This window comes from Xyrauchen texanus, chromosome 46, assembly GCF_025860055.1.
Source record: "Xyrauchen texanus isolate HMW12.3.18 chromosome 46, RBS_HiC_50CHRs, whole genome shotgun sequence".
In the NCBI taxonomy this organism is placed as follows: Eukaryota; Metazoa; Chordata; class Actinopteri; order Cypriniformes; family Catostomidae; genus Xyrauchen; species Xyrauchen texanus.
In genome coordinates, this window is record NC_068321.1 from 26,549,641 (window position 1) to 26,693,819 (window position 144,179).

A 144,179-nucleotide genomic window follows, 5' to 3' on the forward strand; every position below is an offset into this window, starting at 1 on the left:
CACACGGGTAACTCCGTCCACTGTGAACTGGCACAGGTCCAAAATCATTTAAATAAATAAGGCTGGGCATAGAAATGCATCAACTCTTGGACTACAAACTCTTCAGATATGTTTAGTAAGTTTGTTCTCTGTTTTGTGTGCAGTTGTGTTCTGTTGTCACTATCGCTGTTTTTAGATAAACAAAATGGGTTTTCGCTTGAACGCCCCTATGTCGTGAGGGGTGAGTGAACAGTTGCTCTCGTGTCCTATCATGAACACACACAGGAGATCAACAGTGAACATTTACACTAAATAATACATTACATTTCAGTTTCTCATCAAATCTTATCGTATACTTTCATAACAATCATGAGTCTCATGAATAATTAATTAGACGTCTGAATGATCCTTTTGTGTTCTTTTGAAGCTTGAAGAGGTGGTCACCATAAACTGCCATTGTATGACATCTCTGAGCACAACATTTATTCACAACTTCTCCCTTTGTGTTCAGAACAAGACAGAAAGTCACATACGAGGTTATAACAACACAGGGGCGAGTAAACAATGACTGAATTTACATTTTTGGTTGAACTGTCCTTTTAACATGAGTTTTGCCATATCATGAGAAATGTAATTTTCCTCAACCTTTTACAAATAGAAGAGTTCACTGCACTATGAAAACATAATGTGAAGGACATTATAAGTTTACAGGAAGAAAACAATGATATGACTCCTTTAACTTCACAAAATAGCTTTCGGTGCTTTAGCGCCATCAATTGCGCTTAGCACATGTGACCCAAACCTCAAACCTTATTGGTCTTTAAGTTTTTATCACCGACTAATGTTGGCGCAGTAATCTTAAATTACAAAGGCCTCTTTTATTAAAGATTATTATTTAATTACAGATATAAAAATGACAGTCCTTTTGAAATGTTCCCACAGAATTCTCAGAGCTCAGGAATGGATATTACTTTCCAAAATGAAGCTAGACTCTCTCTCTCAGGTGTGCTGGGATCATAAAATGTACCGTCTATCCAGCTCTAGTCAATTTATACCTCTGAGATCAGTTCAAATCTCAGTCAAAAGGTCTTCCGTAATTGATGGCACATCTTCGAACGAGCTACCGGCCACAAAAGAGAAGTAACAAAGTAATGAAAGCACATTTGATGCCACCTCGTCCTGCACTTAAAGCAGTTATAGTCAACCTTATCCTGTGAAAAGTCTTTTAGAGACTTGATTACGCTTCATAAAGTTCAGAGATGTTACGACATTGATTTGAACCTTCAAATGGGAGAATCTGAGAAAACACATCTTGATCCCCCCCCCCCAAAGTCCTTGGCTGAACACTGAATGTATATTCACGGTTAATTGTACATCCTTCCATGCATTCTTTAATTCACAGTGAGCGTACTCGTGCACAATGCCTGGAAAGGATATTTCAGGCATCATACATCCTGGTCATCCAATGTCATCGTGCACTGTCAGCGAGCAACCTTTCGTCCAGTGGCGAAGATGTGTGTTGGGTCGACCCGGCGTTCCAACATTTCACCTGATATCCTGAAACTGAGAATCTGAAGTTCTTATATTGTAGTTTCACTGTTAGTCCAGCCAGCAAACTCACTTTTTTATATAAAACAAAACTGATAAAGTATGGATAATATGTCACAGATGTTATAAATCAAGTTGATGCCTGTTTACACCTCAGGACAGATGGAGAAAGTCACAAAATAAACAGGAAAACTTGAATTAGTTCTTAAAAGGACAAAGCAAATGTGCTTAAAACACTTGAAGAGCTAACTCACGTTTGTGACACTGCTGTGGATAGGAGTAAACTGTAAACATACTTTTTCAATCTCAACCTAGTCTGCTTTGCCCCAAATTTTGGGTGTTTCATCTAGGGACCCTCAATGCAAAATGTCATCAAAATAATGTTGATTCGTCAAATAATTCAGAATATACACTGGCGGCCAGAAGTTTGGAATAATGTAGAGATTTTGCCGTTTTGGAAGGAAATTGGTACTTTAATTCACCAAAGTGGCATTCAACTGATCACAAAGTATAGTCAGGACATTACTGATGTAAAAAACAGCACATCACTATTTGAAAGAAGTTATTTCTGATCAAGTCTATACAGCAGCATCACTCCAACATCTTATCCTTGAGTAATCATGCTAAATTGATCATTTGATACTAGAAAATCACTTTACATTATATCAAACACAGCGAAAGATATTTGGTTCATTAAATGAAGCTGAACATTGTCTTTGTGTTTGTTTTTGAGTTGCACAGTATGAAATAGACATGTCTTATAGTCAATATTAGCTTTCTCTAGAAACTCATCAGTCAATCATTGTTGAGGAATGAAGGCGATACAATGCCAAAAAACTGAAGATTTCATCCAAAGGTGTAACTACAGTCTTCAAAGACAAAGGACAACTGTCTCTAACAAGGACAGAAAGAGATGTGGAAGGCCAGATGTGCAACTAAACAAGAGGATAAGTACATCAGAGTCTCTAGTTTGAGAAATAGACGCCTCACATGTCCTCCGCTGACAGCTTCATTGAATTCTACCCGCTCAACACCAGTTTCATGTGCAACAGTAAAGAGAAGACTCTTATGGGAAGAATTGCAAAGAAAAAGACACTTTTGAAACAGAAAAACAGAAAGAAATGTTTAGAGTGGGCAAAGAAACACAGACATTGGACAACAGATAATTGGAAAAGAGTGTTACGGATCTGAACCCCATTGAGCTTTTGTGGGATCAGCTAGACTGTAAGGTGTGTGAGAAGTGCCCGACAAGACAGACACATCTATGGCAAGTGCTACAGGAAGTGTGGGGTGAAAGGTCAAGTGCTACAGGACGTGTGGGGTGAAAGGTCAAGTGCTACAGGAAGTGTGGGGTGAAAGGTCAAGTGCTACAGGCAGTGTGGGGTGAAAGGTCAAGTGCTACAGGAAGTGTGGGGTGAAAGGTGAAGTGCTACAGGAAGTGTGGGGTGAAAGGTGAAGTGCTACAGAACGTGTGGGGTGAAAGGTCAAGTGCTACAGGAAGTGTGGGGTGAAAGGTCAAGTGCTACAGGACGTGTGGGGTGAAAGGTCAAGTGCTACAGGAAGTGTGGGGTGAAAGGTCAAGTGCTACAGGCAGTGTGGGGTGAAAGGTCAAGTGCTACAGGAAGTGTGGGGTGAAAGGTCAAGTGCTACAGGACGTGTGGGGTGAAAGGTCAAGTGCTACAGGAAGTGTGGGGTGAAAGGTCAAGTGCTACAGGAAGTGTGGGGTGAAAGGTCAAGTGCTACAGGACGTGTGGGGTGAAAGGTCAAGTGCTACAGGAAGTGTTGTGTGAAAGGTCAAGTGCTACAGGAAGTGTGGGGTGAAAGGTCACCTGAGTCCCTGATCAAATTGACCGCTAGAATAACAAGGATCTGCAAAGCTGTCATTAATGCACATGGAGGATTTTTTGATGAGAACTCTGAAGTAGTTTCAGACATTTTTTTAAATTGTAATAGTAATTTTTCACATTATTAATGTCCTGATGATACATTGTGATCAGTTGAACGCCACTTTGGTGAATAAAAGTACCAATTTCCTTCCATAAGAGCAAAATCTGTACATTATTCCAAACTATTGGCCGCCATTTAAACAAGATTGATCTTGTTTAGATGTAACAATACAAAAATACTGATTAAAAACAGGTTGTTGCATTGAAATATGGCAATGTTATAATAATAATATGTTTAATTTATATAGCACACTTCCAGAGCTCAAGGACGCTTCACAATATAGAACAGCAACATAACAGCCGACGTGAATTGGTCTATTTCCAAACGTTGTTGTTGTTGCTATGGATGGGTTTTGCAGAATGGTTGCCGAGAGACCTATATTCATAACAAAACATCTGTCTAGTCGAAAAATATCAACCTATTGTGAAATTCCTCGCCGAACTCCCCTCTTGAACTCTGGCTGCCCTTTCACAGCGGTTGAAAATATTCCCAATAAGACCTGTTCGCATGTTCTATACTGCGTAGAGAACTTTTGAGACACGTCTAGAAAACTAAAGTCTTCTGTTAAAAAAAAAGAAGAAATTAAATCGTTGAAGTTGTGGTTACCTTGGTATTCACATTGTCCTAAAAATCATTAGTTTTTTAAATGATATCATTCTTACTTTAAACAAAAATAATAAATTTTACTTATCATTAATTGGTTCATTCAAGCTAAACAAATTCAAGGCTTTTCAGGAGCTACAATCAGCGTTTACGTAAAGTTTTCAGCGACAGATTACACTAACCACACACCACCACAGCTAGCTAACAGAAGAAACATTTGTTATTCATTCGCGCACTTCCCTTACAAAAAATATAAACTAGCAGCACATGCAAATGAGCGTTTGATTCACCGCAAATGTTTGCCAGAAGTTTGCAGCTCTTCGCCGGTAGTGGTGAACCTCTGGCAAACCTTTCGCAACAATGGAGAATTCGTCGCAGGTTTGAAAATTATAAGGGGCGAATCTGCGGCAAATTTGCCACAAACTCTCGATTTTCGTAAGGGTTGCTAACGCATTGTTAATGTGCATTTTTCTTTACTGTTTCAGCAACGCTGCTTCAGCGGCAATAGAGTTACCTTCAAAGGTCTATTCTGTTATCTTGAACATGGTCAAAAACCAGCAAAAGAACAGATTGACCGCGTAGAATCAGTCTTTATGTGTAAAATAAACTATTGCAAATGTGTAAATGACTTGTGTTTGTGGCATAAATATTTTCCAGGAATAATCCGATATACATCGTTCCGTCTTCCTTTACTTGTGCTCACATTTATGGCACAAATGTCTCACTGAAAAGAGTTTTGCAAGCGGGAGGAGGAAGGCGGGTCTACCTGCTTCTAGTAACCAATCAAATGAGCCAGTTAATCTGACCTGATTGGTTTAACAACGTGACAGACAGCTTCTTCTTCATATGGCTCAGCGTCATTCCTCTGGTATCTCTCCTCTCTTAAATATCAAACGGTGGAAATGTATTTTGCATTATTTCTGGAAAAAGTCATTTACACTTTTGCAATAGTTTATGTTACACATACATTCATGCAAATAATTTAGGCACTATTTTACCTTCAATAGAAAACTCACCGTAAAAGCGGACAGTTCACACTATTATCGTTATAGCGCCCCTTGTGGCAATGCTGAGAATGCAATGCATACTTCTGTGCAAGCTGAGAAAATTTGCAATGCAATATCGCACAAAATTGATCTTTTATAGCTTTAGGAGACTGCTTTCACATACTTGTGTAGATTATGTGTTGACCTAAACTCTAAATTAGCATATTGTGATGACGCGTGGGAGCTAATGTGATGAGATCTATAATCAGCGATTACGTAACATTTTCAGCGACAGATTATTCGAACAGCTTCACATCTAGCTAGCTAGCTAACAAAAGAAACTCAGGCTAGAAAAGTACTTTACGCTAGTTTGCACGTGATGGTGTCCGTGCAGTTCAGTGTAACGAGCTTAACATGCATTTTTGCATGACGGTGGCGGTCACAAACTTCAGTACTCAAGGGGGTGATAGAGTTTCCTTTAAATGTCTGTGCTGTTAAACTGGACATGCTATTATTCAGGTAAGTTAGTAAGCAAGTATAAGCATCATGGGATGACACAGTCATCATACCGCTCAGGAAGGAGACGCATTCTGTCTCCTAGAGATGAACGTAGTTTATGTGAAAAGTGCAAATCAATCCCAGAACAACAGCAAAGGACCTTGTGAAGATGCTGGAGGAAACAGGTGGACGAGTATCTAGATCTACAGCAAAATGAGTCCTATATCGACATAACCTGAAAGGCTGCTCAGCAAGGAAGAAGCCGCTGCTCCAAAACCACCATAAACAAGCCAGAATACAGTTTGCAAGTGCACATGGAGACAAAGATCTTACTTTTGGAGAAATTTCCTCTCGTCTGATGAAACAAAAATTTAACTGTTTGACCATAATGACCATCGTTATGTTTGGAGGAAAAAGGGTGAAGAACACCATCTCAACCGTGAATCATGGGGGTGCAGCATCATGTTGTGGGGTGCCGCAGGAGCGACTGGTGCACTTCACAAAATAGATGATGACATCATGAGGAAGGAACATTATGTGGATATATTGAAGCAACATCTCAAGACATCAGACAGGAAGTTAAAGCTCAGTCACAAATGGGTCTTCCAAATGGACAATGACCCCCAAGCACACCTCCACTGACCAAAAACAGGGAATTTTTTCTGAGATTAAACATCAGGAATTGTGAAAAACTTAGTTTAAATGTATTTGGCTAATGTGAATGTAAACTTCTGACTTCAACTGTAGATGAGGAAGGGTTTTTTTCCCCAACACTAAAATGCCGTTAATCTTTTCCCCCAGCGTCCAAGACTGATGTTTACCAAAAGTTATTATTTCAATCACACCATCTCGCTTAGACGTGGAAAAATGTCCAATTCCGTTATTACCAGGCGTCTAATGGCACTCCAATCACATTATGCATGAATGTAGAAATCCATGATTTAAGACGTCTTACCAACGATCACGGGGCGTACCCTTTTTTCTAATCCATTATGTGCTTCTAATTTGCAGACAAAATTACAGTAAGAAGCCTCCATTTATGTATGCATTAATGACGTAGTTTCGTTTTTTTGGTCCCTCAAATCCGATGAAGCCATGATCTGGACCCCATCTCATAACTTGAATCTCACTGACTCATTACAAAGACATTACAGGTCTTATACAGCAGCGGGGATTGATTACGCTCATGTTATCGCCTTTTGCTGCTGGTCAGAGTCGATAACAAACACATTAAATCTGTTGTGTTCGTGTGCGCTCCATCTGAGAGAAATCACGTTCTGTGCAGCTGCCAAGACATGTATAAAGACGTCACAATGACGTTAACGAATGGGCGTAAGTTGTGGGCATTTTTGTCACGTTTCTGCCTCTCATTAGCATAAACGTGAGCTTTTATTGTACCGTATAAAACAATCATTCAAGTTCAAATTAACAACATAAAAGCGCCATGAAAGTAGAAGTTATATGATATCTCTGAGTGAGGAATAGACTGAAATGTCATATTTACTGAAAAGCATTCATGCCAGATTAAATAAGAGCGCAGTGACGGGTTTGGCATCATTAGCCACCTTTCTATCCAAGTTACCAGATTTAATTCATGCAAAAAGTATAAAAATCGCAAAACAATTCACGAATATATTGTTTCCATCCCATGTGTTCAAAAGAACAAAATCTTCACTTCTGGGAAAATTGGTGCAAGATGTTGGAGGCTTTGATGATTTTATTCCCATCCTGGATTTTATTAGATTTTTTATGCGATATTGTAAAATTTGCAGACAAATATGTGGATTCAAACACAGCTATGGATGTTTTTGGTTATCTCTTTCATAATGCAAGGCTATAGATTAAATACACAGATTGGTGAATCAATTTGTTTGAATGTAACAAACAAATTTGTTGCGTACATTTTATCTAACCAAGCCCAACATACACCGGGGACTCTTATTTTGAAATATCTGTGCTCACAACTCACATAAACACGTAATGGGAACAAATATGCACCTTAGCAATCTTCTACATTGATGTTTTGATAACCCCAAACTATCGGCAACTATCAGCGTTGATTTTTGCCAATAACCAATAGTTACAAAAGCAAGTGTTGCTGCTGATTAATCGATAAAAACAATATAGAGGTTTACTCTTGAGACAAACACTGAACTGAATCATTTATTTATCAAGAAAAAAACAATCATTAACTGCACCACAAATGTTCTGAAACTCATCTGGAGCAAAGATGTAAGCCATTTGTACAGAGGAGGTCTATAATAAATTGAATTAAATCCATTAGAGGGCAGTTGACTATGGCAAGCCGAATTGACATTTAATCAGGTTAAATTATTTTAAATACAATTATTTAAAATGTATTTAACAACATTTTATATATATATATATATATTTTTTTTTATTATTATTATTATCTATATATTTAACTGATGTCCTACACATGATTAAATGCCAATTCAGCTTGTGATATTGGATATGAATTATAGATATCAATAATTAAATTTTACAAGTTAAAATGCAACATTTTTATTTAGCGAATGGATATTTGTAGCCCATTAACTGTGTGATTATTGCTATCAAAAATGAGTTTTACTAGTAAGAAGTGCATTGCTAATTTGTGATATTTTGAGCTAGTAAGACATTATAGATATCTGTTTGTTCGTTTTGAATATGAGACGACAGATAATTGTGAAATTCTACTAGCAGAAATTAAAATAGTCAAAATTACATTTTTAATACCAAGAATTTGCAAAATGGAGTAATGATGTCATTGTTTACAATATTTTAGAAGTCCAAACCTAATTACTGATCAAAAATGAGCATTTTCAGTAGAAATGAAGAAAAGAAGAACATGTTATTAAAGATCTCTATAACTCTGAACATTAATAAATGTCAATTCGGTTTGCCATAGTCCCACCCCCCCCATGTACATGCAAGCACTAAATACTCAGACAAATGAAATCTTTTAAAGCCTAGTGGAGCTCTCTCATTTGGCTCCATCTGTTGACTGACTACCCCAATAATGTCACATCCAAAAATTAATAAATAAATCAAGTTCTTGACATTTTCAATATTCAGAGTATTTTCTGATCAGACTTCATATGTACATCTGTACCTTTAATTGAGCGGTACAGACATATATCCATCTTCTGTGCTGTAATGTAGAATAGTCAGAATAAAACACATAATATCTCAATAAAAGGGTTTTAATTAAATCTTCTCAGTGCATTCTTTATAAAAATGATCTTTGAGGGTTTACAGCCTTGTTTGTTTGTTTGTTTGTTTGTTTGTCGTCACGTGTTTTTCATGTTTCTGAGTTGCAGCTCCAGTTGTTGGATTTTATCGTCTTTTTCTCTCAGTTCATCCTTGTGTTGTCTCAGCTCTTCCTGTTGTCTGAAGACCATCTTTAGGAGCTAAACACACACACCATGTAAGTCTGTTGTGCATTAATAGGATAAGCATGTTGAATGTGGAACATGTCTCTGAGGGGCACAATTATTATGGGATGGACTGCTTCACAAATGTATCAAACAGAGTTCGAGTCAATCATTTGAAGTGAACGCACACACCTCCTTGTCTGTGTTTGGTGAAACGTTCTCCAGTAAGTCGATACCATTCACTGTCCGTCTGTCCTGTTTAGCTGCTCTCAGATCAGCTGCGTTTGGACGCTTATAAGCTTCCTTAAGAGATATCAACATGGGCCCTGTGCAAACACACCTTTACTTCATTACTAAGGATATCTCAGAGATGTTTTTTGAATACAGAGTTAATGATATACACCCTAAACCTCATCAGTAAATGTATGTGTGCATAATGAACTTGCCGATTCACCTCTGTTAACTCCACTGAGCCACTCCGAAGCCGACAGAGCCGATTCTGTGCCCGCTGTCATCGGGAAAATATCCTCCTGATACGACTCTGACTGAAGACAAATCATGCCACATATAAAACTGCTTAAAAGTCAGAACATCGAAATTAGTTTTTGTTTACATGACATTATTCGGCACAGACTATTTACTCTCTTAACACTGCATACGGCTTTTGCATTAGTGGGTCCATTGTCAGATGTGAAAGTGAAAGTAAAGATTTATAGTAAAAACTGACTTACATTTAAGCTTATAAAACATTCATAACCCAATTATTTTAATCTAAAAACATGTTGTAACTCATTATATAATTTTAAACTGTTCATGCATTTAAATATATATATATATAGGTTAATATATGGTAGCCTACATGCTATATATCATTTAAAACAATTAAGAAATTCTTTGACGTATTTTAAAATATACAATATTTTTTTTCTTTTCTGCTGGTGTAATCAAGATCATGTAGGCAGGGGAAAATTATTATTAACCCTTTCCACCAGCGGACCCGTGAGAAAAACTAAATTATCGTCAAAATATTAATAACTATCATCTTGACCAACACAAAATAGGTGTTGTTTTAAAGCTCAGAAGCTTTACTTTACAATGCATGTAGACATTATGACCAAAACTGAACAAGTGCTTTGAAATCTGCAGATAAATCTGAAATGTTACGTTTTGATAATTTATTTAAAAAAATGCACTTTACATATTATTGCAATCGGTAAAAACATCAAACTCATCAAATATTCATGTGTCATATGTTGTTGGAAAGCTCTTGAAGAGTAAAATACAACCAGACTATTTGTTTTACTTGCAGACAAAAATATAACGAGTAACAGCTAATTATATGTCTTTTGACTATTATGTTGATGTTGCTTATATGCCGCGTTTTCACTTGTATCTTTCAAACGAGTCCACACACAAGATAATCAGATGTATAGATCATTAGATAATCCACATGAAGCACAATGTTACATATTGCCACCAGGAGATGGCGCCAAATACACGACACAGATTCAATGATGACAAAACTCATTGTGTGAAATCTCATGACTAAAATCATGTCTGCATGCTATGCAAACCTTTAGTCATTGTTGTGTTTGCATGTGTAATTAGTTCTTATGTACAATTATTATCTTTTATTTGTTTGAAGATGTTTTTGGACACATTGATAAATAATGTTTGTAATGTTATAACTTGTGATTGCTTTGTCGTGTCAACAAAAGATTTTTCTTAAATACAGTCGACATGATTGGGTATAAATAAGGTGGCTCCAAAAAACTTCCCAGAGATATATATAATGTCAAATCAGGGAAAAAAGTAAATTTTTGGCTCAATTTGTATTTTATTTTTGTGATTTTTAGGCTTAGAGTCTCAGAATTGATCATAATCTATATCATTAAAAATGTGACAAGTTTCCTTTACAATGATCCCAAACATAAGCCTTTAATTTTGGATATGCCACTAAAACAAGACATCTTTAAAAACACCCTCAGAGCTTAAAGGGTTAACCAATAATATCCTTCAGAATCAATCCTTCAAGTTCTGCCTTGTATTACTTTCAGCTGAATATTCGGCTCACCCAGAAAGACATCACATTTGAGATTTGAGACTTTCTCACCCTGCGTGGGACGATCATTGAGACGGGCTCCACCAGACTTTTCAGAGTCACCAGCTTATAGAATCTGAAGATCTCACACTCGCCCACATCAACTCCACGTTTGGGCATCACACCTGCACATACACAAAATCACGGATCATTCACCTGTAACTCACTAACTAACGTTTGCAAAGAACTGAACATTAGAAATCCATTATGGATCATCCTTTAGGATTTCTTCAGGTTTATTTGATGTTAAAACACTTTTCCCATCTTAATATGAAAACCATTGGAAAACCTCAACCTAACCCTAACCCTAACCTCTAACCCCTAACCCCTAACCCCTAACCCTAATCCATAACCCCTAACTCTAACCCCTAACCCTAATCCATAACCCCTAACTCTAACCCCTAACCCCTAACCCTAATCCATAACCCCTAACTCTAACCCCTAACCCTAATCCATAACCCCTAACTCTAATCCCTAACCCTAATCCATAACCCCTAACCCTAACCCTAACCCCTAACCCTAATCCCTAACCCTAATCCCTAACCCCTAACCCTAACCCCTAAACCCTAACCCCAACCCTAACCCCTACTCCTAACCCCTAACCCTAACCCCAACCCTAACCCCTACTCCTAACCCCTAACCCCAACCCTAACCCCTAACCCCTAACCCTACCCCTAACTCCTAACCCCTACTCCTAACCCCTACCCCTAACCCCTAACCTCACCCCTAACTCCTACCCCTAACCCCTAACCCCTACCCCTAACCCCTAACTCCTACCCCTAACCCTAACCCCTACTCCTAACCCCTAACCCTAACCCCTACTCCAAACCCTAACCCTAACCCTACCCTAACCCTACCACTAACCCCTAACCCTAACTCCCTAACCCCTAACCCTACCCTAACCCCTAACCCTACCCTAACCCCTAACCCTACCCTAACTCCTAACCCTAACTCCCTAACCCTAACCCTAACCCTACCCTAACCCCTAACCCTAACCCCTAACCCTACCCCTAAGCCCTAACCCTAACCCCTAACCCTACCCTAACCCCTAACCCTACCCTAACCCTAACCTACCTAACCCCTAACCCTAACCCCTAACCCCTACTCCTAACCCTAACCCCTAACCCCTAACCCCTACCCCTAACCTAATCTAACCCTAACCCTCGATCGGTCCACCAGAAACATGTGCCGGCCAGTGCTTTTCTTCTAGTCCCTAGTAAACTGTAGCAGTCTGGAGACTGTTATGGGGGGCTGTCCTAACAACCTTAACATAACCCTAACCCCAACCCCTAACCCTAACCCTAAATCTAACCCTAACCTGTTATTGCTGTATTTGAGTGACATGTCAACTTCTGACTCAACGACCAAATAACAAAGTAAGTTTGGGGCAAAACTACCTGTTTGTCTAAACAATGGTGGACAGGGAGAGTTTTTTTGGGAAACCCGTTTGTAAACCAGGTTTGTGCAAAATTCTGAATTTCAGAATTTCTATTTATGAGCTGGAATTTGAATTGCATCGGCCACTCCCCACAGGAAGTTGAATTGGAACAACAGGAAGTGGAATTTATGAATTGCAATTCAACACAGTCACACAACACAAAACATAAAGAATTACGATATTATTTTTGAACAAGTGTGCCTTTTTATTCCCCGTCTGGTAGAATAAATAAATAAATAACATAAACATCAAACATTTTTATTATTATAATTAATCTACTTCATTTGATGTAAATTAACTTAATTTTCAGGCTGACATTTATTTTACATGGTTCAAATTATTTTAAACATTTAACAAATAGATCTGTCAACTTATAGTACTATGACAATATTCATGCCCCAGTGCATGCTGGTAAGAGTGTGAATGGGAATAAAGCACATTGCATTTAAATGAATGCAATAATCAAACTCCCTGCTCCAGTATTCTTATAAACTGTGTTTATTGTGATAGAAAAGCTGCATCAAGATGCATTCAACGGCCTTAAATTTAAAATTATATATCTGGTTTGCTACCTCAATTCAAAATCAGTCATTGTAACTTCAGTGTCATTCTTTATTTAATTCTGAATGATGCACAAACCTGTTATAAACAATTGATTTGGGCAATTCTGTTTGTTGAAGCAGCACTTTAACTAATCAAGATCTTATTGATCCGTGTAATCAGTGATTTAAGTCCAGAGATGCAATCAATTTATTGTCAAGTGGTCATCCGAACATAGCCACTAGATGGCACTATTGTATTTCACATTTAAAGGGACAGTTCACCACAAAATGAAAATTCTCTCATCATTTACTCATCCTCATGCCATCCCAGATGTGTTTGACTTTCTTTTTTCTGCAGAACACAAACTGAGATTTTTAGATGCATTGTATGGACCCACAGAGGTGAAATATTCAAGTCAACAGGGTCCAAAACATTGAAGCTCAAAAAAGCACATAAAGGCAGCATAAAAATAATCCATAGGACTCCACTGGTTAAATCAATGTCTTCAGATACGATTGGTGAGAAACAGATAAATGTTTTACTATAAATCTCTACTTTCAGGTATGAGAGTTGAAACTAACCAGACGTCACATGTGACTTTCAGATGTGAAAGTGAAAGTAGAGATTTATAGTAAAAAAACGAATTATTCTTTATCTTTATGATCTCTTTTTCTTTATGTTATCCATTCGACTCCAGTGGTTTAATCCATGTCTTCAGAAGCGATTAATTTTTGTGGGTGAGAAACGGATCAATATTTAAATCCTTTTGTACTATAAATGATCCTCTCTGCCCAGTAGGTGACGGTATGCACAAAGAAGAAAACAAAAGAAGAATGTGAAAGTGAAAGTGAAAGTGGAGATTTATAGTAAAAAATGACTTAAATATTGTTTCTCACACACTCTAGCATCTCATAATGTGATAAAGCATAATGTAATAAGTTAAATGTAATAAATGTTCATAATGTATATAAATGTTTCTCAAAACGTAATACAATTCTGAGTGCATAATGTAATACAGTTTGCATTATGTAGTAGGTTATTTTACGGGACATTTATTACATTATCAACTCTAGCAACTGTAGGAACTCAATGTAATGTAAAAACTTGTTTTTGAAGAAAATAAATTTAAAGATTCAGAGATTTTTTTCAACCACAAACTACATAAAATAATTTATAGACCATCACAGGCAAGTGAAATATAATGCACATATAAATATAAATATATATATATATATATATATTAATAATGCATTTATAATTTTAGAGATATGCTCCTCTAAAGCTAATAATGAGCTCTGGACATTACAGGCCTAACTTTCCTGAGGTCAATGTAATTTTAGGTGACCGGATGTCCACAAGCTGTTTTATTGACATCTTCCCGTGGTTAAAATACAGATTGGGCGATTACATGAGAAACAATACATTAATATCAGTTGTACTGTATCTTTCAACATACCCTCTGATGTTTTAATATTTTATTTTGTGTTATAACTTGTATTAAAGTGCAGTAATCCTTAAAAGGTTCTATTGTTTTGAAAATTATTACAATATTCCAATTATTAAGTTTTTTATTAAAATGTTTTCAGTGTGTTAATAATGTAATACATTTCTCATATTGTAATAACCTATTACATTTAGCAAAAAAAAATATTATATCATGCGCTCTTACATATTGTATTATTTATTACAATTTGAGAAAAATATTACAATATGAACATTTATTATATTTAACTTATTGCATTATTTGAAGTTTTTACATTATGCTTTATTACATAATGAGTTTGTTATATCATAATGAGTTGCTAGCCCCACACCTATCATATCACTTCTGAAGACATGGATTAAACCACTAGAGTCATATGGATTACTTTTATGCTGACTTTATGTGCTTTTGTGTTCTGCGGAAGAAAGAATGTCATAAATATCTGGGATGATCATGTGGGTGAATAATTGAGTGAATTTTCATATTTGGGTGAACTATCACATTTAGAAATATATATAAAATGTATGTATGCGTGTGTGTGTGTGTGTATATATATATATATATATATATATATATATATATTAGGGCTGTCGATTTAACGCGTTAATTAAGTGCGATTAATTTTACAAAAAAATAAGACGTTAAAAAAATTAACGCAATTAATCGCCCACGGACTGTAATAAGGAAGATTCCTGAGAAATGCAAGCGTGTAGTACCACCTGTTTACTCCAGGGGGCAGTAAGTGAAACTTCAGCTGTGTGAGCAACACACAGTTTATACAGTGAACAAACACTTCAGCAGATCAACACAAACATGTGTTACATTCTTGTGTTCAAAACACTCGAAGGAGCGCAAATCCGATCTAATGGATCTCAAGATGTGTTTACAGATTGAGTATTAAACTATATTTAACTCGACACAGTGACCGAAAAATGTATGTTTATGACGCAACGCACCCGAGACGCGACACAAGCATGTCTAATGCAGGCTTGAGATGGTGCAAAATTTGGAAATTACCCATAAATATTTAATCACGAATAAAATCAAAGAAATTTCCTTCAAACTTATTTATAAGTACCCCACTAATTATTTCCATGTAGAGAGATTTAATCGTGATGTTGATATATTCTGCACACTTTGTGGTCTGCAGGAGGAATTTTTGTTATTTATTTTGGAGTTGTCCCGACTCGACTTGTCTTTGCTCTGATTTCTGCAAGATTCTTAGAGATCATATTATTCTCAGCTTTCAACTGTGTCTCTTCATAAGGAATATTATTTGATTAATGTTCTGCTTTTTTTGGCAAAGTTTAGTATTCATAAATGTAAGTATGGTGGTTATAAAACATACATTTTACCTAAGAACAATTTCCAATTTGAGTAACAAGAAAGCTGTAAATTGTATTGAATTATTTAAACAATATGATATTTTTATTAAACTGTATTTATTTATTTTCCTTTTTGTTGTTGTTTGTTTTAATATACCTCTTGGCTCTAGATGTAAAAGTTTTGTAAACATTAATAATATATTAAATAATATAATAAAATAAAATGTCTGACGCAGGTGTTCATTGACGGTCCTTAAACAAGCCCTCATAATAAATCTCTGATTGATAAATTCACTTGTGTAATGGATTGATGAACTGTGTGTCAATGATTGACTTATGATCAATAATATGGTAATAATCAATACATTGTATTCTAAAGACGCTTTTTGTCTTATCAATGATGAACTCTTCTGCCACAAGAATGTCATGCATTTTAATTATCTGAATATTTTTTATTATATATATATATATAATATAACTATGTATAATTATATATTGATATAAATATGTATATTCATTATATATTGAGTTATTGTTATATGCGGGGCTTTCTCAGCAAATATTTGTATATGTGATTAATTAATCGGGACACCATGTAATTAATTCTATTAAAAAATTTAAACGATTGACAGCCCTAATATATATATATATACATACACACATTCGGGCTCTCTCTCTCTCGACAGACAGACAGACAGACAGACAGACGTCTCTCTCTCTCTCAACAGACAGACAGACAGACAGACGTCTCTCTCTCGACAAACAGACAGACAGACTGACAGACAGACGTCTCTCTCTCGACAGACAGACAGACAGACGTCTCTCTCTCTCGACAGACAGACAGACAGACGTCTCTCTCTCTCTCAACAGACAGACAGACAGACAGACGTCTCTCTCTAGACAGACAGACAGACAGACAAACAGACAGATGTCTCTCTCTCTCGACAGACAGACAGACAGACGTCTCTCTCTCGACAGACAGACAGACAGACGTCTCTCTCTCTCTCTCAACAGACAGACAGACAGACAGACAGACGTCTCTCTCTCGACAGACAGACAGACAGACAGATGTCTCTCTCTCTCGACAGACAGACAGACGTCTCTCTCTCGACAGACAGACAGACGTCTCTCTCGACAGACAGACAGACAGACGTCTCTCTCTCTCAACAGACAGACAGACAGACAGACGTCTCTCTCTCGACAGACAGACAGACAGACAGACAGACAGACAGACAGATAGGTAATAACTAGTTGACTATGTTTGGAATGGCATTGTGCTATTTATATAATTATTCATATAGTGTGCTTATTCTAATGTGACAAATAGAGAAAAATTATTAAAAAAAATTAACATATTTTATCTTTTTCTTTATTCAATCGGACTCAAAATGTTTTTTTGCACATATTAAAGCTAAAAATAAATTACACAAAATGTAATTAAAAATGTATTTTTATCTGGACGTAACTAACTGAATCCATCAAGCAATATATCACGGTCATGCGACAATGTTTGAAACGTTTATTGCTGTATGCATACTGTTCACAAACCATTTTTATTGTATGCATATGCAGAAGAGAATTCACAAACAGTGTTTTCTGAATAAAGCACAATCTATAACAACCCTAATGCACATAGAAATGAGGAGTGTTTGCACCGAAACTTCATTTAAATACTCAAGACGCAGAGCTACTATTGATCGCACCTGCTTAAACAAGATTGAGCGGGTGGTTAGTGAATAATGTGCAGGTTCTTGTGAAAAGTAGTGTAACCGTTTATTGAAACCTCCCCTCAGTGTTCACTGCACTGTAAGCTGTATGTGTTGTGGTGATTGTGGCGTTGTGTGACTAACTTAGTCCTTTCTGAGGTGTAGGAGATCTGAACTCCATCAGGAACTGCAGGTACGGCTTCTCACTGCTCACCTCATAATATCTGATGTTCCCGTCACCCTGTAGATCACGAGATGATCCTGATTACACATGAATGCACTTCAGATCTACATATCGACACTCGGGCAGAGGTTTGGCATGTTAGTGTCAGCTGTTAGTTTAGTAGTAGACTGGCACTCACCTTTCCAGCCAGATAAATCATGTGTGTGTCAGCATCATAAAAGGGGAAGAGAACACCTGACAATCCATCAATCTCCTCCTCTGTGATGGGTGAAGACAAGTCCTCCTATATATATTACAAATAAAGCCTAACTAACTTGTTTTGCTACTATTTTTGTATGGAAAAATATAGGGAGTAGTAGCTAATTATATGTCTTTGACAATTATTCACAAAAGCTTATAAATGCTGCATAAAATATAAACGTAACATTAAATATCACATATCATTATTTAAAGGAGGTGATTATCTTTCAAACGAGTCCACACACAAGATAATCAGATGTATAGATCATTAGATAATCCACATGAAGCACAATGTTACATATGGCCACCAGGAGATGGCGCCAAATACATGACACAGACTCAATGATGACTCAAATGACACAGAATGAAACTCATTCTGTGAAATCTCATGACTAAAATCATGTCTGCATGCTATGCAAACCTTTAGTCATTGTTGTGTTTGCATGTGTAATTAGTTACAATTATTATGTACAATGTTATGCTAAAATATAAATCAGTTTTCATTTATTTTGGATTTGTTTTGTCACAACATAATTCCCATATTTACATTTCTATTATTACATAGTTGTGATGACTTTACTGTTGTTCTAAAATGTGAGAACTGTTGAATGGTAGTGTATCTAATGTCAAATAAGAAAAATACGAAAAAAGTAAATTTTTGGCAAGTTTTTTTTTAGATTTATTAGCAATTTCTTATGATACGTTCACATACAATGCGAAGCGAGCATTTCGCGCTGCATGATTACATACATAGGCAATGCAAAGATGTGAATAGACGCGAATGAAGCGAATGGCGCAACTCGAACACGCAAAATCGTTTAATTCGCTTCGTTCGCGTATTCGCTCGAGCCTATCAGCATTGAGATTGTCCAGATGTCACTGACGTACTGACGTAGTAGCAGAAGAAATCTGGAAAAATGGATGTAAACATTGTTGTAGCGGTGTGCGCGCACACCCGGAATTGTACGACACAACATCATACATGTACAGAGACCGGACGACAAAAGACATCGCTTGGAGTAAAGTGAGTGAGGAAGTTGGACTTCCTGGTAAGTTCTGCAAATATGAGCGAGTTCTTGATTCCAGCTATTGGTTGTACTTTACTATGCACCAAGTCGAAGAAGCCCCGCCTCCTGTCCTTTTCCGGAAGAGAAGGCGGAATACTTGCGGGTTCGTGTTACTTTATAATCCATCAGTCAAACTCGCGAAAATTGTATGTGAATGCACCATTAGAATGAGAATCTCCGAATTTATTATTGTATAATTTTTTTAAAATATTTAAGTTTACTAATGATACCAAACACTTGACCCTCTCCTTGTTTTTAAGACGACCTACGATATGAACTAACGCTTTTACTTTTGTCTTGAAAATGCTTGTGAAGATAAATATTTAGATTTACAGTATTCTGAAATTAAATAACTTTTTCAATCTCACCTGATTCCATAAAGCCACCTGTCTGGTGCTCCATCTCGATACGCCTGTCGTGAGCACACACTTCAGATTACCCAGAAAAACCACTCGGTTCACTTTGATATTTTTACAGTCTGCTTCCTGTGTGGATTAATGGATTATAAAAACATATATTTAGAAACCTTTTAAAATAGCTGCTTTTTTAATATTAGGCAGAGAAAAACCTGTGACAATGTGTCACTACAAAAAACATTGTAAAAATACTAAAATAGATGAGACAATTTGTATCTTGTTAAAATGACTATTGTACACAATATCCAAAACAATTCGGTACTGTTCATTCTGTTCAGCTTAATCTGGAGATTATTTTGAGCCATTTTGTGTGGAAATCAGGCAAAGTTTGAAGGAGCAGAAGTTAAAAAATTATGAATGACATCATCCAAGATGGTGGCCATTGTCATAAGAGTTTTAATGGGTCCATTTAAGGGGTCCATTTGAATCAACAAGAGATTAGTAATCAGTCAAAATAGGAATTGTGTCTTTAGGACAAACGGCAAAAGAAAAGTGCATTTTTGACATGGTGGTGGCGCTATAGAGTATGTCCTAGAGGCCAAATTTGGTATGGGTGCTATTCATGACCACCCCTATCAGTGTGCCAAATTTTATAATTTTACTATGTACAGTTCATAGGGCTGCCATAGACTCCAAGCCAGAATAATAATAATAATAAATATAGCTGCAAGCAGTGATACCGGGGGTCAAGCCAATTATCGGCACCATGTGCAGCAAAAGAAGCTTTGTTACATGTATTTGGTTAGAGTCCAATGAACAGTGTATGAGGAGTTAGAAAAAGTAAACTTTCAATCATAAAAATACAATTTCTTGTAAAAATGACAAAAAATAGCTAGTTTTTAGAATTTTTTTTCAGTATGTGGCACTGTTCTGAAACTGCTGAGGTACTATATGGGCTTGATGGTTATAATGCAGGAAAGCGTTCAAGAGTTATAAGCCAAAATATACATTTTTAAGGCAGTGCGCCAAAATGTTGCCGGTAAACTCAGGGCCTAATGGTGATGACACGTACCAAGTTTCGTTGGACTCACTATACCCCACTGAATCTATGAGACTAATTTGATGAATTTATGACAAACTGGTTCAGAAGTTATAAGCAAAAATTAGCTTTTTCATATCTCCTGACCAGTAGGGGGCAGTGCAACAAAATGCTGCAGATAACCTCAGCATCTAATTGTGATGACACGTACCAAGTTTCGTTCCAATCCCTCAAAGCGTTGCGGAGATACAGCCTCATGTTAAATTTTGCACAAATTTCGTCAAATTAGTTGAAGCGCCATTCGAAAACGGTATGGTTTATCAAAATTCTGTGAATTAACTATTGTCGTGAGTGCCTCTAGATGATGCAGGCCAGTTTTCATGCAAATCAGACAAACGGCCTAGGACCAGTTCGAAAAAGTTGGTTTTTCAGAGAATTCAAAATGGCAGAAAAATTTTCATGACGGAAAATGACGTCATAGGGTGCAATCGAATCATCTTGAGCCAAGGAATCAGAGCAAAAAATCATTTTTAAAGGAGTATTTAGGACTCACGATTCAAAAGTTATTAACATAAATGTGAGTGCAAATTTGGCCATTAGGTGGCGCTAGAGGGTTTGAGGTAGAGACACCAAATTTGCTTTGATAACAGATCAGACTGTCCTCTATCAGTGAGCCAAATTTAATAATAAGAATAATAATAATAGGAACAATAATGAATTAATTAATAATGAAATTAAATTTTTATTAAATTTAATTACAATTCTCAATGCATTAATGACTCAGTTGCAACTGCAACAATTAGTGAGACATTTAGAGGGAAAGTACAGTATAATTTAGCATTGTGAAAAAGGCAAATATGCAAAAAAATGTACGATTTTCAAGTAGTATTTTTATTAGTCGATTAGCTGTTGGCGAACGAGTACTTGATTAGTCGATTAATTGTGCACATCTCTAATAGATTATTTATACTACAATACTATAAAGTGACTGAATGTAAATAACTGAATTGAAAACATAGTGATAAACACAAGTATGCATATACTTCATTAAACGAGACGGAATTGGTGAACATAACCTGAAGGACTTTCCCAGAACGGGGATCGATGATTCGCAGTTTTTTATCTTTGCAGCTCGTGGCCAGTAAACTTCCATCTGTGTTGAAGGACATACAGAGCACAACATCTGGATGACTGTCAATCATTTTCACAGCCACGCCCTCCTCAAGATTCCAAATCATGATCTGTTGCGTAAACCAACAAAACAATCACTTATAAGTTAGTTTTACAGGTTTCTACTGGTTATTTGAGGGAGCAATTGTTTGACGTGGATACCTTGCAGTCATTTCCAGCACTGAGAAGAATTCTGCTGCAAGTGGGATGCCACTCAATAAGCCCCACCCTCCGGCTGTGACCAATCAGAATCATCAGCGCTTCTGTCATGTTCCGCCTCAAACCACCATCAGGAATCTGCCAGATTCGCACCTAGAGTTCAAAGGTCACAGCTACATTATAATCATCATGGTCGTTATTGTTAATTTGGTTAATTTCTTACCGTACAGTCCTCTGAGCTAGATGCGATGATGTTGTCCATAAAGGGACTCCATTTGATGTCCATCACGTTGCCATGGTGGCCACAGACCTTCGGGTAATGAGGGCCTATTCGCCCGGGCTGAGAGAGAATATTTATATAATACAATGTTACTAAGATCAGTTTGTCACTTACAGTATTTCTGTATGTAAACAAACATTTGACCACTGCAGTTCTTATTTCAACCAGAAGGTGGAGCCACAAACACTTCATTTGTTGTTTGATAAAGAACACATTTACAATGTGGTTTTAATTCAGTTTGTGTTTGCTTGAGGCCTGAAATAACCAGCATCAGAACTAGAACAGAGTCTCTCTTGAGATTGAGTGTCTGTACCTGTCACACACATCTCCATCTCTCTCTCTCTCTCTCTCTCTCTCTCTCTCCACCACTCACATTTATATCAGTGCATCAAACTCATCCCCATGAATGTGTCTGTGCATGCAAGCATATGGATTATTAGAGTATCGTCTTGCATTTCCACATGACCTCTGTTGTAAACAACATGAGTTTAATAGGACTATTTTGCCCCACAAAGTACATTGGCTAGTAAAAGTATGTGAACCCTTTAGAATTAGCTGGTTTTCTTCAATAATCGGTCATAAAATGTGATCTCATCTTCATCAAATTCACAAATAACATCACACAAACAATTATAATCTTTCATGTCTTAATGAACCCATCCCATTAAACATTCACAGCGATGTGGGAAAAAGTAAGTGAACCCTTTGATTTAATAACTGGTTGATCCTCCTTTGGCAGCAATATCTTCAATCGTTTGAAAAAGCGTTTCCGGTTCAGAAGGAATTTTGGACCATTCTTCCTCACAGAACTGCTTCAGTTCAGACATATTCTTAGGATGTCACAGGCACCCTGACATTATCATGTAGGATATCTTGATAAACTTGGGAATTCATTTTTCACTCAATGATGGCAATTTTATGCCCTGAAGCAGCAAAGCAGCCCCAAATCATGATGCTCCCTCCACCATAATTAACCGTTGGGATGATGTTTTCATGTTGGTATGCAGTGCCCTTTTTATGCCATACGTAGTGCTGTGTGTTCTTCCCAAACATTTCAACATTAGTTTCATCAGTCCACAAAACTTTTTTCCCAGTAGCGTTGTGGAGTGTCAAGTCATGCAGCAATGATTTTGTTGGAAAGCAGCGGCTTCCTTCGTGATGTCCTACCATGAACACATACCCGTTTAATGTTTTCTGTACAGTAGACTCATGAACAGAGATGTTAACCAGTTCCAATGATTCTTTCAAGTCTTTATCTGTCACTCTAGAGTTCTTCTTTACCTCATTGATCATTCTGCGGTTTCCCTTTTAGTCATCTTGGCAGGACGGCCACTTCTAGTGAGAGTACCTATAGTACTAAATCATCTCCATTTATAGACAGTTTGTCTAACTGTGAACAGATGAATATCTAACGGCCACTTCTAGAGAGAGTACCTATAGTACTAAATCACCTCCATTTATAGACAGTTTGTCTCACTGTGGACAGATGAATATCTAACGGCCACTTCTAGTGAGAGTACCTATAGTACTAAATCATCTCCATTTATAGACAGTTTATCTAACTGTGGACAGATGAATATCTAACGGCCACTTCTAGTGAGAGTACCTATAGTACTAAATCATCTCCATTTATAGACAGTTTATCTAACTGTGGACAGATGAATATCTAACGGCCACTTCTAGTGAGAGTACCTATAGTACTAAATCATCTCCATTTATAGACAGTTTGACTCACTGTGGACAGATGAATATCTAACGGCCACTTCTAGTGAGAGTACCTATAGTACTAAATCATCTCCATTTATAGACAGTTTTTCTCACTGTGGACAGATGAATATCTAACGGCCACTTCTAGTGAGAGTACCTATAGTACTAAATCACCTCCATTTATAGACAGTTTGTCTAACTGTGCACAGATGAATATCTAACGGCCACTTCTAGTGAGAGTACCTATAGTACTAAATCATCTCCATTTATAGACAGTTTGTCTCACTGTGAACAGATGAATATCTAACGACTACTTCTAGATAACTTTGTAACCCTTTCCAGCTTTATGCAAAGCATATCCATTCTTGATCGACAGGTCATCTGAGATCTCGTCCACGTCAGCAGATGCTTCTTGTGAATAGCAAAGTGTGCTTTTTATAAGTCAAAGTAGCTCGAACCCACATCTCCAATCTCGTGACTCTAATTAGGTTTCGTTGATGTCTTCAGCCTAGGGGTCCACATACTTTTTCCAACCTACAATATGAATGTTTGAATGATGTATTCAATATATACAAGAACAATACAATAATGTGTGTGTCATTAGTTCAAACAGATTGTTTATTATCTATCGGCGCTGCTAGTGAGCTCAGGTGATAGTAGCTAAGTCATCTCCATTGTAGGGTTGGCGGTTTGATTCTCGCCCATGTGACAGATGAACATGCTAAGTGTCACTTGGGCAAGACACTGAACCCCAAGTTGCTCCCAATGGCAGGCTAGCACCTTACATGGCAGCTCTGCCACCATTGGTGTGTGAATGGGTGAATGAGTCACAGTGTAAAGTGCTTTGAAAACCGCTAAGGTTAAAAAAGTGCTATATAAGTGCAGACCATTTACCATTATTGTAACTTTGATGAAGATCAACCCAGATTTTAAGACAAATTTATACATAAATTCCCTCGTGTGTACATAACATGCCCTACGTGATCATCCTTTCAAATTACCTCTCTGTTGTTTATTAAAATTAACCTCTCGGGTTCATTTTTAACCGATAGAATGAGTCGAACATGTTGTTAATGCTGGATAATCGGTTAACTATGTACATCAATACTAAATATACTTTATTATATCTACTAAGAGACTTCAACATTTACACTGAGTGTTTAAGCATCATACTAAAACAAACTAACTTAATTAACCAACCAACTGTAGCATAACCACACTGTATATACCAACACAACTAGTTTAGCCAAATAAACCAAAGCATGATTATACAGTATATAGTCTTTTTCAATAGTGTAAATGGTTTTATCCTAGTATGCACAGTGTGGTTATTCTGCATTTGGTTGGGATGGTTAAACTAGTTTGTTTTAGAATGTATAGAATGATTATGCTTTGGTTGGTTGATAGGTTAGTCTTGTTAAAGCAGTACCTTATGAAGCGGTATAATGAGGAACGCCCCTCCACCAGCGCTCTCGGTGACGACGGCGAGGAATTTGGGGTTAACGGCACAAAAGTGATTGTCATGGACACTGTGCGTGACGGGGATTCCCTCGTAGCACTGCTCCCTGCCTCCCGCTTTTCCATAAACATGCCGGAACTTTGAACTTCTGTGTGTCGACTGCCATGACATCTACAAACACAAACAGAATCCTTTCAAGACACAGTAAAACAGAGCCTTTACAGCTCGTGCTTCGGTTACTATAGCAACAACAAATCAGAACCGATATGACTGACAGCGTAAATACTGGAGTTCAGGCAGGACTGGGAAGAGAAATCGGCCCGGGACTTTACATAGCAACTGGCCCAAAAGTTGAGCAGGGGGTGTTCGCTGTCCTTTTCTGCATGTCGCGGCGTCGTTTTGTGGTCCGTTCTGCATAACACGGCGGCTCATTTTAGCTTATCGTCGCCCATTCGGTGCATTTCGCGGGCGACCCACCGGCCCGCTCGTTTCTCCCGATGCCCGGTCCGCCCCTGATCGGCCCCAAAGTGCGTCGGCCCACCGGGAAAATGCCCGGTATGCCAGATTACCAGTCCAGCTTGTCCACAGCGTCTTCAGTGGCTCTGATGCCGGGAGTACATGAAGACTCTTATGATCACATTTACAGCAACAACAGACACTTATGAGACATTATTCTTCTCACTGTATCTGCTCCAGGACTGTGTGTAGATCACTCAGGGGAGGAGCTATGATAACAGGGTGGAGTCCGTCACCAGTCGTGGGTGTGGCCTGCTCTAACGTGACGTCACTTTAGAGCAGAAAGGAAAAGCGTTCATTTTGAGACACTGTTTTTGATGAATACAAATATAAGAAAGAGGATTGGTGCACTTTTAACATTGTAGGGTGGTTGTGCACACACACTGTAAAAGTCCATTTTGCATAATAGGTCCCCCATTACATTTTTTAAATATAGCAATGAATGTGAATAGTGACTGAGGCTGTCTAATATCTCCTTAGATGACAGAATGAAACACGCAGATTTGGAGCAACATACGGGTTAATCATTTTGGCGTGAAACTATTTCTATAAATGTTATCATTTTCCTCTTGCAGGTTTGAGTTGAGGTGTGTTTTTATTTTGTATGCCAGAGGTTTATTGTAGGCAGTGCAGTTTGACATCTGTCACATCCCACATGTTCATACGTCACAAACGGCACGTAAAACATGACCTATTTTCTCCGTCTGATGAGCGAGTCCTTCATTCTGAATCTGGTGGCTGAAACGGCATAGCAACAAACTCTTTCCAAATGCCAAATAATCCTCTTTGCATATTGTAGAAGACCGAGACGATCCTTGAGGAGAGCTGAGCCTTTCCTAACAGATTAGATTGATGATTTTCACCTGTCAGAAATGTGTCGTACAGCTCAAAAAAACACCAGTGTAAAGCGGTTAATGGGGAAGGAGGAGGCGAGAACCGGCTTGGCAATATAAATAATAGTTTTAATAATAAACTGAATGAAAAATACACAAACGTAAACACAGAGCAGCTGCATGTCCTTCTCTCTCTCTATCGAACCGTCGTCACCGGCCGCCTTTACTCCTCGCACGCCCCCATCAGCCCTCCTCCATGCTACACTCCTCAGGCCGGGGAGCCCACGGCAGGGGGGTCATCCCCGCCTTTCTCGACCTGGGAGGAGGCAGGAGGGTAAAAACAACAACAAACAAAATAGGCGAAGGACAGAGGCCAACACGGAGCGACAGAGAGAGAGAGAGGGGAAAAAAACTCACTCACCGGTTCTCTGATGCACTGTCATGTGGTCCCCGATCACTCCCCAACCCTCTCAGGCGGACTACAGCCGCTCCTCCCCGGCGGACTGGAGTCAGACCTATGACCCCCCATGGACCGAACGCCCCTCCATGTTCCCGGCGACTCATGGGGACACTCCTCCCCTGGCAGCGGCCCTACCGTTCCAGCTGGTCGGGGAGTCGCTTCCCTTCTCCCCTCACAGACGGCGGTCCTCTCAACCTCTCAACTTACATGTTTCTGGGGGCGGCAGGGCACTTCTCCGCCCCTGGCAGCGGCTCCATCACTCCAGGCGGTCAGGGAGTCCAGTCCCCACTCGTCTCGCAGACGGCGGCTGCAGCGGTGGCGGCGGCGCTCCCCTGGGTGAACGGCAGTGTCGAGGACTTCGCAACGGGCATCCCTCCTCCCTCCCAGGTTTCGGCACCAATGTAAAGTGGTTAATGGGGAAGGAGGAGGCGAGAACCGGCTTGACAATATAAATAATAGTTTTAATAATAAACTGAACGAAAAACACACAAACGTAAACACAGAGCAGCTGCATGTCATTCTCTCTGTCTTGAACCGTCGTCAACGGCCGCCTTTATCCCTCGCATCAGGCTGATTGGACCGTGCGTTGTTCCAGCCTGGCCCCGCCCTCCTCCGCTCTACAACGATATATCGGTTTTATGCCGATACATTTCTCATCAATAAAACTCATCCTGTGAAATACATACTGTACATAAAAACTCATTATCTTGTGACTATATCGGCTATAAAATGCTTTATTTGGTAAAAACTTCCATATAGTGCATTGCCAATTCCCGATAATTTCAAAATAAGAGTCCCCGTGTGTTTCGGGCTTGTTTATAGTTTAAAGTCCCGCGTTATGCACCGAATGTGAATTGTTTCGGTTATTATTGAGATTTTGGTTGCACAATAAAATGCTTTTGGGAGTAGCCTTGATGCATGTGCCTGTCAGAGTAAGGAAAGATCTCTCTGATCATTCTATTAATCGATTTTTTTAAACTATCGGCTGATTGATCGGTTATCGGCCTTTTCCCACCACCTTAGTTATTGGTATCTGTAAAACCCGCCATCGGTCGACCTCTAATCACAATTCTTTATCATGTATCCTAAAGTAGAAACCCTTGCCATATTTATTTGCTAACGTAAGTACATTTCACTGGTAAATAAAATAAGTCAACTTGACGTAACGTCCATTTACAGTATTTACAGTATTTACAGTAACCTCTCTGAAAGTGACTCCCCATTTGCGAGTTGTGAACATTGTTTGGTATTGTTTCAACTCAATTCCTGCTTCACCCCGTGTTTCCTTCTTTTGCGCACACAAAGACTTAAACCGAATCTTTAGGGATTCAAACACAATGGGAATCCATCCGCACCCTCAGAAAGGGAAGTGAATTATATTCCTATCTCCAAACAAGACAACACGAGGAGCACTAACGGCACATTCATGAAGTAACTCCTGAAACTGCAGCTCAATAATTGAAAGATCACAGTTCAAACTTGGACTTCCACAGTTTTTAACCAATGATGGTCATCGTATAGGATGCAAAAAGTTGGTATTTTTTGTCTTGTCTTCCAGTAAATATATAAGCATCCTTTAAATCAACTGAGCACACTGAAACTGCTAATAAGTTGACTCGAGTAAACTCATTCCCTCAATTGAATTGAGTAATGGCATCTCCAAAACTTGTGCAAGTAATGCCATCGGGAGAACTAGGACTTTTCCCAGGGGGAAAACGGGGCGGCAATTTGCCAAAATGGGCCACAATATGACGAAGGGGGCCGCGAAATGCAGAAGTGCAACATTGCAACAATGTAGAAACTACATAGAAATGGTCCAGTAGTGACCTGGGTGCACATTATGTTCTAGCACAATTAAGAAAGATAAATAATGAATTTCCATGACTTTTCCAGGCCTGATATTTCCAGGTTCTCCATGAGCGTGCTCCGCTCGTACCTGACCATTTATAACCAGCATCTCCATTCAAACTGATGTCTTACCTTAACTCTGGTCATGAAGATCCGCTGTGTTGAAGCTCCAAATGATATAAGAGAAGTTAAAGGAGAAAGACAGAAATTGTGCGTCTGGGTTTAACTCTGCATAAGATCAATGAGCTGTTGTTACTGTAGCTGTGATTTAGAACACAAGCGCGCGTGCTGTATGTATACAGGACTCCACCCTCTCTCTCTCTCTCTCTCTCTCTCTCCATCACTGGTGATTACATAACATGTGTCTGACTGTCAACATAAAATCAGCTCTCTTTAATCCCTCTTAAACACGTTCTGTAGAAATCTGTCTTTTCAATTCTCCAGTGAATAATACAAAATAAAATAAAACTTGCTGGGAATTTTTTTTTTTTTTTTTTTACAAATACATTTTTTTTTTTTTTAAAGCTACTATGGTATACGGTCATTTTTTTGTGATATAAATGTTTCTCATTTAATAAAAATGGTTTACTTTATCTGAGATGTACAAGATTTGGTGAATTTTCCTCCATTTGACATCTGAACATAAACAAAAAGAAAAGAAAAGAAAAAGGGGGCTTGATTCGATAAGTCTAAAGTGCTCATAAAAACAAAGCAACACCTTTCAACGTATTCGTGGTCAAAATTGACCGACCACTGAAAATGAATGGGAAAGACCAAAAAACAGATATCTGTTAAATACAATCAATAAATCAGCAACAATGCAGAAAATTACAGGGTGAGACTCTAAAACATCATCAGTGCAAAACACACACATACACACACACACACACACACACACACACACACAAACACATATACACACACTCAAACACACACACACACATACACACACAAACACACACACACACACACACACACATATACACACACACTCAAACACACACACACACACACACACACACACAAACACACACACACACACACACTCAAACACACACACACACACACACACACACAACACACACACACACACGCACACACACACACACACACACACACACACACACACACACACTCACGCACACACACACACACACACACACACACATCACACACACACACTCACACACACACACACACACACACACACACACACTCACGCACACACACAATTAATTATATGAAATAAAATTATTGGTATAAATGTTTATTCTGTGTTGTATATTGTAATATCATGGTCAGGTTTGATTGCATCAGAATAAAATACATTTTACCTAAAGTCATTATTGACTCACTCGCTTTCATTGTGCCTTAATCACCATTCATTTGATTGCATCTTTTACCATACAATGAAAGTGAATGGTGACTGAGACTAACATTATCCTAAACATCTCCTCTGGGGAACCTTTCCTATAGGTACATACTACCCTTGTATTATTCTACAGTTATTATATATATATTTAAAGGTGCACGCGGTCATTTTTCTCACTTTAAAAAAGTTTGACTCAGGTAATTTTGAAACGTACGTATAAAATCATGAGATGAAGACTCCCTCATAAAAGTGGTTTTATTCTACACGGGGCAGGGGCACCTCATGGGGGCGGCCATGTTATGATCACATGACCAGTCGAACACCACTCAGTCTCAGAAACCACCTGTTATTGTACACTTTCCCTCTTGCATTAAATCAATCATGTCTGACTGTGATTGGTGAAATTTTACAATGGCGGCGGTCTCTGAAAACGATTGTGTTTACATGATGCTGCATCCACGCCACTAGGTGTCACTGTGCATCCAACATTTTTTGGAATCACCTTGAACTACATAGAAAATCTGAAGAAAAAAATTGTGATGATTTCAGTGATTCTCTTAAACATTGCGCTAGGTAAACTTGCACGAGTCAACATGTCAACAAACACATGCTAACAGCTACACACGCTAATCTTCCTCCGTTTGGTCTTCACACTGTGGTTCGGATCCAGCTGTCTGGCCCGGATGAGCAAAAGCAACACCAACAGAACGAACGCCCTCACATCAACGTCCTTCCGTCCTGTTCCGCGTCTGTGCTTCTTAAATAGACACAGATGAGCTAATATTTCAAGCTAGCCTCATTTATGTTTGATGTGGCCTATACGTGTTATTTTTGCACATATGACTCATTTCGTGGTTTCTGTCTCAATTAATTTGACTTAAGCCCGTCTTGGCTGTGAACATTATTAGCGGAGACCAAACACACCCACAATTCCTGCATTAAGACTTTATAGCGGCCTGACTGCGATTAAAAGCCACAACTTCTGCTGATCGATGTTCCAGAATATTTTGATGATGTCACATCAGTGCCAGTAAAACAAACGTATAACCTACGAATCACATACATTACATACACTACACTTGTTAGTGTTAAGGAATAGTTCACTCAAAAATGTCATCATTTACTCACCCTGATGTAGCTCTAAACTCTTGATTTTCTTTTTCTGTAACTGGATTTTCCACTAGTATAATTCATTTCCTACTTATTAGTAAAATGTCAGTTAACTTTTAATATAAATAATTACATTGTTTCTGGTGCAAAAGTCCATTCTTGAAAGCAACAATTGAATTACAACTGGTAAAAATGCTCATTTTGAATGGTTTTAATTAGGTGTTTAATAGGATATTTACAGTTATTCATTTGGCAGATGCTTTTATCCAAAGCGACTTACAAAAGAGGAATAATACATCATAAGTGACAATAGCGCGAAAAGTGCCACTAGCACTATATTAGTCCAGATATCTGAATTACTCAATTTAACATGCTAAAATGTAATCGTATTTGCTAGATTCAATTCAACCGTTGGTATCGGGCTTGTACAAGTACAAATAATGAATGATATAAAACAAACAGGAGTATATTTAGAGTAAAATAATTTTTGGATATGAGTGCATAAATGCATTTACAGAACAAAAATTAAAAAAAATTTATTTACTAATATTATTTTATAATGTTTTTATTTTTATTAATTATTAACAATTTTGTATATCAAGAATGTGTATTATACTGTAAAAAAAATCCTGTTGTTTTTAAAAACATTCTGTTAAATTTACAGTAACAAAAATTCATAAAATGCTTCTGAAGCTGTAAAAATCTGTTGTTTACTTTATGAGGTGTTTGTTAATCACCGTAGCAACTATAGAAGGGCTCATGATGACATGAAGTTCACCAGCAGTGGCTCTTCCAGGAGTAACAATAAATGTATCAAGACATTATCACTCACACAAACACTAAACATCGTCATGGCAACACATGTGAGATTTAAATAATGCAGTAAACATGAACTAAATTACATCAAATATAACACAGAACACCCCAGTGTACATAACTGATATTAAAAAGATGATGAAACATAACTATTCCCATAATATATAATGAGTCACGCAGAGAATTGTGGGAATGCCTGATTACTGTTTTTTACTGTAATCTTAACAATAATTTACTGTACTCTCCTGTTCTTTTTACCATTAATTATACAGGAAAATCTTACTTTTTACATTTAAATAATTACATTTTATACATCATTTTATTGTAAAAACTACTGTATTGTCTTTTAAAATATATTAAAACATTTTACTGTATATTTTACAGTTAATATCAATGAACATTTTATTTCCGTAGCATTGTTACAGTATTTTACTGTCAAAATTACTGATATTTTTACAGTGAATTGAATGACATCATTGTGAAATGATAAATGCAGTAACAGATTTGACTTTTTATTAGTTGACTTTCCAATTTTGATATCAACAATGTGTATTTCCGCAAGCAATTATGTATTTTTTTATATCAAGAATGAACGTGTTTACAGGTGTAAACCTAATTACTAATTAAAAAAAAATATTTTTACTAGTTGTAATTAAATTCCCAATATTGAGAATTTGCATTTTCAATAGTAAAAAATTAATTATAGATATCTATTATTTAGATATATTGAAATTAATATTTGAAATAAAAAAATTTATATAAAAAAATGTGTATTTCCGTGAATAAGGACGTCATGTTTTATATCAATTTGCATTTTCACTAGTAAAAATTAATTGAAGATATATATTATTCATATCCTTTATATGATTAAATATCGAAAATACTTGCAGTGGAAAATGCAGCTACAGATGAAAAAATTATGATTTTTACTAGCTATAATTTCATATTTAAAAAAAATCAAGAATGTGTATTTCTGCAATTAATTGTGTATTTTTTTATATCAAGAATAAACGTTTTTACAGGTGTAAACCTAATTACTAATTAAAAATATAATTTTTACTAGTTGTAATTAAATTCCCAATATTGAGAATTTGCATTTTCACTAGTAAAAATGTAATTGTTGATATCTATTATTCATATCCTGCACATGATTAAGTGAGGAAAGGGCTTGTGATACTATATTCAAAGTCTTCTGAAGTATTTTTGGGTGAACTGCGCCTTTAAGATTTATGACGAGGGACGTTTCTTTATGCGCCTCTCGCTGCTTTTTATTATCAAAACCATCTTGACGCTGCTTTGTTTTCCTATCGAGTCTTGAGTCTCTTAAACGACACAACTAGTGTTTCGGTCCAAAAGTTGAACTTTTATAAGCCACTGTTGTTTTAGATAAAGTAATCTGATAAAGTATGTGCTGAATGGGATCAATTCAACACCAAAAAAGTGGCATTAAAATAGTCCTTACGACTCGTGCGCTATATTCCAAGTGTTCTCGATATATTCTCTCTCTCTCTCTCTCTCTCTCTCTGTTTGAGTATGGTCACTCGCCCTCTTCTCCTCCTCATGGCAGCGGTCAGCTCCTCCTTCCCAAATGTAGTTCTGCTGCCGTTCTGGATTCAATCAGATCAGACTCTATTTTCTCACTTAGAGGACCTGAGACACACACACACACACACTCACACGCATACACACACACGCATACACACACACACGCATACAGACACACAGACTGACTGATTCATTCACGTATGAACTTATGGAGTACATCCTGCTGTTGTGGATCACTTCTCTGCTGCCAGGTGAGTGTGTGTGTGTGTGTGTGTGGTATGAGTTTGGGTGAGTGCAAGTGCATTTGATCAGGTTTTTGAATGTTATATATAAAATTGTCCCCAGAAGTGAGTTAAAGCTTAATAATACAACAACTGTATTGTCACATGTGTGCATTTGTGGTTGGTTGCGATAAAAGATATTTAATATATGTATAAAGCATGCTCTTCCATGTCTTTGTGTGTCTATTTATGTTTTTCTTGATTTGACACTCATGCATGTTAAATATGATCAATGATTATATTTTATTAAAGTATTGACTGCTGTCTCAGATGTTTCTCCTAAATTTATAACTACAATAATAGACACAAGGGTCAATGATATGATGCTATTTTTTATTTATTTTTATAAAAAATACATAGTAAATTTGAACATGTTTTCAATGACTGAATTCAAATTCATTTTAAGATTTATTTCTGGGCCAGAAAGTAAAAAAAATTTTCATGTGTTGTAACCGTAAAAAAATAACATAAATAAATAAATAAAATTAAATTAAAAGTGGAAAGTCTTGAAAAAATAAATGTTGGTATGAGCATTGCAGAATAATCGTTTGTTATTTTATTATATATAAAAAATTATTTTATTTTAAAATATGATTAATATTTGAACAACTTCTGTTCACCAAATCAAATATAAACATTTTAACATGTGTGTGTGTGTGTGTGTGTGTATATATATATATGTTATAATTTTTTTATTATAATTGTTTATTATAATTTTTTTAATTATTATTATTATTGTTTATAATTTATTATTATCATTATTTATTATAATAATTTATTTTTTATTATTATCATTATTTATTTATTTATTATTATCAAAATATTTTATAATTATAATTTTTTATTATTATTATTTATTTTTTCTTATTATCATTATTTATTATAATTATTATTTTTTATTATTATTATTTATTTATTATTATTATCATTATTATCATTATTTATTTTTATTATTAATATTTATTTAGTTTTTTATTATTATAATTTTTTAAGGCACATTCTTGCCATTTGGTGTAACCATATTTTAAACATTTAAAAATATGTTTGAAAGCTTTTTTAAATTAAATAAGTTGCGTTCACTCGTGCATTCAAAGTGCAAGTATTTTAATGCCTTTTGATGATGGATACATCACATGACATTTAATAAAAATAATAAAATACATTTTTGTAAAAAACGCTATAAATGTTTTTCCAAAACGGTGAAATCAACATGCACTCAAAGATAAAATTTCTACGAAATGTGTCATTTTTCTTAATAACGCTACATGTTAATGCAATACATAGGCTATTTACGCGTTAACACAGTCACAACATTTCTAAACTTTCAAGTTCTGAGATCTTGGACTGCTACATGATACTTAAAATACTTCAGGTCAACCTATAATCCATTGAGAAATGCATGCACAGATGACATTTAAATAATATAAACATGGCTGTGCATGCTACACGTGTACATACATGAAATACAAACATAGAACGTCACTTCCTGTATTCAGTGTGACTGTAGTGTCCATTTCTGTGACTCAACACCTGGCACACCGAGCCGAAATGCTTCTGGTCAATAATGTCGAGTTTATAAGTGTTTATTAGATGCAAGTGTATCCGTACTTCCGTCGTTTAGTCCAGTGTTTTCTTGCTTCACTTCTGAGCTTGTGAACAAATCAGTGTTTTAAACGAATCTTTAAGTGAACAAATTGTTCTTCACATCCTAAAAGGTTGAATGAATGGTTGAATGATTCACATAAAAAGGTCACCTGCAAAAATGACGAATGAACGAATCTTCCTGGTGATCGGATTCAAAAGATCCCACTTGAATCTGAAGTTCTGTGAATATCATGTTACTAAAGTAATGTGCATGTGGCTTTGGATGAACTGCGTCACGACCTTCACCCAGAAAATCCAGATGGGCTTTTATGAGCAGGGTCCGGTGCATGGATTATACAATATGGACTCGGTTGCACATTCATTTAAAGTGAATCGTCTTTATGTAATGCAAGAGGGCATATGTCTTACATGGGCCTGATACTGTATATTCCATCTGAGATGTAGTTGCCTCATAAAGACTGTGATCCAAAAAAAGACCAAAATTCAGCATTTTTCATATTAGTGAATCATTGGATTACTGACCCAACTCATTCATAACGCAGAGAGCATGCGTACATCTCCGAAAACTCTGTTTGAGATTTATTTTTTTCATCTGGAAATCATGACTATCCAATTAATATCTGCTAAACATCTTAAAAAGATCAGATTCCCTAAAAAATAATAAATAATTTTTTTTTATAATTTTTATGGACGCCTTTAAAATCTCCACTGACTCCACACATGACTTGTGATATATTTAATGTTTTTTTAAATTCATACGAAAGTTTTGTGTGGGTAACAGACATGCGGACCGAAACTGCACATGTTGTCAGCCACTGACTGTGTATCGTGAGACACAATGTTTTGTTCCTGCAGGGGGCGCTTGACGCTTGAACACAGAATCGTTTCTCCCTTTTGAGACATTTATTTTTAATATAAGCTGATAATTGCAAGGATGCAAACCTGTGAATGGAAATCCACCTCAGAATGATCTATAAAAAGCATTTTTAAAAATCATCATCTAGTAATAATAAACGACTGTAATTGGCCCATCCTTGCCAGCGCTGAGAAAAGTAACAGGTACCACTTGACACCGCCGTCAATGCTAGAGGGGTTTTGAGTGACACTAGATGGGAGATACCAACTCGTACAGTGGAGGGGGGACTTCGTAAATTGGTAATTCTCCTGCAATGCATCTGATGAATGTCTTATTGACATCCAGGAGGAAACGTGTTGTAGACGTATTGCAGAGCGAACAACGTAAAACAAATACATCTTCCAGATGTAAACACACTCATCAAATTGACACAAGCTGGTGGTCAGGGTATCTCAGCGAGTATTGGCGCTGACTATCACCCCTTGAGTCACGAGTTTGAATCCAGGACGTGCTGAGTGACTCCAGCCAGGTCTCCTAAGCAACCAAATTGGCCCGGTTGCTAGGGAGGGTAGAGTCACATGGGGTAACCGCCTCTTGGTGGTGATTAGTGGTTCTCTCAATGGGGCGTGTGGTGAGTTGTGTGTGGATCGTGGAGAGTAGCATGAGTCTCCACATGCTGTGAGTCTCCGCGGTGTCATGCACAACGAGTCACATGATAAGATGCGCGGATTGACGGTCTCAGAAGCGTAGACAACTGGATTGAGGCGAGTAACCGCGCCACCACGAGGACCTAGTAAGTAGTGGGAATTGGGCATTCCAAATGGGAGAAAAGGGTATACAATTTGGAGAATATATATATATATATATATATAATTGACACAAGCTGACTGTTGACAGAAACATACAGAAATACACAGATGCGAATGTTTGGCCAAGGTGGATGTATGGTCTGAAAAGTTGAGGAACCACTATATTGGAGGAGGGTTGCGTTTACAAGTGGCAACCAGTAGACGGCGTGGATATAGAATGTTTACATCCATCTATGATTGACAGGAGCTCTTAAAGGATTAGTTTAACTCAAAATGGTAATTGTGTGGTCATTTACTCACCCTCATGTCATTCCAAACCCAACCTCAGTCAACATTCACTTTCAAAAAGAATGTTTTAGAGTTCACTCTGTGTGAAAGCAAGAGCTTTTCTCTGAAGACGTTGTAAGACGCGTGACTAAATCATCCATGTGATTCATGATTCTAGTGTTACCACATCTTCAAGCAGTCCAGAGGATTTCGAGCACATAGCTTCCGTTACAGTCATTCTATCGTAAAAGTACGACAAATGGATTTAGAGGAAAAGTTGACCCCTTAATGAAAATTCAGTCATTATGTACTCACCCTCATGCAGTCCCAGCACCATATATGGAACAAATGGAGAATGTTCATGCAGTTATTTTCCATACAATAACAGTTTATAGTGACCACATCTATCAAGCTCTCTCTCTTGAGTGGAGATCATCTGACAACTGAGTATTTTTGTCTTATTTTCTGGTAGATATAACTTAACGTTCAAACGAGAAAAGATGAAAAATGGCATAAGATATTACGTCTTGTATGCAGCGAAATCTAGCCAAATTTGGTGGAATTTATGCTTAATACAAGAAAACACTATTTGCCAATGGGTTAAGAAAAATAACCTTGTTTTCCCTTTAAATCAAGTTTTTTCTCTTACCCCATTGGCAAATCGTTTTTTCTTGTTATGAGCTTAAAAGTTAGATTTAAACAAGAGAAGTACAATTTTGGACCAGAACAGTGTTAACATCCTACTATATACGCCTTTTTTTCCTTCACGGAAGAAAGACACAGTAATTCAGCGTGAAAAACGTCTCCACGGGGGGTTGATGAGCAAATGTTGAAAGATAGAGAGACCATGATTGAAAAAGTCCATCTTGACCCTTTTTCTGAATTTTCCAGAGGAGCTTCAACTTGAAAGGCGACGTGACATCACTCCTGCGATACCCAATCCTCTCCTCGCGTCCAAGTGGCCTTTTCTGATAAGTATTTTAATGAAATCCAGAGGCCTTGAGAGCCACTGCGACTGGCCATCTAAATTCCGAGGGAAGTGGAATGGGCTTTAAAAAGACAGAATTCCCTTTTATCCGTTTTGCCGATGGCTTTTCACTTGTATTTTTCCCTTCTGTTCTTTCATGTGGTCATATACTATAGGCTGTTTATCGTCTGGACCATGTGAGATAAATTGTGCTTTCTTAACTTTCCTTACAATAGCACTGTGGGCTTTAACAGAATCTGCATTCCTTTTCGTTGATTAAAGCAGTTTGGTTAAACATACTGTTGCATTTAGACATTCGGTCAATGAACCGTTCACAATTTGAAGGCCAAATACATTACCAAGGCAAGAAGAATGAATTCAGTTTATTTTCTTACAGGACCTCAGAGCTGCTTCAACATCGACACAAGACACGTGAAAATCATCCAGGGTTCGAAGGAGGCTCAGTTCGGATATACGGTCCAACAACATGAGGCCAAGGGCCAGAAATGGTAAGATCCTCTTATTAGATTTAAATTATATCTGAAAAGATTTCTCTGATTCAGTCAAATGAAACATGTTGACCAGCGAGAAGATGAAAGTTCAGTATGAAAGTTTGTTTATGACGGCATTCTTGAAGTTATATTCCCAGTTTGAGATTGTTTGTGGCTAAAATTGATGAACTATCAACAATGTAACGGATGTTTATTCTAAAATTCCTTTTGAAATTAAAATAGACACAAATGAGTCATTTGATGAAGAACTCAAGAAAATATTGTTGAGATTTACGCATTTAAATTCCATAACAACATTCCATCCAATTGAACTGAGTAATCTATTAAAATAAATAAATAAATAATAATAATAATAATAATATTTTAAGTAGGGCTGTTGATTTAGCTTGTTAATTCAGTGTGATTAATTATAGTAAAAATAACGTGTTATAAAATGAACACAATTAATCATGTCCGCGGGCCGTAATAAGGAATATTCCTACCATCGGAGCAATTTTAGCTGCCATCTGTTTTCTCCAGGGGGCAGTAAGAGAAACTCCAGCTGTATAGGCAATGAGCAGCTTTTACAGAGAACAAACCACACTCACCGTCAGCACAAGATAAAAACACATTTTTGCTTTTAAACACAGCTTGATGGAGTGCAAACACAAAGACAGGGATCTCATGTTTTTCTACGTTTCAAACTACATTTAACTTGACACAGTGACGTAAAAATGGTAAATTTATGCTCCAAAAGTGTCCGTCTGATGCCGGTGTAAATTGACGTGTGCTTAGAAAAGCCCTTTTAGGGGTCTGGGTATTTCAGCGAGTATCGACGCTGACTATCACACCTGGAGTCGCGAGTTCGAATCCAGGTTGTACTGAGTAACTCCAGTCAGGTCTCCTTAGCAACCAAATTGGCCCGGTTGCTAGGGAGGGTAGAGTCACATGGGGTAACCTCCTCGTGGTGGTGATTAGTGGTTCTCTCAATGGGGCGTGTGGTGAGTTGTGTGTGGATCGTGGAGAGTAGCATGAGCCTCCGCATGCTGCGAGTCTCCTAAGCAACCAAACTGGCCCGGTTGCTAGGGAGGGTAGAGTCACATGGGGTAACCAAATTGGCCCGGTTGCTAGGGAGGGTAGAGTCACATGGGGTAACCTCCTCGTGGTGGTGATTAGGGGTTCTCTCAATGGGGCGTGTGGTGAGTTGTGTGTGGATCGTGGAGAGTAGCATGAGCCTCCACATGCTGTGAGTCTCCGCGGTGTCATGCACAACGAGTCACGTGATAAGATTGACGGTCTCAGAAGCAACTGAGACTCGTCCTCCACCACCCGGATTGAGGCAAGTAACCGCACCACCACGAGGACCTACCTAAGTAATGATAATTGGGAATTCCAAATTGGAAGAAAAGGGGACTGTATGACTAATTCAGTTTGAAAATGGTTTGCTGTGAACTGTAAGACTGATAGTCGAGTGTTCAATCATATGCAAATAAACAATACTGTGGGTTTAAAGCCACTTTTTGTATTTTCTAATCAATTTACTCGTCTGCCACAATAATGTAAATATTTTTTATGCATATATGTAATTATTTAATCATTATGAATATTGATATTTGAGGGGCTTTCTCAGCAAATATTTATAAATGTGATTAATTAGATTAAAAACTGTAATCGATTGACAGTCCTAATTTGAAGGTTTGTTCAGCTATTGAATTTTGTAGTGAAATTGAAATGCACAACTCTTGAAAATGGGCGAAATCTTTTGTGAGTGCACGCGTAAGAGTATAGAGCAATAACATAAATGTGAATAGTACAAAAGTACATTGTGATGTTCTTGAAATGGTTTGTCGTTATTGATTTGTGTCATGATAGACAAATGTTTATGGAAAGTGATTCAAAAGTGTCGATGAATTTCAAAACATTCAGGCTAGCACAAATTCTTCAAAATTCCAATCACTTCCAAAATTCCATTTTGGAACCACTTCCAAAAATACAGTAATATTTAATTTAAACATCACATTAATAAAACGAATTGCATAATTTACCAATTTTTTTCAAATTGACAGATAATTCAAACATTTTTACCATCACTTCAAAAAACTATTTAGGAGGCAAGAAATAGTATTACCAAATTTTTTTTTGCTTATCCAAGACCGTAAATCAATGCAATTTATACAGCAAAAATAAAGCAAAAGTAACTAATGATGGATAAAAATAATGCAATGACTTCTCATTGGAACGTGCATTTAGCATAACGACGAAAGAAACAATACTATATCGATTTCACGATACACTGCATAAAAATCCGTATTTCTGTCTTGTTTTCCAGTAAAACTGGTATCTTGGCAAATCTGAGCACAGTTTGAGACATCGTTGAGATCTCTTCCGAAACTCTCAAAAGTCGTTTCATTTCAATGCAGTTGAAGAGAAACACGTGAGATATTAAAGAGATCTGATTTGTGCTATTGTTGTTATCAGTCGGGAAAGCAGAACTCCAACAATCGTTTGCAGGAGAGTCTTCGTGAATACTTTTATCCATTCAATTTTTCCGATGAACTATTGTTATGAAATGCGATGGCACACGCTGAGACACATTCTGGTTCTGCTGTCTGCTGGCAAAGACGACGTCTCAGAATCGGCCTTGAAATTCTCCCATCATGAAGATGTATTTGCTCTCAAACTCTGCTCCTCTTAACATGCCAAACCTAACTTCAGACAAAACCGAAATTCACCATAAAATCCAATGACATGAGTTCTGTTTATCATGGCCTTGTGAGTTACAGCAGATCTACAGAATATTGTGATTGTGGATGAGAAACTGAAGCTGTTGTCCCTGCCAGCTTCTTACTGTAACTCATGTTACTAATTTAGTCTTAAAGCTTTACACTGTCACAGTTTACAGCCCTTTAAAACACAGGGTATTGTTTTGAGTCATAAAAACCCAGACATACGAACAATAAACATCATTAACTACACTCCCATCGCACCATAACCCCAAAATCGTGAGGTTTGTCATCGTTGATGGAGAACTTGTGGTCCTCTTGGCCTTTGATGTGCGCAGGTAAATACTGTAAGTGGAAAGTATTTGCACTTGTCTCGACCTGCTGCGAGCGTTCGCTCAGCACATGCATGCATGGGAATATATGTGTTTTGTGGCTTGTAATTCCCAAACCCCCTCCTGTGCATCCCATCTCAGGTTGGAGTAACACAGCAGATCAAGACAAACCGAGTGTCGCGGCGTTCCTCTTGGAATGTGATTTACTGTGCAGGAGGAGAGAGAGAGAGAGAAATTTAGTTTTTTTGAATTTGGTAGAATGTTACTCAAGCACAAGGGGTGTTCGTATTGGATGTGTTCATTGCTTGATTAAACATGCACCCAAAATTGCGTTCATTCTTGCAATGCTATTCAAAAAATGCCCCCATGATGTGTTATTGCTTCTTGTTTACTCGTAAGAATGACGCGATATTCTGAACGGTAAAGGCACGAAAACCGCACTTTTCAGTGGCGGGCGAATTGAATACATTTTTCAGGCCTAGTTGGTCGGGTGTTCTGGCTTCCTTTAGAATATTTTACATTTTAACCCTTTAATGCATACTTTGGGTCTTTAGTGACCCGGGACCTCATTTAACATCCTGTACCTTATCCATTTTTTCCCACATATTATATAATATTTTTTAAAGGGTAACTAAACACCTGCTCAGAGTCTGACTCCACCCACTAGAAATATTTGAAAATGCTGGAAAAGTGGGCAGACCCCGGCGGGGATAGAGGGAACGAACCGAGTGCGGGGTGGGGGGTTACCTGAGACTCATAGTGACGGATTAATTGACAGCTGCTGTCAGACTCTATGTTATTATTATTCCTCACACGGTCGCAAGACGACATGTACATGAATCTGGCGTGGTGAGCTGGAACCTGCTTACGTCAGCTGTCACCGCTACGTCACAGTACCGCAAACAGCCAATAGGAAAATTCAACTGCAGTAGCCACCGTTCAACCTGAAGAGGGCAGCACTCAGACGTTTTTACACCATATACTGTAGAATTAAAACACTTTATACACAAATGTCAAAAAAATTACTTGAATCAATGACCAGTACTAATAAAGCCCCATTCTTACAGATCATTAACTAAAAAAAGTTGGTTTAGGGTTTAGTTACCCTTTAATGTAATAAAACCGATGCAGATGCAGAGTTGGGGCATAACAGAATACATGGAACGGGATTATGTTACAAATACTTAATATTAGTAACTGTATTCCTCTACTGTTACAATTTAAATAGTTGGTAATCAGAATACAGTTACATTCCAAAAGTATTTTGATGACTGAAGAGATTACTTTGTACTTTATTGTTATTTGTTTAAAACATTTATCCATATAAATGATGCAATCTGAGGAGCTTTTAAACAGCGGTGAAACACTTTATTATGATTTGTTTCATTCATACAAGCACTTTTACACTCTTAATATGAACTTAATAGAGGAGCTACATCATGTTTCTACAGCTTAACAGCCTAACTGTTAGAAATGCTTTGACAGATGAAACATAAATCCAATAATATACGATTAAATGGCTTGTTAATTTTTGTAAGGTTAGAGTTTTTTTACAAGCATGCTTACCGATATAGCCTTTAACATCGGATATAAATATACAAGAAATATATTTTCTGCCTCATTCTATGAAAAGGATGTCGTTGTGTACATGCTGTGGGGTATTAAAGTTTAGAGCAGCAAAAATAGTTAACCTTGTGTAAACTTTCATGTGAACATTTAGCTTTATGCTAAGCTAAAATGCTAATTCGTGCCTTTACATGCATTACCAGGCCTGATTATATTTCAAAATGAATTTTATGAAGAAAATTGACGCTAGAGTATAACTTTTGACCTTTGATATTTAAATTGTATTCTTAATGAGAATTTAAGGATATTTAGGCTCTTTTTAGAGAACATATTTTTACAGTGAAGTGTATTTTCTTACTTTATTTACTTGTTTATAGTCAAAACAAGTGTCTCAACAAAAATCTGCCAGTGCTGAAGAAGTAATCCAAAGTATTTAGATTACATTACTGACCTTGAGTAAGTCTATCTACTCTGTAATCTGTAGTGGAATACTTCTTAAAAGTAACCTTCCCAACCCTGTTTATCTGTTAGCACATGTAGCATTTTTTCAGTTAGCTGACAAATTATTTTTTACAGTGTGGGTTGGTCTGTTTTAAATGGTTTGGGGTTAATAAATGTGGTTAGCAAATGTGAACTATTCCTTTAAGGGTATGTTGGGATACTCATAGGTTGTTTAAGGTAAAAGAGAGACTGTTTAAATAAAATATTGAGCTGTCATTCGATGGTTGAGCTCCAATTTATTCCAAAAGCTCTGGCACGTTGGATGGCTCGGGAAAAAGTCTGGGTTTAACAAGGCATTCCTCAGGAAATACTAAACCTTCACTATGGGTGCCAGAGAGTGACATTTCATTCTAGTCGTTCAGAGAGTGTTGCATTGTGGGAACTGAGAGGTCTGCACATCCCCAAAACAAACATGCTCTGGTGGTACCATGGTACAGTGAAGTATCAGATGGTAATACCATGCTACTTAAATAAAGCATGAAAATTAATGATTACCATATTAAGTTATCATGATACATGGTATTCCAAGGTATTTTAAAGACGACCATGGTATTACAATGGTACATGTAGAAAAACAAGCAGTGGATTTAGCTAAATAATATAGTTGGGTTTCCCTACATAAAATACCATCTTTGCTGGTTTTAGCTAGTTTAGTTGGCCTGGCCTTCCAGCCTGACCAGCTGACCCATTTAAAACGACTGAACAAGATCAGCCTGACCAGTGAAAACGAAAAGCTAAAAACTTCCAGCTAAAAAGCTTCCAGCTAAAACCAGCAAACCACCTAAGTCTGGTTTAAGCTGTTTTTTCTTTCAGCAGGGTATGAGAGTATAACAAGACTGCAAATTGACTGACAGAAACATTCCTGTGATTGAAAACACACAGACGGAGGTCGCAGTGTCAGTGTAGGAATGTAAACATTGACATGGATGGATTTCACTGGTCAAACTCTGGGTTGCGGTGTGTCGTCGCACTTCTCAAGGTTTTGATTTGAACGCGAACGCATTACTGTGTTCTGCATTTGGTTTTTGGTTTTGACTCTGTCTCAAATGCACCTCAGAAGCTGGAAAAAACTAATGCTGTCCATGGTGGCGGCCCACGTACGGTTTTCCTCCTATCAGGGAGTGAATTATTTTGATTGGAGTCTTGGAAAGTTGCTGGAATGTTGAACTTGTGATCCTGTATGTGTTTTTATAAAATGATTGTTTGGACTACCGTTTGCCTCAGTGTAACTCACATTTTTATATCTGAAGTTTTTCTGAAATAAAAACAGAGAAAAAGTTATTTAAACCACTAATAATATATAAAAGTTATTAAAATATACATTAAATGAGTTTATATAAAACTAGATTTTAGGTGTTCACCCCCATGATGCTAGGGTGCTATGTATGGTTGTCATGGCATTGCTATGTGGTTGCTAGGGTGTTCTGGGTGACAGCTAGGCTGTTGCTATGCAGTTACGAGAGTGTTCTTGGTGGTTACTGGGTTGTTGCTATGTTTTTAATAAGGTATTCTAGGTGGTAACTAAGCCGTTGCTATGTGGTTACTAGGGTGTTTTGAGTGTTTGCTAGGTTGCCATGTGTTTATGAGGGCATTGCTATGCAGTTACTAGGGTGTTCTGGGTGGTTGCTAGTCTGTTGACATGTGATTACTTTGGTGTTCTAGGTGGTAGCTAGGCCATTGCTATGCGGTTACTAGGTTATTCTGGGTTGTTGCTAGGTTGCTATGTGTTTATGAGGGCGTTGCTATGCGGTTGACTATGCAGTTATTAGGTTTCTATGCAGTTATTAGGTTTCTATGCAGTTATTAGGGTGATTTAGGTGGTAGCTAAGCCATTGCTATGTGGTTACTGGTGTATTCTGGGTGGTTGCTAGTCTGTTGCTATGTGATTACTATTGTGTTCTAGGTGGTAGCTAGGATGTTGCTATGCGGTTACAGGGTTTTCTGGGTGGTTGCTAGGTTGCTATGTGTTTATGAGGGCATTGCTATGTGGTTGACTGCTAAGCTGTTTCTATGCAGTTATTAGGGTGATTTAGGTGGTAGGTAAGCCGTTGCTATGCAGTTACTGGTGTATTCAGGGTGGTTGCTAGGTTGCTATGTGTTTACTATGGTGTTCTAGGTGGTAGCTAGGCTGTTGGTATGCATTTACTAGGGTGTTCTGGGTGGTTGCCATGTGTTTACTATGGTGTTCTAGGTGGTAGCTAGGCCACTGCTGTGTGGTTACTAGGGTGTTCTGTGTGGTTGCTAGGCTGCTATGTGTTTATGTGGGTGTTCTTGGTGGTAGCTAGGCTGTTGCTATGCAGTTACTAAGGTGTTCTGGGTGGTTGCTAGGCTGTTGCTATGTGATTACTATGGTGTTCTAGGTCAGTGGTCTCAACCTTTTTGACTCCAAGGTCCCCCATTGTCGGAGAAAAAATGTGAAGATTCATCAATTACCAGATATTTCCTTAAACCTTGTGATTGCAGAAATGTATTAGAAAGTTATTACATTTGTGCATTTTCAGTAAGTTGAATTATAATTATTATATAAAAATTATAATAATCTATCATATTTTAAATAATTGTAAGAGATCTTCTGAGGCCCCCTAGTGGGTCCCGAACCGCTGGTTGAGAACCACTGTTCTAAGTGTTAGCTAGGCTGTTGCTATGCGGTTACTAGGGTGTTTGGGTGGCAGCATGCCTGTTGCTATACAGCAAGCATTTAAACATAATCAAACAATGCTTGCATTATATGTGCTATATAGATATACAAGTATTTCAGGAAGTATAATATGTCTTTCAGGCTCTTGGTTGGTGCTCCCTTTGAGAGCAGTGGTGCACACCAGACCGGTGACGTCTACAGATGTCCACTAGACAGCAAACCCGTCACAAACTGCACACGGCTGCATCTAGGTATCATATCACCTGTCTGATACATGCATATAAGGACTATATAAAAACCCTGTTATTATTATCAACCTGCACATTACGTGACATAACATTCTCTGTTTGTCTCGACGACTCCTCGCCATTCGTCTGTTTTCAAGGAAAGATATCCCTGAACAACGTGTCGGAGCGCAAGGACAGAATGAGGTTGGGAATGACCCTTGCCTCCAACCCGAAGGACAACAGCTTTGTGGTAAGTGTGTTTATGTTGAAACGACTACATCTCTACAGTACAGAGTAACATGGACGCTTCAATGGTAAGTGTTGCCAACTAAAGCTAATTACACAGGACATTGATTCAATCATGAACAGTGTTTTATGTTGTGTTGTAGGCATGTGGTCCGCTGTGGTCATATGAATGTGGAAGTTCCTACTACAGTACCGGCATCTGTTCACGAGTCAACAGCACCTTCAAATTCACCCACAGCATCGCTCCGGCATTTCAAAGTAAAGTAAACGAAAGTACTCCAGTGCTCCACTCCAAACTATTCCTTATTCCATTTGCTTGAGTAAATATTAAGGACTGATGGCTGTGCTCTACGCAGTTTCTATGATTGATAATGAGTAATTGATAGTTTGAGGTTCACAATTAGCCAGCGAATTACAGATCAGTGCTTCCTTTCATCGTAGTGACAATATCTCCACAGGATGTGAGACCTACATGGATATAGTGATCGTTCTTGATGGATCCAACTCCATCTACCCCTGGTATGAAGTTCGGGATTTCCTGATAAATGTCCTACAGAAGTTTTACATCGGTCCAGGACAGATCCAGGTGCATTGGAATTACGACCTGGAAAACTTGACCTGTTATGGTCATGATTTATACGTGCATTGTCCCAAAAAGTACTTTATGTTTTACTTATGAGAGACAGTAACTTCAGTCTATACATTGCAAATACATTTGATAAGTCAAGTAATAAAAGACAATGATGGAAAATCCCATGGACAGTTTGCATGCATTATTATAAACAGTAAAATAGTGAGTCGCTCTTGTGACACATTTTAAATATGCATTTAAATTTAGGTCTCATGCGTTATACAAATGCATGTAGTTCCAAACCATATGTAAAAAAAAAATTTAAAAAAAAAAGATTTTATTTTTATTTTTTATAAATAAATAAATAAAATACAAATTTAAAAAATATGGCCAATATGTTGTAAACACCTGTATATAATAAACTAAATTTATAATTTTCTAAATAGAATATATTTGTCACAATCAGAAAAACAGTCAAAATATTAAGAAAAATCTATTCTTGATTTATAAATTAGCATTTAATAAATCTGTAAATGTATTTATATTAAATACATATAATGTTCAAAAATATATATCTGGAAAATAAATAGCTAAAATGTATTAAAAATACATTTATATAAATTATACAAATTATTTAATATATTTTATATATATATTAATATATAAATGTATATTTATTTAAATGTATTAGCAGTATGTTTCCCAAATATAATTTATATATATTTTATTATTTATCTTAAATGTATTTTATTAATATTATTATACATATTTATCTGCCGTACGGGGATGATCTGAAGTAATTTAGCAATTTTGACTTACGAGAATTGCTTAATAGTATTATAATTAACAGCCGGTTGACATGATCTTATGAAAGACTCACCAGGTGTGTTGTGTCCCATCTGTTGTTCAGGTGGGTGTGATTCAGTACGGCGAGCGAGTGGTCCATGAGTTTCGTCTGAATGAGTTTCGTACGGTCGAGGAGGTAGTAGCTGCGGCACAGGACATCGACCAGCGCGGTGGCGAAGAAACTCGCACGGCGCTCGGGATTAACATGGCTCGGTATGGTACCGTATCACTGAGACTCTCATCTCGGACCTGTACTGACATGTGTGCATCATTATTAGTTATTTTGAATAATGTCAATTTGAGACTTTCATTGTGATACATCATATGCATTTTCCCATTGTACCAACAACTAGGGCTGCTGTGTGGCCACACTGTTAATGTGCATTTCTATCAGATCTCAAGCGTTCAAACATGGAGGTCGACCGGATGCTAAGAAGGTCATGATTGTGATCACTGATGGGGAATCACACGACAGCCCAGATCTAAAGCACGCCGTGGAGGAAAGCGAAAGGGACAATATCACCTTGTATGGGATCGCTGTGAGTCCAGAAACTTCCAGATGTGTCCTTCAGATGTTCAAAAACGTGCACAGGTGTTGAGAGCTGATGTCTCATAGTTTGGATATCCAATGTCGTTGAAGGTTCTTGGCTCCTATAACCGGCGAGGAATCAATCCTGAAGCTTTTCTGAGAGAAATCAAGTTCATCGCCACCGATCCTGAGGAGCACTTCTTCAGCGTCACCGACGAGTCTGCCTTGAAGGACATCGTTGACGCTCTTGGGGAGAAGATCTTCAGTTTGGAGGGTATGAGTGCGGAATTCGTGAAATAAGCTTTCATTTAAACTCTCATTTCATTGGGCCCGTCAACCACCCAGAACACCGTAGCAACTGCATAGCATCATGCTAAAAAACACTCGGAACACATTGGCTACCATGTGCCACCCTAAAGCCCAAAGTATACTTCAGTTGTCCACGTGAAGGTACGTCTCTCGCGCAGTATGCGTGACGCACATCGCATCGTTGGCATATGAAGTAGTGCGCGTCCATTGAACATGACCATATGGGCTCATGGTCCATTTGCTTAGCACTTGGGCAAAGTAAACTTTGGTTTTTGGCGTGCCGCTAGGTCTATAGCATGACGCAATTTTCACCGCATCTCAAAGTCTGCGCGTTTTGTCTGTTCATGTGCCTGGCATTGACTGTACTAAAGAGTAGCACAACGCAGTCGTATTATTATTATACTCACAAACAAATATACAATTTGCAGAACACACAAAAAACAACATTCAACGCCAAGGACTCCAAAGACACCAAATGAGCTTTGAGACCGACATCATGCAACAGCAGCACAACAGCGCCCTCTACTGACAACTTTATGAACAACATGGCATAAAAATGGCATTAAGCCTCAATAATTCACTGCAACTACAATACAATGAAAATGCACAGAATGATTGACAGGTAGAAAGCGTCAGAGACCGTGGACCGCAGACACATATTTGTTTGCTGTTTACAGGGTCTACAGAGACCAGCGAGATACCTCAGGACATCCGTCCAGGAAAAAAATAGCTTAGAATATAATCAAAATATTTGTAACAAATTATTAGCATATCAGCAAACCCCTGTGACAAACTATTGTGTCTGTAGCTGCAAGTTGGCCACAAATAATAGTTTTTGCAATTGTATTTTTTGGCAGGAACACACCAGAATGGGACGGCCTTTGGTCTGCAGATGTCCCAAGCTGGATTCTCCTCCCATATCGTGGAAGTGAGTGCATCTCGACATGTTCCGGGCACACAATATATAAATATAGGCAACATTGCTAATGTGCAGGTCAGAAGAATTAAACACTTCTATTTTGAACGAAATTAAGGTTTGTTTATGTCTAAAGCATTTCCACACGCCGCGAGCAGCAAGACAACGGTTTAGCCTCTCTCCTGAGGAAATTTAAAGGATTATTTTGCCTGCTCTGATACGAAACCTCTTGGTTGGAATAATTCTGTGCAGGTGAGGGGTATGAAAGAAAGCCCTCTTGTGTTAGGACAATTTACCCGAAGAAAAATAACATTTCTTTCATAACTTTCACTGTCGGATCTCTGGAGCTGCTCTTGACAGTGGTAATTTGAGAGGGAAGATAACATCTTGGAAAGGTTTTTCACTTCAGAGGGGATGAAGTCCAGAGAACACATGTGGTTTTGTTGATTTAGGCTTCTTTAAGAGGGACCCGCACACAAATACTCTCACACCTCACGTGCATTTATGTGTGCAGTTGTACATGTGACTGTATTTGTAAAGGAAGTGTTTGGCTTTATTTGCTGGTGGCTGTGGATTGATTTTTTTGTCTTTTATAAGAGAAAGAATTCAATGTCAATCAAATTTGCAGAACATAAAATCTAACAATCAGATTAACACATTGTTTTTTTAAACAAAACTTGTATATGTTAACATTAGTAAACGCAATATGAACTAACAAACTAACAATGACCACTTCTTTAAACAAAGATTAATAAATACTGTAAGAATTATTTTGTTGATTGTTAGTTAATGATAAATAATGCTTTTACTAATGTTAACAAATGTAATCTTAAATAAAAGTGCTACCAATATTGTAGAATGTAGTAACCACAGTTTTTTCTATAGTGATATTGTAGTAACCATGATTGTTGGAGGCTAACGTTTTCTTTATTTATTTACATTTTTAATGGAAAACATGTTTTTATTATAATAGTATTTTAGTAACTATAAAAATGAACTTAAGTAACCATGTTTTTGGGGGCAGAAACCATGCTTTTAATAATGTATACTGTATCCATATATCCATGGTTTTACAAATATCATGGTTATCAAACTATTGCGAAGGAGCGTAAAACTTATTGCGACGGGACGCAAAACTATTGTGTGGTGAACGTAAAAAATTATTGCGAGGGAATGCAAACAATAGCGAGGGAACGCAAAACTTATTGAGAGGGAACGTAAACTATTGCAAGGGAACCCTAAACTAATTGTGAGGGAACGCAAAGTATTGCAAAGGAACGCACACTAATGAGAGGGAAGGTAAACTATTGCGAGGGAATGTAAAACTGTTGCGTGGGAACGTAAACTGTTGCGAGGGAACGTAAAACTTATTGCGAGGGAACGCAAAACTTATTGCGAGGGAACGTAAAACTGTTGCGAGGGAACGTAAAACTGTTGCGAGGGAACGTAAAACTTATTGCGAGGGAACGTAAAACTATTGCGAGGGAACGTAAAACTTATTGCGAGGGAACGTAAAACTGTTGCGAGGGAACGTAAAACTTATTGCGAGGGAACGTAAAACTATTGCGAGGGAACGTAAAACTGTTGCGAGGGAACGTAAACTATTGCGAGGGAACTTAAAACTGTTGCGAGGGAACGTAAAACTGTTGCATGGGAACGTAAAACTGTTGCGAGGGAACGTAAAACTGTTGCGAGGGAACGTAAAACTATTGCGTGGGAACGTAAAACTGTTGCGAGGGAACGTAAAACTGTTGCGTGGGAACGTAAAACTGTTGCGAGGGAACGTAAAACTATTGCGAGGGAACGTAAAACTGTTGCGTGGGAACGTAAAACTGTTGCGAGGGAACGTAAAACTGTTGCATGGGAACGTAAAACTGTTGCATGGGAACGTAAAACTGTTGCATGGGAACGTAAAACTGTTGCGAGGGAACGTAAAACTGTTGCATGGGAACGTAAAACTGTTGCATGGGAACGTAAAACTGTTGCGAGGGAACGTAAAACTTATTGCGAGGGAACGTAAAACTATTGCGAGGGAACGTAAAACTTATTGCGAGGGAACGTAAAACTTATTGCGAGGGAACGTTAAACTATTGCGAGGGAACACGATAGATGAAAACTATTTCCGAATAAAATTCCCGCCCTGTACTCTAAGGGGCTCCGTACATTAGTGGTGTTTGCAAAGTCAAAACTATCTCACAGTTAGTATTATTTATTTGAACAAATCTCTAAACTTCAAATACACTAAGTATCACATTTTGTGTAACTCAACCACATAGTAATGCCCTAGCAACCTACCAGACCACCTTACCAACCACATAGTAATGGCCTCAAAAGTCTAATCTCTAAGTAATATCCCGCCTCTCTTCAACAAGACACATGATTTGAGGTATCATTCATGTCTGTAGCACAAACACTGCAGGACAAGTTACACACTGAACGTTTCATACTTAAGAGTTTGAGGTTTGTTCAGGGGTTTGCCTTAGCAAGAACCACTAATAAAAAGTGAACGGAAAAATACACAGTCTATTAGAGTGAATTTATTGTGCAAATGTGCCATGGAACTCTGTCAAGTGTCCACGTCGACATCGCATGAGGAAAACTTTGGCAGCGAGTTTTAGGCTCGCATTCAGATTCACACATGAGTGCAGGACTAGCTCCAGTGCATCCAGAGAGTTTTCTGTGCGGTGTTGAGATCAAAAATAATGACCGCCTCAGTTACCAATGCTTGGAAAAAAGATGCAAAGAAAGTGAATAGTGACTGAGACTTAACATTATGTTGCTATCCTTCTGCTGTCCTTTTGTGTTCCACAGAAGAAAGTTAGTTGCACGGGTTGGAGCAACATGAGCTTTTGGGAAAACAATGCCTTTAATTATGCAAGATGGTTTATAATCTGTTATGAGCACCATTTGTATTTATTCAAATATCTTTCCTCTGCAGTAACCTGCAACTTGTCCAAGTCTTTTTCTTGAAATTGATGCCTGCTTTGTGTAGTAATTGCTAAGGTGAGCTATATCTATAGCAAACAACTATCAATGCCCTAGTAACCAGCCAGAACATACTAGCATCTGCAAAGCAATGTGCTAAAACCACTCAGAACACCTTAGCAATGGCAAAACAATGTCCTGAAAACCACCCCAGCAACTTAGCAACCCCCTTGCAATGATCTAGCAACCACTCATAATACCCTAGCAACCCCTAGCATTGCTCTAGTAACCACTCAGAACACCCAAACTATGCTCTTGCAACCACTCAGAACACAATAACAATGCTCTAGCAATAACACAGAACACCATAACAATGCTCTAGCAACCACTCAGAACACCCTAACTATGCTCTAGCAACCACTCAGAACACAATAACAATGCTCTAGCAACCATAAGAACACCATAACAATGCTCTAGCAACCACTCAGAACAACCTAAGAATGCTCTAGCAACCACACAGAACACCCAAACAATGCTCTAGCAACCACACAGAACAACCGAAGAATTGCTCTAGCAACCACACAGAACACCCAAACAATGCTCTAGCAACCACACAGAACAACCGAAGAATTGCTCTAGCAACCACACAGAACACCCTAACAATGCTCTAGCAACCACACAGAACAACCGAAGAATTGCTCTAGCAACCACACAGAACACCCTAACAATGCTCTAGCAACCACTCAGAACAATGTAGCAACCATTTAGCAATGTCCAAGCATCCACCTATAACACCCTAACAAACTAATAAAAACGGCCCTGCTAGCAATCATCTACAGCTCCATAGCATCGTGCTAATAGAAAGTCGTGCTGAGTGGTTTTAGCACATAGAAATGTGCTAAAACCACTCAGAACACATTAGAGACAGCAAATAAATGCCCTGGAAACCACCACAATACTCTAGAAATACCCTAGCAATGCTCTATCAACCACACAGAGCACCTTAACAATGCTCTAGTAACCACTAAGAACACCCTAGCGATGCACTAGTAACCACTCAGAAAACCCAGGAACCAGAAATGTGCTGAAACCACTGAAAACCTAAGCAACCACAACACTCTAGCAGCTACTCAGAACACCATAGCAACCACCTAGCAATTCCCTAGCAACCACCTAAAACACTTGCAAATGCATAACAACGCCCGTGCTAGCAATCACCTACAACACCACAGCATCTGAATGTGCTAAAAACCACTCAGAACACCTTAGCAACAGCAAAGCAATGCCCTGGAAACCACCACAAGTCTCTAGCAACCCCCTAGCAATGCTGTAGCAACCACACAGAACACCTTAGCAACAGCAAAACAATGCCCTGGAAACAACCACAAGTCTCTAGCAACCCCCTAGCAATGCTGTAGCAACCACTCAGAACACATTAGCAACATTGTATTAACCTCTCAGAAAACCCAGGCAACACCATAGCAACCACCCAGCAATGCCCTAGCAACCACATGACAATGACTTAACAACCACTCACAATAATCTCCTTTAATAAATATCTAGTTCTGGCAAACTAGCTGCAAATTTGCCACTCATTATTTTCAAATGCAGATTTGCAACAAATTTGCCATGCACTATTGATTGTTGTCATTGCACCAGCAATGTGCTAAAACCACTCAGTACACCTTAGCAACCGCAAAGCAACACACAGACAACAACCTTAACACTCTAGTAACCACCTAGAACACATTAGCAACTGCAAAAAGCCCTGGCAGCCACTCAGAGCACCCTAGCAACCACCTAGCAATGCCCCAGCACCACTAGAATGCCCTAGCAACCACCTAGCAACACTCTAGCAACCACCTAGAACACCCAAGAAAAAACTGCATCACAACACCCTAGCAATCGCATAGCAACACTTTAGCAACCACTCTGAACACCGTAGAAACCAAGTAGCAATGCCCCAGCAACCACCTAGAACACCCTAGGATTATTATTTTTTTTCACAACCACAGACCACTTTTGACTGAAGGTTTGGTGTTATTGGTCAGGTTTTGAGTTCTAAAGCTCCAGATGTGAATGCAGTACATTACAGTTTTTGGCAGTATCCCTCAAAACAGCGCAGGAGAGGTTTGGCAAACTCTCTGTTTGCATTTTCTTCTCTATACCACTGAAGTCACAGCCAAACAGTTTGTCATCATCCCATAATACTCCCTGCAGGTATATGAACCCAAACCTCTTACAAAAGAGTGCATGTGTGTTACCATGAAACAAAATAATACCATAATGCTAATACCATGGTATTCTTACGCTATTAGGAATAGCATTATGCCAACTTAAAATGTATATGATGATTTACTAAGTCATTATTTATGTAAACAATTGAAGATGCAGATATTCTCTCAAAGAAGCTTCAGTAGAAATAGTCTCAATGTCTCCTGTTATTCTGTAGGACGGGATTCTGGTTGGTGCGGTCGGGGCGTATGACTGGAATGGGGCAGTTCTGAAGGAGACCCGTCATGGTAAAGTTATCCCGCCCAAGTCCTCCTACCTGAAAGAGTTCCCAGAGGAACTGAAGAACCATGGAGCGTATTTGGGTGAGTCAATCAGTCTCTTCAGCTGCACCTGATGAGGCTTGGACTCAACGACTACTCAAATGTGTCGTACTGTTTGGCTATGCTGGTGTACCCATAGAGCTATAAAATACCTGGAGAGAGCTATCCATTAGCATCCCCATTCATCTCTATGGCTGTGCTAAGCTAGCGCAGAGTTCCCAGGAAGCTTGCAAATTGGACTCTACCATTTTTTCTCATGGGTACACTGTTCCGGGATCGAGTGTCTCGTGACTGATCACTCGTCAATGGCAATAGATAGGGAAAACATTAAATCAATGTCACGCATTTAAGAGCCCTTCAAAAACCAGATGACGGTGTACTATAATGCAATGAAATCATTTGAATTAAAATGGTTCTTGGAAAACTTTTTATTTCTTCATAAAACATGGCTACTTTTGAATGGCTTTCAATAGAGAAACATGCTTTTTGCCATCGGGTGGTGTAGTTCCAGGATCTACCAGCAGGGGCTAAGATGGACCTGCTAACCAGCCAATTTCTGACCCCCTGGGTGTACCAACTAGACCAGCAGCAAACAAGCACAAACTAGCATAAACCAGAAAAACATTATTCATGCACCTCTGCATTGCGTATGTTCTCCAGAATAAAGCACTGTTACAGATCATATTTTGGGTGTTATTTCTATGAGGTGTTAATTTGCTTGTAGGGTACATGGTGTCCTCTTTGGTCTCAGCCCAACATGGTCAGCTGTACGTCGCTGGTGCTCCTCGATTCAACCACACGGGGAAAGTCGTCATCTTCACCCTGACCAACAGCGGAAACCTCACCATCCTGTACTCCCTTCACGGACAGCAAGTAAATCCTAGTGTACACTACTAGAATGCAGCATTCGTAGCCAACTTGCAGCGCTTGCCCGTTGCCAACACTCTTCGAGTGTGCGCACTTGAAAAACGCAGCGATACGTTTAAATTTCAAACTGGTTGGAAATCCAGCAGTCAAGCTAGCGAGAGAGCAACAATGAGAAATATCCAATAAAATTGCGAGAAAGTTAAAAAATAAAGCTATTTTGCGTGAGTTTGTGTGAGAGCTGTAACACCTGATTAAATTAAGAAATTGCACAAATCATGTAACGATAACAGTGAACAAAATTCAGTTTACCCCCTGCTTTCCACAGGCGGTAATAGCGTTCATTGCACTACTATCACTTTTGTGAATAAGGCGCAATCAGCTTAAAGCAGAAATTAGAAGTGCTGGCACTGAAAAGTATGGCAATTACTTTCAATTTAATTTAAAAACGATATTGCGAGTGCTTAATTCATAAGATGCATTTTCGTTTTCTTGCAATGAAAGTAAGCTTTGTAAAGTCTTTAAATGTGCATAGGATGACAAATATGTTTCTTGTTGTATGCACGTTGACTAAACTGTAATGTTTCCTCCTCTTCTTCCTAAATCCATTTGTCTGCATTTTTTCGTTACCTTCCCGTGCAACGTTAGCGCGTTTGATTGCCAAGGCAGATCGGTGCATTAATGCGGAACATGTGTGCATACAGGAGACGAAGTGTGAAGCTCTAGATTCGGTGACCCCCTTCCAGATGGCAGGCGTCTCTGCCACACATGTGCATCTCATCTGTGTGTTTGAGCATGCAGTAAACACTCACTGTTTCAAACGCTGCCGGCCGAAGCGACCAAAGTATTATTTAGCCATGAACCTTCAATACACCATTCTGAGTGTGACTGTTGTACTATAACAGTAGCGGTTTCATTAGTACTTCATTAGTTGTGATTCTTTGTGTCCTGCATTATATCATTGTTTTAGTGTCTTATTAAATGCCCAAGTAAACCGATCTCAGATGCTGTATTTGATGTTATTTGTAGATCGGATCGTATTATGGCAGTGAATTGTCTCCGCTCGATCTGGACGGTGACGGACTGACGGATCTCCTCCTCGTCGGTGCTCCCATGTACTTCCAAAGCGGCTGGGAGAAAGGACACGTCTACAGCTACACCATCAACTCACATGTGAGAGTCACAGTATGCATTAAATATTATGAGTATTTTAGTACTTTCTGGTCTCCCTAAATGTCTCACTTTCACTTTTATACAGGGCAATTTTATACTGGATGGAACTCTTGGTCCGTCTGAACAGGCTCATGATTCCCGGTTCGGCGCGGCTATGTCTGCTGTTCCGGATCTGAACGGCGATGGATTCAGTGAGCTGGTAGTGGGTGCGCCGCTGGAGGATGACCACAAGGGAGCAATCTATCTGTGCTATGGACAGCAAAACAGGATTCAATTAAAATATAAACAGGTAAGACTCAAGACTCGGATAGTTCCTGGATGTTGATTGGTCAATCCCGTTTTCCAGCCATGGTAAACTACACAATATAGTAACAGCTATGATGCGAAACTACCATTGGCATTTAGCCGCAACTATATTCACTCTTGTACTTTTTCTTGTTGCTGTTTCTCACAGAGAATATCCGGCAGTGATCTCTCCCCAGGTCTTCGTTATTTTGGCCGTAGTGTGCATGGAATGATGGACGTGAATGGAGATGGGCTCGTAGATCTGTCTGTGGGCTCTTTAGGGGCCGCAGTTCTGCTCTGGTGAGTTTATACCACTCGGGGCAAATATCTAGGGCTGGGTTGATCTTCGGCCACCGGCATGACCAAGAGTCAAACAATGAACCAAAGGCTTCACCTGACGCCTGTTTCCAAAGCTGCTTCCTAAGAGATCATCCATTGACACAATAAGCTCTGAGGGTGTTTATATGTATGCATATAAACATTTTATCCCAATTTGGAATGCCCAATTCCCACTACTTAGTAGGTCCTTATGGTCACCTCATTCTGGGTGGCGGAAGACAAGTCTCAGTTGCCTCCGCTTCTGAGACCGTCAATCTGCGCATCTTATCACGTGACTCGTTGTGCATGAAACCGCGGAGACTCACAGCATGTGGAGGCTCATGCTAACACACAACTCACCAGACGCCCCATTGAGAGCGAGAACCACTAATCGCGACCACGAGGAGGTTACCCCATGTGACTCTACCCTCCCTAGCAACCGGGCCAATTTGGTTGCTAAGGAGACCTGGCTGGAGCCACTCAGCACACCCTGGATTCAATCTCACGACTCCAGGTGTGGTAGTCAGCGTCAATACTCACTGAGCTTTCCATTTTTAATAACAAACTACATTGTCCAGTGAATAGCGCGTTAGCATAACAAAACGCTACATTTTTCTGATTATATTGCAAACGCAGCATGGAGCTGATGGAGTAAACAAACACGTTTTTTTTTCGCATAAATGATTAATTGATTCAATTGAGCCTTGTGCAGCCTTAAAGGGACCATGCCTTATTTTGAGCTAAATATTTGGTTGATTAATTAATTAATTATACTGTTGTTTATCATTATATTTTGATGCATTATATAGTTTTATAGTGTATATTAAGTATTCATTTTTGTTCAGTTTAATGTTGTCACTCTATTGGTTTGACCATAGTTTAGTAATATTGTTGAGTGCTATGACTGTACTAATAATGGTTAATTTTGTAGTTACTATATTTTTTACTACAAATACCATGGTTAAACTACAGTTACTGTATTAAAACCATGGTTAATTTTCATAAGAGAATGCCATCCTTATCAGAACTTCTGATTGCAGAATTAAATAATATAATCTGGTTATTCTCAGCAGGAAACAGATGGAGTGCTTACTCCAGGTAGGGAAGGAGGTATTGCCCCAAGTAAAGGAGTTCAAGTACCTCGGGGTCTTGTTCACGAGTGAGGGGACAATGGAGCGGGAGGTTGGCCGGAGAATCGGGGCAGCGGGGCGGTGTTGCACTCAGCTCTATCGCACCGTTATCACGTAAAAGAGAGCTGAGCCGAAGGCAAAGCTCTCGATCTACCGGTCAATTTTTGTTCCTACCCTCACCTATGGTCATGAAGGCTGGGTCATGACCGAAAGAACTAGGTCGTGAGTACAAGCGGCCGAAATGGGCTTCCTCAGAAGGGTGGCGGGCTTCTCCCTTAGAGATAGGGTGAGGAGCTCAGTCATCCGTGAGGAGCTCGGAGTAGAGCCGCTGCTCCTTTGCGTCGAAAGGAGTCAGTTGAGGTGGTTTGGGAATCTGGTAAGGATGCCCCCTGGCCGCCTCCCTAGGGAGGTGTTTCAGGCACGTCCAGCTGGGAGGAGGCCTCGGGGAAGACCCAGGATTAGCTGGAGAGATTACATCTCCACACTGGCCTGGGAACGCCTCGGGGTCCCCCAGTCAGAGCTGGTTAATGTGGCTCGGGATAGGGAAGTTTGGGGCCCCCTGCTGGAGCTGCTGCCCCCGCGACCCGACTTCGGATAAGCGGTTGAAGATGGATGGATGAATGGATCTGGTTATTACAGTATATATCTAAAATAATTTTCCTCGTTTTTCCACAGGTCTCGTGCGGTTGTCCGCGTGGAGATCCAGGTGAACTTTGAGCCATCAAAGATTAATGTGTTTAATAAAGACTGCATTAGAGGAGGGCGAGAGGTGTCGTGTATGTTGGCCAATGTTTGTCTGAACGTCACTGCACGGACACCAATGTTGGATCCAAAAACAGTCGGTATGTCCATCAAAAAAACTGCTGGCCAATCAGAAGACAGAATGATATATGCACATTAGTTGGATTTTCCAGTGTTCTGTGCCTGTTGAATTTCTGTCAGATGTTTGTTCGAAAGGTCACTTCTTAAAATTGGAACAGTTATTTTCCTAATGCATAAAGCCTCAAGTCAGAGGAAAAACACTTTAATCCTGATGTTTGGAAGCCATGGAAACCATCATAAATCTGTGTCAGGCAACATATGAGCATTTGCTTTCACATCTGTAGGGTATAGCATTATCAGAACCCAGACTAACAGGCACAAATATGTCCTCTTTATTAGGTGATCTATTGGCAACACTTTCACTTTGGTTTAAAGGGTCTTTAAAAATGTAATATTTGTGTCTCACTGTCTGTCTCTCTGTTCAGCGTTGAGGTACAGCTGTGATTTTGAAGACAGTGGATATTTCCCCAGAGCTGTGTTAGACAGCACAGAACTACAGCAGTCCAGAGACCTCAACATGCAGCCAGACACTGAATACTGCCAGCAAGTGTATTTCCACGTACATGTGAGCACAATATTGATTTTCGGTGGCCATAAACACTGTCCCAGTTCTGACTCCACTACTGCTGGTGCCAAAAAAGTATTTGAACACTTCAAAATAAAATATCAAAGCAAATGTCAGCCTTTAAAAAATGGAATGAAATAAATGTTACGTTTTGAAACTGAGGTGAGATGTGTTTATGTCTGTACAGGAAGTGACAGACTACACACGACCCCTGATCTTCACTGTCAACATCGGCTTACAGAGCACTGAGGAGGGACCGGTGCTTGACGACGGGTGGCCCACCAGTCTCACAGCAGAGGTAAGACAGACGGATAGACAGACTGGCTGACAAATAGATATGGATAGAAAGACGGACAGATGGACAGACAGACAGACAGATAAACAGAAAGTTAGACAGACAGAACGACAGACAGATAAACAGAAAGTTAGACAGACAGACAGAAAGACAGACAGATAGACACATATACAGTACTAGATAGACATACGGATATAAAGACAGATAAACAAAGTTTGACTGACAGACGGACAGACAGATAGTGACAGACAGACAGGTAGATAGATAGACAGACAGACAGACAGGTGGATAGACAGACAGACAGGTAGATGGATAGACAGACAGACAGACAGGTAGATAGACAGACAGACAGACAGACGGACAGACAGATGGATAGACAGACAGACAGACAGGTAAATGGATAGACAGACAGACAGATAGACAGACAGGTAGATGGGTAGACAGACAGGTAGATGGGTAGACAGACAGACAGACAGACAGACAGGTAGATAGATAGATAGATAGATAGATAGATAGATAGATAGATAGATAGATAGATAGATAGATAGATAGATAGATAGATAGATAGCAACAGACAGACAGACAGGTAGACAGACAGACAGGTAGATAGACAGACAGACAGACAGGTAGACAGACAGATGGATAGACAGACAGACAGACGGACAGACAGACAGACAGATGGATAGACAGACAGGTAGATGGATAGACAGACAGACAGATAGACAAGACAGACAGACAGACAGGTAGATGGACAGACAGACAGGTAGATGGGTAGACAGACAGACAGACAGGTAGATAGATAGATAGATAGATAGATAGATAGATAGATAGATAGATAGATAGATAGCAACAGACAGACAGACAGGTAGACAGACAGACAGATAGATAGACAGGTAGACAGACAGACAGATACATCGTGGCATTTCAAGAGTTTCTTCTTTGTTTATTTTTTTCTCTCTTTAGCTTCCGTTCTGGAATGGTTGTGATGATGACGATCTGTGTGTTTCAAACCTCATTCTGCAGAGCAGCTCTGACTTATTAGATCGCAGGTGTGTCCTCATACACACACGCACACTTTCTCTTCCTCACACACTGATAAACTCTTCAGTCTCTCGGTGTCTCTCTCAGCCAGTTCTGCGGGCGGCGCGAGCGGGCGACGTGGCCACTGTGTGTCCATCAGAGGACGAGAGCGAGCGACGAGCGCGTGGTGGAGGCTGGCCGCAGGAGAGTCCTCGTGGAGGCGCGTTTGGAGAACAGAGGAGAGAACGCGTACAACACACTACTGCACGTGTCCAATTCTCCAAACCTTCACTTCTCCAGTCTGATGGTGAAGGTCAGTGTTTAAACAAAACTCTGATCCTAATCCAGAGTCTAAACCTGAGCTTCATCTGTATTCATGAGGGATTACGGGATTATAGAAGGAATCCATACGAGAAAGGAGAAAATCCAAAGAGTAAAGTCAACTCCAAGAAAACACTTCATGTGTGGCTCTGTTCTAAACTCTAGTGAGCTGTCTACATAGGCAGCTACCTTCTAAGGCAGCATCATAACCACAATGGACCTGATAGTTAAGGTACTGAATTGAAACATATATATCGCCCCTAAATGCACTCCTAAAGCATTTGTCATGTTTTTCAGGCTCCGTCAGATGTCACGATTGAGTGTCCAAACTCTGACGATCCAAATCGTCACCTGACCTGTAATGTCAGTGCACTGTTTATGAGATCACAAGCACAGGTGAGAGTATCAACATCTCTGACCCCATCACTACCTTATTGTAAAAAAACATTTCAGCTTATTATTATTTTTCTTTTCTTTTTTAGGACATAATAATAAAATATGATTCTGCAATACTTATGCCAACATTTCTTATTTAAAATCATTTTAATGAGACGTTTACCTTCTTCATTGTCTCTGGACGGTCAGACTACATTTTAGCATTTTTAATGTATTTATTTTTATAACTAAAAAATTAGCATCAACTGAAAAAATTAGCATCATGTCATTGACCCATATATCAAGCCACTAAAGGATAACCGTATAACTATACACGATCACCCAAAACATTATGACCACTCACAGGTGAAGTGAATAACGTTGACCATCTCATAACAAGGCCACTGTAAAGGGGGTTAAAGGGAAAGGAGGAGGTTTAAGGATATAAATAATAGTTTAATATAAACTGAAACAAAAAGACAAACACACACACACACACACACTGCAGCTTCCAGTCGGCCTTTATCCCTCTCTGAGGCTTGATTAGCCTGATTAGGGGCCGGGAGTGTGGAATCACGACCCGGCACCACCCTCCACCCTCCGCCCTGCCACAGCCACATGGCAGGGTTTGGGTAGATTAGATAGTGAAGCAAACAATCAGTTCTCGTAGTCGACGTGTTGAATGCAGGAGAAATAGGCAGGAGTAAAGACCTGAGCAACTTTGACAAGGGTCAGATTGTTACGGCCACAAGACGGAATCAGAGCGTCTCTGAAACGGCAAGGCTTGTGGGGTGCTCCCCGTCAGCAGTGGTGAGTACCTACCGACAGTGATCCGAAGAGGGACAAGCCACAAACTGGCGACAGGGTGGTGTGCCCCAAGGCTCATCGATAGGCGAGGGCAATGAAGGCTATCCCGTCTGGTCCGAACCGACAGAAGGTCTGCTGTTGCACAAGTCACAGAAAAATGTCATGATGTTACTGGAGGAATCTGTCAGAACACACAGTTTAGCTGCGTTTGGGGCTGCATAGCTGCAGACCGGTCAGAGTGACCATGATGACACCTGTTCACCATCGAAAGCACCTACAATGGACATGTGAGCATCAGAACTGGACCTTGGATCAGTGGAAGAAGGTCGCCTGGTCCGATGAGTCCTGATTCTTTCACATCACTTGGACGGCCATGTACGTGTGTGCCGTTTACCCAGGGAAGAAGTGATGGCAACAGGATGCACTGTGGGAAGACAACAAGCCGGAGAAGGGAGTGAGATAATTTGGGCAATGTTCTGCTAGGTAACACTGAGTCCGGCCATTCATGTGGACGTCAATGTGACACATGCCCCTTACCTATACATAGTTGCAGACCAGGTACACCCCTTCATGTCAACGGTATTTCCTGATGGCATTGGCCTCGTTCAGCAGGATAATGCACCCTGCCACACATTGTTCGGGAATGGTTTAAGGAACATGATGAAGATGGAGAGGTGTTGGCTTTGCCTTCAAATTCCCCAGATCACTGTTTTGGCGACACACGGAGGACCAACAGCATATTAGGAAGGTGGTCATAATGTTTTGGCTCATCAATATACAATGATGTTTGCATGGCACTCCAAGTTACTTCGAAGAATATTATGGAACATCTCCAAAAAGCAAAACAAGTATTGTCATAGTACCACATCCAAAAATAAAAACATAGTACCACCATGGTACATTTTGGTACTTGTTTGCTGGTGAATACTGTGGTCAAAATCACAGACCTCTTGATAAAATTTTCATTCAAAGTTGAGAGAGAAATGAACTCCACGTCAAAACAGAAGGTTGTCAGTGACCAGTCTGAGTGGAAAACAGTGAAATCCCAAAATTCTCTTCATATGCAGATGTTTGTTATGTCTGGCAGAATGAGACCGATATAAAACATCATCTCTCCACATGCCAATCGCCTGATTCTCATACACCACATGAGTTTGATTCATCTCCATTTCTTGCTTTGATTTCTCCTTGAAGTGTTTGTAGGCACATTCTGTGATCTGACCATTTGCTAATGGTTTCCTCTGCGCTGGCATCGCCCCCAAATGCTTCGTTTGACTATTTGCATTCCGCCCGTGTCTCTGGGGTCCGTCTGAAATTCTCATCACAACTGTTCAAATTAGACAACAATCAGAAACACAAACCATAAGAGACTTAGTAGAAGAGAAGATTGTGTTTGTTTACATTAATGGCTTGTTTGTTATTTCAACAGGTCTATTTTCGTCTTGAGTTCGAATTCAGCAGGTCGGTCTTCTTGAACTATTTTCAGATCACTCTAAGGGTGTCCAGGTGAGGCCATGACCTTTGAACTAAATGATAGTAGACAGTTATTATTGTGCGTATAGATAATGTTAATCATTTAATTGGATAGATCTGGTCATTAATGCAAAATAAACTTGATCAGAGAGGTAAAAGACCCGATATAAGTCCTAATCAGGGTTTATTTTGCGATTAAGATCAGCTTGACTGTACATTAGCCATTACTTATTTTTTGTCATTTGATTGTTTTGTTGGAATATACTCTAAGGGCGCGTCCACTCTAATAGTTTTTAGTAATTTCAGTTCGTTCACCCTAAAATGCCGCATTCTTCCACTAAAAGCGTAGCATTTGGAAAACTTTCTCCATAACCGCATACTTTGGAAAACGATGATATTAGGAAACTGAAAATGGAGGTTTCAAACTTAAACGGACTAGTGTGGGCGTGGCCTAAGGAGACGTTCAGACTGAACGCATTGTTGTGCTAAAAACAGCTAGATCGAGCGCAACAAATAGAACCGAAGTCACGCGAGACACCAAATAAACAGTAAGATGCTTTGCAATGATCAAAGATGTCCGTCTAGTGCATGTTTGCATAGAAAAACTATTTGTAAAATGTGCCTAATCTCATGAAAATTACGTGATTGTGGCAAATGTTTTGCTAAACGACATTTCATGTTTCATTACACATATACGCTGCAGTTATAAAGTGAAAAGTCCACTGTGTGGCGCTATAAGCGAGTTAAATGTCCTCCCAAACAGATGAGTTTTTAAGGTTAATGCTCTATGGAGTTTTATATCAACAAATACCCTAATGGTGCGTTCACATACAACGCGAAGAAAGTTTCGCCTCGCAAGTTTGACCGCTGGATTATAAATGTGTGTTTAAACTTGCGTTCGCACTAGTAACGCGAACCCGTGAGTATTCCAGCTTCTCTCCTGGAAAAGGACAGGAGGAGGGGCTTCTACGACTTGGTTCAGAGTAAAGTTCAACCAATAGCTGAAATCAAGTAGTCGCGCATATTTTCAGAACTTACCAGGTAGTCCAACTTCCTCGCTCACGTTCCTCCAAGCGATGTCTTAATTCATCCGGTCTCTGTACATGTATGACGTTGTGTCATACAATTCCGGGTGCGCGCACACACGCTACAAAAAATTTTTTCATCCATTTTTCCAGATTTCTTCTGCTACTACGTCAGTACGTCAGTGACATCCAGACAATCTCAATGCTGATAGGCTTTCGAGACAACATGTCATGTGAATTTATCACTCGAGTTGAAAAATTAAAATTTGCGCGAATATGCGAATTAAGCATTTTCACGTGTTCGAGTCACGCCATTCACTTCATACAATACATACAAAGTCAATGCAAAGATGCGAATAGACGCGAATGCATGCACCATAAACCTTAAACCTAAACCTAAATGCGCTAGTGTCAGAATTCGCTTCTATTCGCATCTTTGCATTGACATTGTATGTAATCGCGCCACACTCAGTTGGTAGAGCGGGTCGGCCACTAATCACAGGGTTGGTGGTTCGAATCCCGGCCCAATGGCAAGCTAGCACCTTACATAGCAGCTCTGCCGCCATTGGTGTATGAATGGGTGAATGAGACGCAGTGTAAAGTGCTTTGAATAAGTGCAGACCATTTACAAGAGCAACGCTCTATCAGTCCAATTTACCGCGCAAACAAGCTCGTAAATGTAGTTAAATGTTAAAATGAGTCATGCGCTGTAGTTAAAGTGTTTATATGTCATAAGATAGCATTGTGTGAGGAACAGGGCGAAAGTAAACCGTCTTAATGAACCGATAATCTGCCGTTTTACTCGTGAATAAACGTCATTGTTGTTCTATCGCCTCTAGTGGTCATTTTACCGCATTACATACTACTAGCCAAGTAAAAGCCATTTTCTAAAAACTTTGGTATAGTAACGTGATTCTACGAGACCAGAATGTGAAAAACATATTTGGTGTGAACGGCCCCTTATTTGTTTGGTTTCAGTAATGGTGAGGAGATTTCTCCAGAGGACAACATAAATGATATCTATCATACCTTGAAATATGAGGCAGATGTTCTTTTCACAAGGTAAGAAACGTTCCAGTCATTTGCGTTCCTCTTATGGGCGTTTTTTTTATGCTTTCAGTCAGGAATGAAGAATGTACGCTTCTCTCTTTCCTCAGAGATTCCAGCCCATCCCGTTTCGAGATCAAACCCGAGCTGGCACAGAGCGTCCCCCTTGGATCCGGACCCGCCTTCAACCTCTCCTATCAGGTGCCCATCTTCTTTCAGAGCTGCAATGGAGCACAGTTTCTCATGTGCTGTATTTGTCTCCAGAAAATATAACCGTATTTCTCCTTATATGGAACCAAATCCAAGCCATTTGTTTTTCAGATCCAGAATCTTGGCCTGTTCCCCGTATCTGAGCTTCTCTTCACTCTCAATGTCTTTGCTGTGACTACAAACGCGAACGCTCTCTTGCATCTCTCAGACTTGGTTATTGAGCAGGTGGACTTTTGTTTTAAATTGATCATGTTAACCAATGAGAAACCATTCCTTTGATGGGGTGACTGTTTAAGACGTGTTTTGCTCTTCGTAGATGTCTGGATCGCCCTGTAACGTTCCTCGTGTCATCACCTCTGATTTCTCTTCTCAGGAAGATCTCTCCTTTAACACACACATGGTAAACTTTGCTTCTTCCACTTTGTCCAAAAGCCTTTAAAAGTTTTGCAAATGGTTAATTACTTCCATCTGTCAGGTAGCAAAGCAACAGTAGCGACAAGCCTGATGAAACTAAACCGTCCCACCTGCTTTATACTACGCTTTCTTTACGGTTTTGGAGCGACTTTGGATGCATCGTGTCATGAACATACTGTTTTTAGGTCGCTGTGACAAGTTAAACACATCTCGAGGTCCCTGCTGTCGTCCAGCTGTGTTTGAACACAAGAACACATCCTGAGTGTGGTTTGTTGCATGTACAGCTGGAGTTTCGCTTACTGCCCCCTGCTGAAAACAGGTGGTACTTCAATTGCTTCGATGGTAGATATATTGCTTATTATGGTCTGGGGACATGATTAATTGTGTTCATTTTTTAACATGTTATTTTTTCTATAACTAATCACACTGTTAATTTAATGTGTTAAATCGACAACCTTCGAGAAATCGAGAGTTCTTGCAAAATTGCCGCAAATTCGCCACTTATTCGCCAATTATTTTCACATGCAAATGAGATTTTATGGCAGATAAACTCTTCACTGTTGCCAAAGGTTTGCTGCAGGTTCAGCACTACTGGTGAAGAAGATTTATGCATAAAAAAAGGTATATTCTCCAAAAACAAGTCATTATATCATACACATTTTATGTGTAAATTTAAATTTAATAAATTCGTGGACGTTGTATTTTGGCGTCGCTATATGCATCGCATCATTTAATTTAATTTAAAGCGACTGATCTAAGTTCAGGTTAAACTTTCATGTGACCGAACAACATGGCGCTGACCACAGCGGAGTTTGTGTTTAGTTGAAATGCCAACAAAACTACATCTGGTAAGAAACCTGATTAAATTTTTACATTGAAACCTATTTGAGTCAAAAGATTAGAGTCTCTAGTTTCATCCGATGTGCCATTTTAAACATCTGAGCGATTTATCAAGAAATGGCACGCTGTTAAACACAATGACCACGTATGTGGACTACAGGCTCATTTTACATAAAATATTCACTGTGTATTATCACATTGAGAATTAATGGATGCATCTAAAAACTGATAAATGTGTCTTTCAGAGGCTTTATATGGAGTTAGGATGAAAATAAGGAGCATTTCAAACTGTTCTGAGACCAGTTCAGACAGACAGCACACTGGAGGTTAAGTCATTCACTAAATAGGGAGCAAGGGAGCATCCTATAGCTCTCTATGCAGTTAAGTCAGTCACTAAATAGGGAGCAAGGGAGTATCCTATATCTCTCTATACAGTTAAGTCATTCACTAAATAGGGAGCAAGGGAGCATCCTATATATCTCTATGCAGTTAAGTCATTCACTAAATAGGGAGCATCCTATAGCTCTCTATGCAGTTAAGTCATTCACTAAATAGGGAGCAAGGGAGCATCCTATATCTCCCTATACAGTTAAGTCATTCACCAAATAGGGAGCAAGGGAGCATCCTATATCTCTCTATGCAGTTATGTCATTCACTAAATAGGGAGCAAGGGAGCATCCTATATCTCTCTATGCAGTTAAGTCATTCACTAAATAGGGAGCAAGGGAGCATCCTATAACTCTCTATGCAGTTAAGCCATTCACTAAATAGGGAGCAAGGGAGCATCCTATATCTCTCTATGCAGTTAAGTCATTCACTAAATAGGGAGCAAGGGAGCATCCTATAACTCTCTATGCAGTTAAGTCATTCACTAAATAGGGAGCAAGGGAGCATCCTATATCTCTCTATACAGTTAAGTGCATTCACCAAATAGGGAGCAAGGGAGCATCCTATATCTCTCTATGCAGTTATGTCATTCACTAAATAGGGAGCAAGGGAGCATCCTATATCTCTCTATGCAGTTAAGTCATTCACTAAATAGGGAGCAAGGGAGCATCCTATAGCTCTCTATGCAGTTAAGTCATTCACTAAATAGGGAGCAAGGGAGCATCCTATAGCTCTCTATGCAGTTAAGTCATTCACTAAATAGGGAGCAAGGGAGCATCCTATAGCTCTCTGGTGCAGTTAAGTGCATTCACTCAATAGGGAGCAAGGGAGCATCCTATAGCTCTCTATGCAGTTATGTGCATTCACTTAATAGGGAGCAAGGGAGCATCCTATAGCTCTCTATGCAGTTTAGTGCGTTCACTAAATAGGGAGCAAGGGAGCATCCTATAGCTCTCTATGCAGTTTAGTGCGTTTACTAAATAGGGAGCAAGGGAGCATCCTATAGCTCTCTATGCAGTTAAGTAATTCACTAAATAGGGAGCAAGGGAGCATCCTATAGCTCTCTGGTGCAGTTAAGTGCATTCACTCAATAGGGAGCAAGGGAGCATCCTATAGCTCTCTATGCAGTTATGTGCATTCACTAAATAGGGAGCAAGGGAGCATCCTATAGCTCTCTATGCAGTTTAGTGCGTTCACTAAATAGGGAGCAAGGGAGCATCCTATAGCTCTCTATGCAGTTTAGTGCGTTCACTAAATAGGGAGCAAGGGAGCATCCTATAGCTCTCTATGCAGTTTAGTGCGTTCACTAAATAGGGAGCAAGGGAGCATCCTATAGCTCTCTATGCAGTTTAGTGCGTTCACTAAATAGGGAGCAAGGGAGCATCCTATAGCTCTCTATGCAGTTTAGTGCGTTCACTAAATAGGGAGCAAGGGAGCATCCTATAGCTCTCTATGCAGTTTAGTGCGTTTACTAAATAGGGAGCAAGGGAGCATCCTATAGCTCTCTATGCAGTTTAGTGCGTTTACTAAATAGGGAGCAAGGGTGCATCCTATAGCTCTCTATGCAGTTTAGTGCGTTCACTAAATAGGGAGCAAGGGAGCATCCTATAGCTCTCTATGCAGTTTAGTGCGTTCACTAAATAGGGAGCAAGGGAGCATCCTATAGCTCTCTATGCAGTTTAGTGCGTTCACTAAATAGGGAGCAAGGGAGCATCCTATAGCTCTCTATGCAGTTTAGTGCGTTTACTAAATAGGGAGCAAGGGAGCATCCTATAGCTCTCTATGCAGTTTAGTGCGTTTACTAAATAGGGAGCAAGGGAGCATCCTATAGCTCTCTATGCAGTTTAGTGCGTTTACTAAATAGGGAGCAAGGGTGCATCCTATAGCTCTCTATGCAGTTAAGTGCGTTTACTAAATAGGGAGCAAGGGAGCATCCTATATCTCTCTATGCAGTTAAGTGCGTTTACTAAATAGGGAGCAAGGGAGCATCCTATAGCTCTCTATGCAGTTTAGTGCGTTTACTAAATAGGGAGCAAGGGTGCATCCTATAGCTCTCTATGCAGTTAAGTCGTTTACTAAATAGGGAGCAAGGGAGCATCCTATATCTCTCTATGCAGTTAAGTGCGTTTACTAAATAGGGAGCAAGGGAGCATCCTATAGCTCTCTATGCAGTTTAGTGCGTTTACTAAATAGGGAGCAAGGGAGCATCCTATAGCTCTCTATGCAGTTAAGTCGTTTACTAAATAGGGAGCAAGGGAGCATCCTATAGCTCTCTATGCAGTTTAGTGCGTTTACTAAATAGGGAGCAAGGGAGCATCCTATAGCTCTCTATGCAGTTTAGTGCGTTTACTAAATAGGGAGCAAGGGAGCATCCTATAGCTCTCTATGCAGTTTAGTCGTTTACTAAATAGGGAGCAAGGGAGCATCCTATAGCTCTCTATGCAGTTTAGTGCGTTTACTAAATAGGGAGCAAGGGAGCATCCTATAGCTCTCTATGCAGTTTAGTGCGTTTACTAAATAGGGAGCAAGGGAGCATCCTATATCTCTCTATGCAGTTAAGTGCGTTTACTAAATAGGGAGCAAGGGAGCATCCTATAGCTCTCTATGCAGTTTAGTGCGTTTACTAAATAGGGAGCAAGGGTGCATCCTATAGCTCTCTATGCAGTTAAGTGTGTTCACTCCTAAAATCGGATCAAAATTTCAGTTTCAGCTGCAGATGATGTTTGGATCACTCAACATGTTTGACACACATGGGACGATGATCATCAGTACATAGATTCAACATTTATAATGGATCATTTTATTTTAACATGGTTGACTGTGATTGGATGATGCTTTCCATCTGAATTAATTATGCAAATTTATTATGTAATAACTGTAACATGAATAATAAGCACTCCTGCAAACATCATAAACTATTTGATGAGAGTGTATTTGTGTTTTCAGAGCGCTACCACCAGTGACGCATTATTTGCGCAGTGTAGAATCAACCTGCCTCCGCAAGGAGATGTTAGCATATTGGCGACAGGATGGCTTGACCTTCATGCATTATTAGCCGTGAGTATCTCATCTGGTGTATATAAAGCCAACTTCAAAACCCTTTAAATACCAGCTCAGGTTCAGTCTGCTCATCTTAGATGGTGATCAGCTGGACTACCAGCTGTTGGACCTGATTTTGACCTGGTAGACCTCCTTGGACCAGCAACAAACCGCCTACCATGTTCCAGAACGCGAGCTTGTTTCGGCTGTTTTAAGACTTTTCACTCTTCTTTTGATTGTTCAGGTGAAATTTAAAAGGTTAGAGCTGATGCTGAGCGCTGCAGTAGAGCTGAGCTCCTCAAGTCCGATATTTCTTCACGAGGAGAGACCCGTGAGACACGTGAGTACCGCAACACTGTAAAACAGCCAATGAATGGCAAATGTCATCATGTACTCATCCTCATGTTGTCCCAACCCGTATGACTTTCATTTGAAATGGAACACAATAAGAAACATCTCCATCATGAGTCCTCTTCGACTGTCAGACCAGAAGCACTTCTGGGAACTTTTGTTAAAATCTCAAGTTGTGCACGTACTTCCCTCTTGTGGCTAACGATGTGCACAGACACAAGATCTCCAGTGCAAAAGGCTACTAGGGGTCAATCTCACGAAACCGGTCAAGAACATGTTCAGATTTGTCCCAAAAATCAAAATAAATAATTTTTTAAAAATGTATAAATAAATGACATGAAGCCGGTTTGGATGACCATTAATAATGACATCGTCCCATTTAATCTACTGTGCTATATTAAATCTGTACCTATTTTAATTGCAATATATATATATATATATATATAGTCCAGACAGGAGGATTTTCATGTGGGGACAATGTGCTCATTTCTCATTAATGTTCCTAAAAATAAAAATAATGTGCATTTTTCTTTTGATTTTGTGATGAAATCGGACCCAAACACTTCTTCATAAGATTTACCCACTTACCTTTTTTACCTAAATCCCCTCAGAAGACTGTAAAACCAGCATTAGTTGCATAAACATGATCTAAGAATCTTAAAGGGACAGTACACCCAAAAATCTCATGATCATCCCAGATGTGACTTACTTTCTTCTGCAAAACACAAATGAAGATTTTTAGAAGACTACTTCAGCTCTGTAGGTCCAAACAATGCAAGTGAATGGTGACTAGAAATTTGAAGCTCCAAAAATGACATAAAGGCAGCATAAAAGTAATCCATAATGTTCCAGTGGTTTAATCCATGTCTTCTGAAGCGATGCAATCGTTTTGATAAATCTCCAGAATCTGAAAGTGTAGGTTTATAGTAATAAAGGACTTATTGATTAGTTTCTCAGCCACACCTATCATATAGCTTCTGAAGACATGGATTAAACCACTGGAGTCATATGGATTATTATAGGATGCCTTTATGTCATTTTTGGAGCTTCAATGTTCTGCATAATGAGGACCTACAGAGCGGAGATATTCTTGTGTTCTGCTGAAGGAAGTCAAACACATCTGGGATGATCACAAGGGCGAGTAAATGATGAGAGAATTTACATTTTTGGATGAACTACCCCTTTAATTTGTACATAGAAGGTCAGATCTGGATCATCCAGTTCCTTAAAGAACGTGACTGTAATGTTCTGGTTTGTGGTGTTGCAGATAATCCTAGAGATCAGGAAGGAGGAAGATTACAGAATTCCCATCTGGGTGATTATTGGAAGCACTTTGGGTGGACTGCAGCTCCTCGCCCTGCTAGTGCTCGCGCTCTGGAAGGTCTTTAAGTTTACATAAGAACATAAACATGTGTTAGAGTTCAAGTTCACATCTCATTAGACTCTTCCATCGTTTGAGCCAAAGAAACTATTATAATCGCTCATTTTCTTGTCGTCCACAGCTTGGATTCTTCCACAGGCAAAAGAGAAAGAAGGGCGAACAATCGACCAATGAGAAGACAGCCGAGGATTGGTAATGCCAACCGCATGGCAACCTCCTCCACTGCCAATCACTCAGGGAGTTTTCAGAGACGGGTGTGCGGCAATCAGCCAATCAGCTGCGTCTACACTCTGCCACGCCCTCCCGCACTCTGACGAGGAACCAATCAGCTTGCTCAATTGCTGTCCCAATTAAGACAGAAGTCGCCATATATTCGGCTGAAACTTCAACGAGTCTAAAACCTCGATTTGCTAAACAGAAGGAAGTGTAATGGATGACGGTGAAGGAATAGGCTAACCTCAGATTGTGGAATGAGTATATAGTTTATAATTCAGGCTTTTTGCACATTGTAAAAAAAACGTTGCACTTGAAGTTTGTAAATATAAAAGTGCTTTTTAAAAGAGAGTTCAGCAATATGATGATGTAATACAATGATCAAATATTTAACCATATCATGCAGTTTGACAGGTCAATGCATCCCAAATGTGCTTTTCATCCGGTGATAATTCAACATTTATATACAGTGTGAGTTTTCTGAGATTTAGAGTCGGACGACATCTATTTATGTTTATTTATCCCATATCAGAACCTCTTTTTTTCCTCCCTCGGAGTAATAAATCAAAATATTCTCCTAGCAGATGATATCACTTATTGTCCAATGGCATGGCTTGACATCTGTTATACCTTGAGACACTGTGGCAATTCTGTAGCCACTCATTTTAACTCTACTGTCGTTTAAATTCACGTGACTAATGCAAATGTTGACATTATATTGCAGATTGTGACTGAATGTGTCAGAAGTCTCTTTGTGAGCAGAATATTTATGTTTGCACTTATGAAGGAGGCAATCAATATAAAACTGAACCATGTGCATGAGATAAGAGTCTAAACCAGAATAAAAAGACAGAAAAAGAGTCATGTTTTAACCGATATAATGGAGATGCAAGCGGGAGGCATGGCTGCCCCGAAATGTTGCAATGACGAATTAATCTATGTACATGTAACGGAAGCCAGCTGGTGGATAGCTGTGCAGTGTGTAACCCTCACTCTCCTGACCTCAAGTGGTGCACTAGCGACTGATGCTGGAGGCTGTAGCCTTTAGCCTCCTCGCTTTAGCGCACCCTCCTCCCATGCCGGAGACATTGGTTCGAGTCCCGTTCGGAGTCATAGGAGTGAGGTCTAGGGGGTGAGTGTAATGGGAGCTAGCTGTGTGCATTTATATTGAAATAATGTGTAGTTTGAGGTTTGTGTTTCTTTACATATTAAAGATAACTCCCAAATAGTTCCACACAATAATCTAAAGATATTCTAAACTGATTATGCAAAAATAAATACTGCTGATACTGAGATTTCAGATAGTTGTGATTCACTTCAGACCTGGTTGCTTTGGTTCACAACTTACAACTCTTTTATGGAGGATTTTATGAAAAACCAATGCAAAGAATAAGTACTTCCGGAACTAAGATGGCAGCAAAAGTGGGAACAAGTTAGTGTGAAACAAACTGAAATCAAATGTATTATTTAGTGTAAATGTTCACTGACCATTGATCTGTGCGCATTCATGATAGGACACGAGAGCAACAGTTCACGCAGACCCCTTGCCACATTGGGGCGTTCAAGCGAAAACTCGTTTCGTTTATCGAATTCGTTTAACAGTGATAGTGACAACACAACACAGCTGCACGCAAAACAGAGAACAAAACTTACTAAACATGTCTGAAGAGTTTGTAGTGGAAGAATTGATGCATTTCTATGCCCAGCCTTCATTTAAAAGTTTTTGGACCAGTGCCATTTCATAGTCGACAACAGTTACACGTGTGATCCCGAAAAAAAGAAAATAGCTTTTTACTCAAATTAAGTCAGAAATATAATAATTTGTAATGCAAAATGTTTCTGTATTTATAGGTGTTTACTAGATGTTCTTTATATTATTGGTCGTCATTGGTTGTGACGTCATGGTCATCAGATGCGTTGATTGGTCATGACATATTTTAAATTTGGTGCTGTCGCACTCTGTTTGTAAATGCCTGACGAGTGACTGAAACATTGCTGAATACATTTTGATACTCTTTGCAAGCCAGGATAGTTTTCAGGATTATTTCCATTTTGTTGTCATGTAAAATGTGCTTAGAATGCTTCTGAATTATGTATATATTTACCCCCCCAAAAAAGTGCCATCATTCAATTGTCTTCACTAAAGCAAATAAAAGGCAAAATGTTAACTTGGGTCAACATGCGCAAAGAAAAGCTACAATGAAATGAACAGTGACTGAGACTAACACAGCCAAACATCTACTACTGTGTTCCACAGAAGAAAGTAAGTCTTGGGTTTGAACAACATGAGGGTGAGTAAATGACAGAATTTTCACTTTAGAGTGAACTATCCCTTCAAGGCAAATAAATGACCATTTCAGACGATTTTCTAGCCTAGTGTCAACAAAATGCATTAAAACAAATATCAGAATTGGACATATGTCTTGGATCTTTGTTTTTAATCTTGTTTGATTTGGTTTGGAAATAAAAACATAAAGACATATTGAGCAATCTCCAGTTATTAAAGAGTAAAATATGGTGCAAACAGAGGTTATAAAAAACCTTAGACATTCAAATTCCAACATATCCATGCAAACATGCATTCAAGCACGTGCGCGCACACACACACACACACACACACACACAACCATTCAAATTAAGGCCCCATGAATCAAACTGAGCTCCAGCAAAGTGTTTGTTAATGCAAGTCAAAATGATTCACTAATTGCCATTACAGAAGCTTCATGTTTAAATGAGAGTTGAAAATAAACAAAATAGAACCAATAATAATAAATGCCCAACTTCTAGTTACAGGCACATTTTAGTATTCAAATAAAACAAATTGCCCGGTACAGACGAGTTTAGTTTTAGGACATCAACACATGGCCATTGATTCCTTATAAAATAGACATTTTTAGACTTTTGTTTTTAAATAAACCTCATCTAATAAAATATGTTAAGAAAACAAAACCATACGAGTTGACAAAAAAGCAGCTGTTAAAAAGAGCCGTTCGTTTGTCGTAACCAAGTTCAACGTAGGTTAAAATCCAGCTGGGCGCTTATCGAAACCCAACGAGGAATCTAATATTTCAAAATAAGAGTCTTTTGCCGTCACTTGTCAATATAGATGTATCAATGTCCTCTTTGGCGAGTAAAAAAAGAACCAATCTTTCTAAAAAGTGTCAATATCCCAGGAACCGCCAACTTCCAACTGGATCAACAGGTAAATTAGGATGTGCATATTCTGCAATCACGAAATTTGGGCTGAGTTCGTAGAGTTCGGAAGAAACGTCTAACCTCAATCCAAGAGTCCTCAGCACCATTTCACAAGTTAGATCGAACTCTAAAACATAAAACCAGATTCGGCGACAATAAAATGAACTGTCAGTGAAATTCGACAAACTCTTCAAGACTTTTAGGGATTTGGTCGTGATACAAGATCTTATGTTGTTGAACGGCACGAGCCGCCAGACACTTCAGACTCATCCTCATTTGCGTCTTCAGAAGGATTTCCGAAACGCCAGTCGTACTTTTATCAAGCGGAGTCTTCTTTTGTCTGTTGGTCATGTCTGTATGAGCGCCGGCTTCTACGAGGCTAATAATGATGGCGTGGAGGGTGAGGAAGTCACTGATTGGCCGGTTGTATTGTACTATGAGGTGTAACGGACTATTTCCGTCATGATCAACTGCGTTGACCTCTGCGCCACAGTCTATTAGCAATTTCGTCACTTGTGCGTTGGGGAAACTACACACGTCATTGGTGTGAAAGTCATCTACGGGCGTACTAGAGCTCGCCGCTAGGTGCAGAAGTGAGGACCCCTCTCTGGAGCGCGGATCGAGTCGTATCAGGTCATAGATCTGTTTGTTAATACGCGCTCTTTCCTCTTCGTTGCATTGGGTTTTCGTGGAGATGCAAACCAGGTAGAGGAAGGTAAACACATTGGATTCGTAGTTGTCAGTGGCCCCAGGCAATTCCGCATCTGTGGCGGTCTCCACACGCTCCTTGCTGAGGCGGATCTCCAGGATGCTGGCGCGCAAAACTTGTTCCACGTCCCACGCCTGGACCGGCTCCTTTAAGTGCACCATTTGCGAGAACACTTGCGCAAATCTCAAGAGGTCTTTATGCGTGCTGCGTTTTCCTCGTTGACGTAAGTGCAAGGCATGCAACCACAGCTTGATGCACTGCTCAAAGTCCATGTTGTCAGCGTAGACGGCCCCACGGTATATTATGGGATGTGACACATCGATGTTATCCGCTCCCAGAATTCTTTCGCGAATCATCAGGCCTTCCATGTGTAATGCATTGCGATCGTGCCTAATGGCCTCTAACTCTTGCAAAGTTTGGCATTCCGCCCGTCTTCCGTACGCCTCGACAGGTGCCGAAAACTCCTTGGCGGTGACCCTCTCTGGATCGCGATGTCGTTCCAGCATGGCCAGGTATAAGTAGTGGTAGGTCTTAAGAATGTCGTAATTCTCTCGGTCGTTGGCGAAGGATGCGCCAAGCAGTTCTAGCGCTTCGATACGGCTGGCTACTTCGCAATCCGCATGCGTAAGCAGCAACTCTACGACGTCCGCTTTACAGCTCTCTGCTGCCACCTTGAGGGGCGTCATTCCATGACCGTTAACCGCCATAGCTGCTTGGCATCGTACAAGCTCCTTCACGATGTCCAGATGCCCGGCCTCGGCAGCAAAGTGCAGTGCGGTGGCACCGCAGTGCGCTTTGGCGTTTGGATCCGCGCCACGTTCAAGCAGGAAGAAAACAACATCCGTGTGGCCCTTGTAGGCCGCTATCATCAAACAAGTGTTGTCGTACTTATTGGCAATGCTGATGTCTGCGGTGTGCTCTACGAGGTACCGTACGATGTCCAGTCGTCCATCGAAGCACGCAGCCCTGAGAGGGGTGGAGTTAGTGAGCGTGGTGTGGTTCACGTTGGCGTTGTGCGAGACCAGCAAGCGTACCACCTCGAAATGCCCAGCGCCAGCTGCACACCAAAGAGCTGTGGCTCCATCAATGATATACCTGTAAAAGTGACAATGTAACAATGTAACTGTAATGAAACATAATAAATAACCTTAAAATAAATACTTTATCCAACATGAAAGTTCTGTCATCATTTATTCACTCTCATGCTTGTTTCAAACCCATATGACTTACATTCTTCTGTCCAAGATGCACCCTTTCGATATAACGACATCGATTTAATGCCCAAATATTTTGGATTTTTAAAAAAAGAATTCTAATTGATTTGAACTTTGTGTCAACAATTCTACAAAAATGTATAACTCACCAAATGTGTTTCAAAATAAATAATTTATATCATTACATAAACACACCCATACAAATTGTACGAGTACCTTGTTTTTATAACTATAGGCTACGTCTAATAGTTGATATAAGGATAAATATCAGATTTTTTAATTATTAAATCATTCTTGAATGTCTAAATTGGAACATGTTTCAGTGATAAGTGTGGAAATAATAATTATTCATAATTTATAGTGAAAAACCAACTCAACAAACAAAGTATGTTTAAACCAAGATAGTCTATTTAATTGAATTGTTTAAACTTAATTTAATGTTCCAACTTGTGAATCTGGACATGTTGCAGTAATAGGAAATTCTTTAAAAAGAAGTTTTAAGAATAAGGTTTGCGTTTCCTCGGAATAAGGTTTGCGTTCCCTCACAAATAAGGTTTGCGTTCCCTCACGAATACCTTTTGCGTTCCCAAATAAGGTTTTGCGTTCCCTCACAAATAAGGTTTTGCGTTCCCTCACAAATAAGGTTTTGCGTTCCCTCACAAATAAGTTTTGCGTTCCCTCACAAATAAGTTTTGCGTTCCCTCACAAATAAGGTTTGCGTTCCCTCGGAATAAGGTTTGCGTTGCCTCACAAATACCTTTTGCGTTCCCAAACAAGGTTTTGCGTTCCCTCACAAATAAGGTTTTGCGTTCCCTCAGGATAAGGTTTGCGTTCCCTCAGGATAAGGTTTGCGTTCCCTCACAAATAAGGTTTGCGTTCCCTCAGAATAAGGTTTTGCGTTCCCTCACAAATAAGGTTTGCGTTCCCTCACAAATAAGGTTTGCGTTCCCTCAGAATAAGGTTTGTGTTCCCTCACGAATACCTTTTGCGTTCCCAAATAAGGTTTTGCGTTCCCTCACAAATAAGGTTTTGCGTTCCCTCACAAATAAGGTTTGCGTTCCCTCACAAATAAGGTTTGCGTTCCCTCACGAATATGTTTTGAGTTCCCTCACGAATATGGTTTGAGTTCCCTCACAAATAAGGTTTTGCGTTCCCTCACAAATAAGGTTTGCGTTCCCTCACGAATATGTTTTGAGTTCCTTCACGAATATGTTTTGAGTTCCCTCACGAATACGGTTTGCGTTCCCTCACGAATACCTTTTGCGTTCCCAAATAAGGTTTTGCGTTCCCTCACAAATAAGGTTTTGCGTTCCCTCACAAATAAGGTTTGTGTTCCCTCACAAATAAGGTTTTGCGTTCCCTCACAAATAAGGTTTGCGTTCCCTCACAAATAAGGTTTGCGTTCCCTCAGAATAAGGTTTTGCGTTCCCTCACAAATAAGGTTTTGCGTTCCCTCACAAATAAGGTTTGCGTTCCCTCAGAATAAGGTTTGCGTTCCCTCACGAATACCTTTTGCGTTCCCTCACAAATAAGGTTTGCGTTCCCTCAGAATAAGGTTTGCGTTCCCTCACGAATACCTTTTGCGTTCCCTCACAAATAAGGTTTTCGTTCCCTCACAAATAAGTTTTGCGTTCCCTCACAAATAAGGTTTTGCGTTCCCTCACAAATAAGGTTTTGCGTTCCCTCACAAATAAGGTTTGCGTTCCCTCACAATAAGGTTTTGCGTTCCCTCAGAATAAGGTTTGCGTTCCCTCAGAATAAGGTTTGCGTTCCCTCAGAATAAGGTTTGCTTTCCCTCACAAATAAGGTTTGCGTTCCCTCAGAATAAGGTTTGCATTACCTCTGAATAAGGTTTGCGTTCAGAGGGAATTGCATTTTTTTTTCCATACAATGAAAGTGAATGGTGACTAAGGCTGTCAAACGTTGCCATATTTGGAACATAATGAGAGCGAGTAAATAATGACAGCATTTATTTTATTTATTACTTCATTTTTGGGTGAACTATCCCTTAGGGGTAAAATGTGTATTTAAAAAAAGACTTTGAAGATCACCAAACAGTTTAAACTCACCCGTCAAACCTGACAGTCCCCGTTTGTTCAGTGTCCACCTTGTAATGATCCAAAAGCAGTCGGACGACCTTGTCATGTCCATTCCGAGCAGCAATAATGAGCGGTGTGGATCTCTGTCCGGCCACCTGGGTCACAAACTCCAGCAGGTATCGGGTCTGGACCGTGGAGTGGTTCAGCAGAAGGGCAGCCAGGGTCAGGACTCGCCCCTCACTGGCTGCTTTGTGAACATACCGGGCCAGGGACTCCAACCGGGCCAGAGCCGGTACCTCCACCATCTGTGCAAGATTCGCCCACTGATCTCAGAGCAGATCAACCCGCCTCCCATTAAAAAACACCCACTTGAACTCAGCACCTCATATAGGAAACTGATGGGCACATTCAGTACCACCAACAGACATTATACTGGATCCCACTGGATTATTGAACTTCTAATGTGAACAGGATATAATCTGACTTTCACCCAAATGACCTCAATAGATCACATATGAAACTAATGTTTATCTCACTGTCATTACACTAATTCTCTACAACATTTAATATAAGTAATCTGACTTTTTTTATTTTTCACTTTAATCCGAAAGAGCTATTTACTGCCATTACAAGTAATTACAATGATCGATTAGGCTAAATGAATTTAATCTAATGTTATAATGACAACAAAACTCCTAGCAATATATTTTATAGTTAGTAATACTAGTTTATTTTATGATAACTCCAGGGCTATTACTATAATACGATACGGCATTCATAAGATGTTTAATAGTGTCATATCTACTGTGAAGTTGATTTTACTCTGTATAATTACAGATTAAATGTGGATTTGACTATTAATTCACTATAAATGCGTTATATTTTAATTTCACTTCATAAGAATGGAGTTTACTCGCCCAGATTCTTCATTTTTATGCTGTTTGTTGTTGTTGTTGTTGTTTTATGTTTGAATTTTTTAGATGTACGTCCCTCCGTGTCAATGTTCTCGGAAATAAAAACGGAATAAATCCAGATTTCCTCGTTAAAGTCGAAATTAACCCTTAAATCTGCTCAATGTGTTTGTTTCCTTTCACCTCTGCCAGTGGCGACGCCCGGAAATGAGGTCACGCATTGCGTCGAATGGACTTCCTGCTTTTGTTTCTTTAAAATAAAAGTCCCTCGTGATGCTATCAGAGCTCTTCTACAGATCAGATGATATTTTGAGCACGCAAAAGTGTATTTTGCACGCTGAGTGGGTAGGTGGAGAAAGCAAAATGTAAGATTTCTGAGCAAATTAACATTCAAATATTCATTCAAATATAATTCAAGTACAAAATTGATTTTCCTTTTATAAAAATTAATTTATCTTTGAAAGAAGACACATTGCCTTACAAAGAGTTCAAGTGCTTGCGAAATAAATTTTTATGTGTGCTTAAAATATAATTTTGCACTTACACAAACATTTTGTGCGCTCAATATATCATCTTGCGTGTGCAGAAAATGTTTTGTGTGCTCTAAATATCATCTTGGGCATACAAAATAACTAAGGTGCACTTAATTTTATCTTGTGAATGCAGAAAATGTTTCGTGTCCTCAAAATATTATCTTGTGCGTGCAGAATTTTTTTTGAGCAATCTAAATATCATCTTAGCCTTGCAAAATAACCTTTTGTGCGCTCAATTTCATCTTGCGCGTGCAGAACATTTTTGTGCACCAAAATTATAATTTTGCCCGTGCAGAATTGTGGCACACTATATAACTCTATACAAGGTTAGCAAACCCATGCATAACGCGCTGGTCCCATATTCTATGGGCGGGCCGCGGAACAATGGCGAGGACATACTATAGATATACATAAAAGCGAGGAGACAGATGCTGTTTTTGATGATGCTTCAGTGTGCCGAATAAACAGCTTATAAGTTAATGAATTGATCACCTGTCCGCTAATCTTCAACATGTTTTACAATAAACAATCCTTTTGGGATGAACTTTGAGTGGGATTTACGACGATAAATTGCTTCTTTGTAAGGAAAGTCGCAGATAATTATGCGACAGGCAGGTGTCAGTTTACGGCTCTCACCGTTCATTTGTATGGTATCCGCAAACGGTGACTTACTGTCGTGACGGAAGTCTTATTTTTATTTTTTATTGAAGGATACATTAACAAAAATATAACTCAACATACAAATTACCAGGGGGTAAGAAAGGTTACATTAATAAAAAGAAAGAGAGAAAAAAATACATTCACATATATGGTAAAGCGACAGCAGAAGCACAGTTCTAATCGATTTAGTGTTAGGAGCATATTATGCTACTATTATATTGTTCTAGTTCATTTGAATGTGCATTTATGTATGTGATACTTTGCCAACAGAAACATGAGATTAATAGCATAATACTTTCTACTGTCTTCTCTTTCATAATTATGGAAACCAAATAGCACATGCTAATAAGTAAAATCAAAAACAGATTTAATGTGACGGCTGTGCCTAGAAGGTTACCCCCCGGCATCTTAAGTCTCGCGAGAATGTCATTAGTTCTTATTAATGTTATGATTAAGGCTCGGTTTAGTTGTAGGGTTAAAGGTTGGGGTCGGTTCAGGGGTAGAGGTCGGTATACAGTTTCTGTAGGACTCTAAATCAACACAAAAAACACAGTGTGTTAACATGCAATGCGGCTCTCGCGAGACCTAAGGTAACTGGCGGGTTACCTTCTAGGCACATCCCTAGTTGACCATTCTGCAACTAGGTTTTTACATCAGGATAAACCTCTGATGCTATTCTATGATAATTTAATTGAAGGTTATATCAATTTTCTATTTCCTTAATAATTATACAATGGCTACCATATAATTACGGTTATAAAATCGATTAAAATAATATATATATATATATATATATATATATATATATATATATATATATAAATCATAAAATATGTAGGCCCATATAGACATGGGGAGCTCAGATATATTTTAAAAATAAAGAGGAAATTAGACAATATATGTTGAACTGTCAAGATTTCATGTTTGAGACAAATAGTGAAATCTTCATGAGGTTTTGAAGTGTATTACTAGGAACACACGGTGCTGTATATTCAACAGAAAGCTTAAATTCTGAAACGTTTCACAGAAAGGGAGGGGGTTTGGATTAAAGGTTTATCTGCAAACTAAACCGCAGACACCATCAAAATGCACCGAAGCTTACAAAACATAATCTTTACTGGACTGTGTGTTTGAACCAACATGTTTTATGTATTCCTGTTGTTTATTCAACTGTTCATATCTTGAAAGAGTCACTGTTTTGTTACATTTTATGAATACTCACATGTCAGAAGTCAGGGTAAATGTCCATGGCTCACAGCTCTTCTTCTTGTGTTACAAAGCTACACCGGACACTTCCTGAATTGAGTATTCTGCAACTGTGCAAGCAGGGCATCCTTGAGGGATCAGGGCTCTTACATGGTTTGGTGCAACCACAATAATTGTTGTCCTTTCGTATTTGACCCCTGCCAGCTGAGGTCAGGGGAGAGTCACAGAGATAAATCGCCTCCAGTGTGGACGAACAGCCGAAAACCTTCATGGTGCCACTGAAATGCCATCCATCATGCGCAAGAGACCGAACTCTGCCATGCACGCTGCTTTACTGACCAGGTTTGAAACTCTTGTGTTTTATTTCTCTCCATTTGTACAGCAGATGTTTGATATATTCATTTAAATATAAACCATAAATAACTGTTCAGTTTGGTTTTGTGAGTGCATGAGGGAATCTCACAAAAACATGTCCTGGTCATATTTCACCCTGAAAATAATGTACAAATTAAATTAGGAATTATATTTTGATTGAAGAAAATTAAGCACATTTTATGGGCAATTAATTGTGTCATTACCTTCATGTCAATTTTGGGACATTACCCCACAAATATTCTCATTACTGATACACAAAATGCTATTTATAATAGTATTTATTTAACTTATTTATTTATATTTTAATATATAATATTTTATAATACATTGTATTATATTTAAACAAATATATATATATTAAATATATTTATATTTATTTTTTTCACACCTCAAATTTTAATTTCTATTTTGAATATATATATATATATATATTTGTTTTATATATATATATATATATATATATATATATATATATATATATATATATATATATATATTTCTATATTTTTTTAACAAATAATCATATATAAAACGTATATATTATATACTTATATACTTAAAAAAATGCACTTATAGTTATATATATTTTAACATATATTTATTTAAATAATAATATTTATTAAAATGTACATTGAAGCACATTTCCATCCAAAAATTCTGCTTAATATTATACAAAAAATACAATTAAATAAATTACTGCTGTAATGCAAAATTTTACTTATAGTAATATTTATTCAAACGTATTTTTATTAATATTTTAATTCATATTTTTTTAATAATATTTAATAAAACTTGTATTTCTCATATTTGTTATGCAATAATAATAATAATAATAATAATTCTCATCACTATAATAAAATGTTTTATGTATGGAAATACTTTCTTTAACCTATATTTATTAAAAAATATATATATTTATTAAAACCTATATTTACTTATACATTATACTCATATTTTAATTTGATTATTTGAATTACTCAGAACGGATATACAGTAATTTGTGACTATATTACAGTAAAACAATTGCAGTATTTCTGTATTAAGGGGGAAGTTGTAGTTCACACTAAATACAGTAGCCTAATTGTAAAAATGAAAAGAGAAGAAAAAAATAATAATATATAATATAAATATATTTTAAAGATTTGCTTTGGGATGAATCCACCTTAGAATCACATTGAACAGCCAAAAGCCCCTTTGAAGGCTCCCGAAGCGCCCTGCAGCAGATATTTGTTGGGGATTTGAGAGCAACACATGAGAAGAGATTAAAGCGTGTTTCACACAGCGGCCCATAAGACTCCCTTTTTACTTAGTATGCATCCTAAACTCTTAGTATACTTCAGTTGCACTTTTTATTGACACTATTGCTATGACTCATGTTTAATGTCCTGCAGAACAGCACATGCTGTATGTGTTCTGTATTATCCTGTGATACGTGTCGTGTCAACAGACAGATGTGGAGGGAGACGGACTCCTGCCTGAAGAACGCTCCGTTTCATTTGGACCTCTGGGGCTCTTTCACGGTACAGAACTGGCTGCTGGACGTTGGCAGGCCTGTTGTCATGGTAACAAAACAGCTTAAGTATAAAGCATCACATCAGTTTGATGAAATACACAAACTTAACATAAAAATAACTGTTTAGATTCAATATAAATAAATAAGACAGTCACACAGGGATTTTATTGGAATGTTTTATATTACTATAATTATTATTATTGTTTTTAGTGTAAATTATCAGGTTATTTCACCAAAAATATTTAAGGTAATTTATACTTTTTATTTAATTTATTATTTATTTATTTGTACTTAATTTACTACTTTTTTACTGCAAAATTACAGGTATTGTCTTGTTAAAACTAATCAAGTTTTTCACCGTATATAACTTAATTAATGCAATTAAATAATTGTTTAAGATGCGTCGGGAGGGACTTTTGGGAACATATTTTTTATTATTTTAACTAAATTATCAGGTGAATCTTACTTTTTATTTACAAGCGTATGCATTTAACAATATTTCACTGTTGGTACATCAAATGTTTGGTTAAAATGAATGTAGAATTTTACAAGAAATTAAAATTAATTCATACTTTTAACTTTTTAATGCATTACTTAAATAATCTTTACTTAAATTACAGTATTTCACTGCAAAATTACATGCATTGTCTAATTATACATAATAAAGTTTTTCACCGTATACAACTTATAATTAAATAATTGTATAAGATGCATCAGGAGGACTTTTGGGAACATAGTTTTTATTGTTTTTACTGTAAATTATCAGGTAAATCACACTTTTTACTTATAAACATGTGCATTTAACAATATTTCACTGTCAGTGCATGACATGTCAACTTACAATGAACCACTTAACAGGCTTTCACAGTATTTTTACATTATGCGTAATCATTTTAAGTGTTGTGTTTTTAAGAATGGGCCATTTGTGATGTTTGTTTGTGTTTCTCTAGATCTTTTGCCCAATGGAGTGGCTTCCTCTGAACAAACCCACCGCTGGCGATTACCTCCACATGCTGTACATCATCACTACTCCCTTCCTGTTGCTCAAGGTTACTCCGACAGTATATTATGGACTATCATCAGGTCTAGTTCTCGAAAACATACGTATGGTACTTTAACTTTAAGAAACAAACATGCAAATGTCTAGTGGAATATGTAAACTTGATGCATAATGGGCGTTCCAGTTCTGTTGGGCTGTAAGTGTACATGGTGCTCTGATGTGGCCTCATTATTCCATTTAAAATGCAATTCAGAAGCACGTGATATTTATAGCCTGTTACAGCTCGGTATCATTGAAATGATGCATTACCGTAACTTGCTCATAATAAGCGACGCTGACCTTCACATCAGAGGAATATTTCTTCTGAATGAAACAAAATAGCATTTCTTGGGTGAATTGATGGTTCATCTCCGTCTCAATGAACTACGGCTGGTTTATGATTCATGACATGGATTTCATGCATCAAGAAAATGACCAACAACTAATAAGAACATCTAAAAATGTTCTCAGTTCTGTGTTGAAGAGATGATTTTGGAGTTGAATAAGCAGCGATTTTCGAGATTTTTAACATTGTTTTCTGGATGCATTAATTGTTTGAGGTCTAAATTATTTTCCTAGTCTCTTAAAAATCAAGGTGTAACTAAAATAAAAAAAAATATATATATATATATTTATATATACATTAGCCTATTTTTAAGATTTACGCATTTCAATTGCATAACAAAAGTCCTTCAGATTGAATCATTGTGTAATCTTTAACAAAATTAAGTTAATAAAACTTAAAATATTGAGTTTTTTTATATTATTTTGTGAAAGATTCAGTTTAATTTTATGGAATTTTGTAAATTAAAGCTAAATTTAATTAACAAACTGATGGAGTGCGTACTCCAGGTAGGGAAGGAGGTATTGTCCCAAGTGAAGGAGTTCATGTACCTCGGGGTCTTGTTCATGAGTGAGGGGACAATGGAGCGGGAGGTTGGACGGAGAATCGGGGCAGCGGGGGCGGTATTGCACTCGCTCTATCGCACCGTTGTCACGAAAAGAGAGCTGAGCTGGAAGGCAAAGCTCTCGATCTACCGGTCAATTTTTGTTCCTACCCTCACCTATGGTCATGAAGGCTGGGTCATGACCGAAAGAACTAGGTTGCGAGTACAAGCGGCCGAAATGGGTTTCCTCAGAAGGGTGGTGGGCTTCTCCCTTAGAGATAGGGTGAGGAGCTCAGTCATCCGTGAGGAGCTCGGAGTAGAGCCGCTGCTCCTTTGCGTCGAAAGGTGTCAGTTGAGGTGGTTTGGGCATCTGGTAAGGATGCCCCTTGGCCGCCTCCCTAGGGATGTGTTTCAGGCATATCCAGCTGGTAGGAGGCCTCGGGGAAGACCCAGGATTAGGTGGAGAGATTACATCTCCACACTGGTCTGGGAACGCCTCGGGGTCCCCCAGTCAGAGCTGGTTAATGTGGCTCGGGATAGGGAAGTTTGGGGCCCCCTGCTGGAGCAGCTGCCCCCGCGACCCCCCTTCGGATAAGCGGTTGAAGATTGTCATTATTGTCAATAAAAATTTTAACAATATAGATTATGATCAGTTCTGAGACTATCAGCCTAAGAAACATAATAATAATTCATCCTAGTGTACAAATAAATAGTACAAACAAATAAAACCTAATAATTGCACATAAGAACTAATTACACATGCAAACACAACAATGACTAAAGGTTTGCATAGCATGCAAACATGATTTTAGTCATGAGATTTCACACAATGAGTTTCATTCTGTGTCATTTGAGTCATCATTGAGTCTGTGTCATGTATTTGGCGCCATCTCCTGGTGGCCATATGTAACATTGTGCTTCCTGTGGATTATCTAATGATCTATACATCTGATTATCTTGTGTGGACTCGTTTGAAAGCTCATAGAGCGAAGCCCGAAGACCTTACCTCGCTCTGCGGTCTACCTGTGTATCATTACATTTGTGATGGGGGCCAGTATACACCTGGTCGGGGACTCAATCAACCATCGGCTGCTGCTCAGTGGATACCAGCTACACCTGTCCGTCAGAGAGAATCCGATCATGAGGAACATCAAACCACAAACCCTGGTACCTGTTGAGTGCACTTAACCACTGGGAAAAAAACATGCTAATACTCTTTAAGCATATTCAGTACATGTGAGAATATTTCTGTTTTCTGTCAGATCGACTCTTTTGACCTGCTGCACTTTTATGATGAGAGTTTGGGACATTGTATGTGGTAAGCTGTAAAATATTCTATATACTTCCAGCACTGAATTATGAATATAACAAGGAATCAAGTTTACGTTGATATTTTGGGATATACAGTAAGTTCATTGAACTATGAAAACATATTGTGAATTCAGTCCAAAGAGAGCATTTATTGAAACTTTATATTGAAAATATAACAACATACAAACGATTAAAATCTTTCATGTCTTTATTGAACACAACATTTTCATTAATCGTTCACAGTGATGTGGAGAAGTATGTGAACCCCTAGGCTAAAGACGTCAACAAAATGTAATTAGAGTCAGGAGTTGGCAAACCTGGCATCTAATTAATGAAACGAGATTGGAGGTGTGGGTTAGAGCTACTTTGACTTATAAAAAGCACACTTTGCTATTCACAAGAAGCATCTGCTGACGTGGACCAAGATCTCAGATGACCTACGATCAAGAATGGTTGCTTTGCATAAAGCTGGAAAGGGTTACAAAGTTATCTGGAAGAGTTTAGATATTCATCTGTCCACAGTTAGACAAACTGTCTATAAATGGAGATGATTTAGTACTATAGGCACTCTCACTAGAAGTGCCCGTTAGATATTCATCTGTCCACAGTTAGACAAACTGTCTATAAATGGAGGTGATTTAGTACTATAGGTACTCTCACTAGAAGTGCCCATTAGATATTCATCTGTCCACAGTTAGACAAACTGTCTATAAATGGAGGTGATTTAGTACTATAGGTACTCTCACTAGAAGTGCCCGTTAGATATTCATCTGTCCACAGTTAGACAAACTGTCTATAAATGGAGGTGATTTAGTACTATAGGTACTCTCACTAGAAGTGGCCGTTAGATATTCATCTGTCCACAGTTAGACAAACTGTTTATAAATGGAGATGATTTAGTACTATATGTACTCTCACTAGAAGTGGCCGTTAGATATTCATCTGTCCACAGTTAGACAAACTGTTTATAAATGGAGATGATTTAGTACTATATGTACTCTCTCTAGAAGTGGCCGTTAGATATTCATCTGTCCACAGTTAGACAAACTGTCTATAAATGGAGATGATTTAGTACTATAGGTACTCTCACTAGAAGTGGCCGTCCTGCCAAGATGACTCAAAGGGAACACCGCAGAATGCTCTATGAGGTGAAAATTAACCCAAGAGTGACAGATAAAGACTTGAAGGAATCATTGGAACTGGTTAACATCTCTGTTCATGAGTCGACTGTACAGGAAACATTAAACAGGTATGGTGTCCATGGCAGGACATCATGAAGGAAGCAGCTGCTTTCCAACAAAAACATGGCTGCATGACTTGACACTGCACAACACTACTGGGTAATGGTGGACTGATGAAAATAATGTTGAAATGTTTGGGAAGAACACGCAGCACTACATATGGCATAAAAAGGGCATTGCATACCAACATGAAAACATCATCCTAACGGTGAAGTACAGTGGAGGGAGCATCATGATTTGGGGCTGCTTTGCTGCTTCGGGGCCTGGACCACTTGCCATCATCGAGGGAAAAATGAATTCCCAAGTTCATCAAGATATCCTACAGGATAATGTCAGGGTGGCAGTGCCAGCTGAAACTCAGTAAAAATGTGGTGATGCAACAGGACAATGACCCTAAACATCAAAGTAAATCCACTACAGAATGGCTCCCAAAAAAGAAAATCCACCTTTTGGAGTGTCCCAGTCAGAGCCAGACCTTAACCCAATAGAGATGCTGTGGAATGACCTCAAGAGAGCCGTTCACACCAGACATCTTAAGAATATGTCTGAACTGAAGCAGTTCTGTGAGGAAGAATGATCCCAAATTACTTCTGAATGTTGTGCAGGTTTGATCCGCATCTACCGGAAAGGCTTGATTGAGGTTATTGCTCCTAAAGGAGGATCGACCAGTTATTAAATCCAAGGGTTCACTTACTTTTTCCACATCACTATGAATTTTTAATGAGATGTGTTCAATAAAGACATGAAAGATTATAATTGTTTGTGTGTTGTTAGCTTAAGCACATTGTGTTTGTCTATACTTGAGACTTTGATAAAAATTAGATCACATTTAATGACCAATTAATGAAGAAAACCAGCTTCCAAAGGGTTCACATACTTTTTCTTGCCACTGTATGTATATATATATATATATATATACATACATACAGAGTATTGAAAGTATACTCTCACAGAAAATGTGTTATGAATTTATATCTATATAGCTATATCTATATTAAATAGGCTTAAATGTAATGGTGTAGTTGAGGTTACCTCATGGATCTGTCCTTTTTGTTTCTTGTTTTACAGGTGTGTTCCACTATTTCTCATCTTATTCCTCTATTTCACTGGCTGTTTCACTATTGTCAAAGAAGAGAGGATGATGCCCTTCTCTGCTTGGCTTCTATTGGGTCCTAGTACCCTTTATTACTGGTCAGTTTATCCCTAGGGTCAACAGAGTAATCGTAGAGTAAAGCCCCTGTAATACCAGCATCTGTTCTCTCCAAATCCTCAGCGACTCCCTGACCTGTTCTTCAACAGCAGCTCCTTGATTCATTATTCATCACAGTAAAACTCAACTCTCCATCCCAGCAGAATAATTTATAACATCAGCTCTTAAAGACGGACAGCGGTCGTATCGTGTGTTGTGCTGCTGTGACCGTATGCCGCGAAGGGTTAAAAAAGTGAGCTCCGATGTCAGGTGTAAACATTGTTTCCAGAGTGTGTTTACACTTGAACACCAACTCATGCCAGGTCACTGCCAGGCATTTACTTTCATTGCTTATTATAGACTTTGATGATAATGTTAGAGAATAGATTAATGATTAATTAAAGCCATAAAGGCACTTGAGGCAGTGGGTTACACGGATTAAACAGGAAAGTTGGCGTTCAAATTCCCTTAAATGTGGTAAAATCGCTATTATATTGTGGCAACAGAAATATGATATAGATATTCAATTAATAGTTTCTTTTATAAATAAATGGTTAGTTCACCAAAACTAAAAAATCATTGTTGGCATTTACTCAAAAAATTTGTGGCACTATTTTACTTCTATGTAGCAACGTATTTCCATTTCAGCCACCTATGTGACGTGAGCTGAAAAAGTAGTTTTTCTGGCCTAAAAGTGTCTGGGCAGCAAAAACCATAAGTCTTAGTGATGCTAAATTTGGCAGAATGGTCCCAAATCCCCCCAACTACTCAGGTTCACACACGCACACCCATCCGACCCTAAGTGGCGCTATAATACACTTTTTTATGTTTTCGCCAAGATCTCTGCAACCGCATGGGCTAGAATTAAATATTATATGTATGTAGCAACGTCTCCTAAACCCTTTGTCTGATTTGCACAACATTTGGCATGTATGTTCTAGACACCCTAGACACAAAATGTTATTCAAATAATTGTAATTTGTTAAATTGTTCAGAAGATATATGTTGATGAGTGCATTTGGGCCCCGGCCAAAACATTCTTTGGCTTGTATCTTCTAAACGATATAACGAATCAAAATTATTTTGATAACATAATGTCACGAGGGTCTCCAGATGATACATGGGAAATTTCGTGTGAATCGGACTTACGGTCTAGGAGTAATTAGAGTACGTGTAATGAAATGACTTCGCCTCTGACAGGTCTGTTCTTTCAAATTTGGCAAATTTGGTCATTTTTTCCACTTTTTCAAACTGCTTGCACCCCAATAATTTGCTGCTTTTGGCAACATTTCCCTACATACATTAAATGCAAACTCATTGCATTTATAAATACTTAAAAAATGTAATTTAAAAACTGGTCATTGCTGATTTAAACTGCACATTGTTTGCTAATCCTCAGGTATCTCGTGACGGAAGGACAAATCTTCATCCCGTTTATTTTCACATTTTTTGCCATGATGGCTACTGTTGTGCACCAGAAACGAAAAGGATTAATTCTGGACAGTAACGGACTCTTCCTGCTGTACAGTTTTGCAGTATCTCTCGTGTTAGTAACCATCTGGGTCGCGTGTCTGTGGAACGACAAGGTGTTACAAAAGAAATATCCAGGAGTGATGTACATACCAGAGCCGTGGGCCCTTTATACACTACACCTTAGAGACAAACATAGGACATTTACAGACTGAGAACATACAGTCTTCCATGGAGGTTAAATAATCAACATAATGGACCAGCACCACTGGTCAACTTGTCAAATATGTTTCTTTAATGACAAACATGAACAATTATTTTACATTGAATTATTTGCATATAACTGAAACAAACATTTCCTATTAAACTCTCCATGTAATATCCAATTATATCTTTATCTTAATAATTGTATTCTGCATTTTGTATTTTACACCATTCCATTCTATTATTATAATACTGTTCTATTCTTTTTATTTGTCAACAAACAATTCTCTTCAAAACATTAGGTTTTGATTTACTAGGTATTGTTAACACAAATAAAAATACATGTCAGTCTCTGCCAAGGTTATATGAGATTTCAATCATTTTAATTTCTCTTTGGTGACATTGTTTGTCTACAATACAAAAATAAGGGGGGGTACTTCAATAGACAGTTCACATGATGTTACACTTGCACTGATTCCTACTACTCTAGACTCAAGCTTCATAAAACAGCAAAATAGCACATTGTGTTTTATTCAGTACAGTTGTATGTGGAGTAGCAATATACCCAGACAGCAGTGGTATCCGGCTGAACTCGGGGGTGCAGCGGCTCAGACTATGAGCACAGGTCAGGGGCTGTTCAATCAGACGAAACACAACAGACTGGAACAGAACACGGGGATCTCCAGAAATGTCCAAGTTGAACATCTTTCCTGGCAAAGCATTTAAACAACTCATTGCTTAATCTGAGAAATGCTTAGCAGGACGCAACGGCCAAAGGCCTCCACCAAGGGGCTGTTCACACCGAACGCTTTTGCAACCATCCATTTGTTTTTCTATGGAAACATGCGTTCCTGGAGGCCCCCTTACACATTTTGTATATCTCCCTTTTCTGACACAAGCAATTCAGGTCCTGCAGTCTCCACTAATGAGCTGATGAGTGGAATCAGGTGTGTTTAATTAAGGAGATATCCAAAATGTGTGGTGTTGGGGGCCTCCAGGACCAGAGTTTGGAAACACTGCTAGACGAACCATATTACATTTGTGTTAGTTTATTCAGCATCTCGCGCAGGAGCGTTGTTTTTAGATGCTGTTGTCGGGGGTCTGGGTAGCTCAGCGATAATTGACGTTGACTATCTCACCTGGAGTTCGCTAGTTCGACTCCAGGGTGTGCTGAGTGACTCCAGTCAGGTCTCCTAAACAACCAAATTGGCCCGGTTGCTAGGGAGGGTAGAGTCACATGGGGTAACCTCCTCGTGGTCACTATAATGTGGCTCTCACTCTCGGTGGGGTGTGTGGTGAGTTGTGCGTGGATGCCGCAGAGAATAGCGTGAAACCTCCACAAGCGCTACATCTCCGCGGTAATGCGCTCAACAAGTCACGTGATAAAATGCGCGGATTGACGGTCTCAGATGTGGAGGCAACTGAGATTCGTCCTCCGCCACCCAGATTGAGGTGAGTCACTACAGCACCATGAGGAGTTAGAGCGCATTGGGAATTGGGTATTCCAAATTGTGGAGTAAAGGGGAGGGGAAAAAAATTGCAAATATGACGGTTACAGTGAGACACTTAAAATGGAAGTGAATGGGGGCCAATTGGAGGGTTTAAAGGAGGATCGAGTCAAAATTAGTTTTTATGTCAATCAATATTATGCCACAAATGCTGTCGATGAGCTTAACTTGCATTGAACCCGGAATATTCCTTTAAGTTATCGAGTGGATTGTCCCCCTAAACTTTCAACCATCAGGTCAAATCAACAGTGTAAAGTTGTTAAAATAACTTTAAATCTATAGGAGTGAGCTGATGAAGCTTAACAATAACAATTCCAAACACTAGTGCCAAATATATCCAGATAAGGACAATGTACGCAGGGAGATATTTTATAGAGTTGCCGTAGAAGAAAAGCAGACCAACCAAAGTACCACACTTGACTTCATAAATGCCTTTTTATTAGGAGGAAGAGACACTTAAAGTGACATTATATGAGCTAACACCTGATACAGGTAATGCAATGAAACTAAACTTAGCACAAATGGAATGGAAATGAATTAAATGTAAACACTCTGGAATAAATAGAACTCTTTTTGGAACGCTGCTTTGCCTGTCTGAGATAAGAGCGGCGAGTTGGACTTCTCCACGTTTCTCAGCGTGATGCACCGGCTTATCCAGAAGGAGAACCCGTGGGTTGAGATCATGCAGGTGCTGAAGATGATGGACCAAAAGAAACAAGGCTTCATCATTGAGTCTGAGCTCAAAGCCAAGCTCATGGGACTTGGAGAACGACTCACAGATGAAGAAGGTGAATCTGAATCTAGTCTCACTTTAGTCGACATTTGGCTATCAGCATGAAGTCTGATCCACATTAAAGTTTATTCTGACCAAGAACCGCCCACTTAGACAGGAAGAGACCATCTGATTGACATGCAAAGTGACTAACAACAGTTTGTTTAGTTTTTATGTGCCGGGGCGGGATTATCTGAAATAGAGTATGCCACATAGATAGTCAGCGGATCCTTTAAAAGTAGTCAAATGTCTTTAATTCACTTTTCAGAATGCTAATTAACGCCTCTAACGCCCTTAGAGGACAGGGCGGAATATTGTTTTTTTTTCTCGAGTTCGAATCCAGGGCGTACTGAGTGACTCCAGCCAGGTCTCCTTAGCAACCAAATTGGCCCGGTTGCTAGGGAGGGATGAGTCACATGGGGTAACCTCCTCGTGGTCGCTATAATGTGGTTCTCTCTCTCGGTGGGGCGTGTGGTGAGTTGTGAGTGGATGCCGCGGAGAATAGCGTGAAGCCTCCACACGCGCTACGTCTCCATGGTAACGAGCTCAACAAGTCACGTGATAAGATGCGAGGATTGACGGTCTCAGACGCGGAGGCAACTGAGATTCGTCCTCCGCCACCCAGAGTCACTACGCCATCACGAGGAGTTTGAGCGCATTGGGAATTGGGCGTTCCAAATTGAACTGTGCTTGTTTATATCACTGGAGCTTGACCGGGAATGGACTACATAATAGGATGCAGATGCTGGAATAATGGGAGAAGAACTCCAGAAATAAATTACACTTGGTCCAGCCAATTTGCGTGCTGTGCACACAGTTTCGCCAAACCCACTTGCACCTGGACTTATACCAAAATACCAAACCCTCATAGCCATGCCCATTGACTTGCCCTTATGACTTCAGGCATAGCGCTGCGCTTTAAAACAGGGCCCTTCAATTTCCTTCTCTTGTAGATACCCTGCCAAAATAATAATAGGAAATTTGTTTGAATCACTGAACAGGAGGGTTGTTCCGTGATTGGTGAAACAAATAGCCAAACCCACTTGCAGGGGCGGCAGTTGCTCAGACGGTAGAGCGAGTCGGCTGCTAATCACAGGGTTGGCGGTTCGATTCCCGGCCCACATGACTCCACATGCCGAAGTGTCCTTGGGCAAGACACTGTACCCCAAGTTGCTCCCAACGGCAGGCTAGCACCTTACATAGCAGCTCTGCCGCCATTGGTGTATGAATGTGTGTGAATGGGTGAATATGACGTGGTGAAAAGCACTTTGAAAACCGCTAAAGTTAAAAAGGTGCAGACCATTTTGGCAACCTGATATTAGGGTTGTCAATTAAGCAGAGATTCTAAATTTTTACCTGGAAACGTGTCCTTTGTCCACAAGAGGGCGCAATAAATACATAAACCATACAGCAACATTATATTATTGCAAAGAACATTCCTGGCTGTTAAAAAAGCATTACATTTTCAATTTCTGTCTGTTCTAAAGTATAAAACACTGATCATTTAACAGACGTAACTCAGAACAGCATGAGTAAGGTACAGTTCTGCTCGAGGATATCTAGTGTACTTGCTATGAAGTGCCTCAAACAAAACTATAAATATCTTTAAGAGGTTTGATGTAAAATGCATTGACCAGTTCTTCCTCAGATTTGCTCGATCAATCAGTTCATTATCAAATAAACACGGCTTAAGAATTCAATATCGTTCTAATTCCTTTTACGTTATAACGTTTCTTTATTTCTCAAAATCGTTCAAAATCTTCAAAATTGATTTTCAATCCCAGATTCCAGAACTTTTATCGTTTAACTTCTCGTATAATGTAATTAATGACTTTTTTGTAGTTAAATCACAATGTTTTCCAGTTCTTCTCCTTCTCTTCACAGTGAATGAATCCAGCGTGGCGTCTGATGGACGAATCGATTATGAGGCGTTTATAAAGACGGTGAACAAACCAGAATTCCAGAACTTCCCTGTTTCTGCAAGAATCCCGTCGGACCGGTTGTGGTGCATCTGTCATAATTCATTAGTGGAATGCCGTTCCGACTGTTTCCAAAAGAGAAAACTGATATTACAGCCTCTAAATCATCTTAAAACCGCAAAATATGAAATAACTTCACAACTATGACCCTATTTTACTGATAATCCACCTGCCGAATCATTCAATCATTAACTAACCCTGAGACTGTTTTAGAAGTAGCCAGATGTGTCTTTGTGAACTCTATTTTTAAAGGTTTCTTATTTAGTCAGTGGTTTAACTGTCCAGATAATTCAAAGTCTCGTTCATTTATCGTAACAGGAGTTGTGTTTTAAAGAGATTACTTCAAGGATATTGTGTACTGTGTATCAGGGAAGACTTACTTTATCAACATCAAGAGTTTAGGTTGAAATACATATGAATATATTTACATTTTTATCACCGTTTTAATCACTTATTTTCAGCAAAATGCTGTTTTGAAATAGATGGAATATTGCATGTCCCACTCTGCATGAATTATTTGAAAGAAATAAACAATAAATGCATGCAAACACGAATTGCATGTGTACAAGTGCACTAAAGCCTCACACTGCGTGTTTAAACGTGTTTAAATGATTTATTATAACCTATAAAGACAAGAACCGAAAGCAAACTCAATCCAATACTGTTGCTCTTTCAAAGGCAAGCCATGTTTGCATCATAAAGCTTGTAAATTCCCCTGTTGTCATGTTATTGTTTGCATGAATCTGTGTGTCTATATTCAGATAATAAAGTAAAGTAAAGCTGAAGAGAGATATAACGTTAGATTTAGTCCCTAAAACCAAATAGATGCTGATTAATGTTAATTAGCTGGAATGCCAGTAAAAGTTCAAGCCCTTTGTAATTGTGTTTATGAGCAAAACAAACATTGCTATGATAAGACTGCACTTTTATTATGCCCTTCAAACGGACAACATAGTAACACTGTTTACATTCATTTCCTTTTAGAGCATTGGTCACTGCAGCTTTATTACACTTCAAATGAACAATACATTTTAATCATTTGCAAAGTTTCCAGGCAATAAAAGGAGGGCAGAAAGCAGATATATATATATTATTATTCCTCATCCCATTTAAAGTTAATGCATTAAGATCTAGTGCATTTACAAGTATGTTCATCAATGAGGTTTTTTCATTTTTTATTTTTATTTTTATGCCGACTGACATTTTTCTTCTAAATTAATTACTGGCAAATTGAGATGGAGAACAAGTTATTTATTTTGCATATTTGATCAAATGACATTTTAATAAAACTGGTTTATTCTTCATGCGCATCAGTGAAATTATAATCATGGTGCAGGTCTTTATTTTATTTTTTTATTTTTTTTTCAAATGCAACAATATTTTAATCCCCAAAAACAAAAAAAATGAGGTTTGAAATCAGTTGTTTTATTTTAAGTAAAAAAATATATGTCATTTATAGAATATTTATAGAATTTATGTCATTTATACACTGTACATTTTACACTTTAATGTGTAATGTAATAAATATGATTATTATATTAAATTTAATTATTAATTTAAAACCCTCTATATATATATAATATATATATATATATATATATATATATATATATATATATATATATATATATATAATAATCTATAATTGTCTATATAATTTATAATATAATATTTTATCAAATTAAAGTTACTGCTTTCTGATTAATACATCATGAATCTATCAATTATATATTTAAATATATATAAACCTTTGCAATTCAATATTTTTTATATTAACACATTTAAATTTCATAAAACATTTAATAAAATTAAATCGAGTATTTTTTTACTAAACAAAAACTTGATTTTTGTTAATTTACAGTATATAGTATATCTTTATCAAAATAATTTTTAAAATATTGATTTATATGTTTTATATTTATACACATATATATATATATATATATATATATATATATATATATATATATATATATATATATATATATATATATATATAAATACATGAATATATAGCATAAATATAAAAAATATAAAAAAAATATTTATAATTTTGTATATGTATATATATATATATATATTAGGGCATATTTCGTATGCAAAATTATACTCAAAACAAATGAAAGGTGTAAAATTGCAATAACGTTTAAGCTCAATTTTTTATTGAGATATTCTGTACATCAATGTGCACGTTTACACCGAATAAAAGACACTTTTTTAAAGTTCAGAAATAGCTTATGTGGACAAACACACGGTTTTGAACTGTTGCTTTAGGCAGACACATGGTTGCAATAGTCATACATCTTATTTTGCGCGTAATTTGGCACGTAATTGGACACTTGCACATTACACAACTTCATATAATAATGATGATGATGATAATAATAATAATAAACAGTTTTTAAGTTAGTACAACATCCTTAAAGATTGCAGGGGACTCAAAATGCCCTTTTTCACCAGTAGCTGTAAGTGGCCAATGCGCTTTTACGCACAGCTTTGCGCTTTTACGCATCTACCTGTTAACGGCGCAGTCTGTGGACGGTAACGCGTCGCATGGCCCGTTCACCACCGACAGTCTGAACTGCTCAGTCTCCATCACATTCAACGGAATCGCCGCCTGGCTGTCATGATGTTCTTTCACGGTACCGGAAAACGGACGGACCTGACAGTTTTTGGCGATAGCCGGCGTGGAAATTCGCCAGAAGAAATCCTTCAACATTTTCCTGAACTCCCTCCGCATCAGGCAATACAACACCGGATTCAGGCAGCTGTTTACGTTCGCCAGGCAGACGGTCACCGGGAACACGTATGTGTGGACCATGTAGTAGACTTTATCCCAGTTAACCACGTTGAACTTCACCAGGACGCCCCAGAACGTGATGGCGTGGTTTGGCAGCCAGCATATGAAGAACGATAAGACCACAATGGTGACGGATTTGGTGACTCTGGATCTGCGTTTCGGGAGATTGTTGTTCATACTCCTGAGGCGAATGAGGCGCAACAGGAGCAAATAACACACAGTGATGATGAGCATCGGAAAAACAAATGCAACTAGAATTTTCTGGAGTTGATAGAGCGCGAGCCACTGGTGTCCATCTGGGAACCCCTGCAGACACAGTTTGACGCCGCTGATCTTGGACACGGTGGAGAAAATGGCCGTGGGTGCCGTGGCCACCGTGGCGAGGACCCACAAAAGCGCGCTGACCAGCTTCACCGAGCACGTTTTGTTGCGGGTTCGATCCTTGAGCGCTGAAGCCACGGACCAGTAACGCGTCACGCTCATCGCGGTGAGGAAGAAAACGCTCGCGTACATGTTCATCACGGTCACCGTGAGGACAATCTTACACATGGCGTGTCCAAACGGCCAGCTAAAGTCCATCGCGTTTTCCACAGCCCAGAACGGAAGCGTTAGCACGAATTGAAAGTCGGTGACCGCGAGATTCAGGATGAAAAAGTTAATTGTGGACTTTTTTCTTCTCTGCCGGACCTTTATAAGGAAAAACACCAGCAGGTTCCCCACCAGACCCACCGCGCACACCACCGAGTACACGATCGATATCATGACGCGCAGCTCCAGGGTTCCATCCGCGGCCAAGTCGATCTCCTCCAGGTTGCTGAAGCGGGTCAAATCGGATCCAGATCCATTAACGGAGCTCTGGTTCAGGTACTCCGCCATCCTCTCCAGCAACAGCTCGGACTGGGGTGCTCGGACCAGCACCGGTCTATGGAGAGCTTGCATCTCTTTATAGACTCACGGGATGCGCAGAAGAACTATGAGGTCTGGAAAGGTATGCACGCGCAGGAGACCCACATTTCTTCACAGACTGATGGAGATTCTGGCATTATGATGTGGGTTTCTGAGGATGCTTGATGCACAGATGTGCTCAGCTTTATATAACCTGTGACTCAACATGCCCCGCCCACTGGAGGAGGAGTCCCAGCAAAAAAGGTTTATGCATTTACATCATGTAATGATGGTTTGAAGCCTAAAGAGTATGAAAGAACAAAGTAATTGGCGCGTTTTTGAAGGTGATGTGGGAGAGTCAGCTGATTGGCTCTTGCAAACTCATACCAATCTGTACGATTTCTCTTTGAGAGTCAGTTGCATTATACTAAAGTGTTTGGTGCCTACATTGAAAAAAATTAAGATGATCAGATTTTAGGAGTGAATGCATTTAACTGCATAGAGAGATATAGGATGCTCCCTTGCTGCCTATTTAGTGCATGACTTAACTGCATAGAGAGCTATAGGATGCACCCTTGCTCCCTATTTAGTGCATGACTTAACCTCCAGTGTGCTGTCTGTCTGCACTGGTCTCAGAACAGTTATAGGAGAGATATAGGATGCTCCCTTGCTCCCTATTTAGTGCATGACTTAACCTCCAGTGTGCTGTCTGTCTGCACTGGTCTCAGAACAGTTATAGGAGAGATATAGGATGCTCCCTTGCTCCCTATTTAGTGCATGACTTAACCTCCAGTGTGCTGTCTGTCTGCACTGGTCTCAGAACAGTTATAGGAGAGATATAGGATGCTCCCTTGCTCCCTATTTAGTGCATGACTTAACCTCCAGTGTGCTTTCTGTCTGCACTGGTCTCAGAACAGTTATAGGAGAGCTATAGGATGCTCCCTTGCTCCCTATTTAGTGCATTACTTAACATCCAGTGTGCTGTCTGTCTGCACTGGTCTCAGAACAGTTATAGGAGAGCTATAGGATGCTCCCTTGCTCCCTATTTAGTGAATGCACTTAACTGCATATAGAGCTATAGGATGCTCCCTTGCTCCCTATTTAGTGAATGCACTTATCTGCATAGAGAGCTATAGGATGCTCCATTGCTCCCTATTTAGTGAATGCACTTATCTGCATAGAGAGCTATAGGATACTCCCTTGCTCCCTATTTAGTGCATGACTTAACCTCCAGTGCGCTGTCTGTCTGCACTGGTCTCAGAACAGTTATAGGAGAGCTATAGGATGCTCCCTTGCTCCCTATTTAGTGCATGACTTAACCTCCAGTGTGCTGTCTGTCTGCACTGGTCTTACAACAGTTATAGAGAGCTATAGGATGCTCCCTTGCTCCCTATTTAGTGCATTACTTAACCTCCAGTGTGCTGTCTGTCTGTACTGATCTCAGAACAGTTATAGGAGAGCTATAGGATGCTCCCTTGCTCCCTATTTAGTGCATGACTTAACCTCCAGTGTGCTGTCTGTCTGCACTGGTCTTACAACAGTTATAGAGAGCTATAGGATGCTCCCTTGCTCCCTATTTAGTGCATGACTTAACCTCCAGTGCACTGTCTGTCTGCACTGGTCTCAGAACAGTTATAGGAGAGCTATAGGATACTCCCTTGCTCCCTATTTAGTGCATGACTTAACCTCCAGTGCGCTGTCTGTCTGCACTGGTCTCAGAAGAGTTATAGGAGAGCTATAGGATGCTCCCTTGCTCCCTATTTAGTGCATGACTTAACCTCCAGTGTGCTGTCTGTCTGCACTGGTCTTACAACAGTTATAGAGTGCTATAGGATGCTCCCTTGCTCCCTATTTAGTGCATTACTTAACCTCCAGTGTGCTGTCTGTCTGCACTGATCTCAGAACAGTTATAGGAGAGCTATAGGATACTCCCTTGCTCCCTATTTAGTGCATGACTTAAACTCCAGTGCGCTGTCTGTCTGCACTGGTCTCAGAAGAGTTATAGGAGAGCTATAGGATGCTCCCTTGCTCCCTATTTAGTGCATGACTTAACCTCCAGTGTGCTGTCTGTCCGCACTGGTCTCAGAACAGTTATAGAGAGCTATAGGATGCTCCCTTGCTCCCTATTTAGTGCATGACTTAAACTCCAGTGCGCTGTCTGTCTGCACTGGTCTCAGAAGAGTTATAGGAGAGCTATAGGATGCTCTCTTGCTCCCTATTTAGTGCATGACTTAACCTCCAGTGTGCTGTCTGTCTGCACTGGTCTTACAACAGTTATAGAGAGCTATAGGATGCTCCCTTGCTCCCTATTTAGTGCATTACTTAACCTCCAGTGTGCTGTCTGTCTGCACTGGTCTTACAACAGTTATAGAGAGCTATAGGATGCTCCCTTGCTCCCTATTTAGTGCATTACTTAACCTCCAGTGTGCTGTCTGTCTGCACTGATCTCAGAACAGTTATAGGAGAGCTATAGGATGCTCCTTTGCTCCCTATTTAGTGCATGACTTAACCTCCAGTGTTCTGTCTGTCTGCACTGGTCTCAGAACAGTTATAGGAGAGTGATAGGATGCTCCCTTGCTCCCTGTTTAGTGCATTACTTAACCTCCAGTGTGCTGTCTGTCTGCACTGGTCTCAGAACAGTTATAGGAGAGCTATAGGATGCTCCCTTGCTCCCTATTTAGTGCATTACTTAACATCCAGTGTGCTGTCTGTCTGCACTGGTCTCAGAACAGTTATAGGAGAGCTATAGGATGCTCCCTTGCTCCCTATTTAGTGCATGACTTAACCTCCAGTGTGCTGTCTGTCTGCACTGGTCTTACAACAGTTATAGAGAGCTATAGGATGCTCCCTTGCTCCCTATTTAGTGAATGCACTTAACTGCATAGAGAGCTATAGGATGCTCCCTTGCTCCCTATTTAGTGAATGCACTTAACTGCATAGAGCGCTATAGGATGCCCCCTTGCTCCCTATTTAGTGAATGCACTTATCTGCATAGAGAGCTATAGGATACTCCCTTGCTCCCTATTTAGTGCATGACTTAACCTCCAGTGTGCTGTCTGTCTGCACTGGTCTCAGAACAGTTATAGGAGAGCTATAGGATGCTCCCTTGCTCCCTATTTAGTGCATGACTTAACCTCCAGTGTGCTGTCTGTCTGCACTGGTCTTACAACAGTTATAGGAGAGCTATAGGATGCTCCCTTGCTCCCTATTTAGTGCATGACTTAACCTCCAGTGTGCTGTCTGTCTGCACTGGTCTCAGAACAGTTATAGGAGAGCTATAGGATGCTCCCTTGCTCCCTATTTAGTGCATTACTTAACCTCCAGTGTGCTGTCTGTCTGCACTGATCTCAGAACAGTTATAGGAGAGCAATAGGATGCTCCCTTGCTCCCTATTTAGTGCATGACTTAACCTCCAGTGTGCTGTCTGTCTGCACTGGTCTCAGAACAGTTTGAAATGCTCCTTATTTTCATCATAACTGCATATAAAGCCTCTGAAAGACACATTTATCAGCTTTAGATGCATGCATTAATTCTCAATGTGATAATACACAGTGAATATTTGAAGTAAAATGAGCCTGTAGTCCACATACGTGGTCATTGTGTTTAACAGTGTGCCGTTTCGTGATAAATCGCTCAAATTTTAAAAATGGCACATCAGATGAAACTAGAGACTCTAATCTTTTGACTCAAACAGGTTTCAATGTAAAAATGTAATTTGGTTTCTTACCAGATGCAGTTTTGTTGGCGTTTCTCTCAAAGACAAACTCCGCTGTGGTCAGCGCCATGTTGTTCGGTCACATGAAAGTTGAATCCTTTTGTTTATTTTTTGTTAAAGATTACTACTTTGATTAAATGTATATATATTTAAGTTTTATTTGAAATAATGTATAGAGGATGCAATTTTATTTTTGAGTGTTTGCCACACCCGCAGCATTTTACATTTTGGAAATATAAAGGGAGACAAATAAAATGGAAATATTACTAATTATTTAATACTAAAACAAATACAATTTTGCCAAAAAGTGCATTCCATAAAATCAATATTTATTCAGTTGTGTAAGGGGGAATGATATTTTACTATCACAATTATTAATCTTTATATTTATGGATTTAAGGATTATTTTAAATGCAATTCTTGCTTAATAAGCCAACAAAGTGTGTGAAGCAGACAATGCTGCAGTCACAAGACTTTGACCTTTGCAGACGTAACAAACGTAACAGACAATCAGGTGTGTATATATATTAATGATTAATCAGCACCCGTAGAGTTATAAAAGTCATCCTTGAAACAATAACAAAATCTAAGGCAGAGCAGCAAAAATAGTGCATGTTTATTAGTATACAGTGGACACGTAAAGCTACACACAGATATATCAGTCTAATATGAAATCTGTTTTATAAGACACGGATTGACACAGATTGCACATTTGAATCCACATAATTCCTAACTCTGATAATTGGCAATAATCAGACTATTGGTTTACATGTAAACATTTTCTCAGTGCGGTCTCGTGCCCCATAGACATCCATTGGAAGTGCGTCAATGTTAACACCTTTTTTGTTTGTTTTAAGAAACTGAGAGAGAGGCTAAATGTATTTTCAGTGGTGACTGACAGCATGTTAAAATGCTCATTAGCTTAGCAACATGCTAACATGCTATAATGGAATTAATTGAGTCGAGTCGCCGTCTGAGACGAGCATTCCAGATCAGTCACATATGAAGTTATATTTCTTTCAGGATGTTGTCTTAGAAGGCAGCTGCCTATGTAGGGAGCATGACAGCTTACTACGTTTTGGAACAAAGCTAATATTTCCATAAGGTTCTGACATGCTGGTGGCTAAAGGTGAAACTTTACGATTCGTTCTGCTCTGCTGAACGCTTTAATTCGATATTGGAGTTTGAGCCCCGATAATGATCTAGTGCAAATATGACTAGATTATATCCATCACACACACACACTATAACATCCTCACTGATTATCACATCAAGGGCATCTAATGAGGTGAAATCCCACAATACAGCAATAAGGCCAAAAGTGGAATGAGGTTCACTTTTATATCATCCAGTAATATACAATATTCATCGAGCAGGGCTATTTCTGTGCCAGCCATTTGTCATTTGTGCCTTGGTGTCATTGTGTTGTCCCGTATTTTAAATATTCATGGGGCGTCTTTGAAAACATTTCCAGAAAATCACAAACTTTGACCCAGCAGGAAATCTTGGCACCACAACCGTTTCAACGCAGCCAAAACTGTTGGAAAAATGATCAGAGCTGTACCCAAAAAGATGAAATGTGTTTACCTCCTCCGTTTTGTCTCTGTTTTGATTAGCATTTCAAAGAAATACACAGAGCTCGACCCGGCCACGTTTACGTAAAAAATAAATGTAAATAAAAATATAGCGGCAAGCAGTGATTAATGGGGTTCTAGCAGCATATATCCTTTAATTCCACGTCATAAAATGTAAAAGCATTATTCATATAGCTTGTAATCACCTTAGATAAAAAAAGGTATTACATTTGTATTTATTTTATTTATTTTTTGTTGTATGTTAATAGGGCACAGCATTACTGAATTATAACCTGAGATGCTTTTTGACGTCTTGCCATCAAAGTAGCGCTGTTCAATAACCGTTTAGTCTGTCGAAGAGCTTTAGATAATATTTTGTCTTGAGTGCCCCTTGATGATATCGGATATACGACCTAGGAGTACAAAAAAATATTATTTAAATGAAATTCAAAATGATGGACAGGAAGTGTGGCTGACCATGGCAAATTCTATATCATCGTACTCGTTGTATCCCAAGGAATCCAAAGAGTCCAATCTTATGATTTTAATCCAAACTATTCCGAAGTTATAAGCAAAAATAGTATTTTTTTCATATCTCTTGACCACTAGGTGGCGCTGTGCCAAAACTGTGCAGGTACCGTCAGGTTATGCCTGTGATGACATTTACCAAGTTTTGTGTCAATACACTAAAGCGTTGCAAAGATGCAGCCACAAGTCAATTTTGGTGCGTTCATGGTTGAATTTGTGGAAGTGTTATTCGGAAACGGTTTGGTTTATTAAAACGTTTTTGGTAACTTTTTGTCAGCAGTTTCCCTGGATGATACAGGCAAATGTTTGTGCAAATTGGACATGTGGTCTAGGACGAGTTTGAAAAAGTAGGTATTGCGAAAATTCGCAAATTGCCAGCCAAGGATTCCAATAAAATAAGGTACTTGAGTCTCAAATATATGGTTTAGGAGTTTTGGCCCAAAATATTTTGTTCACTATTGAGCCACCTATCTGCCGATAAGAATGATTCCATGCTTATAGCTAGCCATAGTACTACCATCCCTGAAAGTTTCAAGTGTCTAGGCCTTACGGTTTGGTCTGCCTTATCAGTTTTAGGGTAGAATAATAATAATAATAATAATAAATATAGCTGCAAGCAGCAATACCGGGGTCAAGCCAATTATCGCACTATGAGCATGTTTTTGGTTACAGTATGATGAACAGTGTATGAAGAGTTAGAAAAGGTAAACTTTCAATCATAAAAACAGATTTAATTTAAAAATAACTAAAAATAGCTACTTCTTAGAATTTTTGTCCAGTATGTGGCGCTGTTCTGAAACTGCTCGGGTAGTAACTGGGCATGATGTATATGATGTAGGAAAGCATTCAAGAGTTATAAGCCAAAATATTTTTCTGTCTCCTGACCAGTAGGGGGACGTGCGCCAAATCGCTGCAGGTAACCTCAGGGCAAGTTTCGTCCCAATCCCTCAAAGCATTTCGGCAATACAGCCTCAAGTTAAATTTTGCGTATTCTTCGTCAAATTCGTTGAAGCGCCATTCGAAAACGGTATGGTTTATCAAAATTCTGTGAATCACTTTTTGTCATGAGTGCTTCTAGATGATGCAGGCCAATTTTCATGCAAATTGGACAAACGGCCTAGGACAAGTTTGAAAAAGTAGCTTTTTCAGATAATTCAAAATGGCGGAAAAAATTTCATGACAGAAAATGACGAAAAGTCTTGAGCCACGGTTGAACTCACGGTTCAAAACTTATTAACCTAAACGTGAGTGAAAATTTGGGCAGTTGGTGGCACTAGAGGGTTTGAGGAAGAGACACCAAATTTTGCTATGGTAACAGATCAGACTGTCCTCTACCTGTGTGCCAAATTTAATAACTTTCCCAGCAAGCGGTTCTATGGGCTGTCATAGACTCAATAGTGGAAGAATAATAATAATAACTATACAAATGTTATTCCTATTATTATTCACTAGACCCTAATAATGATAATAATAATAATAAAATCCTGCCAAAAACAATAGGAGTTCTAGCCCTTCGGGCTTAAATCCCTAAATATAAATAAAATAGCATACTTATAATAATATTAAAAATATATAATAATTATTTTTAGAGCCCGGAGTGTTTGGCAGTAACATAATATCTGACTGTGATTGGGTGATTTTAGACTGTGTTCCGCCTTCTGCCTCTTTTTTTCCATTTTCAACGTTCGCTCAGTAAATCAATGTGTCGTCCGTTCTCCTGCACACCAGCATAATGACCTGGCAGAGCCGAGCATCACAATCCCTCGCTGGACGGATGATGTTTGGGCGAAGCTTCATGAAATGACACAATGTTGTTGCATGTGAGAGTGTAGATTTGATCATCACTGCTATAAAGACACAAAGAACAAATTCACTTCATACCTCATAAACATCCGCCACTGAGAGTTCATTTAAGTTTCCATAAAGCAGCCTTGTTTGTGTACGTTGCATAAACTTACAGAATAACTGCCCTATCAGATTAAAAACAAACCGACAGATTCTTCATTAGCAGAACGGAGCGGTTCTTCTGACACTTGCTTGACCTCTCATCCGTAACCTGCACAACACTGTGTGTCTTATCTCCCCCCTGCAGCCGCGGCAATGCAAACCTCCAACTGCAAGAGTCCAGATCTGAGCGGGCAAAACCATTCAGGTTAAAGAGGGTGTGAATGACAGCCGTGAAATGAGCTTGTGGCTCTTTCGTCTTGTTTGTTTGTTTGTCTCGCTCTCTCGTTCTCGCTCTGCTATCTGGCTGCCTAAAGCACTGAAGGCTGTCATAAATTACAGCTGAGCGCTGATGTATTTGCCACAATGTCAATGTGGAGAGTTTAAACAGATGAAAGGAGACAATTGATGATGTGCCCAGTTATTGAATACACCAAGCGTCTGTATTACAGGGATATATCATGGAAAACAGGATTTAGCTTGCTCTTTGGAAATAGTTCAATCAAACTCAAAAGGTACTCTTTTTTTAAAAATGTGACTAGTTTTATAATAACAGTGTAAGCGTAGGCTTTGTGTGCATGTGGCGCTTTAGTTTGTCCTGAAGAAAAAAGTTTGGTTTCTTTCATTGTAGCAATTGGCAAGGTGGCATGGCCAAGAATCCTTCTCACTGCAAACATGCCTTCAATGCTTTTATAAAGTGCAATACTCCTGGAAAGTGCCAAAATATGACCCCTATGATGTAAAGCCTTAAACAGAATTTAATTTGCACACCATGTAAAAAAAAACAGCACTTCTGAACAGCAGCATATGTTGTTTTTAATGCTGGTATCCCAACAAGGCTTACATTTACATTTATATTTATTCATGTGGCAGACGCTTTATCCAAAGCGACTTACAAAAGAGGAAAACATAAGCGAATCATCGTAAGGAGACAGTGGTATGAAACGTGCCATACGACAAAGTTACACTAGCATCAGAATATAAAAGATAGTGAGAGTCAGCTTCACGGATGGAGTTGGGAAGGGCATTCCACCAACGTGGTATGATGAAACTGAGAGTCCGGGAAAGTGTTTTGGTACAACAAGGCGACGTTCCTTAGCCGACTGCAGGCTTCTGGCGGGAGTGTAGATCTGCATAAATGATTTTAGGTATGCTGGAGCAGACCCAGTGACTGTTTTGTATGCCAGCATCAGGGCCTTGAATTTAATACGTGCATCAACCGGCAGCCAGTGGAGAGAGACAAAGAGTGGCTTTTTTGACCAGCTTAACCAGGATCACATTGAAAAACTATACTGGTCAACCAGCTTCACCAGCTGGTGAACATCATGGCTGTGCTGATAATACATAAGCTAGACCAGCACCAAACCAGCATAAACCATCTTAGAACAGCACCAAATCAGCATAGACAAGCACGATTCTAGCATAAACCAGCCTGGACAAGCACCAAACTAGCTTAAGCCAGCCTAGACCAAAATAAAACTTGCATGAACCAACGTAGACCAGCACCAAACAAGTATAAACTAGCCTAGACAAGCACAAAACTATCATAAACCAACCTAGACCAGCACCAAACCAGCATAAACCAACATAGACCAGCGAGAAAACCAAAATATATAAGCTTAGACCAGCACCAAACTAGCATAAACCAACCTAGACAAGCACCAAAACAGCATAAACCAACCTAGACCAGCACTAAATCAAAGTATATGCATAGAAGAGCACAAAAAGTGCATCAACCGGCCTAGAACAGCACAAAGCCAGCATAAATTAACCTAGACAAGGACGAACCAGCATAAGCCAACCTAGATGAGCACCAAACCAGCATAAACCAACCTAGAACACCACTAAACCAAAGTAAATAAGCCTAGACCAGCACAAAACCGCATAAACGAGCCTAGAAAAGCACCAAACCTGCATAAACAAACCTAAACCAGTAACAAGCCAGCACCAAACCAAAATAAATAAGCCTACACCAGCAACAAACCTGCACAAACCAGCCTAGAACAGAATTAAACTAGCAGGAACCAGCCTAGACAAGCTCCAAACCAGAAAAAAATCATAGAACACCACCAAATCAGCATAAACCAGCCTAGACAAGCACCAAACACCATAAGCTATCTTAGGCCAGCACCAAAACAGCATTAGCCACCATATACTAGCACTATACAGCAAAAAACCAGCACCAAACCAAAATACAAAAGCATAAATCACCTTTAAATCTTAAATCAGCACCTAACATCATTAACCACCCTATACAAGCACTAAACAAAAATAAACCAGCCTAGAAAAAAACAGCATAAACAAGCCTAGACCAGCACCAAACCAGCATAAAGCAGTATAGACCAGCACTAAACCAGCATAAGCCAACCTAATCTAGCACCAAACAAGCATAAACCAGCCTAGATAAGAACAAAACCAGCATAAATCCACCTAGACCAGTACCAAAAATCATAAGCTAGCATAGAGCAGCACCAAACAGCATAAGCTAGCATAGACCAATACCAAACCAGCACAAACATACTTAGAACTTCACTAAACCAGCATAAACCCAACTAGACCAGCACCAAACAGCATAAGCTATTTTAGACTAGTACCAAACCAGCACAAACCATCCAAGAACAGCACCAAACCAGCCTAAACCCATCTAGACCAGCACCATACAGCATAAGATAGTATAGACCATTACCAAATCAGCAAAAACCATCCAAGAACAGCATCCAAACCAGCTTAAACCCACCTAGACCAGCACCATACAGCATAAGATAGTATAGACCATTACCAAACCAGCACAAACCATCCTAGAAGAGCATCCAAAGCAGCATAAACCCACCTAGACTAGCACCAATCAACATAAGATAGCATAGACCACAATCAAACTGGCATGAACCAACCTAGACCAGTTCCAAACCAATACAAACCTTCTTAGACTAACATAGGACTTCAGCAGGGCATATAGTGCGTGTATATGCTGCCTCTTGCCCATCAGACGAACGTTGTTTGCATTGCAAATGTCTGCAGGTGAATGTCACTAACGATCTAAGATTACGACGGCCAGACTGACCTTTTACTGCCATCAAAATACAGTCAGCACAATCAGTGTGAGGTGTGATTGGCTGCTGTGATGTCACTGAAGGTCAAGCACTTAAATGTGTCACCGCTGAAGAGTTTCGCTCTGTACCGTGTAAATGAAAGTGAAGAGAGTTTGAGGAGTCGGTAAATTAATGAACTGAATAAAATTCAAACATTCAGTTTGTAAGTCTTTCATGAAGTTTAAGTACTTTTGCAAACCCTTGAAAAGTTATGATTACATTTTCGAAGAAAATACTGTTTCCAGACATATCAAGGACGCATACGTAGAATGAACGTCTCTCTTGAGGTCATTCCACAGCATCTCTATTGGGTTATGGTCTGGGCTCTGACTGGGACACTCCAAAAGTGGATTATCTTTTTTTGGAGCCCTTCTGTAGTGGATTTACTTTGATGTTTAGGGTCATTGTCCTGCTGCATCACCCAACTTCCACTGAGCTTCAGCTGGCACACATCCCTGACATTATCCTGTAGGACATCTTGATAAACTCTCGGTGATGGCCAACGGTCCAGGCCTTGAAGCAGCAAAGCAGCCCCAAGCAGTGCTTTAAGTGGCCCAAAAGAGGTGCCGGTACTCTATTATAATGTTTGGGGGGGGTTCTGACTCCCTCCTCCCCTGAGGTAACAACAACTATATTGAAGTGGTTTTATATATACAGCAGTCAACAGACGACCTTATACAAAATAATAAATCCTTTTATTAGTTTGTGGATTTGCTTGAGCTAGAAAGAGCTACTGAACATAGATAAAATGTGAAAATTTTTGAACAAAATGTATATAAAATAAATTATAAAACAACATAATAACCATAGAACAGTAGAACATAAACATGTCTTGAAGATGGTTAATTTCTTTACCCCTGAAAAATATACAAAAGCAGATTCAGCAAAATACAATCACAGTACACCAAATGAAAAATGAGAAATACTGTACAAATCATTAGTGTCACACACTACAACCCAACTTTTGATTTCTGCTCATCAGCCACTTGTAATTTGTGGAGAAATACCGGACTTGTGCTTGAGACCAACATTCTGGCCACTCATGCTCGCTAACGCGGCTGTTGTCATCGGTAGAAGTGGTGTCACTCTCGTCCTCGTCGCCACATGCGAGAACCTCATCGACAGCGGCACAAGTGCTGCTTTCATTAACTTGCGTCTGACCTGCAGCGATATCATTCTGGCTTGGTGGGGTGTCAGCCAGCGAGTCCTCTGATTCTGACCTAGTTCTTTTATTACTCAGAGTCTGAAGCCAGGTGAGCATATTAAATGTTCAATGTATTTGTATTTTATTTGCATTTATGGTTGCGCGTTTCACACACCCACCGTTGTGTTGACACTGACAGCGCCGCGGCAAAAGCGACGCATGCGCTTTTCACTTGTAAAACTCAAGGGTGTATGGCTAATGTAGTCTCTGCTCTCGGTAGGACGAATTAGTTAGCGTGCATTGTGAAGGGCGCTCTGAAAAGCGGCAGCGCAGCCAAATGATTAAAACAGATGTGCAAATGAGCGTACCGGTATGCTAAAAGCACGTTCTGGGCGCACGGAGAGGTGGCGGTACGCTCAAAAGCTATATTTGGAAGTGGCGGTACTGAGTACCGGCGCGTACCGGCCCACTTAAAGCACTGGCCCCAAGTCATGATGCTCCCTCCACCGTACTTCACCGTTGGGATGATGTTTACATGTTGGCATGCAATGCCCTTTTTATGCCATATGTAGTGCTGTGTGTTCTTCCCAAACATTTCAACATTTGTTTCATCAGTCCACAAAATATTTTCCATGTAGCATTGTGGAGTGTCAAGTCATGCAGCCATGTTTTTGTTGGAAAGCAGCTGCTTCCTTCGTGATGTCCTACCATGGACACCATACCTACCTGTTTAATGTTTTCTGTATAGTCGACTCATGAACAGAGATGTTCACCAGTTCCAATGATTCCTTCAAGTCTTTATCTGTCACTCTAGAGTTCATTTTCACCTCATTGAGCATTCTGCGGTGTTCCGTTTGAGTCATCTTGGCAGGACGGCCACTTCTAGTGAGAGTACCTATAGTACTAAATCATCTCCATTTATAGACAGTTTGTCTAACGGTGAACAGATGAATATCTAACGGCCACTTCTAGTGAGAGTACCTATAGTACTAAATCATCTCCATTTATAGACAGTTTGTCTAACCGTGGACAGATGAATATCTAACGGCCACTTCTAGAGAGAGTACCTATAGTACTAAATCATCTCCATTTATAGACAGTTTGTCTAACTGTGACAGATGAATATCTAACGGCCACTTCTAGTGAGAGTACCTATAGTACTAAATCATCTCCATTTATAGACAGTTTGTCTAACCGTGGACAGATGAATATCTAACGGCCACTTCTAGAGAGAGTACCTATAGTACTAAATCATCTCCATTTATAGACAGTTTGTCTAACTGTGACAGATGAATATCTAACGGCCACTTCTAGTGAGAGTACCTATAGTACTAAATCATCTCCATTTATAGACAGTTTGTCTAACTGTGGACAGATGAATATCTAACAGCCACTTCTAGAGAGAGTACCTATAGTACTAAATCATCTCCATTTATAGACAGTTTGTCTAACTGTGACAGATGAATATCTAACGGCCACTTCTAGTGAGAGTACCTATAGTACTAAATCATCTCCATTTATAGACAGTTTGTCTAACTGTGGACAGATGAATATCTAACGGCCACTTCTAGAGAGAGTACCTATAGTACTAAATCATCTCCATTTATAGACAGTTTGTCTAACTGTGGGCAGATGAATATCTAACGGCCACTTCTAGTGAGAGTACTTATAGTACTAAATCATCTCCATTTATAGACAGTTTGTCTAACTGTGCACAGATGAATATCTAAACTCTTCCAGATAACTCTGTAACTCTTTCCAGCTTTATGCAAAGCAACCATTCTTGATCGTATAATAGCAAATCGTGAATAGCAAAGTGTGCTTTTTATAAGTCAAAGTAGCTCTAACCCACACCTCCAATCTCGTTTCATTAATCGGACGCCAGGTTTGCCAACTCCTGACTCTAATTAGCTTTGATTGACGTCATTATCCAAGGGGTTCACATACTTTTTCCAACCTACAATGTGAATGTTTGAATTACTGTAGCTTAGGGGGAAGATCAAAACAGATTTTAAAACGCATTTATGCATAAATGCAGGTAATTCCAAAGGGTTCACATACTTTTCTTGCCACTGTATAATAGTGCACCCAAGAAATGTCATCATTTATTTACCCTCTCCAAACTAGTATGACGTTTAATCATCCGTTCTGATCTTGTGTGAACTTGTTTTTTGAGCGGCTAACTCAAGAGACCTCCAGATGTTGTCACAGTGTTTGTAGAGTAATACAAGCTGATGCTGGTAAAGAGAGACAGAGTTTCTGTCTGCAGCTTTATTTGTTCAGAGGCCATAATTCATAAATACAGTCCTCATTTATTAATTTCTCTGTTCTATAAATCTCTGTGCACCAGCCTTTGATTTACATCTTAACAAACACTGTCATGTCAGCATTATCATTCATATACTCCCTATAATGAGATATGCCGAAGGAAATTGCACATTGATTGCTCTTTCAGAGCTTGGAGAATCTTAATGGAGATGTCACTAATGTATCATCTTTGTCTCAGATGTTTCTCGATCCTTTTCTCTCATGGACTCTCCATGTAATCTCATTGCTGCCTCAGAGAAACAAGTGCAATATTATAAAGATCTCGTTTATGATTTGGCACTAGATGTTTACTAAAAATAATGTCTGACTTTGCCTCTAAGGTCAGTGTGGAGACCACCGGTTCATCTGTAATCTAATCGAGCGGTGTAATTGGATTAAAAGCGTGTTTGTTTGAGGTAAGCACATGTAAACAGGAAACGCGCCTTCGATTATTAGCGCAGATTGTCGCCATATTAGTACATTAATTTGTTTTCCATGGGAAATCTGTGCACTGTAAACGATAGACGTGATGAACATTGATGCTCGCTATATTCAGATCTTACTTTGCTTTGATGCATATGTTCAATTCCTTTTGCATTTCAGCGGTTTATATGTGGCCTCAGCTTGCGTCTGACCTGATGATTTCATATCTGCTCACAGATACAGATACATAAAGTCAAATTAGACATTGTTGGTTTGAATATAAAAGCATTTCATCTCCTGAAATTAGATATTATTTATGTATTTTCTCTGTCATTTAAAACAGAACATAAATATATATATTGATAAGGGAATACTGCCAAATAAATCTTATGACATCAAGAAAATGAATAAAATCAATTGAAATCTCTTTAATATCTCAAAAACAACAACACTAAACTAATTTTTTAAGATTTATGCATTTCAATTTTATATCAAAATTCAATTAAATTGAAATCTGTCATTTTAACATAATTTTATGAATATTTTTGTTTTATTTTTCTTAAAGATTTTTCAGTTCAATTTGATGGAATTTTGTTATGAAAATGAAATGCTCAATCTTTGATTTATTTCCATCCATCCATCCATCTTCAACCGCTTATCCGAAGTCGGGTCGCGGGGGCAGCTGCTCCAGCAGGGGGCCGCAAACTTCCCTATCCCGAGCCACATTAACCAGCTCTGACTGGGGGACCCCGAGGCGTTCCCAGGCCAGTGTGGAGATGTAATCTCTCCAGCTAATCCTGGGTCTTCCCCAAGGCCTCCTCCCAGCTGGACGTGCCTGAAACACCTCCCTATGGAGTCGCCCAGCGGGCATCCTTACCAGATGCCCAAACCACCTCAACTGACTCCTTTCGACGCAAAGGAGCAGCGGCTCTACTCCGAGCTCCTCACAGATGACTGAGCTCCTCACCCTATCTCTAAGGGAGAAGCCCGCCACCCTTCTGAGGAAGCCCATTTCGGCCGCTTGTACTCACGACCTAGTTCTTTCGGTCATGACCCAGCCTTCATGACCATAGGTGAGGGTAGGAACGTAAATTGACTGGTAGATCGAGAGCTTTCCTTCTGGCTCAGCTCTCTTTTCGTGAAAACGGTGCGATAGAGCGAGTGCAATACCGCCCCCGCTGCCCCGATTCTCCGGCCAACCTCCCGCTCCATTGTCCCCTCACTCGTGAACAAGACCCCGAGGTACTTGAACTCCTTCACTTGGGGCAACACCTCCTTCCCTACCTGGAGTACGCACTCCATCAGTTTCCTGCTTTGATTTATTTATTGTTTATTATTATTATTATTTTAATGAAGAATAAAAAATTAAATAAATCAAATCTCTGATGTGTCTCTAGAATTTCAGGACTAAACAATGTCTCGAAATTTACTCGTATTTGTCAAGATTTAAGACATCAGTCAATACAGCAAAATAAATAAATAAATAAATAAAAATATCAAGACATAATAAATGAATAAATAAATAAACGTTTTTTTTTTAATATAATATAAATAATAGTTTTAATGACAAACTTAAACACAAGGACACAAACACACACATGATGGACATGTTCGTAAACGATCTCTCTCTCCTGCCCGATCCTCTGTAGTCGACCTTTATCCCTCTCGGAGGCATAAACGTACTGACATTAATGCATTTTTAAACTTGTGTTAGATTGGATGTGGGCCAAAGATAACTTAAAGTGCTTCCCATGTAGTCCACTCACTAGGTTTTGGAACGCAGCACTCATTCAACATTTTTGGATATCTGAGTGAATCTCAATTCCCTGAAACACCCGTGTGAAACTTTATTCTGTATGCTATGTCGGTCTCGCACCTGAGGATGTTCTCCTGTTTGTTTACAAGCTCAAAGAATTGACGACACTCAACACAGCAGATTTATGAGTCTGCAGAAAGACACCGGACCACAACACACACTGCCTTTTCTAAAGAATTCATCCCTCAACAAGAAAGAGAATAATTGATCTTCCTGGAAGTCTGTTCTTCCTTTAGTTCAGCTCAGGAAAAATATCTGAGCTGCGAGCACATGGTTTAACTTTTGTTTTACTGAGTAGCAAATTGTGACCAGCATACATGAGCCGTTTGAACTACTGGGTCCACAAATCAAAGGGAATGTCTGGATGCTGTCCTTTTTTAAACCCATTTTCAACCACTGCTGCAAACAGACAAAACATGCCGTAATTTACATTTATGCATTTTTCAGACGCTTTTATCCAAAGTGACTTACAGTGCATTTATTACAGGGACAATCCCCCCGGAGCAACCTGGAGTTAAGTGTCTTACTCAAGGACACAATGGTGGTGCCTGTGGGGATCGAACCAGCGACCTTCTGATTACCAGTTACAGTGACTTACAGTGCCCTTATTACAGGCACAATCCCCCGGAGCAACCTGGAGTTAAGTGTCTTACTCAAGGACACAATGGTGGTGGCTGTGGGGCTCGAACCAGCGACCTTCTGATTACCAGTTACAGTGACTTACAGTGCCCTTATTACAGGCACAATCCCCCGGAGCAACCTGGAGTTAAGTGTCTTACTCAAGGACACAATGGTGGTGCCTGTGGGGATCGAACCAGCGACCTTCTGATTACCAGTTACAGTGACTTACAGTGCCCTTATTACAGGCACAATCCCCGGAGCAACCTGGAGTTAAGTGTCTTACTCAAGGACACAATGGTGGTGCCTGTGGGGATCGAACCAGCGACCTTCTGATTACCAGTTACAGTGACTTACAGTGCCCTTATTACAGGCACAATCCCCGGAGCAACCTGGAGTTAAGTGTCTTACTCAAGGACACAATGGTGGTGCCTGTGGGGATCGAACCAGCGACCTTCTGATTACCAGTTACAGTGACTTACAGTGCCCTTATTACAGGCACAATCCCCCAGAGCAACCTGGAGTTAAGTGCCTTACTCAAGGACACAATGGTGGTGCCTGTGGGGATCGAACCAGCGACCTTCTGATTACCAGTTACAGTGACTTACAGTGCCCTTATTACAGGCACAATCCCCCGGAGCAACCTGGAGTTAAGTGTCTTACTCAAGGACACAATGGTGGTGCCTGTGGGGATCGAACCAGCGACCTTCTGATTACCAGTTACAGTGACTTACAGTGCCCTTATTACAGGGACAATCCCCCCGGAGCAACCTGGAGTTAAGTGTCTTACTCAAGGACACAATGGTGGTGACTGTGGGGCTCGAACCAGCAACCTTCTGATTACCAGTTATGTGCTTTAGCCACTACGCCACCACCACTCTTAAGGGTGAATTGTTTATTGCGTGTCTTCTTCACTAACCGCTTGCAATCTTGTTTCAACAGCTGAAACTGCGCTGCGTCTTGAGTGTTTAAATTAAGTAATTGTCAGTCCGTACAAACGCCTCTTTTCTATGTATATTAGGCTCGTTATAGACTGTGCTTTGTTCTCAAAACTCAAGCAATTTATGATAATATCATGCTATTACCGCCCAAGGAAAGCAGGCGGTAACTGAATTGTATTCATAATTGGAATGTGAATATTCTGTGATTTTAACCTCCTGAGACCCGAGCGTGACTGCTGTGTGCATTTTCCATTCCCCACTTTTCTCCCCAATTTCTCGTGGTGGTGTAGTGACTCGCCTCAATCCGGGTGGCGGAGGACGAATCTCAGTTGCCTCCGCGTCTGAGTCCGTCAATCCGTGCATCTTATCACGTGACTTGTTGAGCGCGTTACCGTGGAGACGTAGCGCGTGTGGAGGCTATTCTCCGCGGCATCCACGCACAACTCACCACACGCCCCACCGAGAGTGAGAACCACATTATAGCGACCAGTACCACCGCTCCCTATAAGCAGACTACGTAGGGCACCAACTCCCTAGGGGGGCACCATCTTACCCTAGGAGGGCACCAAAAAGTCCACCGGCTGCCCTTACTCGCACATTATACGTTATTCAAAGACCCGAAATCAGTTTCGGAATGCAAATGATCGCTTCACGCTCATATCACGTGAACCCCCACGTGGAACTCTGCGTAGGCCAACAATTTGGCCCTGATTACGACCACGAGGAGGTTACCCCATGTGACTCTACCCTCCCTAGCAACCGGGCCAATTTGGTTGCTTAGGAGACCTGACTGGAGTCACTCAGCCCACCCTTGAGTTGAACTCATGACTCCAGGGGTGATACTCAGCATCTTTACCACTAAGCTACCCAGACCCCCCTCCATTCTCCTTTTTGATTTATAACTAGTGGCACCTAATAAACATGCAAAAAAATAAATAAATCAAGCTATAGAAAGTCAAATTGTTTATTATGTTTCCAGGAGTGTTGATTATTCATGTTTCTGAGTATTAAATTAGCATAATTTATTCTGATTCAAAGTATTGTCCAGCATCGTCCAATCACGGTCAACCATGTTAAAATAAAATGATCCATTATAAATGGTGAATCTATGTACTGATGATCATTGAGTGATCCAAACATCATCTGCAGCTGAAACTGAACTTTTGATCAGATTTTAGGAGTGAACGCACTTAACTGCATAGAGAGCTATAGGATCCTCCCTTGCTCCCTATTTAGTGAACGCACTTAACTGCAAAGAGAGATATAGGATGCTCCCTTGCTCCCTATTTAGTGAATGACTTAACTGCACAGAGAGCTATAGGATGCTCCCTTGCTCCCTATTTAGTGAATGACTTAACTGCACAGAGAGCTATAGGATGCTCCTTGCTCCCTATTTAGTGAATGACTTAACTGCACAGAGAGCTATAGGATGCTCCCTTGCTCCCTATTTAGTGAATGACTTAACTGCACAGAGAGCTATAGGATGCTCCCTTGCTCCCTATTTAGTGAATGACTTAACTGCACAGAGAGCTATAGGATGCTCCCTTGCTCCCTATTTAGTGAATGCACTTAACTGCACAGAGAGCTATAGGATGCTCCCTTGCTCCCTATTTAGTGAATGACTTAACTGCACAGAGAGCTATAGGATGCTCCCTTGCTCCCTATTTAGTGAATGCACTTAACTGCACAGAGAGATATAGGATGCTCCCTTGCTCCCTATTTAGTGAATGACTTAACTGCACAGAGAGCTATAGGATGCTCCCTTGCTCCCTATTTAGTGAATGCACTTAACTGCACAGAGAGCTATAGGATGCTCCCTTGCTCCCTATTTAGTGAATGCACTTAACTGCACAGAGAGCTATAGGATGCTCCCTTGCTCCCTATTTAGTGAATGCACTTATCTGCACAGAGAGCTATAGGATGCTCCCTTGCTCCCTATTTAGTGAATGCACTTAACTGCACAGAGAGATATAGGATGCTCCCTTGCTCCCTATTTAGTGAATGCACTTTACTGCACAGAGAGCTATAGGATGCTCCCTTGCGCCCTATTTAGTGCATGACTTAACTGCATAGAGAGATATAGGATGCTCCCTATTTAGTGAATGCACTTAACTGCATAGAGAGATATAGGATGCTCCCTTGCTCCCTATTTAGTAAATGCACTTAACTGCATAGAGAGATATAGGATGCTCCCTTGCTCCCTATTTAGTGAATGCACTTAACTGCATAGAGAGATATAGGATGCTCCCTTGCTCCTTATTTAGTGCATGACTTAACCTCCAGTGTGCTGTCTGTCTGCACTGGTCTCAGAACAGTTTGAAATGCATCTTATTTTCATCCAAACTCCATATAAAGTAGTTTCGATTGAACAATATTATTTCTTGCAGTCAAAATAAATGCGAAGACATAATTTTAGCAGAATGATATTATTCACTCATCCTTTCACAAACAGTAGTCTGCGCTGCGGTGGTGCAGACGGGTCCCGTTCCTCCAGTTGTATCGCATATTGTTGGTCTTGATCATATGAGATCATCATTAGATCATATTTGACGTCATATCTGTACATTTGGAAATTAATAACAGCCGCTTGCAATCAAACAGCACTTTTTGGGTACTTTCAGCGCAATTTGACTGAAGCACCTATCGATGGCAGTTCTTTTCTGGGCAACCAAAAGAACCTGGACATGGTGGAGCATTTGTTTGTAAAACAGTATAGTTTGTTTGTAAAACAGTAAGGTTTATTTGTAAACAATAAGGTTTGATTTTAAACAGTAAGTGTTGTTTGTAAACAGAAACGTTTGTTTGTAAAACAGTAAGGTTTATTTGTAAACAATGAGGTTTATTTGTAAACAATAAGTGTTGTTTGTTTGTAAACAGTAAGGTTTATTTGTAAACAATGAGGTTTATTTGTAAACAATAAGTGTTGTTTGTTTGTAAACAGTAAGGTTTATTTGTAAACAATAAAGGTTGTTTGTTTGTCAACAGCAAGGTTTGTTTTTAAACAATACGGGTTGTTTGTAAACAGTCAGGTTTGAGTGTAAACAGTAAGTGTCGTTTGTAAACAGTAAGATTTGTTTGTAAACAGCCAATTTAGTTTGTAAACAATAAGGGTTGTTTGTAAACAGTCAGGTTTGATTGTAAACAGTAAGATTTGTTTGTAACAGATAATTTAGTTTGTAAACAATAAAGTTAGTTTTTAAACAGTCAGGTTTGATTGTAAACAGTAAGTGTTGTTTGAAAACAGTAAATTTAGTTTGTAAACAATAAGGGTCGTTTGTCAACAGCAAGGGTTGTTTGTAAACAGTAAGTGTTGTTTGTAAACAGCAGAGTTTGTTTGTAAACAGCAATGGTTGTTTGTAAACAGTAGAGTTTGTTTGTAAACCATAAAGGTTGTTTGTAAGCAGTAAGGGATGTTTGTAAACAGTATAGTTTGTTTGTAAACAGTAAGGGTTGTTTGTAAACATTAGAGTTTGTAATCAGTAAGTGTTGTTTGTAATCAGTAGCATTTGTTTGTAAACAATAAGATTTGTTTGTAATCAGTAAGTGTTGTTTGTAATCAGTAGAGTTTGTTTGTAAACAGTAAGGGTTGTTTGTAAACATTAGAGTTTGTTTGTAATCAGTAAGTGTTGTTTGTAATCAGTAGAGTTTGTTTGTAAACAGTAAGGGATGTTTGTAAACAGTAATGTATGTTTGTAAACATTAGAGTTTGTTTGTAATCAGTAAGTGTTGTTTGTAATCAGTAGAGTTTGTTTGTAAACAGTAAGGGATGTTTGTAAACATTAGAGTTTGTTTGTAATCAGTAAGTGTTGTTTGTAATCAGTAGCGTTTGTTTGTAAACAATACGGGATGTTTGTAAACAGTAAGATTTGTTTGTAAGCAATAAGGGTTGTTTGTAAACAGTAATGTTTATTTACAGTTTGAATTTATAAACATTCCTTAACTTTATCCAACCACTATACCTCTAATTCAAACGATACCCACATAATGGGAAGCCAACACCAGGTTGACATGCTGTTTTGAAGTTTGGTCCAAAAAGACAGATTTAACAGCTTTGTGTCAAACTCATCTGATCATTTATATATTTATTTGCAGAATGTGGCGGTTTTCTCATTTGGGGTCTAAATGTCATGACGGTTAAATGGAGCGTTAGATCGTGCTTGTGACCGTTGTTTCTGTGATAAAGTGTGAGTTTGACCCGTGCTCTGTTATCTTTATTCAAATGTTAACAGATCGTCGTCAACGCCTTTGATAACACATTTGGACCAAACAATTCACACAAAAGTGCAAAACACGTTTGCAAATATTGACAATTATCAGAGGTGTGATCGCACCACATGATAAAACTCTGTTTTGTTGCAAAGCCACAGCAGTGAATCATTTTGAATCATTTCCTTGTGATTATTTGCTTCTTTTAAAATGGTTTGTTGGAGCTTCATGCTAAATCTGTTTACCTCAGTTCAGCATCCTGTTTATGAGCGTCTTGAGGCACTCAAGATTCATAATGTTTTAATCTGATACTGTGTTTTTAAAGATCTCTCCCTCTCGCTTTTTTCATTCTGTATATTCTCTGCCAAACTGAATTAGTTTGTTGGTGCTGAGACTGTGAAGGCTGCTAATGTGGTTTCACTAACCAGATGCGGAAATTAGCCGGTGTGCTTGTGTGTCTAAATGCATACGTGTCTTACTGTATGTTTATATATCTGAATGATCATGAAATGTCTTGTGAACACACCTAAAAGCACACACAGACAAAGACAAATATTCTGTTTAATCATTCATTAAACAGCCTTTGACTTTTGTATATTTCACTAACAATTATTCATAAAACAAAGCAGAATGAATTTCTGTGTTAATCGTTTGTAAAACAACAACAACAACAATATGATCATTTGTGAATGAATGATTTGAAAGAAATTTGTTGTAATCATATTTCAGTTTAAAACTACAATTCATATACAAAACTAGTTTACAAACAAATCAATTTATGTAAAAATGTTTCAGTTATAAATAAATAAATTCAATGGAACAAATTAATCAGTTAATTGCAAACTACATTTGTATGAATAATTTAGATTAATAATTTACAATTTACGTAAGAATGATTTTACGAATTAACCCAATTGAAGCGACAATTTACATAAGAATGATTTTACGAATTAATCCAATTGAAGCGACAATTTATGTAAGAATGATTTTACGAATTAATCCAATTGAAGCGACAATTTACGTAAGAATGATTTTACGAATTAACACAATTGAAGCGACAATTTACGTAAGAATGATTTTACGAATTAATCCAATTGAAGCGACAATTTACGTAAGAATGATTTTTCAAATTAACAAAATTGAAGCACCAATTTACGTAAGAATGATTTTACGAATTAATCCAATTGAAGCGACAATTTACGTAAGAATGATTTTTCAAATTAACACAATTGAAGCACCAATTTACGTAAGAATGATTTTACGAATTAACACAATTGAAGCGATAATTTACGTAAGAATGATTTTACGAATTAACACAATTGAAGCGACAATTTACGTAAGAATGATTTTACGAATTAACCCAATTGAAGCGACAATTTATGTAAGAATGATTTTACGAATTAATCCAATTGAAGCGACAATTTACGTAAGAATGATTTTACGAATTAACACAATTGAAGCGACAATTTATGTAAGAATGATTTTACGAATTAATCCAATTGAAGCGACAATTTACGTAAGAATGATTTTACGAATTAATCCAATTGAAGCGACAATTTACGTAAGAATGATTTTACGAATTAACCCAATTGAAGAGACAATTTACGTAAGAATGATTTTACGAATTAATCCAATTGAAGCGACAATTTACATAAGAATGATTTTACGAATTAACCCAATTGAAGCGACAATTTACGTAAGAATGATTTTACGAATTAACACAATTGAAGCGACAATTTACGTAAGAATGATTTTACGAATTAATCCAATTGAAGCGACAATTTACATAAGAATGATTTTACGAATTAACACAATTGAAGGGACAATTTAGGTAAGAATGATTTTACGAATTAATCCAATTGAAGCGACAATTTACATAAGAATGATTTTACGAATTAATCCAATTGAAGCGACAATTTACATAAGAATGATTTTACGAATTAACACAATTGAAGCGACAATTTACGTAAGAATGATTTTACGAATTAATCCAATTGAAGCGACAATTTACGTAAGAATGATTTTACGAATTAATCCAATTGAAGCGACAATTTACGTAAGAATGATTTTACGAATTAACCCAATTGAAGCGACAATTTACCTAAGAATGATTTTACGAATTAACTCAATTGAAGCGACAATTTACGTGAGATTGATTTTACGAATTAACCCAATTGAAGCGACAATTTACATGAGAATAATTTTACGAATTAACCCAATTGAAGCGACAATTTACATGAGAATGATTTTACGAATTAACCAAATTGAAGCGACACTTTACATAAGAATGATTTTTTACGTAAGATTGATTTTACGAATTAACCCAATTGAAGCGACAATTTACGTAAGAATGATTTTACGAATTAATCCAATTGAAGCAACAATTTACGTAAGAATGATTTTACGAATTAATCCAATTGAAGCGACAATTTACGTAAGAATGATTTTACGATTAATCCAATTGAAGCGACAATTTACGTAAGAATGATTTTACGAATTAACCCAATTGAAGCGACAATTTACCTGAGAATGATTTTACGAATTAACTCAATTGAAGCGACAATTTACGTGAGAATGATTTTTTTACGAATTAACCCAATTGAAGCGACAATTTACATGAGAATGATTTTACGAATTAACCCACTTGAAGCGACAATTTACATGAGAATGATTTTACGAATTAACCAAATTGAAGCGACACTTTACGTAAGAATGATTTTACGAATTAACCAAATTGAAGCGACACTTTACGTAAGAATGATTTTACGAATTAATCCAATTGAAGCGACAATTTACGTAAGAATGATTTTACGAATTAAACCAATTGAAGCGACAATTTACGTAAGAATGATTTTACGAATTAACCCAATTGAAGCGACAATTTACGTAAGATTGATTTTACGAATTAACCCAATTGAAGCGACAATTTACGTAAGATTGATTTTATGAATTAACCCAATTGAAGCGACAATTTACGTAAGATTGATTTTACGAAGTAACCCAATTGAAGCGACAATTTACGTAAGATTGATTTTACGAATTAACCCAATTGAAGCGACAATTTACACAAGAATGATTTTACGAATTAACCCAATTGAAGCGACAATTTACACAAGAATTATTTTACGAATTAACCCAATTGAAGCGATAATTTACGTAAGATTGATTTTACGAATTAACACAATTGAAGCGATAATTTACGTAAGAATGATTTTACGAATTAACCCAATTGAAGCGATAATTTACGTAAGATTGATTTTACGAATTAACCCAATTGAAGTGACAATTTACGTAAGATTGATTTTACGAATTAACCCAATTGAAGCGACAATTTACGTAAGATTGATTTTACGAATTAATCCAATTGAAGCGACAATTTACATAAGAATTATTTTACGAATTAACCCAATTGAAGCGATAATTTACGTAAGATTGATTTTATGAATTAACCCAATTGAAGCAACAATTTACATAAGATTGATTTTACGAATTAACCCAATTGAAGCGACAATTGGGTTAATTCGACCCTTCAATTGTCGCAATTGAAGTGACAATTTACATAAGAATGATTTTACGAATTAATCCAATTGAAGCGACAATTTACGTAAAAATGATTTTACGAATTAACCCAATTGAAGCGACAATTTACGTAAGAATGATTTTACGAATTAACCCAATTGAAGCGACAATTTACGTAAGAATGATTTTACGAATTAACCCAATTGAAGCGACAATTTACATAAGAATGATTTTATGAATTAATCCAATTGAAGTGACAATTTACGTAAGAATGATTTTACGAATTAACCCAATTGAAGCGACAATTTACGTAAGATTGATTTTACGAATTAACCCAATTGAAGCGACAATTTACGTAAGATTGATTTTACGAATTAACCCAATTGAAGTGACAATTTACGTAAGATTGATTTTACGAAGTAACCCAATTGAAGCGACAATTTACGTAAGATTGATTTTACGAATTAACCCAATTGAAGCGACAATTTACACAAGAATGATTTTACGAATTAACCCAATTGAAGCGACAATTTACACAAGAATTATTTTACGAATTAACCCAATTGAAGCGATAATTTACGTGAGATTGATTTTACGAATTAACACAATTGAAGCGATAATTTACGTAAGAATGATTTTACGAATTAACCCAATTGAAGCGATAATTTACGTAAGATTGATTTTACGAATTAACCCAATTGAAGCGACAATTTACGTAAGATTGATTTTACGAATTAATCCAATTGAAGCGACAATTTACGTAAGAATTATTTTACGAATTAACCCAATTGAAGCGATAATTTACGTAAGATTGATTTTACGAATTAACCCAATTGAAGCGACAATTTACATAAGATTGATTTTACGAATTAACCCAATTGAAGCGACAATTTACGTAAGATTGATTTTACGAATTAACCCAATTGAAGCGACAATTTACATAAGATTGATTTTACGAATTAACCCAATTGAAGCGACAATTTACATAAGAATGATTTTACGAATTAATCCAATTGAAGCGACAATTTACATAAGAATTATTTTACGAATTAACCCAATTGAAGCGACAATTTACGTAAAATTGATTTTACGAATTAACCCAGTTGAAGCGACAATTTACGTAAGATTGATTTTACGAATTAATCCAATTGAAGCGACAATTTACATAAGAATTATTTTACGAATTAACCCAATTGAAGCGATAATTTACGTAAGATTGATTTTACGAATTAACCCAATTGAAGCAATAATTTACATAAGATTGATTTTACGAATTAATCCAATTGAAGCGACAATTTACATAAGATTGATTTTACGAATTAATACAATTGAAGCAATAATTTATGTAAGATTGATTTTACGAATTAACCCAATTGAAGCGACAATTTACATAAGATTGATTTTACGAATTAATACAATTGAAGCAATAATTTATGTAAGATTGATTTTACGAATTAACCCAATTGAAGCGACACTTTACATAAGAATGATTTTACAAAGAACTCGATTTAATGTGACAATATTTTATGAACGAGGCTCAATGTCTTGACTTGAGCTGATATCAAACAATGTATTCTGTTACATCAGCACAGACTGACGTTTAGTCGGTAACGCTGCGGTCAGCTAGTCCTGAGGGACGTCTCTGACCTTTCTGTTCTGTTCTCTTGTTTCTGACTGCTTACCCATCTTAAATATCTGACAGGTGCAAACACATTTGCAAACATTGCTTCAGTGAGGTGGATTTTCATAAAACAACTTCATGGGATGTAAACATGAGATGGTGATGTCACAAGGGAGATGATCTCTACAGTTCTCTGAAGGAATGCCATTAAAATAATTCATATAGTGCAAACACACACTCACATGTGGATGAGTAAACAAACAGCAAAGTAAGCAATAATGTTTACATGTATTTTATATACATTTTAAGATTTCCTTTCTTCCTTCTGTGACTTGTTTCTGCACATGTCCTTGACTTTCATGTACACTTTGTGTCCTTGTGTAGATGATTAATTAGCCGGTTTTAATCTACAACAGATATGCTGTTGTGGATTATCAAATCTTCCAGATGCATGTTCTGATTGAGTACGCTGAAGATCTTGAAGATACTGCTTATATATTTACACATTAAATGCTCTCTGCAACATTTCTGAAGCATTGCCGCTGCCAGGCAGGGAATTAGATTGGAAATAAATAGACAAACAACACAAAAAATATATTTACAGGCTAGAAACAGCATAAATAAATAAAACACACACCCTTCAGAAATGCCTCATACTGTATGACTCAAATGCAAGTCTAATGCAAAACAGTTTTTATTACAAAAAATATTTGTTTTAAAAGCTGTCAATATGTTGAAATTGTTTCGATTTAAACGTACGAAAATGAACGACTTAAATCGCAAATAAAAGAAAATAATGCAGTTTAAATGCTACATTTTGTCAATGCGTTAATTCAAGCATTAAAAATAATTAAATACATCAAAGTCAATAAATTACATGAATTCAATAAATAAAAGATGTTCATTATTACGTCAAATGTTTGTTTTAAAAGCTGTCAATACTTTGATATTGTACGTTTCAGTTTCGATACAAACGTACAATATGTACGACTTCGTACGAAACGGAAAATAATGTCGTTTTATTGTGAAACTTCATCATTGTGCTAATGTATTTCAAACGTTAAAGGTCTCATCTCCAGTGAAACCAAAAGAAACACGGGAGTCACGTTAGTATTCGTAGGCATTTGTACGTAAAATGTACACATACAATAGAAGCTGTTGATATTGTATGTTTTAGTTGCTATTGAAACGGATAAGTATGTACGACTTAAGAAATTGCAAAGATCTGAAATGTATGCAGTTTTAGTGTGAAGTTTCGTCTATGCGTTAACGAGGGCATTAAACTTAATTAAATACAATATTTTATATTAAATAGAATAGAATACTGAATTCAATATTCTATGAATGACAATGAATGATTCGTCTCAAAAGATGTTTGTACTTAAAAGTGTTTGTTTTAGAAGCTGTGAAGACGTTGATGTTGTACATTTAAATGTACGAAAATTTAGTCTTTAAAAATCGTACAGAACTGAAAATAATGCAGTTTAATTTAAAACGTAAAAAATAAATTGAACATTAAAATATGTTAATTTGCACGTAAAAAATTGGCACATTTCAGTTTCTATTCAAACGTACAAAAATGTACGATAATATGAGAACATCAAGAACGTATATGTAAACATTTGTACGTCTTTATAGATGTTTGACGACATTGACGATTTGATGATTTGATGAATGTTCGTTTTGCAACAACAACGACTATTATTCGCTTTCACACAAATCACGAGTAAAACGGCCGATTATTCTATTCTATCTATATCACAATTCTATCTCATGACATCTAAACACATTTAATCACAGTGAAGATTTCGCCTCATAACGGTAAGGAGCGACGCAGCATCAGTTTGCAAAAATGTCGCTTCGGTAACGTCTCGAGTGTTAGTTGTATGTATGTAACCGGTCCTACTTGACCCGCTCCGAGCGGGATTTGAACTGGGGTCATGGGAGGCGGACATGCTAACGAGGAGGCTAAAGGCTACAGCATCTAATCTAATAATTTTTACTCTAAATCTCCACTTTCACTTTTACATCTGAAAGTGAAAGTGGAGATTTATGGTTAAAAAAAAGGACTTAAATATGGATGTTTCTCAGCCACACCTATCATATCACTTCAGAAGACGTGGATTAAACCACCGGAGTCATATGGATTGCTTTAATGCCGCCTTTATGTGCTTTTTGAACTTCAAAGTTCTGGTCACCATTCACTTGCATTGAAAAAACCTACAGAGCTGAAATATTCTTCTATGAACAAGAAAGTTAAAAACATTTTATAAAAGTACAGGTGTTGTGTAATCGTGTTGTGTAGTTGTGTTGCAAGGACTGGTTTGATGGTCTTAGCTGGTCTGTTGACTGGTTTTAGAGGGGTTTCGTGCACTTGGTCACCAGCTGAGCACCAGGCTGAGACTATCTATCAATCTAACGCTGGTATAAGCAGTTTTTCAGGCGGTTGGTTAACTTACACTCCTTAATATCAGTCACAAAGTTATAAAGACTAGTAACGCTACAGTAGTTCAATTAATTCGCTGTGGGGATCTGAGCTTTGTGAGGTTATGCAACACAAGCTGTTGTGTAATAAAATGAGCTGCATGAGAGATTGGAGTATTCTGCGATGGAAGTCCTGGTTTGATTTCCCCAGCCGTGAGTGCTCTCGCTGTCTCGCCCTCCTCCGGAGTCGGCCGCATGCATCTGAATGTGTAATGAGGTGATGCAGTCTGCTGAGAGATAAGAAGAGAGAGGCGAGCAGGTCTGTACGGAGCCCAAGTGAAATCTGCAGCCACTGAACTCAGATCAGGACCTATTAAAGACATCTGAACACGTACAGACGCTGCTGGACTTCTCATTAAAACACTCGTCTAAATAAAAGTGCAACATTTGTACCCCAAAACACCATGACTGCACATATGGAAACTTTAAAGATAGAAAGAATTCGATGACTTTATTTTTTCCGTGGAACTGAAAAAAGGAGATTCAGGATTTCATTTTTGGAACTTTCACTTTTACTTGTAACAATGAATAACAGATGACCTCAGCTGTGATTTCAACATGAAAAGTGCAAACTCTGAATTTACTTTAAGCAGATTACACTCCTCATGATGACACACACACACACACACACACACACACACACACACACACACACACACAGACACACACACACACACACACACACACACACACACACACACACACACACACACACACACACACACACACACACACACACACACACACACACACACACACACACACACACACACACACACACACACACACACACACACACACACACACACAGAGAGACACACACACACACACACACACACACTCACATACACACACACACACACACACACACACACACACACACACATGTTGTGTTTCCATGTTTTATGGGGACTTTCCATAGACATAATGGTTTTTATACTGTACAAACTTTATATTCTATCCCCTAAACCTAACCCTACCCCTAAACCTAACCCTCACAGAAAACTTTCTGCATTTTTACATTTTCAAAAAACATAATTTAGTATGATTTATAAGCTGTTTTCCTCATGGGGACCGACAAAATGTCCCCACAAGGTCAAAAATTTCGGGTTTTACTATCCTTATGGGGACATTTGGTCCCCACAAAGTGATAAATACACGCTCACACACACACACATACACACACACATACACACACACATACACACACACACACACACACACACACACACACACAGACACACACACAGAGAGACACACACACACACAGAGAGACACACACACACACACACACACACACACGTCGGTTATGCAGTATTTTAAGCAGAATGCATGAATAAGATCCAGTGCAAAGCCTGTTTTTACTCCATTATTTACCGTGCATATGAAGTTAAGACCAGATTTAACTTGAGCGACAACACTGTCTGGATTTGCTGACACAAGCAGATGTTACGATGCACAACTCAGTCAACTCTATATTAACATTTGTTTAACAGTTGTGGTATATAATGTTTAGCATGATGCATTTATCTGGGAATTAGAGGAAAGACTTCAGGCCGTGAGATGTGTGAGGCATTTATAGTGTGGAGTAAAATGTCAAACTCAATGAAATGGCTTCATGCATATATATTTTTCCCAGCGAGATGCACATGAATGCACATGATAATTATGACTTCCGAGCTCTCGAGCAGGAACTGGAAGAGCCGGAGGCAGCAATCGCCGTCTGGTTTCCTGTGGAGAAATGAAGCTAAAGTGCCTTTAAAGTTTGATGTGTCTTCTAATCTTTCCCCTTTCTCTCTTTTGTCTCGTTAAATCTCAGACTTCCCTTCCCCTGCGGCACTAAAGTCTCACTGCTCCCCAAAACTCTGACAGCTGCTTTAAGCGTTGTGTGCAAGACGTTTGCATTGTTCAACGTTAGTGCGTTTATTTACTCAGAATGTGTCTTCAGAAAGGTTCTTAATAATTGGATTCATAAGCATGGCCTTAAAATGTGCATGCGTTCCCGTCAACATGAAATAATGATGATTTCTAGAGTTCTTTGGGGTTTGAAACGAGTCGATTCTCTCAGCGAGTCGACGGTGTGATTGAGGAGAAATGTTTTTTACTGGGACATATTTTGGGATTCGAAAAGATTTCTGTAGTCGTAAGGACAAATTGCCAGTTTAAAGTGTGCGTATTAGCTTTTCTGTATCATATCAACATAAATCATTCTTTATTCGTTGTTATTGTGCGTCCAAGTGCTTGTGACGGGACACTGTCCATTTTATGCTTCTTATTCTCTGTCAAGAGTTCTGTGTTGTCAAGTCTGCCGTTGGATTTTCCCCGTCATGCCGAGCAGCTCTGGGTAATTTAAGGTTGATTGCTGTGATTTGGGAGCAGAAGAGGGGCGTAAATGTGTACTGATGTCCACGTGTTTTCACTCCGTGCTGATTCACAAATCGCATGTCCGCGGGGAACCCTAATCTCACCGCTTTCTTCTGCAGCTTCTCTTTAGAGTCTCTGTTCTGTTTACTTCCTGTCCGAAACAGATTCTTGAAGAGGTCTTCCACTGTTAACCTTTGACCGATGCACGTGTTCAGAGAATAATGGCTGCAACGTGACCTGCTCACGTTTGAAACGTCTTCGTGGATATCGTTCTCTGCCTGTCAAATAAGGCCGTGTTTCACATATTAACGAGAAGTATCGAAGCCGCGGCATTGGTGTACTGGCGCTTTTTCAGCAATCTTGGTTCCCGAAGCTCAGAGGTGAATCAATAGTTGAAAATCAGACAAAAAGACGAAGATACAACGCAACGTTGTTTATTAGGGAATGAACTACAATCCCATGATGCATTGTGAATGATGAAATCGGATAAAAATGGCGGATTTCAAAGTTGTTCATTTTCAGATATATTCAAAGCAGGGCTGGACTGGGAAAAGAAATCAACTGGCCCAAAAGTTGAGCAGGGGAGGACGGGTGGGGTGGGGGTTAGGGGTGTTCGCTGTCCTTTTCTGCATATCGCGACACCGTTTTGTGGTCCGTTCTGCATAACGTGGTGGCTCATTTTAGCTTAATGCGGCCCATTCGGCCCATTCTGCAGCCAACCTACCGGCCGCTCGGTACTCCCAATGGCCAGTCTGCCCCTGATCAGCTTTAGAGTGTGTGTTCGCTGCAGAGCTCTTTTGGCGCACTTTGTTTACTGTGATTCTCTAATTGGTGCATTTCTCTTCAGCATTATGTGTAGTGTAATTCTACACAAAAAAATTGTTTTTATCCCCAATGTGGAACACCCAATTCCCAATGCGCTCTGAGTCCTCGTGGTGGCGTAGTGACTCGCCTCAATCCGGGTGGAGGAGGACGAATCTCTGAGACCGTCAATCCGCGCATCTTATCACGTGGCTTGTTGAGCGTGTGTGGAGTCTTCACGCTATTCTCCGCGGCATCCACGCACAACTCGCCACATGCCCCACCGAGAGCGAGAACCGCATTATAGTGACCACGAGGAGCTTACCCCTTGTAACTCTACCCTCCCTAGCAACCGGGACAATTTGGTTGCCTAGGAGACCTGACTGGAGTCACTCAGCACACCCTGGATTCAAACTCACGACTCCAGGTGTGATAGTCAGCGTCAATACTCGCTGAGATACCCAGACCACCCAAACACAATTTTTTTAAATAAAGTTTAATAACGTGGACAGATGGCTTCAACAGAAGCATATATCATCGATTAACGAAGCTCAAGGTCGGTCTCTCTTTTAAGACTTTACAAGCTATTATTTAAAATCAGTTCCTTAATGGAAAAATCAAATGGGATTTTTTACTTCCGGAACTGAACTGTTGCGCTCTATAGTGTTTAACTCAACATCTTCATGTCATAAACTGCATTTTATGCAATATTCAGGAGTTAAATATTTTGTAGAACAAACGAAGTTCATAGCAATCAACTCATCCAAATGATATTTGTATATAAAATCATGATAAAGATAAAGTGTCTGGTGCCGTTGTGCAACACAATAAGGAGCACAAAGTTATTGAAACAGACCAACAACACTGTTTGTCCCAATATTATCTGTGCATTGGATTTCTTTATCACTACAGCTCCAGTAAAATAAGCATTAAACTGTTGTAAAACATTCTGGTTCGAAATCCAATTTGTTTTTGTTTCTTTATTTTTTATGTAAAAGCTGAAAGACAAAATTCCCTTATCTGAGTTTCAGTATGCGTGGTAATGTTGAATCAGAGAGTGTCGTGTGAGGTAAAGATGACATTTTTCATCTTAAGACTTTACTAATTTACTAATATTTGACATTGAAACTGGCACATTGCTAACAGACACGGTGCTAGTTTTATTCCTTTATTTAGCGCCTTTACTGTTTTAAAGCACCATTATATTTGTGACCTCAACACACGTGACCTAAATGAATAGTGCACTCTATTGCAAGTCTATAGAATAGCTTTACTAGCGTATTACTACAACATTTAGGACTACTTTTATGACACTTGCAGTACTTTTTAGAGCTCGACTGTATAAATCTCCATCTACTTTCATTGTCTAGAAAAAAAGAAAGTCTGGCAGGTTTGGAACGACATGAGAGTGAGTAAACGATTACAGAATTTTCATTTTTAGGGTGAACTATCCCTTTAAGCCTCATTTCAGGAGAATGTCATGGATTAATCTCCCAAGTTCTCCCAAAGAGTGCTGTAAAACGTAACTTTTTTAAGTTTCAAGTCGAGGAATCTGATGAAATTTTGATGCTCTTAACTGTCTTAAGGACGTTGAACTTTCCAAAATGTGAAATGAGGTTTCAGAATGTGGTAGGAGGGAAGTCACTCTTCCTTTAAAGTATCTTTGAGCCATGTGAAAAGGTTCCATATAGAACCCAAAAGGGTCCTATCACTCGCTTAATATTTGGATTCCCCAAAAGGTTCTATATAGTACGTTTTTTAAGGGTTCCATCAAAAGTACCCTAAAGGTTTCTTTGAGCCAAGTGAAAAGGTTCCATATAGAACCCAAAAGGGTCCTATCATTCGCTTAATATTTGGAACCCCTAAAAGGTTCTATATAGTACCTTTTTAAGGGTTCCATCAAAAGTACCCTAAAGGTTTCTTTGAGCCAAGTGAAAAGGTTCCATATAGAACCCAAAAGGGTCCTATCACTCGCTTAATATTTGGAACCCCGAAAAAGGTACTATTTAGAACCCAAAAGGCTTCTATGACTCACTTCATATTTGGAACCCCAAAAATGTTCTATATAGAACACAGAAGGGTTTATCACTCGCTTGATATTTGGAACCCCAAAAAGGTTCTATATAGAACCCAAAAGGGTCCTATCACTCGCTTAATATTTGGATTCCCCAAAAGGTTCTATATAGTACCTTTTTTAAGGGTTCCATCAAAAGTACCCTAAAGGTTTCTTTGAGCCATGTGAAAAAGTTCCATATAGAACCCAAAAGGGTCCTATCACTCGTTTAATATTTGGAACCCCTAAAAGGTTCTATATAGTACCTTTTTTAAGGGTTCCATCAAAAGTACCCTAAAGGTTTCTTTGAGCCAAGTGAAAAGGTTCCATATAGAACCCAAAAGGGTCCTAACACTCGCTTAATATTTGGAACCCCTAAAAGGTTCTATATAGTACCTTTTTTAAGGGTTCCATCAAAAATACCCTAAAGGTTTATTTGAGCCAAGTGAAAAGGTTCCATAGAACCCAAAAGGGTCCTATCATTCGCTTAATATTTGGAATCCCTAAAAGGTTCTATATAGTACCTTTTTTAAGGGTTCCATCAAAAGTACCCTAAAGGTTTCTTTGAGCCAAGTGAAAAGGTTCCATATAGAACCCAAAAGGGTCCTATCATTCGCTTAATATTTGGAACCCCTAAAAGGTTCTATATAGTACCTTTTTTAAGGGTTCTATCAAAAGTACCCTAAAGGTTTTTTGAGCCAAGTGAAAAGGTTCCATATAGAACCCAAAAGGGTCCTATCACTCGCTTAATATTTGGAACCCCTAAAAGGTTCTATATAGTACCTTTTTTAAGGGTTCCATCAAAAGTACCCTAAAGGTTTCTTTGAGCCAAGTGAAAAGGTTCCATATAGAACCCAAAAGGGTCCTATCATTCGCTTAATATTTGGAACCCCTAAAAGGTTCTATATAGTACCTTTTTTAAGGGTTCCATCAAAAGTACCCTAAAGGTTTCTTTGAGCCAAGTGAAAAGGTTCCATATAGAACCCAAAAGGGTCCTATCACTCGCTTAATATTTGGATTCCCCAAAAGGTTCTATATAGTACCTTTTTTAAGGGTTCCATCAAAAGTACCCTAAAGGTTTCTTTGAGCCAAGTGAAAAGGTTCCATATAGAACCCAAAAGGGTCCTATCATTCGCTTAATATTTGGAACCCCTAAAAGGTTCTATATAGTACCTTTTTTAAGGGTTCCATCAAAAGTACCCTAAAGGTTTCTTTGAGCCAAGTGAAAAGGTTCCATATAGAACCCAAAAGGGTCCTATCACTCGCTTAATATTTGGATTCCCCAAAAGGTTCTATATAGTACCTTTTTTAAGGGTTCCATCAAAAGTACCCTAAAGGTTTCTTTGAGCCATGTGAAAAAGTTCCATATAGAACCCAAAAGGGTCCTATCACTCGCTTAATATTTGGAACCCCTAAAAGGTTCTATATAGTACCTTTTTAAGGGTTCCATCAAAAGTACCCTAAAGGTTTCTTTGTGCCAAGTGAAAAGGTTCCATATAGAACCCAAAAGGGTCCTATCATTCGCTTAATATTTGGAACCCCTAAAAGGTTCTATATAGTACCTTTTTTAAGGGTTCCATCAAAAGTACCCTAAAGGTTTCTTTGAGCCAAGTGAAAAGGTTCCATATAGAACCCAAAAGGGTCCTATCACTCGTTTAATATTTGGAACCCCTAAAATGTTCTATATAGTACCTTTTTTAAGGGTTCCATCAAAAGTACCTTAAAGGTTTCTTTGAGCCAAGTGAAAAGGTTCCATATAGAACCCAAAAGGGTCCTATCACTCGTTTAATATTTGGAACCCCTAAAAGGTTCTATATAGTACTTTTTTTAAGGGTTCCATCAAAAGTACCCTAAAGGTTTCTTTGAGCCAAGTGAAAAGGTTCCATATAGAACCCAAAAGGGTCCTATCACTCGCTTAATATTTGGAACCCCTAAAAGGTTCTATATAGTACCTTTTTTAAGGGTTCCATCAAAAGTACCCTAAAGGTTTCTTTGAGCCAAGTGAAAAGGTTCCATATAGAACCCAAAAGGGTCCTATCACTCGCTTAATATTTGGAACCCCTAAAAGGTTCTATATAGTACCTTTTTTAAGGGTTCCATCAAAAGTACCCTAAAGGTTTCTTTGAGCCAAGTGAAAAGGTTCCATATAGAACCCAAAAGGGTCCTATCATTCGCTTAATATTTGGATTCCATATTTTCATACTACAACATTTAGGACTACTTTTATGACACTTGCAGTACTTTTTAGAGCTCGACTGTATAAATCTCCATCTACTTTCATTGTCTAGAAAAAAAGAAAGTCTGGCAGGTTTGGAACGACATGAGAGTGAGTAAACGATTACAGAATTTTCATTTTTAGGGTGAACTATCCCTTTAAGCCTCATTTCAGGAGAATGTCATGGATTAATCTCCCAAGTTCTCCCAAAGAGTGCTGTAAAACGTAACTTTTTTAAGTTTCAAGTCGAGGAATCTGATGAAATTTTGATGCTGTTAACTGTCTTAAGGACGTTGAACTTTCCAAAATGTGAAATGAGGTTTCAGAATGTGGTAGGAGGGAAGTCACTCTTCCTTTAAAGTTTTGAATGGGATTTGTAGACGTGTTACACTTGAAAATGCTAAAACAGATTCACCCGCCGATGCTCGTTTTCAGCATCCACGCATATGAAATGTTTGTGCATCGGAACAGTCAGACTCATTTTACGAAAGCCGTCTCGTTTTATCAAATGTGCAGATGGAGTTGAGCTCTTGTGAGTACATGGACTCAAATGAATTCTGTCTTTGATCCCTTGTGCTCTTCAATCGCAGGCGTAAACCATCCGAGTGCTGCCCTGCATGATTTTCCCCGTCGTCTTTGATCTTTCCTCTGCCAGATTCGCCAGCTCCCAAGGTTTACTGGAGTCTTTTCTGCTGCTAAGCGTTTTAAGTCTGTTGACGGCGTAGTCACGCCTGAACGCTCGGTGAAAAAGACGAGTCGTTAATGAGCCGATGTGGGGGGGCAAGAGGGGACTTCTTCAATGGAAGCATATGGAATTGATATACACCAAATCCCGAATGAATCTTTGATTAGTGGTTAAACCTAATGCCCCGGACACACCTCGTTGTTTCTTTAATTATGCTAATCTCACGATGACTCAGTCAGAAGATTTAGCTTCATTTGAATGCATATGTGGTGGTATGAAAAGTCATTATTTACTTGGCCTCATGCTGTTCCAAACCCGTATTTTTTCTGTGGAACACAAAGGGAGAATTTTTGAAGATTCTTCTTGCAGCTCTTTTCCATCAGTGACCGCTCATAGTGACCACGTTTGGAAAGCTAAAAGTAGCGACACGGCTAACGACATTTTTCAGTAGCATTCGCTATTTTCACAACAATGTAGCTTTTCAAGTAACAAGCTACTTTATTTAGTTAAGAAGCGTTGCAGTGTCACAACATTGTATATTGATCACGCGAGCATCATTTAAGTGAATCGGTTCATTCGAAGTGTTTGTTTAAATGAATTGGCTAAAACTACTGATCAATTCACTTATATGCAGTGTTGGGTGTAATTGGATTACAAGTAACCAGTTACTGTATGCTAATTACTTTTTCCATAAAAGTAGTGTAAGTAAATTATTGTAATCAGATCACAGTTACTGACTTTCAAGAAAGTAATTACTTTTAAGTACAAACACTTTTATTTATTTAAATTTGAATTGATATGTTTATATGTAAGTCTGTTTGCGTTTCTGTGACAGCTGAACGGTGTACGACAATAAACAAAAAGAAAATAAACATTTTGAATTTGTTGAGCGGAAAAAACGTGATTTAGAAAGTAACTTAATATCGAAGTAATTTGTAATGTGATTGCTTTTTGAGTGAAGTAATCAGTAAATCTGATTATCATTTTAGAGAAGTAGTTAGTACTTTGTAGTGGATTACTTTTTTAAGTAACTTTATCCAATACAGCTTGTATAGGAAGGCAAATCATTTTACCGAATCGATTCGTTCAGATGGTTCATGGAAACGAACTAGTTTAAATAAATGATTCCCTGATTCATTTGGGCATTATGCAGAAGTCACATGGAATATTTAGGAACTGCTGCTGTTTATCGCTGTTTTTAACTGTATTTAAATAGTGATTTTCTATTAAAAACTTGTATGCACACTAAGATTGCTGTATATATATATGCAGCTCTGGAAAAAGAGACCGCTGAAAATGGTCAGTTTCTCTGGATTTAATGTTTATAGGTGTGTGTTTGAGTAAAATGAACATTTTTGTTTTATTCTAAAAAGTACTTCCAACATTTCTGTCAAATATGGTCATTTAGAGAATGTGAAAAATGTCTTCCAAAATTTCTACTTTTGTGTTCCACAGAAAAATAACAGCATACAGGTTTGGAGCAACATAAGGGGATTTTTATTTTTGGCTGAAGAACCTCTTGTATTTGGCATTTCTTATTTATTCTTTGCTAAAACCTGATCTGCTTTGCTTTCTTTAATGAGAATATATTGTTTTTGCTCTTTGAGTCAGGCGTCCTCAGTTGCACTTCTGTCAGTCTCTTGGGCTCTAAATGTCTTTGAAATCATATCTGGAGCTGAAGTTTAAATGATGACTTTAAAGCAGCTGGTGCTGACGGTTCATAAATGATACTAGAGCTACATTTCAGGAAAGTACATTTTATCTATTGGCCTCTATTAAACTCAAGCATCTTGCGATTGGGGTCATCATGGGGGTCTCGCTCGCCAAAGACTGAACTGAGGAGATAAGAACCTTCTTTAGGGAAAATGTTGAAGCTCAATCACAGTGAGGGCAGGAGGGGTTTGAGGTAACCCCTCGATAGTCAAAACAAGCCAGTACATGTTGAGTCATAATGAGCACCCCTGGAGTACAGTAAAAGATTCTTCTTTATGTTGTCCCACTTACTACACGGCTACTTACCAAATAAATAAATAGACATGAAATATTGTTTGCCGTTATTTGTTATAAATTATGTTATTATGTGAGAAGAAAGTGACTGCATAGTTTCCATAAGCACTGAAATCTATTTCGGGTTTGCATCTCTTCTGATGAACCTGTTATGATGTGTCCTCATTTACATTATCTGTTAACTGCATTACAGGGTGTAGCGGCTGTCTCACATTTATTCCAGCGCACACACACAAACACACACACACACACACACTCCTTATCTCCTCATCAACAAGTGTCTGCTGTGCATCGCTTATCTTTGTTTATTTCTGAAAATGGCAAATGATGAATGAAATCAAAAAGACAGCAGGACTGAGATGTGAAATTTTAAATATTACCAAGCGAATAGTATATTGTGTTTGCAGGAATGTTGAGTATTCATGTTTTTGAGACGTTACAGACATTACATCATAAATTTGCATAATTAATTCAGATTGAAAGTAACGTCCAGCATCATCCAATCACTGTCAACCATGTTAAAATAAAATGATCCATTATAAATGTTGAATCTATGTACTGATGATCATCGTCCCATGTGTGTCAAACATGTTGAGTGATCCAAACATCATCTGCAGCTGAAACTGAACTTTTGATCAGATTTTAGGAGTGAACGCACTTAACTGCATAGAGAGATATAGGATGCACCCTTGCTCCCTATTTAGTGAATGACTTAACTGCATAGAGAGCTATAGGATGCACCCTTGCTCCCTATTTAGTGAACGCACTTAACTGCATAGAGAGCTATAGGATGCTCCCTTGCTCCCTATTTAATGCATGACTTAACCTCCAGTGTGCTGTCTGTCTGCACTGGTCTCAGAACAGTTATAGGAGAGCTATAGGATGCTCCCTTGCTCCCTATTTAGTGCATGACTTAACCTCCAGTGTGCTGTCTGTCCGCACTGGTCTCAGAACAGTTATAGAGAGCTATAGGATGCTCCCTTGCTCCCTATTTAGTGCATGACTTAACCTCCAGTGTGCTGTCTGTCTGCACTGGTCTCAGAACAGTTATAGAGAGCTATAGGATGCTCCCTTGCACCCTATTTAGTGCATGACTTAACCTCCAGTGTGCTGTCTGTCTGCACTGGTCTCAGAACAGTTATAGGAGAGCTATAGGATGCACCCTTGCTCCCTATTTAGTGCATGACTTAACCTCCAGTGTGCTGTCTGTCTGCACTGGTCTCAGAACAGTTATAGGAGAGCTATAGGATGCTCCCTTGCTCCCTATTTAGTGAATGACTTAACCTCCAGTGTGCTGTCTGTCTGCACTGGTCTCAGAACAGTTATAGGAGAGCTATAGGATGCTCCCTTGTTCCCTATTTAGTGCATGACTTAACCTCCAGTGTGCTGTCTGTCTGCACTGGTCTCAGAACAGTTATAGGAGAGCTATAGGATGCTCCCTTGCTCCCTATTTAATGCATGACTTAACCTCCAGTGTGCTGTCTGTCTTCACTGGTCTCAGAACAGTTATAGGAGAGCTATAGGATGCTCCCTTGCTCCCTATTTTATGAATGACTTAACCTCCAGTGTGCTGTCTGTCTGCACTGGTCTCAGAACAGTTATAGGAGAGCTATAGGATGCTCCCTTGCTCCCTATTTAGTGCATGACTTAACCTCCAGTGTGCTGTCTGTCTGCACTGGTCTCAGAACAGTTATAGGAGAGCTATAGGATGCTCCCTTGCTCCCTATTTAGTGCATGACTTAACCTCCAGTGTGCTGTCTGTCTGCACTGGTCTCAGAACAGTTATAGGAGAGCTATAGGATGCTCCCTTGCTCCCTATTTAGTGCATGACTTAACCTCCAGTGTGCTGTCTGTCTGCACTGGTCTCAGAACAGTTATAGAGAGCTATAGGATGCTCCCTTGCTCCCTATTTAGTGCATGACTTAACCTCCAGTGTGCTGTCTGTCTGCACTGGTCTCAGAACAGTTATAGAGAGCTATAGGATGCTCCCTTGCGCCCTATTTAGTGCATGACTTAACCTCCAGTGTGCTGTCTGTCTGCACTGGTCTCAGAACAGTTATAGGAGAGCTATAGGATGCACCCTTGCTCCCTATTTAGTGCATGACTTAACCTCCAGTGTGCTGTCTGTCTGCACTGGTCTCAGAACAGTTATAGGAGAGCTATAGGATGCTCCCTTGCTCCCTATTTAGTGAATGACTTAACCTCCAGTGTGCTGTCTGTCTGCACTGGTCTCAGAACAGTTATAGGAGAGCTATAGGATGCTCCCTTGTTCCCT

General features: G+C 38.8%; 6 protein-coding genes across 6 annotated transcripts; 3 read left to right on the top strand and 3 right to left on the bottom strand.

Annotated features, from left to right (window-relative positions):
* Positions 1–8,008: 8,008 nt before the first annotated feature.
* Positions 8,009–29,113, bottom strand: coro2bb (coronin, actin binding protein, 2Bb). The gene is made up of 12 exons (XM_052119598.1): positions 28,985–29,113; positions 25,166–25,366; positions 21,973–22,089; positions 21,753–21,902; positions 21,497–21,661; positions 19,394–19,510; positions 17,897–18,001; positions 17,679–17,775; positions 11,052–11,164; positions 9,393–9,483; positions 9,131–9,264; positions 8,009–8,974 (listed from the first exon to the last, which is right to left on the bottom strand). Exons 1-12 carry the CDS (start codon positions 28,997–28,999, stop codon positions 8,855–8,857), a joined length of 1,425 nt encoding a protein of 474 aa, XP_051975558.1. The 5' UTR covers positions 29,000–29,113; the 3' UTR covers positions 8,009–8,854.
* A 4,654-nt stretch (positions 29,114–33,767) lies between these two features.
* On the top strand, positions 33,768–74,790 carry itga11b (integrin, alpha 11b). The gene is made up of 30 exons (XM_052119578.1): positions 33,768–33,946; positions 38,878–38,989; positions 46,873–46,982; positions 47,117–47,208; positions 47,348–47,462; positions 47,663–47,790; positions 48,686–48,834; positions 49,016–49,160; positions 49,262–49,424; positions 50,317–50,387; positions 55,753–55,897; positions 56,580–56,728; positions 57,749–57,892; positions 57,978–58,181; positions 58,347–58,477; positions 60,301–60,467; positions 60,873–61,012; positions 61,200–61,310; positions 62,271–62,356; positions 62,436–62,640; positions 62,946–63,044; positions 65,260–65,336; positions 67,307–67,390; positions 67,486–67,576; positions 67,697–67,810; positions 67,902–67,985; positions 72,173–72,283; positions 72,510–72,605; positions 73,884–73,997; positions 74,119–74,790. Exons 1-30 carry the CDS (start codon positions 33,904–33,906, stop codon positions 74,191–74,193), a joined length of 3,555 nt encoding a protein of 1,184 aa, XP_051975538.1. The 5' UTR covers positions 33,768–33,903; the 3' UTR covers positions 74,194–74,790.
* A 1,893-nt stretch (positions 74,791–76,683) lies between these two features.
* fem1b (fem-1 homolog b) lies at positions 76,684–82,469 on the bottom strand. The gene is made up of 2 exons (XM_052119585.1): positions 81,398–82,469; positions 76,684–79,209 (listed from the first exon to the last, which is right to left on the bottom strand). The coding sequence occupies exons 1-2, from the start codon at positions 81,670–81,672 to the stop codon at positions 77,574–77,576; spliced, it is 1,911 nt and encodes a 636-aa protein (XP_051975545.1). The 5' UTR covers positions 81,673–82,469; the 3' UTR covers positions 76,684–77,573.
* A 1,015-nt stretch (positions 82,470–83,484) lies between these two features.
* Positions 83,485–93,933, top strand: cln6b (CLN6 transmembrane ER protein b). The gene is made up of 8 exons (XM_052119610.1): positions 83,485–83,565; positions 84,752–85,019; positions 86,500–86,614; positions 87,516–87,614; positions 89,470–89,658; positions 89,754–89,809; positions 92,112–92,234; positions 93,632–93,933. The coding sequence occupies exons 2-8, from the start codon at positions 84,961–84,963 to the stop codon at positions 93,915–93,917; spliced, it is 927 nt and encodes a 308-aa protein (XP_051975570.1). The 5' UTR covers positions 83,485–83,565; positions 84,752–84,960; the 3' UTR covers positions 93,918–93,933.
* A 519-nt stretch (positions 93,934–94,452) lies between these two features.
* calml4b (calmodulin-like 4b) lies at positions 94,453–98,497 on the top strand. Its single transcript, XM_052119765.1, has 4 exons — positions 94,453–94,531; positions 96,014–96,202; positions 98,071–98,191; positions 98,431–98,497. The coding sequence occupies exons 1-4, from the start codon at positions 94,453–94,455 to the stop codon at positions 98,495–98,497; spliced, it is 456 nt and encodes a 151-aa protein (XP_051975725.1).
* A 1,857-nt stretch (positions 98,498–100,354) lies between these two features.
* Positions 100,355–102,006, bottom strand: rxfp3.3b (relaxin family peptide receptor 3.3b). The gene has a single exon (XM_052119603.1). It carries the CDS (start codon positions 101,902–101,904, stop codon positions 100,678–100,680), a length of 1,227 nt encoding a protein of 408 aa, XP_051975563.1. The 5' UTR covers positions 101,905–102,006; the 3' UTR covers positions 100,355–100,677.
* Positions 102,007–144,179: the final 42,173 nt, after the last annotated feature.

Bases quoted from the DNA above. Each gene is read 5' to 3' on its own strand.
- coro2bb (XM_052119598.1), bottom strand. The intron at 21,903-21,972 runs GTAAGAAATTAA...TTTGAACTCTAG, and splicing joins CTAGCTCAGAGGACTGTACG to GTGCGAATCTGGCAGATTCC. The intron at 8,975-9,130 runs GTGTGTGCGTTC...GTGTGTGTTTAG, and splicing joins CACCAAACACAGACAAGGAG to CTCCTAAAGATGGTCTTCAG.
- itga11b (XM_052119578.1), top strand. From the start codon at position 33,904: ATGGAGTACATCCTGCTGTTGTGGATCACTTCTCTGCTGCCAG. The intron at 47,791-48,685 runs GTGCATTGGAAT...TCTGTTGTTCAG, and splicing joins TCGGTCCAGGACAGATCCAG to GTGGGTGTGATTCAGTACGG. The intron at 67,811-67,901 runs GTGGACTTTTGT...TGCTCTTCGTAG, and splicing joins CAGACTTGGTTATTGAGCAG to ATGTCTGGATCGCCCTGTAA.
- fem1b (XM_052119585.1), bottom strand. From the start codon at position 81,672: ATGGTGGAGGTACCGGCTCTGGCCCGGTTGGAGTCCCTGGCCCGGTAT. The intron at 79,210-81,397 runs GTGAGTTTAAAC...TCACTTTTACAG, and splicing joins GGGACTGTCAGGTTTGACGG to GTATATCATTGATGGAGCCA.
- cln6b (XM_052119610.1), top strand. From the start codon at position 84,961: ATGCCATCCATCATGCGCAAGAGACCGAACTCTGCCATGCACGCTGCT. The intron at 85,020-86,499 runs GTTTGAAACTCT...TCGTGTCAACAG, and splicing joins CACGCTGCTTTACTGACCAG to ACAGATGTGGAGGGAGACGG. The intron at 89,810-92,111 runs GTAAGCTGTAAA...CTTGTTTTACAG, and splicing joins AGTTTGGGACATTGTATGTG to GTGTGTTCCACTATTTCTCA.
- calml4b (XM_052119765.1), top strand. From the start codon at position 94,453: ATGTGGAGTAGCAATATACCCAGACAGCAGTGGTATCCGGCTGAACTC. The intron at 96,203-98,070 runs GTGAATCTGAAT...TTCTCTTCACAG, and splicing joins ACGACTCACAGATGAAGAAG to TGAATGAATCCAGCGTGGCG. The intron at 98,192-98,430 runs GTGCATCTGTCA...TTTCTTATTTAG, and splicing joins ATCCCGTCGGACCGGTTGTG to TCAGTGGTTTAACTGTCCAG.
- rxfp3.3b (XM_052119603.1), bottom strand. From the start codon at position 101,904: ATGCAAGCTCTCCATAGACCGGTGCTGGTCCGAGCACCCCAGTCCGAG.